This window comes from Camellia sinensis, chromosome 7, assembly GCF_055761805.1.
Source record: "Camellia sinensis isolate YWXY chromosome 7, ASM5576180v1, whole genome shotgun sequence".
Lineage (NCBI taxonomy): Eukaryota > Viridiplantae > Streptophyta > Magnoliopsida > Ericales > Theaceae > Camellia > Camellia sinensis.
This window is the reverse complement of record NC_138967.1, coordinates 151785862-151930040: the sequence shown is the minus strand read 5'-3', so window position 1 is coordinate 151930040 and position 144179 is coordinate 151785862. Positions and strand designations below refer to the sequence as shown.

Below are 144179 nucleotides of genomic sequence, written 5' to 3'. Positions count from 1 at the left end.
TGTTTTACAACTCAATTATGGCAGAGCCTACAGAATGCCTTGGGCACTAGATTGACTTTCAGTACCGCCTATCATCCTCATATTGACATGCAGTCAGAGCGTACAATTCAAATCCTTGAGGATATGCTTCGAGGTTTTGTCCTCGACTTTAAGAGGTCGTGGGAGAGGCACTAACCCTTAGTGGAGTTTGCCTACAACAATAGCTTCCAGTTGAGTATTAGCATGTCATCGTTTGAGGACTTGTATGGTCGACCATGTAGATCTCCTATGCGTTAGGCCGAGGTGGGTGACAAACCTATGTTGGGTCCAAAATTGGTCTGGGAAATGACCGAGAAAGTTGCACTTATTCGTAAGAGGTTTGTTACTACTCAGAATTGTCAGAAGAGCTATGACGACCGTAGGAGGTGACCATTATCCTTTGACGTGGAAGACTACGTCTTCTTAAAGATATCACCTAGACGGGGTTTGATGAGGTTTGGGAAGAGCAGAAATTTGTCTCCTAGGTTTATTTGACCATTTGAGATTCTAGAGCGGATTGGGGAGGTAGCTTATCGCTTGGCCTTGCCGCCATAGCTTTCCGGGATTTATGACTTGTTTCATATCTGTATGCTTCAAAAGTATGAGTCGAATCCTTCACACATGTTGGATTTGGCTGAGTTAGAGGTTGATGAGGATGCCTCGTATGAGGAGAGACCAGTTAGAGTCTTAGATACTTGAGACCAAGTCTTGCATGGCAAGACGATTCCTTTTGGTAAAAGTGTTGTGGTGTCACCACGTGGTTGAGGAGGCCACTTGGGAGCGCAAGGTGAAAGTCGGTGATAAATATCCAGACTTGTTTATTGATGTTTGAACATGTATTAAAAACTTTGTTATGCTAATGAAATATAAACATTGTATGTGTTTTGGAAATGTGAATTGTATATTCAGTATTAAAAACTTGTTTATCATGTTGATGGGAATGGATGACCGGTGGATGGGTCATGGTGATGAATTGGAATTATTATCATTGTTGTAATTGGTTAAAACATGGTTTCAATGTTTAGTTTAAAATTTCGGAGACAAAATTCCTAAAGGAGGGAAGATTATAGCGATTATGGTTTGGACTTGATCCATTTGATGTTTTGGATCCGGGTTTTGTTGTCATATATAGTTATTCATGTCTTGTTTCCCCTTATCTCTCTTTGAGTTTGGCTTTTCAGATGTGTTCATTGCGTTTGAAATAGGTTGGTAGCTTGTTTTTCAAACTTTTGTTGCCCAGAGTTTTGTTCCTCCGCTCGAGCGTCACTTTTTGCTCTCGAGAGGTCTTTGTGAACTCTCAGTACTTTTACAGGTCTGCAAAACTACTGGGGAGTGGTATTCTACGCTCGAGCAATGCTTCTTATGCTCGAGCGGTGTCAGCTTGAGCTACCGTTGTTGAGCTCGAGTGATAGTCTTCTGTCTGTAAAACTTCTGGGAGTTCGTATTTTGCACTTGAGCGAAGCTTCTTGAGCTCGAACGATCACATCTTTTGTGTCTAGACGCTCGAGCGAAACTTCTTGTGCTCGAGCGGTCTACGCGTATATTAGTCCGTAAAAGTCACTTTTTATATCACTTTTTCATCTTTCTCTCTCTAAAAATTTTAAAACCCTAATATCTCTCTGTCTCTCTCTCTCTAAAACTCATCCGTTTCTCTTGAATAGACATAGATCTGTTGATCTTTTCATCTGTGCGCCTATGTTGAAAGGATGGAGCTCAATGAGGGCTACGTTCTAATCGAAGCAAAGTTAGTTTTCGATGTCTTTGGAATTCCAACACTCCCTCTTTCGTCTTCTAGAACTTGAGGGAGGGATTTTTCGCACCTTCTATGAGTTTTCACTTAGCTATTTGTGATTTCTAAACAACATTGTGATTTGGTGAATTGTTGGAACAAATCTAGGGTTTGGGTTAAGAAAATTAAAAGAGGGTTTTTCATATAGATTCTTGGAAATGATTATGATGTTGGAAATAATGTTGCGTTGGGTAGAAATGGTTGATTTTGATACTTGGCGTTGATTTTGGAAATAAAATGAATTTTACCCTAAATGCCTCAAATTTTGGTTTTGTATAAATGATGAAATTGATGTTGAAATTGCGAAGTTATATTGATATTGATGAGAATGGTAGAGTTGGATATGTATTATTACTCGCCTTTCGAAATTTAGAAAGTTTATCTTTATAGAATATAAATTATCTGTTTAGAAATATCTATCTTGAGCTATCGGTGGAGGATAGCTATGATTGATATAGAAATTGCATGAGAATTAGGGAAATCAAAACTATCTCTCTCATTTATTTGCATCGGGCATTATTTTATATTTATACATTGCAAATGTATATATTTTTTGAGGAAAATGGTGAATCTAGAAAGGAGTTGTTGTTACATCAAATAAGTTAGCCTGTGGTCCAAGATGAAAGTCCCGAAAACTACGCGTATACATGGGTGTTGATCCCGCAGATGAAATATTCATAAAATGGCAACAGTAATGCTTGTATAGCCTACATTTACATGGGTGCCGGTTTACGGTTTCCCTTGGACGAAATTTTCGTAAAATGTGATTCTGTTTTAGAGATTTCCATAAATATGATTCACTACCCTGTTTTTCCTTTGAAAGGAGAATGTTTTATGAACTATGATATTCATTTGGCATTACATGGTTTTTGAAAAAGATAAAATGTTTTGATACAAGCATTGCATAAGCATCTATCTAATAGCTTTGTTAAGATTCATATACTGTGCTGGATTATTTCTACTAGGCTTTAGCTCACTCTATGTAAGAAAAATATTTCAGGTGCTAATGATATGCCTCCGCCATGGCAATAGCTTAGGAGAATTTGGAGCAAAACTTTATTTTGCTGTATCAATTTTGGTATAGCCAAAGGCTTTAAGTGTATTGGACTTAAATTCCACTTTGTTGTAACCAAGCACTGTCTTGAGAAGTTATAAGCCTTTAGGGCATTTATTACCTGTTTTATTGTCATATCTTATCTCTTGCTATGACATATGCTATAGATTCAGCGATAGGCTTATGAATATATATATATGCATATGTCACTTTTTTGTAAACTCAATTAGAATCAATGAAAGATATTTATTTATGTTAGTGTAGTTATTTAATGTAAATAATGGATGGTCTATTGCCTATTATTTCAAGACATTACGGTTTTTCCCATATAAGGTGAGCCAAAACCCAGTAAAAATAATCCAACACAGTATATGAATCTTAACAAAGCTATAAGGTGAATACATATGCAATGCTTGTATCAAAACATTTTATCTCTTTCCAAAAATCATGCAATGCGAAATGAATATCATAGTTCATAAAACATTCTCCTTTCAATAGAAAACAGGGCAGTGAATCATATTTCTAGAAATCTCTAAAGCAGTAGCACATTTCATGGAAATTTTGTCTGCGGGAAACCGTAAACCGGCACCCATGTAAGCGCAGGCTATACAGACACTACTATTGCCATTTTACGAATATTTCATCTGCGGGATCGGCACCCATGTATAAACGCGGTTTTCAGGACTTTCACCCTGGACATACTGTCTAACTTATTTGATGTAACAACAACTCATTTCCAAATTCACCATTTTTCTCAAAACAATATACATTTGCAATGTATAAATATGAAATAATAATCGATGCAAATGAATGAGAAAAATAATTTCAATTTCCCTAATTTTCATTCAATTTTTACAACAATCATAGCTATCCTCTACTGATAGCCCAAAACAAATATTTCTAAACAAATAAATAATATTCCATAAAGATAAATTTTTCAAATTCCAAAGTTTGAGTGATAATACATACCCAACTCTATTATCCTTATCAAACCAATCCAATTTCATAATTTCAATATCAATCTCATTATTTATATAAATTCAACAATTGACATAATTAAGGGAAATCCCCCCCCCTCCATTTTTCTCAAAATCAATTCTATACATCGAAACCAACTATTTCACCACAACTCAACCTTATTTCCAACCCTACAACCATTTTCATGAAACCATTAGAAAGCCCCTCTTTTGGTCTCTAACCCAAAACCCTAGATTTTGTTCCAAATCATCCAAAATCTCAATATTATTTATAAATAACAAATAACTAAGTTAAAACTCATAAAAAGTGTGAAGATATCCCTACCTCAAGTTTTAGAAGATGAGAGAGAGAGTGTAGGAAATCCAAAGATGCCAAAAATCAACTTTGCTCCGATTAGAATGAAGCCCTCGCCAAGCTCTACATTTTTAACAAAGGCACACAGGTAAAGAACTCGACGGATTTAGGTGTATTTGTAGAGAGAATTTGAGTTTTAGAATGAGGGAGTCTCAACTTAGGGTTTTGTTCAAAGAGAGAGATGAAAAAGTGATGTAAAAAGTGACTTACACAGATTGATATACGCGCAGACCGCCCGAGTGAGCACAAGAAGTATCGCTCGAGAAAAAGATGTGACCACACGAGCGCAAGGAACTTCCCTCGAGAGCAGAATATGAACTCCCAGAAGTTTTACAGACAAAACACCATCGCTCAAGCTCAACAATGGCCGCTCGAGCCAACACCGCTTGAGCGCAAGAAGCATCGCTCGAGCATAGAATACCACTTCCCAATACTTTTACAAACCTACAAAAGTATTGAGAGTTCACAAAGATCGGTCGAGCACAAGAAGTGATGCTCGAACGAAGGAACAAAATTTTGGGCAACAAAAGTTTGAAAAACAAGCAACTAACCTGTTCCAAATGCAATCAATACATCCCAAAAGCTAAACTCAAAGAGAGATAAAGGGAAACAAGACATGAATAACTTTATATGACAACGAAACCCGGATCCAAAACATCAAATGGGTCGAGTCCAAACTAGAATTGTTATAATCTTTCCCCCTTTTAATAACTGGAATTCATCACCGTGACCCATCCACCGGTCATCCATTTCCATCAACATGATAAACGAGTTTTCAACACTGAATATACAATTCACATTTCCGAAACATATACAATGTTTATATTACATTAATATAACAATTTTCAATACATGCCCAAACATCAACAAATAGGTCTGGATATTTCTCATGGACTTTTACTTCGGGCTCCTAAGTGGCCTCCTCAACGCCGTGGTGTCACCATAACACTTTTACCAAAGGAATCATCTTGCCACACATGACTTGGTCTCAAGTATCTAAGACCCTAACTGGTCTCTCCTCATACGAGGCATCCCCATCAACCTCTAACTCAGTACAATCCAACACATGTGAAGGATCTGGCTCATACTTTCGAAGCATACAGATATGAAACATGTCATGAACCCCGGAAAGTTGTGATGGCAAGGCCAAACGATAAGCTATCTCCCCAATTCGCTCTAGGATCTCAAAAGGTCTAATAAACCTAGGAGACAACTTTTCGCTCTTCTCAAACCTCATCAAACACCGTCTAGGTGATATCTTCAAGAATACGTAGTCTCCTACCTCAAAGGATAACAGTCTCCTCCTACGATCGGCATATCTTTTCTGACGTCTCTAAGCCGTAACCAACCTCTTATGGATAAGTGAAACTTTCTTGATTGTTTCTCGGACTAACTCTGGACCCAACATATGTGCATCACCCACCTCGGCCCAACACATGGGAGATCTACACAGTCGAGGGCCTTAAACGATGCCGTGTCGATACTCGATTGGAAGCTATTGTTGTTGGCAAACTCCACTAAGGGTAAGTGCCTCTCCCACTGTCAAGAACCAAACCCGTCCCTATAGGTTTAGCGTCGTAACCGGCTAGTAATCCTAGGATTACCAAAGGCCTCTGAACAAATTAACAAAATAATCGGGGCTAGCGGAAGCAATATTCAAAAACACCAATAGTCCATTGAGGTGTGCATCTATATGAACAAATATTTACATGCAAAAGCTTTAATTTACCCACATTCAGTATATAACTTATAACTTAACATCTTATACATAACATATCCACATAACAAAAGTGTACTTCACAATCAAAATCTTGACAACGACCATCTAGGCCTAGCCTCAACTCTGAGGCACTCAAAATCACGCAGTAGGCTTCAAAACGGTGGCTCGGCTAAAGACTCATTCTAGACTTGTCCTCCAGAACGCTTACCTATCCATATATATATATATATATATATGAACAGTGAGCTAAAGCCCAGAGAATAACATTAAAGTAAAGGAGCTAGTGAAAGAATTCTAACTATTTCATATCTGTAAAACAAATCATAACACAATCATTCATATCAGTCTCATATCAGAACATAACATAATGGTACATCTCACAGAACATATCACATATCGTCTTCTAACTAGAGTAATCGGTTCCGGATACCGGTTAAACACATATCACCACAATGAAATGATTAACGAGATCTCGTATCACATATATGTCATGGACCAGCATTTACATGCCATCCCCCATGACTTGGGACTATTTGTGGATGCCATAATAGATTCGTAATTAGGACATTCGTTCACATGATCAAAATAGTATTTCAGAAATAATAACTTATCGATAACAGTTAAAACATGAGTCATATCAACATATCTTTACAAAAATGTTACTCACAGTGGGCTTCCAGAACGGTTGGTCAAGCAGTCCTTCACTCGTAACCTACAATCACAAATGTGCATAGCACGATACACAACCATCTTAAACATATTTAGTTCACTTAAGCTTTAAGCTTTTAAATATGGATGACAAGCATTATGAATTAATTAGATTATTAATTTCCTTTAACCTCTAATTAAAACATGTTTAGCCATGTATTAACCAAACTAATTAAGTATAAAGACTCTAATCAAATACAAACCCTTATTAAGTTCACTAATTACACAATTATACTTAAATTAGGCTCAAATACATTAAATTATAATTATTCAGTCATGTTTAAATTATTGAATCAGAAACTCATAAACATATAAATTTCGCAATTCAACTTCAGTTTCAAGGCCCCAAACTTCTTCGAAAAGACTTTTAATACACAATTTCTAAGTTCAAACAAAAATCATGAGTTTAAAACAACCTCAAATTGCCATGAAGAAATCAAACCCTTACTTTATTATGTACATGTATGTAAATGTATAAAACATGCAAGTGTGAGCTCTAAAACTCAAGCTTCCATGGAATTCCCTCTCAATCGAAGACCCGTGCAAGAATTCAAATGGATAAAAACAAATTTCCATAAAAATCATGCCATGCATGTAGCTATATTAAGTCATATCTTTCATTTTGTCCATTTTAAGCCATGCATATATATTAACTCTTTATTATATAAGCAAAACTTCTAATTCCTCATCAATTCATTCTAATTTATACTTTAAACTTGAAGATGATGTATATACAAGTTTCTACTACAAAAATTAGTGTGTAAAGCTTACCTTGTTTTGATGGGTTGTTAGAATTCAAGACAAATATCTAGCTTCTTCCTTAATTCTTCTTCTTCTCTACTTCTCTTCCTTGTTGAGCTCTCAAACTCTCTCTCTCTCTCTCTCTCTCTCTCTCTATGAGTATAGTGCAATATAAATCCACTAGTCTCTTCTTAGTCAATTGATGAGTAGAATATTTAATTCTTATATTCTTATTCTTCAAAATTAACTTAGGCTAATAATGCATCACCTTAATTAATATAAATCAAATTCCCTTAACTGAAATTAATCTTCATCATTTATAATCTTAATGACACTAAATTAAATTATACTAATGTGTATTAAGCTCTAATTTCTATTCAATTATTTAATTCCAACCTATTAAAATTTGCGAATCAGACGGAATCAATTTTTTATTAAACTTCCTGGATAACTCTAAAAATTCCAATCAACATATTCTTATACTCAATTTTGATTTTTGAACCCATTTATGTCGTCAATTTCTGTTTCAAAGCCAAGCTCACAACGGATAGTTTCTCAATTTAAACAGATATTTACAATGAATCAAATTAGATAATTCACAATTAATCACTTGGCACATGTCATAATTAAAAATCAATACATAATTAATCCCTTATAATTATGATTAACATTTTGGGGTCATCACACCTACGACCCCTTAAAGTTGAGGACACAACCTTGAAGCATATCCTTAAGAATTTGAATATTATGCTCTGAGTACCCGTCAGTCTGAAGGTGATAGGCGATACTAAAAGTCAATCTAGTGCCCAAGGCATTCTATAGGCTCTGCTGCAACCGAGCCGTAAAACGCAGATCTCTATCTGAAACAATAGTCAAAGGGACCCCATGAAAAGGATTGTGTCTCTAATGTAAAGGTCAACTAGATAATCTATTGAGTCACTTGTGTCCATAGAAACAAAGTGCGTTGACTTGGTCAATCGGTCAACTATCACCCAAATGGCATCATTACCCCGTTGAGTCCTCAGAAGACCCACAACAAAATCCATTATGACATGCTCTCACTTCTACTCGACTATAAACAAGGGTTGCAACAAACCCGCTGGCTTCTGATGTTCAGCCTTCACTTGTGATACATCTTTGTGCCTCCTGGGTGCACCTCAAGGCATCAATGGTGAAACTCTCGGAGTACCTCCTCTCGACAAGACTCCGACATGAAATGACGGTCAAGATATCTAACACTTGAGTCAGAATACACATTCAAGCCTTTCTCTACCTTCCCACTAGATATCTTCTCCCGGAGGGTTTCTACCTCAAGATCATCCTTCTGTGCTTCTATAACTCAACTCACAAGTGTAGGTTGTGCAAACACTGAAAACAAAGTTGCCGACTCAACGGACTCGCCAAGATGCAAGTCAAACTCACGAACAACACCCAATATCTCCCATTCCCGAATGGCAATACTCGCTACACCGCTAAAGGACTTTCTACTCAAGGCATTAGCCACTACATTGGCTTTCCCTGGATGATAGTGCAACTCAAAATCGTAATCCTCCATAAACTCCATCCATCTCATTTGCCTCAAATTTAGGTCTTTCTGTTAGAATAGATATTTCAAACTTTTATGATCAGAAAACATCTCAAACTTCTCATCATAAAGATAATGCCTCCAAATTTTCAAAGTGAAAATCACGGCTGCTAATTCTAAATCATGGGTAGGTTAGTTCCTCTCATGTGTTTTCAACTGACGTGAGAAAAGCTACTACCTTCCCTTTCTGCATCAAAACACAACCCAAATCTTCCCGTGAAGCATCACAATACACGGAATAGCCTAAACTCCTCTCCGGAATAATCAATACTGCTACGATGGTAAGTCAAACCTTAAGTTCTTGGAAAGACTACTCACAAGTCTCATTCTACGCAAACTTGATTCCTTTTCTCATTAGTCTAGTCAAAGGTAAGGCTAACTTCTAGAATCCTTCACAAACCGACGGCAATACCGAGCTAACCCCAAGAAACTATGAATCTCAAATGCATCCTTAAGTTGTTCTCAATCTTGTATTGCTTCTATCTTAGAAGAGTCTATCGTCACTCCTTCTTTGGATACCACATGGCCTAGGAATTTAACTTCTTTCAGCCAGAATTCACATTTCCCAAACTTAGCATACAATTTATGGACTCTAAGCAACTCAAGCACAATTCGTAGGTATTTCCTGTGTTCCTCCTCTGAGGGTGAGTAAATCAGAATGTCATCAACAAAGATGACTACAAAACGATGTAAGAACTCACAGAATATTCGATTCATTAGATCCATAAACATAGCTGGTGCATTGCCTAATCGAAAAGGCATCACTAGGAACTCATAATGGCCATACCACGTACGGAATGCCATCTTCTGGATATCTTCTTCCCTTACCCTCAACTGGTGATAACCTGATATCAAGTCTATCTTAGACAAACAACAAGACCCCTTCAACTAGTCAAACAAATCATCTATGCGTGGCATTGGGTACTTGTTCTAGTAATTCTTGGAGTTGAATCTTCAACTCACTCAGCTCGATGGGTGCAAATCTATATGGTGCCATACAAATTAGTATCGTGCTAGGCACTAAGTTAATAGAGAGCTCAATTTCATGATAGGGTGGCAAACTGGTGAGATCCTCAGGAAAAACGTCCGGGTAATTCACAAAATACCCTTGGCAAATTAACTCAAATTTCATCACACTCACTACCCAAGAAGGTTGCAAGAAGACAACTAAGCTCACACCGACTAGGCGGATCATACACCGGCGATAAAACTCTATCAGCTCTCTCCCCCTTGAAATAGAAACAATCACCACTCAAGGTACTATAGACACCCCATTTTTGATGGCCCATAAGGCTTAGGTGCCTCGGGTTGATCACTCGATGATAAAAGTTATGTTGTGCAAATATTCGATTTCTTCAGCAATAAGAGTTTCAAATCCAAACCTTACATCCCATTTTGACCAAAACTATTTTGGATGAAAACTAGTTTAGACCTTAAAACCCTCTCTCTTTCAAAATATTTTTCCAAATGTTTCTATGATGTTCCGAGACTTGTATTTCGTTTAAAATATTGCACTTTTCCGTAAACTGAGCAAGGACAAATTTGAAATATATAAAAGAGAGGTGAAGTCTTTGAAAAAATCTTTAAAACTTCTTATTTATAGGTTTGGAGTTGAAAAAAATAGGAGGCGAGGGAAGAAAACTAGTTGGCGGAAAAGTCGGGCATCAATCCATTAGGATAGAAATGAGCAGCCTTGACCAAAATAGGCATATCTCTTTGAACACTTAAAATTTAAATGTGAGGCCAGTACCATTGGAATTTAGACTTTTGGGTCTTCAATTTAGACTCAAGAATGACCTAAAACCGAGTCCAGATGAATGAAATATGCCTGTATAAAGTTGGGCTTGGAAGCAGATTTTTGTCTGGCCGGCCACTTGTGTCGAAAACCAGATATTTTTGCGACCTATCCACCACAAGCTCCAGCTGTTCCTATACAGATATTTCTGACCTAAGAAGCTGTTTTTCTATATATACAAGGCCAACCCTCTTGGTTTTAGGTTACAAAAAATTCCAAAAGCCCCAAAACTTGAAATTCTCCCTCTATCTCTATCTTACAAGACACACACCTTACCCAAACACTTCCTAAACCAATATTGGAGCTCTCCTTTCTGAGATTATTGAGCCTAAATTTCAGCCCTTGAGAGTGAGAACTTGTGGGTTTGTTAACAAAAGTGTTATTCATCTTCAAGAGATATAACCTTGGCCTTCCCTACACTACTTCTCCACTATCTTTTCTTGCTATTTTTGGACTATTTTAATACTATTTTTATGGGCTAAAGCTTGTGGTTTAAAGCTATTCAAGGTAGAGGGGTTGACCACCCTTCTTTAAACCTTGTTTTCCAAGCTTTTACCCATGTGTGTCCGATCTTTTCCTCAACTTTTCTAGCTTTTTACCACTGATTTTCAGAGGATTTCAAAGGCTAAAAATGTGGTGTTGAAGTCCCAAAAATAGAGGGGTTGGTCACCCCTCTTTTGGCTTGTTTCCTAGCTTAAATTTCCTATTATTTTAGCTTACTCTTTTAACTATTTTTACTTCAATTCCAGCACTGTTTTATCATATTTTAAGACAATTTTAAAGAGTCTATTTCCGGTATGCTTCATATTGCATTCTTGTAGTTTCATTTATGCTTTGTATTCCATGCTTGTAGTGTAATGGTCCACATAGGCTTGGTGGTTTAGGCCTTAGCCACCAACCTATTTGAGTTGATTGCATTTATTTATTTGTTTCCATACTTGTGATCACCTCTAATCAACTCTGCAACCTCCCTCTTTTCTTGGCATTTTATTTTGTTTTGAAAGTTATTTCAAACCAATTGCTTGTTTAAGTTTGAGGTAGAGGTATTGTGCTTCATGGTTTAATCTCTTCGGAGGTTCATTACCAATGGCATGACATCTCTCTCATGCCTAAAACAACCCTTTGTTTGAAACTTCTTTCCATTAGAGGACTTAATCTTCATTTTTGGACTAAATGAATTAAGGAATGGAAAGGTAATTAAAAGAGGTAGTTAAAATTGGGATAAAATGGACCAAGATAATAAAATGATTTGGTGTTCAATTGGAGGTTAAATGAACACATGAAAAGTTGAGTCATTTCATACTTGTTAGTGATGAAATGGTTTAAATTTCCAAGGTCAACCACTTCCCTTGATCAAATCATGATAGGGAGGAGGTTTGCGAGTCTTTCATTGTGCAATTATTGAAATTGTATCTCTTAGTTCATAAGTCATCATGCATTGAAACTACGTCGATTGATGACTTGCAAATTGTGCCTACCTTTCCTTTGAGCTATTTGACGATAAGGAGAGGCAGGGTGGATAGACATCCCCTGACAATGCCCTGTTTGTGCTCTGTTTGTTCTCTGTTGTAGCAGGAGAAATTCAACATTAGTGGCCAGCAGGACACTTTTACTGCATGGCAGGCCACTACTTCTGGGTTACCGGCCACTTTTTCAGCCAGGCAGTATCCCTTTTCTAGTAGAGCAGAGCAGAGGTTGAGGTTAAAAAGTAGCGCAATTTTCTAACTGTGCAACAGAGGCATTCCGGTAGCAAACGAAGAGCATCATCGGGTGGAAATCCACATCCATGCACGAGCCATCCCTCGATTCTCGGGATCTATTAAAATGATGTTGTAATATTAGTATGTTGTACTTAGAGTAGCGGACTTGTCACTAATTAGTTAAATTAGTTAGAATAATTAGGTCGTTGTGTTGTCCTTAATTAATTAGCTAAAGTAGTTAGTTAATTTGTGATGTTGTAATAATTAGCTAGTATAGTTAACTCATTTCATTTGGGTTGTAATAATTAGTTAATCCGTAGTAATTAGCTAGGGCATTTATTCAGACCCTCCTACACGTGGGAAAATTGTAATAATGTGTATGTCTTCCAACCTCACATCTTTATCTCTTTTATTTACTTGCTTATAATTGGTAGTTTAGAACACCATGTTTCTTTTAGCATTTCCCATGTTTGCATTCACTTATATTGCACACATCAAGGTTCGGTTCATCATTCTAACTAGCATTGTCGTTTATTATTTCGTTGAATACGTGTTTAAACTGGATGCTTTCAAATTGATTCATATGTCATAATTAGTAGTCGAGCCTATTAATTGCATCATTGCATGTGTTGCATTAGTTATGTTGCATTAGTTATAACTCATTGTTTCTTTTGGCTTGCATTGGAGTCCGAGGTGAGCATTTTTGTGTTTTAGTATATTGCATGCACGTGATTGTTGCCATGTCTAACATGCTTGCCATGTGGCTAATTGCTTAATCAATATATCTCTTGAATGCTGGTGGATGAAAGCTAATTACTTAAATTGGGATAATTTGAGTAATGTGCATATGAGATCACTTTTTCAAGTGGTATATATTCGAAACAATTTTCAAAAACATATATGAAATCAAAGTATTTCAATTTTTTCAAATTAGTCTATACTTGTGTGCAATACATAATAAAGTTAGTCTAATAATGGGAACAAGAGCATATAATGTAAATATGAATCACATCATGATTGGTAGAGGCCGATCTTTGATCGGACGAGTGGGGTGCTCAATTCATGACCTTACCCTCTCGTACCTAAGTTCCCGAGCTGAGACAACTTTGGTGATGGCGAATAAGTGGCCTTTGGCATGAGTCTCGAGTTTTCAAAATTTTCCAAAAATATTTAGGTGGCAACTCTGTATCTGGCAAAGTAGTCTATGTTTAGCATTTTGATTTAAAATTGATTTTCCAAAAGATTTGTCAGATTTGGACTCTTTTGTGTTTATCTATTTTACATTACACTTGTGGGATCAGATTCAGAACCACGGGAGTCCGAATTGTAGGGCTATCGTATCCGAAACGAGCACGAAAAGTCGAGCTACAGTTTCTGGTGACTCTGCTGGGGATTTAGAGAACTTGACTTGAAATTCATGATGTGAAATTTTATCTACACTTATATATTCTTTGCTTTGTATTTGCATTAGTTCTTTAAGTCATTGTATTTGCCATCTGCTATTCCTGGACGGTTTGTTAGAGGCTTGCCCAAAAGCTTGCCAAAAGGCTGACTGGTCGTGGGCTCTGCCATGTGTGGATGTCCCTGTGAACTCCCCGGGAGGAATGAATCCCCGCCGTTCTGTTCGTTTTGGGCTCACTACAGTTCAGGACTCAAATTTGTCACGGTTCTAAATCTGAACCAAAGAGTCCAAATCCGGCAAATCGTTTTTGAAAACATATTTTTTGAAAGAAGTGCCAAACATGGACTGCTTTGCCAGATACAGAGTCGCCACCTAAATGTTTTATTTTTGAAAAATTTAGGAAACCCTGACTCGTTGCCTAAGGCCACATGTCCGTCATCACCAAAGTTGCCTCGGCTCGGGAACTTGGGTACGATTGGGGAAGGTCAGCTATGAGCACCCCCGCTTGCCCAATCAAAGATCGGCCTCTACTAACCATGATATCTAGTTTTGAAAACATTATGCGTTCTTATTCCGATTAATTAGCTAATCTTACTATGTGATGCGCACAACACAAAAGTATAGACTAGATCGCCTAATTTGGAACAAAGCATTGCATATCCGTTTGTTCGGAAAATGGTTTGGAATTTGCTACTCGCAAGTAGGCTAAAATACAGATTTCAATGAGTTGTTCCAACTCAAGCAATCTAACCTTCATCCATAGGCATTCAGTCAGTAATATCACATAAGCACATAGCCACATGGTAAGTATGTTGTCATGTTAACACTCACACTCATGTGAGATGCTAAAGCATAATACTTACAGCGTACTCCGAGCCAAAACAAAAAAACATCTTAGCAATCAAACGCATGATCCAAGTCTATGTTAAATGGTTAATGCATCACAGGCAAAAATGCAATCTAGAGTAGGCTCGGCTAATCCTACGATGGCATATGAAATGTAACAAGTAACATGTATTCAAGTTAGATTTGAAATACTATACAGTTAGCATGATGCGCCGAGCCCGGTGCATGCAATACTGATGAATGAATGCACGCATGCATAGCATAAGGTATGCTAAATTAAATATGCCCTAATACTAACCATCAAAAGCAGGTAAGTAAAAGGGAGAAAGAAATGGGGGTTGGAAGACATGCACACACACACCCACACTTATTACACATTCGCCCTCGCTCGGAGGGACCAAAAGAATAATACAAATTAATTAACCTACAAGCTAATTAATTATTATAGACCACTTAACTAGTTAAGCAAATTAACTAAGCTAATAAAGCAATAAAATAGCCTCGGGAAGAGGGTCCAATGCATGCGTGCTTGGGTTTGCTCGAAAATCCGTCACCATGCACAAGCTGCCTCTGTTTACCCTGCTCTGCTCTTTCGAAAATTGCACAAGTCCCAAGGAACACTCTATGAACACTGTGGAGCATCACCGACCAAGGGGTGACATCACCGACCATGGTAGAAGGGTCATCGACCATTGATATGGCTCTCGGCCTCAAATGTTTGGTCGGTCGGCAATAGAGATGGTCGGCCGACCATGTATGCCTGCAGAATCCTGTTTTGACAGCGGCAGAGGACAAACATGGCATGGCAATGCATTTCAAGCAAATGTGTGCACCAACACACTCCTTATCATGTTTATGACTCAAAAGAGTTTGGGACTCGACCCTCGGGCCACCAATCGCGCATTTCAATGCGTGATGGCCAAAGAGGCCAAGGTGTGCATTTTAATGTCAAATGTAATGCACACAAAACAAACAAGGGACCCAACCTCTATCATGGTGATTGAAGAGGCAAGGCATGCATGCAAAATGCAACCTAGGCATGTGACCTAAGTATGCAACATGAACATGTGGACAAACATGCAATAGGCACACAACCTAAGCAAACAAGCATGCAAGGCATGGAACAACTATGCTAATAACAAGCATACAAGATGCAATGTGGACATGTAAGTATGCAAGACATGTGACAACATGTTAAGCAACATAACCAAGAAAATGCATACCAAATGCAAAGTGTTTCAAGCATGCAACAACATGTGATAGGCCAAGCATGCAACAACACACAAGGCGAGCATGCAACAACACGCAAAGGATGGTCTTAAACTAGTTTGGGTAGCTCTCAAATAAGCCCAAAACAGTGGCCAAATGCCAAGGAAATGAAGGGCAAATGCACATACAAACATGCATGCAAACATGGTCCAACACTTAGGCACAAAGAGGGGACAACACGGACAAATAGCATGCATGATAAGCTTTGAAAACATATAAGAAATGATGCCAAATCAACCTACCAATGCAAACAAGGCATGCAACCAAGCCCAAGGACTTAAACTATGGTCATGTGACACATGAAGCAAATGACTAAAGTGAATCAAAACAGTCCTAAATCATGCCAAAGTAAGCCCCAAAAACCACTTAGATGGCATCTAAATGATCTAATCCTAAAAGCATACACAATGGCACAAACATGGAGCATGAAACACCAACCTTTTAAAGCATTAAAAGAGCATCAAATGCAAGCATACAAGCATGCTATAAGGACTGAAATGACATGACAAGTGGTTCCAAACCACTGAAACAAAGCAAGTAAAGCATGCTAGAGGGGTCAACACTCAAGGCCTACAAGGGGGATTGCATGGTAGCTATACAAAGCAAGCCGTGGATGGCCCAAACAACCAAAAACAGACCATAAGCATACTAAGACATGCATAAAAGCTTCACAAAGCTAGGCCAAAAACATGCTAGAAACAAGGCTCAAAGCACAAAGCATGTTAAGGCAATTCATGGCATTACAAGACAAGTATGCAAAGCAAGCATGGTGTGTCTAAACCAACTTAAAATAGTGCTATATCATACAAAAATGAGCACAAATACTAGCTAAGACATGGCCAACATGAACTCAACAATGGTGCTCACACATGAGGCTAAAATGACAACTTTTGAAGACAACAAGGAGAGGGGATGACCTTCTCCTTCTTAGGACCTCAAAGCACCATCCCCACCACTGAAATCCCTCTGGATTGAAGTGGTGAGGAGGCCCAAACAAGGTGGTCCCGGAGCTCACCAAAATAGCATGAAATGGCGGCCAAACAAGGCCTAAGAGGGGTCAAACAACCCCAAACACCAAAGCAACCTTAAACAAAGTTCTAAAACTAACAAAATCAGAACTTTTATATGTTATACACTAAACTCAAAAACAGATGCAAGATAGGTTAAAAGCTAGTGCAAGAATGGGGAATAAAGGAGTAAGATTCTTACCCTTGTAGACCTTTTCAAGAATGGAGCTCCAGCAGCCTTTCCAAGCTTAAATCCACTCAAAAACCTTAACAACAACCCTTTGGCACTTCAGCAACCAAGGTAAGGTGTGATACTAGGTGTTTATGCACAAAAGTAAGAACAAAACACACTTAAACACACACAAAGGCAAAGAGAGAGGGAGATATAGAGATAGATAGATACACTATTTCTAACCCTAATCCAGACCTCTGGAGCTCAAACCTCTAACCCTTGAGGAGGGAGGAGAAGGCCTCCCTTTATAGAGGATCACTCTTGCAAAGCTTACAAAACAAGCTAAGCAAGAGTGAAATCCCTCCATACACGTGTATGGAGGGGGTGCAAAGTGGGTGCCAGCTAGCACAACTGGCATAAAATATTTGCCAAAAGCAGATGCACAGTGGTCGACCATCCAAAAATTGCCAAATTGACCAAATAAATGGTCGACCGACCAAACAGAGTGGTGACCGACCAAACATTTGGCCGATGGCAACAAAACAATGGTCGGCGGCCTCAAGCCATAACCAGTGAGATGTGGGGATGGCCAACAAGCCATTCCCTGCTCCTCAAAAGCAAAACACAGGTATCTGGTGCAAAACCAAACACAAAACAGGCAAGTCGAGAGGTCTTGAGGCAAGGCGCGTGGCCGAGACCTCCGAGAACTCAAGACGAACACGAATATAGATGATCACTGAGTGTTCAAACGGTGACGTCCAAGTCTTGTGGATGGTCAAAAATGGGGTGTCTACACCATGTTGGGAACACAACCCTTGGATCTGGACTACCACTGTACCATTAGATCCTCCTTTCACTTCTCGGTGTTAGGTATGAGAGGTATATTAGGTAACTTGCTGAGGTATCCTTTTGACCATTTGGCCTAGTTGCATATAGAAAAGCCATAAAGACTGTCCCAAACTAGGACAGAATGCTAACTTGAATGCAGGATTGCATGAAACCACTTGATTGAAATAGTGAATCCCAGCTCATGATGAAACTAGGACAGGGTAACCCTACCCCCTCATAGGGGTGTTTTGGATCTCTTTACCTGGTATGTGCTTTGCAGTGAAACTGTACAGTGGTGCTTCATATCAGTGGTACAATTGGTATTAGTTTATGGGACAGAATGCATTATCATCAACAACACGGTCATGATACAAACCGTTGCATCCACCTTTGTTAATCCATACATTGTCATCCATGTACAACCCTAGCATATATATCACCCCAGCCCATTTACCCAAGCCTGAGGTATTCATTCCAGAAAGTATGTACTTGTGTATGATGGATGCAATTGAACCCCAATCATCTCAAACCTATGAACCCACTATTTCTGAGCTAATGAACATGATTGAAGATCTTTAGAGAACTATGGCAGATTTAGGCTTTGGGGTCTTGGCTCCATCATTGACCACATCACATGCTAGAAATTTCATGCCAAAAGGCTCCCCAATCTTGGGGCGAGCTGCAATTGAAAAGGGCTAAGCTAAAGCTATCTCGAGTTTAGATGACCATATGTCAACAAAAAATGGGGAGGCATTGATCCCTATGAACATCTTTGGTGGGCTATTGAGGCTTTGAAAGTTAAAAGGCTGAACAAATAGCAAGTCCTTGCAGTTGTTGTAAAAACTGTGGATGACACTTTTGTCGCTCAGGTTGGGGGCATTTTGAATCAAGGAATAAGCCATGAAAAGGGATGCTATACCAAAAACACCCATTTCAGCTCCAATCCTACACTCGTAAGAGATCATCAAACCCAATCAACACCTGCTAACCCCTCTGTCAATCCTTCAAGGATTGGTAACTGCACCTTCAATCCCTTATACATGACCTTATCCAAAGCTCTCCAAATCCTTATTGGACAAGGCCATCTCAAACCCCTTGACTCTCAGCCTCTTCTTGATCTCCTTCCAGCCAAGTATGATGCTGCCAAGTACTGCGCCTTCCATCAATAAACTGGCCATGACACTGACCATTGTTTTCTTCTTTGCCATGAAGTTCAAGATTTGATTGACAACAAGGTCATCACTCCACAGGGTCTTGCTGTAGACACCCCATTTTGACCGTCCTCAAGGCTTGGACGTCACCATTGGAACACTTGGTGATTACCCTTGTTTGTGTTCGTTTGGAGTTCCCAGAAGTCTCGGCTACGCGCCTTGCCTCAGGATCTCCGAACTCGACTGTTTAGTGTCTGGTTTTGTACCAAACACTTGTGTTTTGCCTTCGAGGGGCAGGGAATTCCTTGTGAGGCATCCCCACACATCATCGGCCATGGCTAGAGGCCACCAGCTGGTGTTTTGATGCCATCGACAATGTATATTGCCGGTCGGCATTCTTTGTTGCTGGTCGGCACTCCATTTTGACAAAATGGCATTTTTGAGCACCCGATTACTGTTCATCTACTTTTGTAGATATTTTAATACAGCTGTATGGCATTTTGTTCCCCTCCATACACGTGTATGGAGGGATGGCTTCCTTGTTAGCTTACCTTGTAAGCTTTACAAGATTGGCTCCTCTATAAGAGGAGCCCTCCCTCTTGACTCTAGGTTAGACATTTTGGAGAGAAAAGTTGTGTGAGAGCTCTGGTTTTAGGTTTAGGGTTCCATAAGTATTCTATCTCTATACCTCTCTCTCATTTGGCCTTTGTGTGTGTATAAGTGTGTTTGTGTCTTACTATTGCACACAAACACATAGTGTTACACCTTTCCTTGGTTTCTTGAAGGACCAGAGGTTGTTCTTGAGGTTCTTGGGCTGTTTTGAGCACAAAGAAGCTGCTGGAGCTTCATTGGTGAAGAGGGTTTTCAAGGGTAAGAAGTTGTCCCTTTATTCCCCATTTTTGCATACTATTTTTGCCTATCTTAGAACTATTTTTGAGCTTAGTGTATAATACAAAAAAGTTCTGTTTTTGGGTCCTCTAAGTAGTTTGTTTAGAGTGTTTTGTGGTTTGGAGGTGTTTGACCCCTCTTAGGCCTTGAGAGGCCCCATTTTGGGTTGTTTTGTATAAGCTTTGAGACTTTGGTGTTTGGGCCTCCTCACCACTAAAATCTTAAGGGATTTCAGTGGTAAGGATGGTGCCTTGAAGTCCCAAGAAGGAGAGGGCCACCCCCTCTCCTTGTTGTCCTTGAAATGTACCATTTTTGGCCTCTTGAGGGAGCACCTAGCTAGGCTTCTTGTCGACCATGCCTTGGCTGTTTTTTGCGCTTATTATATCATAATATGCCTCTGTTTTTTTGTTGGTTTTGGTACACCATGCATGCTTAGCATACCTACCTTGTAATGCCACTTTGTTGCCTTAACATGCCTTAGGTTGTAAACCCTTGTTCTAGCATGTTTTAGGTCTAGCTTTGTGAAGCTTTTGTGCTTATTTTTCCATGCTTGAGGTCTGTCCATAGTTGTTTGGGTCGGCCATGGCATGCATTGTATAGCCCCTTGGCATTTTTGGCTTGTTGGCTTTAAGTGTGTGAATGTATAGCATGCATCCTTGCCTTAATTTAGTGATTTGGGACCATTCGCCATGTTATTTCAGTCCCTTTAACATGCTTGTATGCTTGCCTTGGATGCCTCTTTGAAGCTTTGAAAGCTTGTGTAGCATGCTCCATGTTTTGGCATTTGTGCATGCCTTTGAATTTACGTCAGTTGGATGCCATCTAAGTGATCTTTAGGCCTTGTCTTAACATGCTAAAATTCTATTTTTAGTCATTTAATTCATGCCATGTGTGGTTGCACTAAGTGTAGTTCAATGCTTCTTTGGTGGGCCTTAGGAATTGGACCATATTTGCATACATGTGTGCGTGTGTTTTGGGCCTCATTTCCTTGGCTTTGGCCACTGTTTTGCGCCTAATTAGAGCTGCCCAAATCATGTTTAAGTCCATCATTTGCTTGCTTGCATGCTTACCTTGCATGTTGTTTGTATGCTTGCATGCACATCTTGCATTCTCATGTTGCATCCTTAGCTTGCATGCCTAGGTTGCATTGCTTCTAGCATGCATGTCTTGTTCTTTGATCTAGTGATAGGAATTGGGCTTTGGTTTGTTGGTTTGCATTGCATTTGACATCAAAATGTGCACACTTGGTCTCTTGGGCCATCACGCATGGAAATGCGCAATTGGTGGTCTGAGAACCATGGAGCATGTCCCTTTGACTCACTCACATGATAAGGAACATGATTGGCGCATATATGGCTTGAATTGTATTGCCATGCAAAGTTCTGTCCTCTGCTGCTGTCAAACAGATTCTGCAGGCATTCTTTGCCGATCGACTTCATAGAGTGCCGACCGACAATAAACCGGCAGCCGATGGACCCATTATGTGCCGATGACCATCAGACCACTGCCGGTGATCATTCTACTCAGCCGGTGGTGTCTCCCAATGTCCAGAGAAGCAACTCTGAGACTTTGACAGCCTTCAGAGGAGCAGAGCAGGGAAAACAGAGGCAGATTGCGCATAGCAGTGAATTCCCGAGCAAGACCGAGCATGCATTGCATCGAGCTCTCTTCCCGAGGCGGTTTACTGTTTTTTCCTAGCTTAGTTAGTTTGTTAACTAATTAGGTAATTTGTAATAATTAATTAGCTAGGATAGTTAATTCATTATTCAAACTGTATTATTCTTTCAGTCCCTCCGAGCGAGGGTAAACTTGTAATAAGTGTGGGTGAGTGTGTGCATGTCTTCCAACCCCCACTTCTTTCTCCCTTTTACTTACCTGCTTCGTTAGTAATAGGTCATGTTTAAATTAGCATACCTTATGCTGCTCATGCGTGCATCCATGCATTTGTCTCGCACGCACCGGGCTCGGTACATCATGCTAACTGCATTTGTATTTCAATTCCAAATTGAATACGTGCATCAATTGATTGCATTTCACATGCCATGCATAGGTTAGCCGAGCCTACTCTAATTGCATCCTGCATGTGTTGCATTAGACATTTGAACATGGACTTGGATCATACATTGTTTACTGACGAGTTTATTGTTTTGGCATGGAGTACGACGTAAGTATTTTCATGCCTTAGCATATCGCATGCGTGTGAATGCTGTCATAACAGTATGTTTACCATGTGGCTAGATGCTTATGTGATAAACTGTTTGAATGCCTGTGGGTGAAAGTTGGATTGTCTGAGTTGGAAACACTCGTTGAAATCCGTGTTTTAGCCTACTTGCGGGTAGCAAATTCCAAAACATTTTTTCAAAACGAACAGATATGCAATGCTTATTTCCAAATTAGGCAATCTAGTCTATACTTGTTTGCTGTGCGCATAACGTAGTAATTCTAGGCTAATAACTGGAATAAGAACACATAACGTTTTCAAAAACGAATATCACGGTTAGTAAAGGCCGATCTTCGGATCGGGCGAGAGGGGGTGCTCATAGCTGACCTTCCCCAATCGTAACCAAGCTCCCGAGCCAAGGCAACTTTGGTGATGACGAACACGTGGCCTTCGGCACCGAGTCAGGGTTTCCTGAATTTCCCCATTTTAAAATGTTTAGGTGGCGACTCTGTATCTGGCAAAGCAGTCCATGTTTGGCACTTCTTTTCAAAAAATCTGTTTCTCAAAACAATTTGCCAGATTTGGACTCTTTGGTTCAGATTAAGAATCGTGACACAAATCGAGTTTGAACTGTAGTAGCGGGGTCCCTCGCGGATGTGCTACACTTGCAAAGTCTATCGGTGCTGGATCGATGAACTTGGGGATAATGTGACTATGTGATCGAGGATGAACCACCTGCTGATGGTGCTTATTTTACTCTAGATGTGGTGGATGGCACGCACTATTTTAGCACTTTGCAAATGCTGTTTATTTACATTTAAACTTGGGTTTTGAGTTAGTCTAGTTGCATTGAGTCAGTCTTGTGGAGTCAGAGGTTGGTGATTTTGGAGGTGTTAACTCGGGCATCACTTTCTTGTTTTTGTATTTGTCTTTTGCACTCTTTCTTTTGCATCAGTTTCTACCATTGAGCTAGTTGAGCCAGAAGTTTTGAATAAAATGACAGTACTTTTCACCTACTTCTCTATGCCTTTAAATCATTGCATTGACCAAAGTTTTTCAAAACTGTTTCCAAAACTGTGGTGAAAATAAAGAGTGAGGAATTCCTTGGGATTTTTAAAAATTCAATCAACTGAGAGGAAGAGAGGTGTGCTAAACCCTTAATGAATGAGATCGTTTTTGTTAATGTGGGTACTGAGAAGGATCCTGGCTTGATCCAGATTGGTTCTACATTGTCTTCAGAAGAGCACGAACGACTAGTCGCTTTATTAAAAGATTTCAAAAAATATTTTGCATGGTCCTATGAAGACATGCCTGGAATTGATCTTGAGATTGTACAGCATAGGATCACTCTCGGCCTCAAGACTCGACCCATTTGCTTTCAAACCTTGAACCTTTCAGAATGTTCAACGATCAACCAAAATATGAGGCTTGCATGGCTGAATTTGAAGCAACCCTTGAACCAGGGGCAATGAGGTCGTATGTGATCGAAGGAAGCTTGCATAACTGGTTGAAAAGCAGCCCTTGAACTTGGGGCAAAAAGGTCAGATGTGCTCGAAGATTCAAAACTGGGTCATTTCTCAAGCCAATGAAGGTTGGCAAGAAAGCCAGATCCCAGAATCTGAAAGAAGAAATTTATTGTTGAAAGGACAATCGAGTTCCTATCCATGACACTAGGGGAAAATTCAGACCCAATTGGATGGGCCCTTACATCATCAAAGACTATTTCGTTAGGGACAACAACCATTCTCATGGATCCAGATGGCTTAGAGATCCTACGACCAATCAACATGGACAAGTTAAACTTTTCTATCCTTGAGAGGCTTGTTGGGCCGAAAACCCGGAAGGGCGACCGAGGCAAAAGTTAGAGCAAGAAGAAAAAGAAAAGAACAAAAATGAAAACATGAAAAGAAAGATAAAAAAGAAAGAGAAAAGGAAAAAAAGAAAAGAAAAAGAAGAAGAAGAAGAAGAAAAATGAAAAAGAAAAATAGAGCTCGTAATGTTGAAAACCCGAAAGGGTGGCTTTGGCAAAAGTTAGAGCGCAAAAGGAGAGAGCTGATACTTGAGTGCACCTTAACCCCGGAACTACATACGGTCTGATTCCCATCTTTGGGATACGAACGCAACTTCATCCTGAAGTTCAGCCCCAACCATTTGTAGCATGTTTGTCTCATCCATGTTGATTAACTTATCCTTATTTAACTCGACTATCCTATCCATGTACAAATTGGCTCATCTTTGTCCTCATCTTTATTCAAAATCCGGTGTCTTATTCCCTTAGAAGATTCAGCTGCAAGACAAATCAAGTTCAGATCTGAAGTTGTGCATCTCAAGAGTTAATTCCATGTTAGTTAAGTAGTGGCCATTTGCAAAAATAGTTTTGAAGATTTTTAGCGAAGTTGTCTAATTTTCTTGAAAATTGTTTTATTTTTCAAAAATCGAACCATTCCTTGGACCCAAAAAAGGAAAATTTTCAATGCTCACAGCCTGACTTACATGATTTCAAAGCAGAAAGTCGACTAAGCATGCTAATCAAACTCTCATGTTGGTCAAAATTGTTTTAGCAAAAAGCCAAAAACAAAAAATGGTCAAAATAATGAACAAGGGGCATAGTTGAGTCAGGTTTTTTGTCTTTTCCCCATTATCAATGCACTCACCAGAAAGGGCACAATTGAAGCTAGCAGCAGAGGCCGAAGGCTTTCTCATCCACCAAGCAGTGAGGTATCGAACCAAGTGTGAAACACGAACTAGAAATAGAGCTAGATGTTCGACCCCCCTCATAATGTCCACAACTTCCAGTTTATCCATCAACCACACCTAGGAAGGGATAAAAAATAAAAGAGATTAAAGAATAGAGAGATGTACACTGAGAGAAAAAGAGATTGAGTGCCAAAGTGATGTGAGAATCATAAATAAGAAAGGGTAGGAAACAATGCAGTGGGCTCCCCGTGAACCAAGAGGTTTCCCACCGGTGAAAAATATCCAAGTGTTGTGTTTGTTGTTTTTGTTTGTCTCGATTCTTGTTTTGAGTCATTTTGAGTGTAAATAGATGTGTCTAGATTGTTTTACTTTGTTTTTTCTTTATTGAGTTCTAGTGTACTGTGGTTAGTCGTAGGCTCAATACCCGGTTAAGAATTCATTCTTGGTTTCAATTTAAAAAATAAATCATTTTGTGCTCGGAGTGTCATGTCATTCCCAACATAATGTACAAAACAGGATTCTCTCTTTCATAAACTGCAAGGTCCAACCCCGATCAAAAGAGAGAGCAATAGAACAAGGACTTATCTGAAGCTACATAGGTTTCGGACTGCAAAGCAAAAGAAAAGAGTGAAAATTTGCAGCAACTTCGTGTGTTTCAACTTCAAAAAAATTTGAGATTGCGTTCTGGATGCACCTTCTCAGGCATTGTCTTTTCTCCGGAGTATGAGTATACCTCGACCTCAAGTTCAAGCTCAAGCTTGTTTTAAGCCAGAATGGCGATCAAAAGTACTCTCCCTAAGCATCATTCCTTGCCAGAGGCGTCTTGGCTGTGTTTCCAATGAGGTCCTAGGAGACCAACTACGACGGTGGAAACTAGAGTTCGAATGGCAATGCCTAGAACACAAAGGTTTGGAATTTTTTAGACTAAAGTCTGGTTTAAATACCTAGGGGTGTATCCCCGGCTTGAAATCTATGTGGTGGCCCCATAGGTTGAGGTAGCATGTATGCGCCTCGATTCTGGATACTAAACCAACCTAGTCTGTCACCCCGTTGGAGAATAAGGAAAGTTGTGAATATGATCAGGAAGAAAAGTGCCATCTGTAGTTTTTACATGTAAATGTTACCCCTTGTCAGCATTTGAGGACCTTTGAACTATGAGTTGGAGGTAATAGTTCAAAGAACTCAAGAGGGAGATCCCTGTCAGAATAGAGCGATTCATCGCCACTCGCCCCATGAGATGCTTTCTAAAGCGCCGCTTTGTTTGTTTATTGGATTCTCTAAACATCATGCACTGCATTGCTTGTAACATGTATCATATCACCGCACTTATTGTATTTATTTGAATCTTGTGTTATCGTGTATCATTTATCCTTTTACACTAGACAACGTTTAGGATCATTGTCCCCCGGGGCTTTTCTCAGGACGCGTGAAACGTGACCCTGAGCGGTTTTCTCAGGACCTTTTCTCACGATTTTAGCATTGTTTGAGTGTTCCTTTCCTCACACAATTTCAGCGTGTTTGGAATTTATCTCAGAACACACGAGAACGCGACCCTGAGCGATTTTCTAGACCTCTTCTCATGATTTCAGCGTGGTTAGAGTGTTCCCTTCCTCACACTATTTTAGCGTGTTTGGAATTTATCTCAGAACACACGGGAACGCGACCCTGAGCAGTTTTCTAGACCTCTTCTCATGATTTCAGCGTGGTTAGAGTGTTCCCTTCCTCACACTATTTTAGCGTGTTTGGAATTTATCTCTGGACTCGTGGAACGCGACCCTAAGCAGTAGGACCTCTTCTCACAATTTCAACATGCTTAGAGTGTTCCTTTCCTCACACGATTTCAGCGTGTTCAGAATTTATCTCAAGATACGTGGAACGCGACCCTGAGCGGTTTTCTGGACCTCTTCTCATGATTTCAGCGTGGTTAGAGTGTTCCCTTCCTCACACGATTTCAATGTGTTTGGAATTTATCTCAGTACACGTGGAACGCGACCCTGAGCGATTTTTTGGACCTCTTCTCATGATTTTAGCGTGGTTAGAGAGTTCCCTTCCTCACACGATTTCAGCGTGTTTGGAATTTATCTCAAGACGCATGGAACGCGACCCTGAGCAGTAGGACCTCTTCTCATGCTTTCAACATGGTTACAGTGTTCCCTTTCTCACACGATTTCAGCATGTTTGGTATTTATCTTAGGACGTGTGGAACACGACCCTGAGTTGTAGGACCTCTTCTCATGATTTCAGCGTGGTTAGAGTGTTCATTTCCTCACACGATTTTAACGTGTTTGGAATTTATCTCAGGATACGTGGAACGCGACTCTGAGCAGTTTTCTGGACCTCTTCTCTCGATTTTAGCATGGTTAGAGTATTCCTTTCCTCACACGATTTCAACATGTTTGGAATTTACCTCAGGACGCATGGAACCCGACCTTGAGCAGTTTTCTCAGGACCTCTTCCCATGATTTCAACGTGGTTTGAGTGTTCCCTTCCTCACACGATTTCAACGTGTTTGGAATTTATCTCAGGACGTATGGAACACGAACTTGGGTTGTTTTATCGGGACCTCTTCTCACGATTTCAATGTGGTTAGAGTGTATCTTAGGGTGTGCAGAGACGCAACCTTGAGCAGTAGGACCTCTTCTCATGATTTCAGCGTGGTTTGAGTGTTTCCTTCCTTACACGATTTCAGCGTGTTTAGGATTTGTTCTTTCTCCTCTCACGATTCCAGCGTGGTTGGAGTATGTCACCCTATCCATTAATCTCCTACATCCTTTCCATGTTAAGCTTAGTTTGGCATGTGCTCATACCTTTCCCTCGTTAAAACATGGTTCTGTCAGGTGTAAGTACCCATGCAACGTTGAGGCCAGTATTGAGGGTGTCAACACCTTTTCTGTGTTCGACATGGTCTATTTTGTGTCCATGCCTTTTCTAGGTAAAATATGGTTCGACCTACGCCTTATTCACTACATCCATTGCATCCATTGCATTACACTTTGTCTTGTTGCATTTAGCATTTAGGATCATTATCTTTCCTTAGCAGATCATTCCTCACTTATATCATACCACCCAATTACTTGTAATCTTTCTTCGAAAAACATGGTTCTGTATGCGCTCTCACCCCTTTCACGTTGAAACATGGTTCTGTTATATGTAAGCACCCATGCAGCGCTGAGGCCAGTATTGAGGGTATAGGCACTTAGCCTGTGTTAGGCGTCATTTGGTTATGCCCACTTCTTTTCTATATATAACGTAGTTTGATTTGCATCTCCATTCCTTTAAGGTATTTGTGTGGTAAGCACTGCTTGTGGTTTGATTATCTTATTGCATTGCACTGGATATCATTTGTATTATTTGCATTGCCTTGTGTATCATTTTTCATTTTGCCCCTTAACTACGCTAGTTTGATTCCTTGCAACGGGATACATAGGTAACCCTCGGGTTCAACCAACTGCATCTGCATTTTGTTTGTTTGCCCATGTCTTACGGCCTTGTCAAAATGGGTCATCTTCGGCCTTTGACATTCACTCACATCATTTCATGAGTTCGAGCACTGTCAAAAAGGGGCAATTGTAGACACCCCATTTTTGACCGCCCATAAGACTTGGGCGCCTCAGGTTGATCACTCAATGATGAAAGTTATAGTGTAGAAACGTTCGATTTATTTAGCAAGAAGAGCTTCAAATCCCAACCTTACACCCCATTTTGACCAAAACTATTTCAGACCTTAAAACCCTCTCTCTTTTAAAATATTTTTCCAAATGTTTCTACAATGTTTCGAGGCTCGTATTTTGTTTAAATTATTACACTTTTCGGTAAACCGAACAAGGACAAAGTGGAAATAAATGAAAGGGAGGTGAAATCTTTGAAAAATTCTTTAAAACTTCTTATTTATAGGTTTGGAGTTGAAGAAAATAGGAGGGGAGGGAAGAAAACTAGTTGGGGGAAAAGTTGGGCGTCAATCCGTTAGAATAGAAATGAGTACCCTTCACTAAAATAGGCATATCTCTTTGCACAAATAGAATTTAGATGTGAGGCTACCACCATTGGAAAGTATCCTTCCGAGGCTCCAATTTAGACTCAAGAATGACATAAAACCGAGTCTGGATAAAGGAGATATGCCCGTCTGAAGTCGGGCCTAGAAGCAAATTTTTGTCTGGCCTGAAAAACCATATATTTTTGCCAGCTATCCCCCACAAGCTTCAGCTGTTCCTATACAGATATTTTCGACCTAAGAGGCTATATTTCTATATATACAAGGCTAACCCTCTTGGTTTTAGGTTACAAAAAATTCTAAAAGCCTCAAAATTTGAAATTCTCTCTCTATCTCTATCTTACAACACACACACCTTACCCGAACACTTCCTAAACCAATATTGGAGCTCTCTTTGTTGACATTATTGAGTCCAAATTTCAGCCCTTGAGAGTGAGAACTTGTGGATTTGCTAACAAAAGTGTTATTTTTCTTCAAGAGGTATAACCTTGGCCTTCTCTACACTACTTCTCTATCTTTTTTTGCTGTTTTTGGACTATTTTTACATTATTTTTATGGGCTGAAGCTTGCGGTTTAAAGCTATTCAAGGTATAGGGGTTGACCACCCTTCTTTGAACCTTGTCATCCAAGCTTTTACCCTTGTGTCTCCCATCTCTTCCTCAACCTTTTTCCAGCTTTTTACCACTGATTTCTAAAGGTTTTCAGAGGCTAAAAATGTGGTTTTGAAGTCCCAAAAATGGAGGGGTTAGCCACCCCTCTTTTGGCTTGTTTCCTAACTTAAATTTCCCATTATTTTTGCTTACTTTTTAAACTATTTTTACTTCAATTCCAACACTGTTTTAGCCTATTTCAGGATTGTTTTAAAGAGTTAGTTTCATTTGTGCTTTGTATTCCATGCTTGTAGCGTAATGGTCCACATAGGTTTGGTGGTTTAGGCCTTAGCCACCAACGTATATGAGTTGATAGCATTTATTTCTTACTTTCCATACTTGTGATCACCTTTAATCATCTCTATAACCTCCCTCTTTTCTTGGCATTTTATTTTGTTTTGAAAGTTGTTTCAAACCAATTGTTTGTTTAAGTTTGAGATAAAGGTATTGTGCTTAATGGTTTAATCTCTTCGAAGGCTCATTACCAACGCCATGTCATCTTTTTCATGCGTAAAACAACTCTTTGTTTAACACTTCTTTCCATTAGAGGACTTAATCTTCATTTTTGGACTAAATGAATTAAGGAATGGAAAGGTAGTTAAAATTGGGATAAAATGGACCAAGATAATAAAATGATTTGGTGTTCAATCGGACGTTAATTGAACACATGGAAACTTGAGTCATTTCATACTTGTTAGTGATGAAATGGTTCAACTTTCCATGGCCAACCACTTCCCTTGATCAAATCATGATAGGGAGGAGGTTTGCGAGTCTTTCATTGTGCATTTATTGAAATCATATCCCTTGGTTCATAAGTCATCACGTAATGAAATTGCGACGATTGATGACTTGCGAATCGAGCCTACCTCTCATTTGAGCTATTTGATGATAAGGAGAGGTGGGGTGGATAGATATCCCTTGAGAATGCCTTGTTTGTGTTCAGTTTGTTCTCTGTTGCAACAGGAGAAATTCAACATTAGTGGCCAGCAGGCCACTTTTACTGGGTGGTAGGACACTATTAGTGGTTGGCCATCCACTACTTCTGAGATGCCGGCCACTTTTTTTAGACAGGTAATATCCTTTTCCTAGTAGAGAAGAGCAAAGGCTGAGGTGGAAAAACAACGCAATTTTCTAACTGTGCAACAAAGGCATTCCAGTAGCAAAATGGAGAGCATTATCGGGTGGAAATCCACATCCATGCACGAGCCATCCCTCGATTCTCAGGATCCGTTAAAATGATGTTGTAATATTAGTATGTTGTACTTAGAGTAGCGGACTTGTAACTAATTAGTTAAATTAGTTAGAATAATTAGTTAGTTGTGTTGTCATTAATTAATTAGCTAAAGTGGTTAGTTAATTTGTGATGTTGTAAAAATTAGCTAGTATAGTTAATTCATTTCATTTGGGTTGTAATAGTTAGTTAATCCGTAGTAATTAGCTAGGGTATTTATTCACTCTCCTACGCAAGGGCAAATTGTAATAATGTGTATGTCTTCCAATCCTACGTCTTTCTTTCTTTTATTTACTTGCTTATAATGGGTAGTTTAGAACATCATGTTTCCTTTAGTATTTCCCATGTTTACATTTACTTGTCCTGCATACATTGAGGCTTGGTTCATCATTCTAACAAGCATTGCCGTTTATTATTTCGTTGAATACGTGTTTAGACCGCATGCTTTCAAATTGATTGACATGTCATAATTAGTAGCCGAGCCTATTAATTGCATCATTCCATGTGTTGCATTAATCATGTTACATTAGTTAGGGGCATGCATGTTTTCTAACTCATTGTTTCTTTTGGCTTGCATTGGAGTCCGAGGTAAGCATTTTTGTGCTTTAGCATATTGCATGCATGTGATTGTTGTCATGTCGAGCATGTTTGCCATGTGGCTAACTGCTTAATTGCTATATGTCTTGAATGCCTGTGGATGAAGGCTAATTCCTTAAATTGAAATAATTTGAGTAATGTTCATATGAGATCACTTTTTCAAGTGGTACATATTCGAAACAATTTTCAAAAACACACATGAAATCAAAGTGTTCTAATTTTTGCAAATTAGTCTATACTTATGTGCAACACATAGTAAAGTCAGTTTAATAGTCGGAACAAGAGCTTATAATGTAAATAAGAATCACATCATGATGAGTAAAGGTCGATCTTTGACCGGGCGAGTGGGGTGCTCAATTCATGACATGCCCCTTTCGTACCTAAGTTCCTGAGCCGAGACAACTTTTGTGATGACGGATAAGTGACCTTTGGCACAAGTCTCGGGTTTCCTAAATTTTCCAAAAACATTTTGGTGGCAAATTTATATCTGGTGAAGCAGTTCATTTTTGGCATTTTGATTCAAAATTGATTTTTCAAAAGATTTGCCGGATTTGGACTCTTTTGTGTTTATCTATTTCACATTGCACTTGTGGGATCAGATTCAGAGTCACGGGAGTTCGAACTGTAGGGCTATCGTATCCGAAAGGAGCACGAAAAGTCGAGCTATAGGTACATACAGTAACCCTCTGACGGTAACAATCTATGACAGCCCGATACGATGACAACCAATCCATACTCAATATAGCATCAAAACTTGACATGTCAATTAACACAAATGTAAAAAGAAGTCGGCGACCGGGAATCTCTATCTCACAACCCCAACACCATTGTTCTAAAACAATCTCATCACTAATAGGTGACTCTACACTGAGTGGAGATGCTAACCGAGCCAATTCTAACCCCAATGTCGATGCAAATACAGATGAAATAAATGAATGGAATGCACCTATATCAATCAACACATTGGCAATAGAATTGCATAACAAGAAAGTACCTCTCACAACTGAAGGCACTGGCACTAAGTTTGGTGTGGTAACAACATACACACGCTCTGCAAGTCTCTGCTCCATATGCTCACCCATCGAAGCATAAGTCTGATGCACTGACGGAGCCGAGGAGGCTCCCAAATTGACCCTCGAGGCTTGTGTTGACTGTGCAGGCTAGTGGCTCTATGTCTGCCTCGAACCAGATGTGCCAAGTGTGCCACTTGACTAAGGGCAAAACCTCATCACATGCCCTGACTGCCCACACTGATAACAGGTAGATGGCTACCATCTCCCCTAACTCTAGCTCTAAGAACAAGCCGCAAGCAGTGTAGCCCTCTTCCTCTTTGCGGACAAGCTAGTGACTTGTGACCCAACTAGCCACACTTGAAACAAGAGAAACCCTTTTGGTCTTTAACCCTAAACACTAGATTTTGTTCAAATCTTCCAAAATCTCAATATTTTTTAGAAATAACAAATAACTAAGTTGAAACTCATAAAAAGTGTGAAGATATCCGTACCTCAAGTTTTGGAAGATAAGAGAGAGTGTAGGAAACCTAAAGATGCCAAAAATCAACTTTGTTTCGATTAGAATGAAGCCCTCGCCGAGATCTACCTTTTTAACAAAGGGACACAAGTGAAAAACTCGATAGATCTAGGTGTATTTGTAGAGAGAATGTGAGTTTTAAAGAAAAAGATCCTCAACTTAGGGTTTTAAAATGTTTAGAGAGAGAGAGAGAGATGAAAAAGTGATGTAAAAAATGACTCTTACAGACTGATATACATGCAGACCGCTCGAGCACAAGAAGTGTCGCTCGAGCTTCCAGACACAAAAGATGTGATCGCTCAAGTGTAAGAAGCTTCGCTCGAGCACAGAATACAAACTCCCAGAAGTTTTACAGACAGAAGACCATCGCTCGAGCTCAACAATGGTCGCTTGAGCTGACACCGCTCAAGCATAGAATTCTATTTCCCAGTACTTTTCGGACCCGTAAAGGTACTGAGAGTTCACAAAGACCACTCGAGTGCAAGAAGTGACGCTCGAGCGAAGAAACAAAATTCTAGGGAACAAAAGTTTGAAAAACAAGCCACTAACCTGTTCCAAACGTGATCAACACATCCCAAAAGCCAAACTCAAAGAGAGATAAGGGGAAACAAGACATGAATAACTATATATGACAACGAAACCCGAATCCAAAACATCAAATGGGTTGGATCCAAACCAAAATCACTATGCACAAAGCCTTGATCCCTACGATAGTGTTCCCTCATTCCATGTGGGAGTGGCTTAAAGACCAAGACAGGATGAGTCATATGAAGACAAATGGCAACTAGGAAATCTGGTAAACTTCACATCTCCCAATCTCTAATTCGGCTGGTCATCAAGCCACAATTCCCCATAATGGTGACCCCTTAATCACTCTTAGCGGAGGTGGCTCAAGCACAACCTCATATAGTCACTTGAAGATCACGTGCTCAATCAACATGACTAATCCAACTGTAGATAGAAAATCACTACACAATAGCTCAACCAAAATATGGACCCTTATCCAATAATAGGCCCATGAACCAAAAATAGTCACTATTATCACCAAAACATGAAGCCAACACTTGTTTGTCTAAAAGAAACCGTGTGGGTATAAAATCCACTAACCAAAACCGTGCCCACAAAAATAAGTGCTAAGATCCTCTAAATTTATTTCCTAGAGTGATCTTGTACAGTGAAGAGAGGATGCCCTACACGTGTCCCAGCCTCCAAGAGCTGAGATTCAAACTCACCAAAAAGACGTTGTTTTGGTGAGTAAATTGAATATATATATATATATATATATATATTTCAACACTGGGTTCATTGAAGAATGCCTTGTTTCATTGAAGAAGACGATGGTCTTGCCTCTCTTGCAGACATGGAAGCTGGGTTCTCTGGAAACAACAAGACGAAGCCATATATGCAAACAATATAAGGAAATGTGTAGGTTCCATTACTGCAACTTCCAACAATGGTAATATGATAAACAACAATGGTGAAAAAAAAATCCTAACCAGGATATGAGATTTGGGTCCTTGAGTACTAAATTAGAACATGACATTGAGTTCTCAGTGAAACAAATTCAACAAAAAATACAAGAAATAAAAAAGGATCCAAATTAGAACATGAAATTTCAATGGCAAACAAGTAACCCAAAAACAAATATGAAGTTTGAATCAAGAGTTGATAATTAGATGTTATCAAGCACGCTTACTAAGACCCAATTGACTGACCCATGAAAAGAGAGATAGTGAAAACCCAGTTGAACTGAGAGAAATTGATGGATGAAATTTTCAACATTTTTTTTTTATTATTATTGAGATTGAGAAAGAGAGATTAGAACTTGTTTTTCACATTTTTAACTTTTTTTGTTGAGATTGAGAAAGAGGGAAAACCCACCATGGTTCTTATTCTTCTTCTTTTTCAATCTAGGAGGTTGGTTGTTACGGCGGAGGCAGTGACGACAACGGCAGCGGCGGCGATTGCTAGGGAAGAGGAGAGCACAAACCCTAAATCTATGTTTTTCAGATTACGTTAGGGTTTGCAACGACAAAGACGAATCAATAGAGAAGAATCTGACGGCTGGACGACGATGGTTGCTTGGTCACGTTGGTGAGGCTGCCGGAGCAACTCCGATGGGTTTGACAGGTTCGAGAGAGAGAAATGAAGAAGAAGATGAAGAAGGGTAGGACGAAGACAACTGTTCATTTTATTTTATTTTTTGAAATATTGCCCCAAAACGAGTCATTTTAGGGAGTTTAAATCTCAGCCTTGGAGGCTGAGTGGGACACGTGTCAGGCATCCTTTCTTCACTATAGGAGATCACTCTAGGAAATCACTCTAGAAGATCATAATGTCAAAAATAAATCTGAGACAATAGCAAACCTGGGGCCCATAAATTTGAATATGCATATAATATATATATATATATATATATATATGTATATAATATGCTCATATATATATGTAAAATACAAACGAACCCATGCCATCTCATCACCTTCAATTGCTTATCAATATCAAATTGAGGAGTCCAGATCCTCTACCGCATTTTCCTGCGGTGCCCAAAACGACGTCGTTTTGGGGCAAAATTTCAATTAAAAAAAGAAAAAGAAAAACACAGAGCTAGAGAAGAGAGGGAAGAAGAAAAAGAGAAGAGGAGAGAGAAAGTGAGGGAGAGTGAATGAACAATAATTGAGAGTTCTACAATACGATTTCCATGATCCAATTTTTCCAAACACAACCAATAAATTGTCTGTCATTTGATTATCATAATGCTTACAGTACATCCAAAACCTATTTATAAAATTGAAGCACAATAAAAAGCCTCAAAACACATAACAAAATCCAAACGAAAGTAAACATAGAAATCCCAATTTGACACCAGTCTGATTAAAGAAAAAGTTGAAGCCAACCCAATTTGTGTAATTCAATCAACAATCATGAAACAGATTAAACGTAATTGAAAAACCAAAAACACAAAAAGAGGGGAAAATATCACTTACGAAAAATCACTTTGCTTGGTTACAGATTTTCAAAAACAATTTTCAGAAAATTTTACTTTCTTGTTTTCCGTATTTTTTTTGTTTTTACTGAATTTTTTTAATATTTTAAGCAATTTTTTTTTTTTTACTTTTTAGACGTACCTAATATAAATATGCTTAAAAAATAAAAAAATTGTGAAAAAAACCTTTTAAAAATTCACTAAATACCAAAAATATAAAAAATATATATATAATAATTCAATACATTTTTTGTATTTTTATGTATTTATTAATTTTTTAAAATATTTTTTCACAATTTTTTTACTTTTTAGATACATCTAAGTAAAGTGCATCTAAAAAAGTAAAAAAAAATATATATATTTACAATTTTAAAAATATTCACTAAAAACAAAAAGCACAAAAACCAAAAAACTCAATTTTCAAAAAACTCAAACCAAACACACTGATTATTATTATTGTTGGATCAGGTAAATCGTACCACAGAACTCTCAATTATTGTTGCTCTTTCTTTGTGCATCTTTCTTCCTACCCCATCTTCTTTTTTTCTTTTTTTTTTTTGGGTGAGTAAATTAAAGAAAGAAAGAAAGAATGTTCATGTAATTAAAGGGCCTGAAAAATTAGCAGAATCAGGTCAAATTCAAGCGAGTGTAACTAGATAGATTTTGGTGTCCCAAGTTTTTTGTATGTATAATCGACTGAATCGTAACTATTGTCTAGATACAGTCAAGAAACTGGCTTGCTTTTCATCATTCGCTACAAAAAAATTGAAAACCTAACATAATCGATTTCATAAACTGAACATGAGAGAGAGAGAGAGAGAGAGAGAGAGAGAGAGAGCAGAGAGAATCGATCGCAGAGGGAGGCCAAACGACGCTTCTCCTCTTTCTCTTCTTCTCACCATGAAACTCTCCCCCACTTTCTCTCTCGTCTTCTCTTCTTCTTCTTTTTATGCCTTCTCTTCTCTAGTTCTATATGTTTTTTTTTTAATTGAAACTTTATTTTAAAATAACATCGTTTTGGGACACCACAAGATCCACCACAAAAAAAATGCTGCAAAGAATCCGGACCCTAAATTGAGTCCCAAAGTGCCTTGCACGTATACCAAAACCTTTCTTTACAGCTGCCCAGACATAAGGCCTATTTGGTAGAGCCTATAAGCTGCTTATTTCCGCTTTTAACTTAATTTAAGCTAAAATATTGTGCTTGGTACAGCTTAAGTTAACCAGCTGATAGCTTAAATCAAGCTATTTTTCAACTTATCTCAAAAGCTGGTCAGGAGGTGCTTAAATTTTTTACTTAAGCGTGCAACTGGTGTGGGGGGCTAAAATTACTTAAATGCCCTCGTCAATATTCAAATATTAATATTAATTAAAAAATAAAAAATTGTATATTTCTAAAGAAAAAGAACAAAATCAATATTAATTGAAAAATTAATTGGTATTAATTATTAATAAATTCATATTGTATATTTTTATATTAATTAAAAAATAAAAAAATTTATATTTCTGAAGAAAAAGAAAAAAAATAAATATTAATGGGTATTAATTATAAATAAATTAATATTGTATACTGTTGTAATGAATTAATTATTAATTGATACTAATTAATAACAATTGTTGATTATTAATATTAATTGATACTAATAAAAATTAAATACTAATTAATAATTGAGACTAATTAAGCCATTAATTGATACTAATTAATAATTTTCGTATTAATTGATACTAATTAAGAAATTAATTAATACTAATTAATTTATAATGGAAAATAATTGTGACAATAATACTTCCATTCATTTTTAGCAAATGTATCAATTTTTATATTAATTGATACTAATTAATACTAATTATATTAACTTTTATTAATGAAAATTAAAATTGAAAAAATTGACAAAATAATCATTTTTAAATCATATAAGGGTAGAAAGGATAATTATACAGTAAAAAGTTATTTTACAGCTTATTAACCAAACACTACTCTGCTACTTAAATCCATAATCCCACAGCTGCACCAAACAGGTTAATAGCTTATGTTTACAGCTATAAGTCATAATTTGTTAAATTATAATCTATAATTACTTTTCCACAGCTTTACCAAACCGGCCATAACCCACAGTACATGGAACTCTAAACCTCTTACCAGCCCCCTGTTTCTTTAAACCATGTCCAAACATGCATGGGCGGGAGAACGCACTACCCAATGTGCGCGAAAGCCCACGCTGAACCATATTACAGAGCTGGAGCGGGAAAACCAACCTCGTTTGCACACTATAACAACGCACCGGAGCTGGTACATGCCGCCATAGCCAAAGCTGAAACAGCAGCACACCAAACTAGACCACTGGTGTGCAATGAAACCCACCACCATGGCCAGCAGCCTTCCTATCCAGTCCCCCAGTTCTGTCGTCACAGCAGCACGCTGGCAACCTGGAGCAACTATCGGCAACGCTCATGAACCACAAACCCACATCCGGGGCTATTCATAACAGACAGCACAAGGCAAACAAAGGACCATAGCCCACCTGAATGACTCAAACAGAGGCACCTCCAGCGACCTAGAATGTTGCCGGAGAAGACCCTCATGAACTGCAAAGACCGTCGTGAACGGCGATTTCCACTCTTCACATCACTGTGCAAGAAGAGCAACTGACCCGCCTCGCACGTGTATAACTTCGGCCCTGGAACAGAGATGGACTAATCTCGGCCATTGTCCAGACCTACAATATCCTCCACACAAATACCAGCGGCACCTCATAATTGGAGTGATATGGCAGCTGCTTGGAAGATGCGTCCATACACAGCCCAGAGCACCCTCAAAAATGGTAACACCATCACAACACCAACAAAACTCAAAGCAAACAAAACCAAACAGAACTCTATCTCTCTGTCTCTTAATTGGGTCCAAAACTTCAAAAGCAAGAAGATGAACCTACGGAAGAACAAACTCACGTACTCAGTCTCACTCATGGATGAGGAGAAGGAGATAACAGAACACCATTGTTACCGAGGGGAGCTTTCTCTCTCTTTATTATGAACATCTATTTCAATTATTTTTTACCCATTTAATTTTGGGATTTTATGAACATGGCACCATTTGAGTTTTATTTTAAGGTGAGGATTGCCTTCAGTCCACTATCTAGATTGGAGGGTCTAATCCATCCATTGGGTTAATTTTTGGGTTTCTTTTCGATAATTCGAACGGTACATATTTTAGAATTTGTTGAGTATATTGTTCATGTAAAAAATCATGTCGATCGGATAACAGATACTATACATTCGGATCACTTTTTTATAAATTGTTAATTTTTTGATCGTCCATTTTTTCCAGACAAAAGTGATGTGAATACATAGTATCTGTTATCTGATCGACGAGATTTTTTACAAAAATAATGTACTCAACAAGTTCTAAAATTTGAACGATTCTGATTATCAAAAAGGAGTCCAAAAATGGACTTAACGGGTCAAACTAAACCGGACTGTCCCAAATCTAGACTGGAAACAGTGCGGTCCCTTTATCTTAAACATCTATTTCATTTATTTTTCTTAAACATCTATTTCATTTATTTTTATTTTTTTGGGTATTTCGACCCTAAAGTCTAAATTCTAAAAATTTTGAACTAATATACTTAAAATCTATTGTTTTAGGGTCGAAAAGATAATTATAATTTAGAAAATCATTTTAGCACTATCTACTTGTCTATCTGTTCATTGCCTACCTATTTATCTATTTGTCCATACTCATATTAAGGACCAATTAGCATATTACGGAACAGGGATATCACAGTCTTCCCCCCTTTAGGAAGTTTGGTCCTCCAAACTTAATTTACCTTCATCGGGAAACAAATGTGGATAGCGTAGTCGCATTTCCTCCTCTCTTTCCCATGTAGCATCCGTCCCATAGTGTTCCTTCCATTCCACTTTCACCATTGGGATAGACTTGCTTCTCAACTGTTTCACTTGCCGATCAAGAATTCGTTTTGGCTATTCAGCGTATTCCATATTTTCATCTAGAGCTACCTGGTGATAATCAATCACATGAAACGGATCTCGGAGGTAACCCCTCAACATCGACACATGAAACACGTTATGGATCTGTTCGAATCCCGGTGGCAAAGCAACTCTATAGGCAATTGGACTAAGTCTTTTCAAAATCTGGAACGGCCCGATGTAATGGGGCGACAACTTGCCCTTCTTCCCAAACCTGACTTGGCCTTTCATTGGGGACACACGAATAAACATGTGGTCACCGACCTCATACACAAGAGGTTTTCTTCGAACATCTGCATAATTCTTTTGTCGGTCTTGAGCTGTTTTGAGCCTTTGCCGAATAGTTTTGATTTTCTCAGAAGTGTCTTGCACAATTTCAAGCCCAAGTAAAGCTCTATCCCTAACTTCAGTCCAACAAATAGGTGATCTACACCTTCTACCATACAAAGCCTGGTATGGTGGCATACCGATGTTGGAGTGGAAGCTGTTATTATAAGCAAATTCTGCAAGTGGCAAGTAGTCTTCCAACTCCCCTAGAAATCCAAAGCACACATCCAAAGCATATCTTCCAGAGTCTGTATTGTTCGTTCTGATTGCCCATCCGAAGCAAATTCTGTTGTACTGAACCTTAGTTCTGTCCCCATAGCTTCCTGCAAACTCTTCCATAATCTAGATACAAATTTCAGATCTCTATCCAACACAATAGATACCGAAACTCCGTGTAAACGGAGAATCTCATCAACATAAATAGTGGCCAATCTATAAGCATTAAACGTAGTTCTAACTGGGAGAAAATGTGCAGATTTAGTTAGTCTATCAACTACAACCCAAATAGAATCCATACCTCGAGAAGTCCGAGGTAGGCCAACAACGAAATCCATAGTCACATGCTCCCACTTCCATTCAGGAATAAAGAGAGGTTGAAGTAGACTGCCTGGTTTCTGATGTTCAGCCTTAACTTGCTAACACTGAAGACACTTGGACACATATTCTGCAATCTCTTTCTTCATTTTAGGCCACCAATTGGTTTGTTTCAAATCCCGATACATTTTATTGTTACCTGGATGCATAGCAAATATGGATCTGTGGGCTTCATCTAAAACCCTCTTCTTTAGTTCCAGAATGTCTGGGACACACATTCAGTTTCGAAATCTCAACACTTGATTTACAATACTGAACTCTACTTTCGGACTTGTCTCAAATTCATCAATCACTTTCTTGAGGAATTCATCCTCTTTCTGTTTCTGCTTGATTTCTTCAATGATTGCCGGCTCAGCTGTAATAGCGGCTATCAATCCGCCCTGCTCACACATTACCACTTCAATTTCAGACTTCTCAAAATCTTGCAAGATTTCTCTCTGTTCAGTAAGCAAACAAACCATACTCCCCATTGATTTTCTGCTCAAGGCATCAGCAACTGTATTAGCTTTCTCGGGGTGATACTGAATCTCTAAATCATAATCCTTTATCAGTTCCAGCCATCTCCTGTGTCGCATATTCAACTCCTTCTGTGTGAAGAAGTATTTCAGACTTTCGTGATCCATGTAGACTTCACACTTTGCTCCATACAGATAATGCCGACAGATTTTTAAAGCAAAAACAACTGCAGCCAATTCTAGGTCGTGTGTTAGGTAATTCTTCTCGTGTAGCCTCAACTGTCGGGAGGCGTAAGCAATAACCTTTCCATTCTACATTAACACACAACCCAAACCTTTATAAGACACATCACTGAAAATTACAAAATTTTCCGTACCTGATGGTAGTGTCAAAATCAATGCAGTGGTCAATCTTGTTTTCAATTCATAAAAAGTTGATTCTCTTTCATCATTCCACTCAAAAGGTTGCCCTTTGCGCGTCAGTTGGGTAAGAGGCACAGCTAATTTTGAAAAATCTTTCACAAACCTCCTATAGTAGCCAGCTAAACCCATAAAACTACGGACTTCTGTTACATTAGTCGGTGTAGGCCAATTCACAATTGTCTCTATTTTCTATGGGTCCACTAAAATCCCTTCCTTGTTGATCATATGCCGTAAGAAAACAACTTCATAAAACCAAAACTCACATTTCTTTAGTTTAGCAAACAATTTCCTTTCCCTAAGTATTTGCAGGACAGTTCTCAAATGTTGTTCATGTTCAAGTCTATCTTTAGAGTATATCAGAATGTCATCAATAAAAACCACAACAAATTCGTCAAGGTAGGTTTTAAAAATTGGGTTCATTAGGTCCATAAATGCTGCCGGAGCATTAGTCACTCCAAATGGCATAACAAGAAACTCAAAATGTCCATACCTCGTTCTGAATGCGGTTTTCTCAACATCTTCCGCCTTTACTTTCAACTGATGATACCCGGATCTCAAATCAATCTTAGAAAACACCTGTGATCCCTGTAACTGGTCAAATAAATCATTAACACGGGGTAAAGGGTATTTGTTCTTTATCATTACCTTGTTCAATTCCCGGTAATCGATGCACAGACGCAAAATCCCATCCTTCTTTTTCACAAACAAAACTGGTGCACCCCAAGGCGAAGTGCTAGGTCGGATAAACCCCTTGTCAAGCAAGTTTCGCAACTGTTCTTTCAATTCTTTCATTTCAGCTGTAGCCATTCTGTAGGGAGTTTAGAAATAGGCTGGGTGCCTGATACAGTTTCAATAGTGAATTATATCTCCCTGTCCATCAATTCCCCTGGTAGTTCATTTGAAAACACATCTGGAAATTCTCCAACAATAGGGATATCATTCAATTCAGCATTTATATATTGTTCAGACAGCACATAGCACAAATAACCTTGACACCCTTTCCTGATCAGTTTACATGCTTTCATTGCAGATATCAAATAAGGTGGAGGCATTACCCCATTACCCACAAACACAATCTCTTTATGTTCTGGTGGTTTAAATACAACTCGTTTTGTCACACAATCAATGGTGGCACAATACTTGGTCAACCAATCCATGCCCAAAATTACATCAAAATGCCTAAAGTTCAAGGGCAAAAAATCTACATATAGGATAGCATCCTCAATACGCATATCACAAAATCGGTATATGGATTCACACAATACAGATTCCCCAGATGGTGCAGACACACATAGTAGATATGGCAATAGTTCTAAAGGTCTATTTAGTCTAGATGCAAATGCACAAGTTACAAATGAGTGCGTTGATCCGGAGTTAATTAACACAAAGGCATCCTGATTACATATAGAAATGGTACCTGAGACAACTACGTTGGCATTCCGCGTATCGCCCGGAACAAGCGCAAAAACTCTCCCTTGTCTCACGGTATCTCCGACGGAAGTAGATCTCGTAGCAATTCCTGGTTTTGGGACTGATGCTGTCAAAGTAGCAGCAAATTTTCCACTGTTCTGTTTGCAATCTCTGGCCATATGCCCCTGTTTACCACAATTAAAACAAGCTCCTGTCACACGGTAACAAACCCCATGATGCCTGTTACCATAAGTGGTACACAACGGGGTTGTATCTCGGGAAGAATTAGAAGTATTCGAGGAGCCCGTATTTTGCTTCTTTGAAAACTTCTTCTTTGAAAACAAGCCCTGCCTTTTGCTACCCTTCCAGTCAGTTGTCGGTTTAGTTTGTCTAGCTATATTAGCTTCTGATATTATGGCCCTGTCTAGTACCCCAATGTAGGTTTCCAGTTTCAAGACATTCACCCTCTCTAGAATGTCGCTTCGAAGCCCGCCTTCAAAATGTCTCGCCTTCTTATAGTCTGTATCGATCACGTGTGGCGCAAACCTGGCCAATTCAGTGAATTTGGCCTCATACTCGGCTACAGTCATACTGTCTTGCCTCAGTTCCATGAACTCCGCCACCTTCCTATCTTGGATACACTGCGGGAAGTACTTGTCATAGAAAATTTCCAAAAATTTCGCCCAATCAACATCCCTGTGATTTTCTCGCATTAACATCCACCATCTTCTTGCCTCGTCTTCTAGCACGAAAGTGGCTAGAAGCACCTTCTGGGTCTCCGAGCAAGGGAACACTTCAAACAATTTCTCGATACCGAGAACCTAAGGTTCGGCTTTCAACGGATCTAAGCCACCATGGAACTGCGGTGGTTTCATTTTCTTGAGCTCTTTGGTGAGAGCTATGATTCGGTCATCATTCTGATTATCTGGCACAGGAGGTACCAGAGGTGGAGGTGGAGGATGTGGTTGCTGCCACTATTGTTGCCATTCTTGTTGTTGCCTCAATGTCTCTGCCATTTCCTGAATCAGTCTTTCCATTCTATCCAGTCTGGCAGTAGAAGATTCCTCTATCTCATCACCTCTTGTTCTCACCATCTGATTAAACTTGCATTATACTTTATACAAAAGATACGCAGGTATGCATATACTAAAGAGCATACATAATCAAATAATTTGAAATGCAAGCAGTTCACAAACTTATAACACATAGTTGTTCACATTTAACAATTAAGCGTATTCTTGATGCTCTCAGATTCATACTTATCACATGAATGCATCCTAGATCTTTTCTAGATGCTTATTGCTCTTTTGGACAAGTGTGTGAGTTATTAACTCGTGCTCTGATACCACTCTGTCATAACCCGAACCCGCCCCTATGGGTTAAGGCCATAACCGGCCAGTAATCACGAGATTACCTATGGCCTCAAACCACTCAAACAAAACTCATCAGAGTAAAGGGGCCAAACGAAAGCAAATTTTAAAACTTTGTCCATAGAGCTGTGCTTATATGCACACCATCACATTCTAAACATTTATGTGTTAATAACTCACATCAAAATATATTCCAACACAGAACATTATGCATACAGGATCATACAAGTTTAAGTCAGTCGAACCCAAGGCTTATATACAAAAGTAGTCCAATGCTTTCACTAACATAACAAAAACTATGAACAAAGGACAAAAGCAAAGAGAGTCTCGTGCGTGAGACGTTTGGGTTGACTCCTCAAAACTCTGAATGTTTCTCACAATTTCACCGAGGCTGGTTCTGGACGTCCCTTGGCTCACCTACATATACATGAATGAGCGTGAACGAAATCCCAGTTAATAATATCAAATAAGGTAAATACATAAACAATCTTTGAAACAGTTGCAGCAGACGGCCTTTGGCCCAATCACTTGGATCAATCAGCCTTCGGCCCAATCATGTATGTCAATCGGCCTTCGGCCCAATCATTCATGTCCATCGGCCTTTGGCCCAATCATTCATATCAATCGGCCTTCGGCCTAATCATTCATATCAATCGACCTTCGGCCCAATCATTCATATCAATCGTTGTCCACTATTCAAATTAATGAACTTACAAAACTTACATAGAAGTAAACAATTGGACAACAGCATTTTTCAAATATCTTGTTAAGATATTACTCACAGTGATCGGTTTGTGGATTTGCCCTGGAGCGTGACCCTACACATTCCATGAACACAAAAAGGGTTACGAACAATTCGATCCGTTCTAAATTCACATATTCCTCTTTAGGCTTCATTCTTATCTCTTTAACTCAATTACAATGCTCAATGCATGCCTAAGAGTGCTTGCAAGTGAAAGAGAACGGAAAACGAAGCACAGAACGATCATACAAAATTTTCAGAAACAGGGTCCCCGCTCGAGCGTGAACTTCCCCGCTCGAGCGGGCCTAATAGGTCTGAAAAAGTACTAGTTGCATCAAATTCACGCTCGAGCATAAACTCAGGCGCTCGAGCGAAAAGTCTGTCTACATAGCTCCCCGCTCGAGCGTCAACTTCCCCCACTCGAGCGGGAACCATGTCTGCAAAAATATGCTGGGAGCATGAATTTCACGCTCGAGCGGCGGTTCCCCCGCTTGAGTGGACATCAAACTTTCTGGAAATTCCAGAACTGTTCTTGGAGTTTAATTTTGATGTTCAAAGGTCTCAACTCATGATTTCAGTCCCAAAAACATATAAACACATTATATTTCAAGGGTACACAAACAATATGAAGCTAATTACTGTTCAATTCTCCAAAATCAATCTACATTTCTTTGTAAACTCAAGGCTCATACATTCAAACTTTACACAAGCTTCATATCTTCCATAATCAAACATGCATGTCAATTTTTGACCTCATTTCCATTTCAAATAGCACCAATGATGCTCATAAACATGAAAATCAATAAAACCATGCTTGCATGTATACTTCAATGCTCAATTCTTCACAATTCACACATTACATGCTAGATTATGCAATTTCATAGCAATTATATACATGCATGCATACATTGACCTTCAATTCAACATAAACAACTCAATTCCTCTTCAATCCTTACTCTTGATCATTAATCAACTTTGAATACACAAAATTACACATTAAACTCATGGATTCACTTACTTAGAGGCTCAATTCATCCAATCTATAGCAAATTCTTGAGTAGTCTTCCAAAATCTCCAAGCCTCAAGACCAAAACCTCAATCTCCTACACTCTCTCTCTCACAATTGTATAACTCTGATTTTTGAGTTCAAAAGAATTAAAGGTGAGAGTATATGGCCCTATAAGTAAAAGGCCCACTAACCAAAATTATAATATTAAATAATTGAGCACTATGCCATTAATTAAATTAATTTAATCTGATCTGAATCAATTTCTGATTAAATTTCACCGTAGGCTCTAAAAATTATGCTAATCACAAAGGCGTAATCAATTTCGGGTTCTGTGGCCGATAAGGCCTTCAATTTAATTTCTGAAGCAGATAATCAAACAGATATTCCTACGGTGAATAGATAGAAATTCAAAACCACATATTTTCACATAATGGCACACAAAATCATATTAAACGCATAATCATACTCATATTAAGGACCAATTAGCATATTACGGAGCAGGGATATCACAGGGATAATGACTTAGACCATTTATGTAGACTTGTAGAAAAGAAAGGTGATGGCCCTGCTTGGATTCACATGATGGATCGATCCACACCCACTATGAGCTATCAAGCTTGGCGCAAGGATCCTGAGTTTTTTTTTTTTTTGCCCCTTTTTCAAGGTGTTTTTAGTTTGAATACTAGTAGTTAATTTGAAGAATAAAACCGGGTTTTGTAAATGGCCCTTGTATAATTCTGTTCTTGTACAAAACAACTTGTGATTGATTGCATTAGATTTTTCATGGCCTTTTCTAGAATAGAGCCCCTCAATATTGTAGTAGTACAATGTTTGAGGAAGCCACACCTGAGATAGTGACCATTCATTGGGAGGGGGGGAATTAAAAATGAAGGAACACTTATTGCTTTGTATATTTTGGATAAACAATTGCTTCTAGGGAACTGGGTTTACCATGTTAAACTCTATGCATTGGCTAAATCATAAAATACTAAAGCAAATTTTGCTTTAACATGCTACATGAATAGGTGTTTCTCCTGAAGAAGGCACGAGGGCAACAATATCTGATGATGATGATGATCAAGTAGATAGCGACACCAACATTTCTTATTGAAGTTTTGATGAACAGGTATTTTACTATTCTAGAACTTTAATTGATGAAATTGTTTCTCAACAAGAAAACTGTTGCAGATATGAATTCGTATAAATTATTTGTGTATTGAGCTGTGAATTGATGCATATCGTGAAGAGGAATTGATAGATTGAATTCTCCTCTATTTTTGGTTTCTTAGCTTTTTGTATGAGAAATGATTACATATTTGCTTTAAAGCCTGGATTTCTTTGAAATATGTTAGTTCATGATCAACATGTGAAGCCCTAGCAATTTTAATGCTTATTTAAGATACAATTTTTTACATTTTAGTTTTGTAGTATTGGACTGTCTAAAAATCAATTGCAATTGATACTATCTTATTCTTCCGAATTAAGTGATGTTCATCTTATTCTTTTGAATTAAGTGCCAAGAGTTAACAGCATATTACATTAATTAATTAACTCATTACTTGTTATGGCATGTTTTGTATTAACAGTATGATGAGGATCGAGTATTTGTTAGTTATTTTAACTGAACTACTAGTGCTTATAATATATACTTTCTCTTACAGCAAACACGGGCTGAAACAAAGCTGCCTCGAGTAGCACTACTTTGAACACTAGAAAGCTCGACGAAGAGACAGAGAATCTTTCTCATGAGAATATTTTAAATTTGAGTGTGCGCGTGTATATATCTATATAATAAGGGAAAAGGGTTTTTGAATTTATCATAGAGATAATTGTCCTACTAGGACATTTTAATGGTCCGGATTCATTTTAATGGACGGCTGAGATGACCCTTAACTTTCATTTGTCACCCACGTTCTCTCTTTGCCAACCCAAGACAAAGGCTTACAAACCACAGTTTCATCTCATCATCATCAGGCATCAGCAGCCCCATTCACTACCCCACGAAGCAACGCAGCCTTCGGCAACGTTGCATGAGATAGCAAACATCACATGTTTGTTCTCTCTCTCTCTCTTCAAACTTTTCAGGTCTTAAACTCTCTCTCCTCAGAGATCTCTCTCTCTCTCTCTTCAAACTTTTCAGGTCTTAAACTCTCTCTCCTCAGAGATCCCTCTCTCTCTTCCTCTCGCTCCCCCTCTCCCTCCACTACCACCGATAGCGACTCTCCATAGCCGCACCGCTTTACATCGCCTCCATCACTGCATCACCTTCGATCTCCACTGACAGCAACTCTTCATCTCTTCTCCCGTCACGGCGCCTCCTTCCTCCATCGTCAAAATAATCAATTGGTTTTGAAATGGGTTTCGACTTGTGTGTGTTTGGATTTGTTAAAATAATCAATTGGTTTTGAATTGGACATGGGGGGTTTGGATCTTTACTTCTTTTTTCCCTATGTGCAGCACTGTTGTAAAAGGTAATTTCAATGAATAAAGCTTATTTTTTCCTCCTCAAACTATCTCCATAGCCACTGATTGGACATGTGGATTGATTTTTTAAATTTAATTTCTTTGGTTATTTTGTGGATTGATTTTTATTTTGCTGTTTGGGATGTGGATTGATTTTTAAAATTTAATTTTTTTGGTTAGTTTGTGGATTGATTTTTATTTTGCTGTTTAGGATGTGGATTGATTTTTAATTTTTTAGGTTATTTTGTGGATTGATTTTTATTTTGCTGTTTGGGATGTGGATTGATTTTTAAAATTAATTTTTTTGGTTATTTTGTGGATTGATTTTTATTTTGTTGTTTGGGATGTGGATTGATTTTTAAATTTTTAATTTCTTTGGTTATTTTGGTCCGGGCTAAAAGCCTCCTTTTGGTACCCCACGGGGCATGGATGTTTGAGAATTTCAATTTTGGGGGATGTTTGGGTTTGTGTTTCTAGGTTTGGATCTTTACTTCTTTTTTCCCTATGGATAGCACTGTTGTGAAAGGTAATTTCAATGAATAAAGCTTATTTTTTCCTCCTCAAACTATCTCCATAGCCACTGATTGGACATGCGAATTGATTTTTAAAATTTAATTTTTTTGGTTATTTTGTGGATTGATTTTTATTTTGCTGTTTGGGATGTGAATTGATTTTTAAAATTTAATTTTTTGGATTATTTTGTTGATTGATTTTTATTTTGCTGTTTGGATGTGTATTGATTTTTAAATTTTTAATTTTTTTGGTTATTTTGTGGATTGATTTTTATTTTGCTGTTTGGGATGTGGATTGATTTTTAAAATTTAATTTTTTGGTTATTTTGTGGATTGATTTTTATTTTGCTGTTTGGGATGTGGATTGATTTTTAAATTTTAAATTTTTTTGATTATTTTGGTCTGGGCTAAAAGCCTCCTTTTGGTACCCCACGAGGCATGGATGTTTGAGAATTTCGATTTTGGGGGATGTTTGGGTTTGTGTTTCTAAGATTTGAGTTTCTATTTGTTTTTCTAAGATTTGTTTTTTTAAACATTAAAACTGAGAAATAGACGAGAGAATGAGAAAGAAAGAGAACGGGTGTTGATTAAAAGGAGAGAATGAGAAAGAAGACCTTTCTGGAGAGATTAGAGAGAGAAAGGGGGGAAGATGGAGAGGGAGAATGAGTGGAAGACAGTGAAGAGAGGTTAGGGGGTCACTCGGCACAACACCACACAAAAAAAAAAAAAAAAAAGTGGGTTTAAATTTTTTTATTTATTTTTTAAATCCACTATTTTTGAAAAATGTTTGGTTTTTTTTGGTGGATTAATTTAAACTTAAAAATTAAATAGAGTTTAAATTGAGTTATGTTAAAAAAAATGGTGAATTTAAATTTGTATGAAAATTGAGTTTATGAGTTATGTTTATGTAGAATTTTTTTTTTTTTTAAAACTCAAAATTTAAATTAGGTTTAGATTGGGTTATGTTCAAAAAATGGTGATAAAAGTGAATTTTGAGAAAGAGAGGAGAAATAATGATAGTAGTGTGATTTGTTCAAAAACTGAAAAGAAAAGTTTTTCTTATAATAAATTATATTTTTCAATTTTTACTTTAATTTTATTGGGGTGTATATATGTTGAGTACTTTTACAAAATTCATTTCGAAGTCAATAAATTTGATAAATTACATTTTAAATCAATACTTTTAAATTTAATTATATTTTAATCTTATAATTAATTTAGACACGGATGTACACTAGGTGACTCATTACTTTTATGGGTGATACATTTTTAAAGCTTCAAACCACCCCTGGGGACTTGCCTGCTTAGAAACTACTTTACTATAATTCAAAATTTTAAACTCATCAAACTCACCATAAATTAGATTTGTATTATTTATCAGCCCATAAATCAGTAGTTTGAATGTGTTAAAATATGAATGTGTTAGAATCTATTGCCAGATAAATTATGGTTGTTGCCAAGGATAGTTAAACTTTTTAAGCACTTTCAAGATGTTGTAAGCTTTGAAGGCTCTAGAAATTGGTTCATCAAAACGAAGACTATGTGGGCAGAATGTCATTGGCTAGATGGAAAAAGCAAGCAAGAAAAGTGATAGAGAGTGAAGTCTAAAGAAAAAAAAAAAAAAAAAAAAAAGCCTTTGGGTGACCCACTACCAACCAGGGAAGGGAGTACAAAAATTCCACGATTTTTGGGAAATTACAATACTGTATTCATTATTATTTTTATTTTTAGAATCTTAATTTATTTAGCTTTTATTGTTTGTTGGACAAACTACTAAATTGAAATTCTTAAACAACATAATAATTATTTATTTTGGTAGTATTATATATATTAATGGGTATAAACAACAGAATAATTATTTGTTTGCCGGCAGTGGGAGTATTTCGGTGCTTCTTTGTGGGCTGCATCACCGGAGTTTTGGGCTATTTTGTTGTTATTTTATTCGAGTTTTATAAAGCGTGTGATACAAGTAAAATTGTTACAATTTTTTTAAAAAGAATAGTACTTTTTTATATTTTTTCAATATTTTTGTCAAAAAATATTACGGACTTTATAAATTTTAATATGATACGTATGATTTACAACTGTATCTTGATCACAATATTATTTACACCGTGCCTTTAGGCACGGGCATACGCTAGTATATATATATGACTCATTTACTTCTTTTAAATTCCTTGTACATTTTTTTGAATGAATTTTACAATTCATTTAAACTTCTTTCCACATGGAGATGATATATGTGTTAATACACCTATTCATTTTCTTTGGTGATGCGGGTCATGTAGCCTTGTTTATTTAGAATTTTTCTTAGCACTGCATATACGTTTTGTATAGAATAATTTACACAACTTTAAACTTTCTTAGGTGTTACACCACTAGCACCATGCAATATCTTTTTTAAATAGGATAAAAGTTTTCTTGGTAGATTGAATAATTTCTAATTCTATACTTTCTTGTTTTTTTTCGGTTTTTTTTGCGACGGTAACAAGATGGTCGCAAAAGAGCATGTTAGCATTTTGTTGTAAAGTGATTTGGAAATACTCTTTGATCTAGACAGACGATCTAGATCCTCAAGTCGCTACCTGAAATGGAAATGAACACTCCGGTCGAGGGTGCCAGAATTAGCACTCCGACAGACAAATCAGTATTCTCTCAAGTTTTTTTCTCTCACAAGTTATTTTTTCTTTTTACATACCTTACTTTGGCTGACGCTTCTCCTATTTATATTGTTCTCCAATGGCCCACTTTTCTATTATCACCTTTCACCATCATATCTGGGACCCTCAGATATGCCAGAAGCTTTTCGGCATACTCGGCCTGCAAGATAGATTCTACTCGGCCTTGGTATTGTTCAGATGGGTCTGGTCATGCTGAGTTAGCCTCACCAGTCTTCTCAGCGTCCTGTTTGAATCGCTTATCTGAGCCCACTTTTATTCGGCCCCCACACTTTTTTTTTTTTTAATTTTTTTTTGCAACGGCAAAATAACAGTTGCCATAAGTATTTTAGGCGGTCGTGAATAATTTGCAACTGTTGCTTTGCCATCACAAAAAGTATTTGCCACACCTACATTCGCGACCTCCATTTGCCGTTGCATGGGTTGTCGCAAAAGCGTTTTTGTGGCTGTATTTTTATTATTTGCGACAGCTTGTAGCTGTCGCAAAAACTGTTTTTTTTAGTAGTGAAATGGCAAATTCTCAAATGAGTGTTAACCAAACAAGGCCTTACATTACTTTTAGGAAGGGGTTCTTGACAAATTCTGTTGGGAGGGTCCATGGAAGATTCCATGATATCAGGCTTCTACACTTCAACAGAAATTGAGTTATATTTGCACCCAAAAAATAAAGAATGTTTACTAGCAAAACATTACACTGAAAAATATTTTTCAAATTGCATTTTTTTTTTTTTTTGCATCATGTATAAATTTAGGAAAATGCTCTTGTGTGCGTCCTTTTAGGGTGCATATTATTTGCAACTTACTATAAAAATGTATATTTTATAATAAAATTTCATAATATCAACCACAAAATGAGTAATCTCGCCACAAATTGGTGTAACAAAAATGTTCAAAATTTGTGGTTGATTTTGCAAAAGTTTGTGGCTTCCTTACAACATTTTTGTTACGCCAATTTGTAGCGAATTTACGTATTTTATAATTGATGTTACGAAATTTTATAATAAAGTTACACATTTTTGTGGTAGGTTGGGGTGCACACCGGAGAATTTCACATAAATTTAAATTTATAATACTTAAATTTTCTCCATATTTTTGTGTCTATTAACATAATTAAATTGGGAGACTAAATTGAAATATGTTTTATACAATGGAGATCAGATTGACATAATTTAAATATTGGGGACCAAATTAAAATACTTTTATACATTAGAGACCAAACTAATACAATTTAAATATTAAGGAATAAAATAATACAAGACCCATAATTTGAAAACTAAAATTGTAGTTAACTCTTAAATTCTCCTAGTTGTCAAGTAATGAATGAATGAATGAACATTTTTCATGCTTTCCCACACCTCACTGGTTGAGTGCTGGAGGTTCTTCGATGTCTGTCTCCCAAGATACGACGGTTGGACCAATTCCAGCAAAGCACCTACTGCGTAGCTTCGGCGAACAGAACTAAAGCAATACTCTCTCACTAAGAAGAATATAAAACTGGAGGAAAATTTTGGAACACAAAAAGTAGAGCAAAGTTTCTGGTGTTGAAAGCTGAAGGAGAGGACCTTCTTTTATACACATGGAGGAAGAGAGGAAGAGGCTCTCCTACAACCAATGCATGAGTTAATTCTGTATTAACCTACAAAACTGATGGATTAAAGTCCATCATGAATAAAGAAGTTACCAGCTCTTATACACATGTGTAATGTGTATAATTCTGTAGCTCACATATCTGGCTTGGCCTAAAAAGATTAAGATAGGTAGGCCAAGCCCAACCCCCACACTCAATCCAGTCTAGTAAGCTTCAAGCCCAAGCCCACGATCCATGATTAAAGTCCATCATGAATAGAGGAGTTACCAATTTTTATACACATGTGTAATGTGTATAATTCTATAGCCCACATATCTGGCTTGGCCCAAAAAGATTAAGATGGGAAGGCCAAGCCCAACCCCCACACTCAATCCAGTCTAGCCAAGCCTCAAGCCTTAAGCCCACGATCCACAAACCCGGCCCGGTCTGGGCGGGCAACGCGTGTGTGGCAATTTTCCCATAATCAACTTGGATCATAGTCTTGTCCCAAGTCCATCCTTGAAGCATTCATAACTCTATTCCTTCGGAAAATTTGCATGTCCCAAAGGACTCACACCTTTAGGGAAAAAAAATGAGATTTAAATACCCATCAATGCTCTCCTCTACAATCAATGTGGGATAAAAGGTTTTATATCTTTCCCAACACCTCTTTCACGAGGCCAACTTAATGAGTTAATTTCTCATTCACATATTAAGTTTGATCATTCTTTTTGTGGTGTAAAGATTTCACTATAAACAATCTAAACCCACTTTAATCCACCTCAATTGAGGATTGGCATCCAGTCTAATATTGCATTAAAGTTACCAAAAAATCATTATTTTCCAACAATAATTACTTGAGACAAAAGCATGGACTCTGATTTCCTTTTTGGCTATTGCTAACTTAAGTTGTATTTAATGTTAAATTAATTTATCTTTAGTTTAATAATTTTTTATTTTTAATTTGTTAATGTGTATTTCATATTATATTAAATTGTGTAACTTTCTGTTTTAAATTTATTAATTAAATTAGATGTATAATAACTTTCTATTTCCTATCTTTTAAAAAAAAATAAAAAATCTGTTTTGAACATATTATTTAAAATTTAACAAATTTTAAGGCATTTAAAAATAAAATAAAATATTATTAATCATCACTTACAAACCCTTCCGCTTTTCTTTTTTCTCCATAATGTAAGTAGACAAACAAAATAGGGGACTTTTTTTAAGGGCCCTATTATTAAGATTTTATAGCATAAAGAACACTTAATATTTTCATAATGTCTAAGGTCCCTCAACATCGATCCAAATAATATTTTTATAATATTTTCATATTCTCTAGACTTCCCTGAGATTTTCTCTCTAGAGAAATTATGCATTTCCCAGAGAATTTCTCTGAACTTCCCAAAGAATTCCTCTATGTTTTTGACCAATTTTCTTTGATTTGCTCATAATTTTCTCTGTTTTTTGATCAAATCAGAGAAAATTGAACAACTATCATTTTCATTTTGACGACTTTCTCTGGACTGTAAGACATTCAGACGACAACAACAAGCCAAAGAAAGTTGAACAAACATCACTTTTATTTTGACCAATTTTCTCTGGACTGTAAGATATTCAAAACACCAAAAGCAATGGATATCACAACACAACACTTAACCAAACTAATAAATTCACCAACAATGGTATGTGTAGACACCCCATTTTTGACCGACCTTAAGACTCAGATGTCACCGATTGAGCGCTCAGTGATACTGCATGTTGTGCTCGTTTTGAGTTTCCGGAGTTTTGGCTGGGTGCCTTGCCTCCAGGCCTCTGAACTCTTTGTGCTTCGACTCGGTTTGCAGACCAACCCTTGTTTCTCTTCCCTGGAGGGAGGGAGTGGTCTTGTAGACCATCCTTTTGTGCTCGTAGACCACTTTTCCCACTTGGAGACTAGTTTCCGATTTTCGGAGCCTTCGGCCGCACGCCTTGACTCAGGACCGCTTAACGTTCTCCATTTGGCGTGGTTTTTGAACCACACCTTGTTGCCTCTGCCTAGAGGGACACTGTGGTCCGGGAGACCACTTTTGTGGTCGTAAACCACTTTTGGTGCTCGTAGATTAGTTTTCGAGGCTCCTACAAAAAGTTTTGATTTTTGGTCCTTAAAATGTTTGTTTAAGGTCACTTTTGTGTTGGGGGTTGTCTACCCCCTCTTAGGCCTTGTTTGGCCTTGCTTTTGTGGTTTCTTTTTAAGCTTTTGGGACCACCTTGTTTTGACCTTCTCACCACTGAAACTTAGAGGAATTTCAGTGGTGGAAGTGGTGTTTTGAGGTCCCAATAAGGAGAAGGTCATCCCCTCTCCTTGTGTCTTCAACACTTGTTTCATTAGCCTCATGTGTGAGCATGTTTATTAAGCTTATGTTGGCCATATCTTAGCATGTATTGGGGCTTATTTTGCTGTGGCATACCACTATTTTCACTTGGTTTTGTCACTCCATGCATGCCTAATACACTTGTAGTGTAAATCTCATAAACTAGTCTTGTATGCTTCATGAGGTAGCATGTCATTCTAGCTTGTTTTGTTTCCATTTCAGCATGTTTTTGGTGATGTTTTGCCATGTCATACCTCTGTCAAGGTTTGGTTTGGTTGCCCCTTGCATGCTCCATGCACTTGTAGTGCATTTCTATGAAATGTGATTTCAGTCCATGTAGTGTGGTCATACACTTGCATCTTTCACTTATTCCATGCTTTGGAGAGTTGGTGTTTTATGCTCTTAGCATGAATCATTGTGTATGCCTTCATGCCTAAGCTTGTGAGCTATCATTTCTGTGGGTTTTGGGAGTTATTTTTCCATTATATAACTCTGATTTTTTGTTGGTTAAGCCATCTCATGTTTGGTCTTATTAGGTGTAGTGTAAACCTCCCTTTTGGCCTTGCCTATTCCATGCTTTATGCTGTTCATGCTAGCTTATTTTGGCTTCCTTCCATGCATGTTTTAGACTCATTTGGACATGTTCTAGGACTGTTTTAGGTTGCCTTGACCATATGCTTCATGTTTTGCATAGTAGTAGTACAAGTGCCTATGATAGTTTCAAGTTTTGAGCTTCATAGCATGCTTCATTTGCATCATGTACATGATTTGGCATCATTTACCATGACATTTCAGAGCATGTAGCATTGCCATGTTCCCACTTCATTCACCCTTTAAGTGCCTCTAAGGGTTGTGTATTTGTTGCCCTGTTTATGGCCTAGCATGTATGCCATCTTGCCTAGGTCCTTGAGTCTCTATCTTAGCATATTTTGGTCTTTGTTTAAACCTAATTTAGCTCTGTCCATGATTGGTTCATGCACTTGTGCCATGTATTGCATGCCCCCTTTGTAGTCCTCTTTACTAGCTTCATGCTTTAAGGACCTTTGCATGCTATGCTTGCTTTGTTTGAATGATTTGGCATCATTTCATACCTTATTTCAGTGCATTTAGTATTGTCACACTTCCATGTTTATCACTTCTTGAGCACCCTTGAGGGTTGTGCTCTTAGGCCTACTTAATTGGCCAAGGCATGTGCATGTTTGCCTTGCCCTTTTGTGCCTTTGTTTTGGTGTTATGGCCACTAATTTGGGCATGGCTGAGGTCTGTCCACTTTTGGTTTAAGTCCATTTAGCATTGTGTATGCCATGTAGTTCATCGCATTGAGTATGCCATGTTGTTTGCATGTTGATTCATCGCATTGTATATGCCATGTTCTTTTCATTGTGCACACTTATATTACATTGCATTGTGTATGCATGCCATTAGCCTTGTTAGGTTGTTCATGTTGCATTGCATGTTTGCATGCTTAAGTCATATTGCATATTTGCATGCTTGTGTTGCATTGCATTTTTGCATGCTCCATGTTGCATAGCATTGTGCATTCCATGTTATATGTTGCACTGTGTTTGGAATAGGTGTTAGTCCAAACACGAGAAACGAGGAACGTTTCATACTTGAAGTGATAAAACGTGCCTCAATTCTCGGTCGCCGATGCTCTTGATCATACATGATAGAGCTCTAGGCATTTATGTGTTTATTTGTGCATTCATTTCATATTAAATTGTGCAACTTCGCCTCTCAGTCATCATGCATCGAAATGCGTGATTGGTGACCCGAGAGTCGAGAACCACACTCCCTTGAGCTCATGAAATGATAAGGAGGGTGGTTGTGCACACATATCTTGAAAATACATTGCCATGCCCTTTCTTGCTCTCTGCAGCGGCAAATTGGAGAAATGCAGCAACAACTGGTCGGCCAGCCAGAAAAACTAGCTGGCCGACCACTTTTTCTAGTTTGCAAGAACAAAAAGTGGTCGGCAGGTGGCTTTCCACAGCAACAATTGGTCGGCCACCCTCCCACAGGTTCCCATGGTGGAGTTAAAGCTTTCTGGAGCTTGGTGCAAGGTTCTAACGACAATTGCAAACAGAGGCAAGTTAGGGCATCGCGACGAATTTCCGAACGAGGCGACCGGGCATGCATGCACTCTTCTCCCTCTGAGGATCCTGATTTACTACTTTACTTAGCTAATTTTCTTAGCTTGTTTATGCTTTGGTTCGTACCTTAATTAGTTAATGCGTTAACTATTCAATTTGTTTTGTAATAGTTAGTTAACTAGGATTAGTTAATTAGTTTGATTTGTAATAATTAGTTTAATTAGCTTAGATTAGCTAGTTAGCTTCTTATTCGGACCCTCCGTCGAGAGGGCCAACTGTTGTAATAAGCGTGCGTATGTGTGATGCATGTCTTCCAATATCCATTTCTTTCTCCCTTTTACTTAACCGCTTACGATGGTTAGTTTTAGGGCATGTTTCAATTAGCATACTTATGCTTCGCATACGTGCATTCATTCATCTGTTTTGCATGCACCGGGCTCGGCGCATCATACTAACTGCATTATATTTCAATTCCAAGATGAATACATGTTACCAGGTTGCATTTCATATGCCATTCTAGGATAGCCGACCCTATTTTAGTTGCATTTTTGCATGTGTCGCATTAGCCATCTTAACATGAACTAGGATCATGCATGATTTCTAACTAGTTCTCTGTTTTGGCTTGGAGTACACTGTGAGTGTTTACGCTTTAGAATATTGCATGTGTGTTAATGTTGCCATGAAAGCATGCTTACCTTGAGGCTAACTGCTTATTTGATATAACTGCTTGAATGCCTATAGGTGAAGGTTGGATTGCTTGAATTGGAATAATTCATTGAAATCCGCATTTTTAGCCTACTTGCGAGTAGCAAACTTCAAACCATTTTCAAACAAACGAACGTGCAATGTTTTGTTCCAACTTAGGCGATCTAGTCTATACTTGTATGTTGTGCACATCACATAGTAATTCTAGGTTAAATAACCGGAATAAGAACACATGTGTTTTCAAAAACAATATATCATGCTTAGTACAGGCCAATCTTTGATCGGGCGAGCGGGGGACCTCATTGCATGACCTTCCCCTCTCGTACCCAAGTTCCCGAGTCGAGGCAACTTTGGTGATGATGGACACGTGGCCTTAGGCACGAGTCAGGGTTTCCTAAATTCTCCCAAAAAAATATTTAGGTTGTGACTCTGTATCTGGCAAAGTAATCCATGTTTGGCACTTCTTTATAAAAATCAGTTTTTCAAAACGATTTGTCGGATTTGGACTCTTTGGTGATTTATCGGTCTCGCATTGTACTTTATGAGATTAGATTCAGAACCGTGACATTGAGTCCGAACTATAGTAGCTAGAGAACAAGACAGAATTCGCGCCCTCGCAGGTCAAAATGGCCTTTGGCCCATTCATTTTTGTCAAAATGGGCTTCGGCCAATTCATTTATGTCAAAACGGCCTTTGGCCCACTCGTTCATGTCAAAACGGCCTTCGGCCTACTCATTCATGTCAAAACGGCCTTCGGCCCACTCACATGTCTCATTCATGTCAAAACGGCCTTCGGCCCACTCACATGTGTCAAAATGACCTTTGGTCCATTCATTTACATCAGGACGACCTTTGGTCCATTCATTTACATCAGGACGACCTTTGGTCCATTCATTTATATCAGGACGACCTTTGGTCCATTCATTTACATCAAAACGACCTTTGGTCCATTCATTCACATCAAAACGACCTTTGGTCCATTCATTCATTTCAAAACGACCTTTGGTCCATTCATTCACATCAAAACGACCTTTGGTCCATTCATGCAATCATATCAGACTTACGTCCACAATCCCAATTAGCAATTCATAAAGCTTAAAAGGGGGTAAACAATTGGACATTCGCAAGCATTCAAATATTGATATTACTCACAGTGATCGGCTTGTGGATTTGCCCTGGAGCTTGACCCTACACGTTTCATGAACACAAAAGGGTCATTAACAGTTCAATCCGTTCTTTAATTCACATATTCCTCTTTAGGCTTTATTATTATCTCATTAACTCATTTACATTGCTTAACATATGCCTAAGAGTGCTTGCAAGTGAAAGAGAACGGAAAACAGAACACAAAATGCAAAAACAGAATTTCAGAAAATAGGGTCCCCGCTAGAGCGTGGACTTCCCCGCTCGAGCGGACCCTTAAGTCTGCGAAAGTACTGGTTGCCTTCTATTCCAGCTCGAGCGTGAACTCGGCTGCTCGAGCGGACTGCCTGCCTACACAGCTCCCCGCTCGAGCGTAAACTTCCCCACTCGAGCAGACACCACGTCTGCAAAAAGTGCTGGGAGCACGTATTTCCCGCTCGAGCGTCAGGTTCCCCGCTCGAGCGGAACTCAAAATTCTGGAAAACCCAGAATTGTGTTCTTGAGCTCCAATTCGATTTTCCAGCTACATTACTTGCATGCAATGGCTCAAATTTCAAATATGATCATACCAACATGGTACCAATGCAAGATTATAACATTATGAAGCTCAATTTCTTGATTTATCTACATGCATGGCCCAAAATATGTCAAACTCAACACCAACATAACAAATTCATGCATTCAAGCTCATATCTTCTCAAATTGCACATGCATGTGATGAATTAGCCACATTCTCAACTTAAATAACACAAATGGTGATCAAAACATGAGTTTCAACCAAAACTCTACATGAATCATGCACTTTAAGCTTATACATGCTATTTCAAAACATTTCCTTACATGCATGCATATATCAAGCTTTAATCCAACAAAACCCATTCAATTTCATCATGCTCAATTGAATTCATGTTCTTTATTCATATTCAACTCTGAATTTACAAAATTACTCACCAAAGAGTTTTAATCTTCACAACTATGGTTAATTCTTGAGCTAGCCTTCAAGACTCCAAAGCTTCAAGAGCAAACTTAGATGATTTCCCCCTTTCTCTCTCAATTTCGGGTCTCTCACTCTCTCTAGAGAGTTTAATCAGCCAAAGCCACATAAGGGAAGGAATTGAGGGTGTAGTGCCCTTTTACATCAAACCCCACTATTCCAAAATAATAATAATAAACAATTGGGTACTAAATTATCAATTTAATCAACTTAATCTGACCCGAATCAATTTCTAATTAAATTTCACCGTAGGCTCTAAAAATTATGTCAATCACAACGGCGTAATCAATTTCGGGTTCTGTGGCCGATAAGGCCTCCAATTTAATTTCCGAAGCGGTAGAATCAAACAGATATTCCTACGGTGAACAGATAGAAATTCAAAACCACATATTTTCACACAAAATCATATTAAACACACAATCATACTCGTATTAAGGACCAATTAACACATTACGGAACAGGGGTATTACAGTCTTCCCCCCTTTAGGAAGTTTGGTCCTCCAAACTTAATTTACCTTTAGTCGAAACAATTCGGAACACTTTTCTTTCAACGGTTCCAATCATTCTTAGTAGCCATTCACTTAGTCTCAAAATCAAGCAACGCTCTATTCTTAATCAGTCATAGGTTTACCTTTTTCCGCCATACCAGGGTTGTACGGTGCCATGCCAAAACTAGAGCGTGAGCTGTTGTTGGAAGTAAAGTTTTTCCAACGATGGATAGATTTTTCCAACTCCCCAAAAAAATCTAATGCATATCTTTGGAGCATTCCTCCCAAAAATCTAACAAGTTCCTTCTGATCATACATCAATTTGCGGATGGAAAACAGCGCCGAATCATAATTCAGTTTCGTATCAAATTCATAATTTGTCCAGATCATATACAGGAGTCATAAGTCATGATTAAGTTTACATGATACATTCATTAGCATTAACAGAACAGAACATATACACGTGAGGTTACGAATAACCAGTTCCATAAGGGAACCTCCGGGTCCGGGTAGCATAACAGAACAGAAGCTGAGCCCCCATTGCCTCTTGAAGGCTTTTCAGAATTCAAACACATTTCAGAATTTCTGTCTAACAATAGATACTGGGACCCCATGTAAACGAGCGATCTCATCGATGTAAACAGTGGCTAGTCTACAAGCATCATACAAAATTCTATAGGGAGAAATGGGCAACTTCAATAATTTTACCTACAATAGCCCAAATAGGACTTATACCTTGGGTGCTCAAGGTAGCCCCACAACGAAATTCGTAGCCACATATTCCCATTTCTATTCCAAAACGGAGAGAGGTTGAAGTAGTTCCGCCACTATCTGAAATTCAACTTCGACCTGTTGGCACCGAAAAATAATTAGACATATTCACCAACTGCCCTCTTCAAGGTAGGTCACCAACATATTATTTCAATGTCAGCTAACTTTATCACAGAAGTTCGGTCTATTCCATGTCACAAAAGTTCAATTCATTCTTCAATAATTCCCCAATTCACGATCTGATTTGGTATTTAGTCCAGTGACTCATCATAATTATCCAAGGTCAATTAAAAGTCTTCAGGAATATAAGGTGGATCCAGATACTGATTCCCGAAACAACAAAGGTAACATCGAAGAAATTACCCGCACAATACACATAGTCCTGACATCCCCATAATACTGATTGTAAAGTACAATAACATCGAAGCAGGCAATTTCTGACATAATACACGTGTTCTCAATTCATTCAACAGTTTACAGTTCACAATTCAGTTCAACATTCAATTCGTTGTTCTATCGAGCCTTTCCACATTATCTGATAGTCATCAAAAGCATAAGGCAATTCATATATAAACCTCCATAATGGCAAAGGTAGTATCAAAGGAGTCAATCACATGTTAGGCACAATTTACACATCCTCAGGGCCCCAATTACAGAATATAATGGCACTGGGCAAGCGTTCACAAGGTGTACTGAATTCGCACACTTATGGATAATCAGGATTTTTCAAAGCTTCTTGGATGTCTATAACATCTGCATAATACTAAAGGATGACATTCCGGACAAAACAAGGAATAATCGTCTCGGAATCAAGCACACCCGTTCACGACCGTCGGTGGCCGACTCGAGATCGATTAGTCAACCCCACCCGTACGAAACCGTCGGTGGCAAAAGGTATCTTGATCAAAGGTGCTACATAGGCCTAATGTCCCCTAGCACGAAAAGACGCCCCAAGAATGTCATCACAGCAACACAACACTATTCACTATAACCTGATTTCTCCAAAATTTGATAACAACGAAACAACCACTCTCCCTTACAAAACATGTTCTGGTCAGTCAAAGACAAATGTTCAGTACTGCTCAAAATCAAATCAATCTACCGTCATCGGTTCCCATAGTGTCAAACAAACAAAATGGAACACTCCTTACGACACCCAATCACGGGGTTTGTACAATTCGGTTCATTTTTAACACATATGTCCTCAATAGTTGGGGATTGGTTCTCAACGGTGTTCATAGTTAGATCAACCTGTTGACAGCCCACAAAAGGTCTTTCAAATAAGTCAAGTATTCCAAACGCATTCAAGTTTTGGGCCTATCAGTTTTTCTGCCAAGAATAATCTGGCTATTTATCCACAAGCAATTCTTAATCCCCTTTTTACAAAATCAAATTAGATAGAGGGTCTTATCGGTCGATCCAAGCAACGGCCTTGTCAGATTAGATCAAACAAGGGTTCTATCAAATTATATCAAATGAGGGTTCCATCAGAACAATATCAGGCAAAGGTTCCATCGGATCGAATCAGATAAAAATTTTCTCAATTAGGACACATTCGGTTCTGTAAGGCATACTTCGTTTATTTAGGTACATGGTTGATAGTTTCTCAACTACCCTAAGTTCATCAGTTCTCAAAGTCATATCAAAATCATTCATCACAACTGTTCATATCAAAGTGTTTCAAATCACGTACAATACGGTATTGTCCACATAAGTTCAGGTATAGTTACATAAGCATGCAAGTGTTCATATCAGGAGGTACGTATCATAATCAGTGCAGCAGTTCCCAAATAAGCCTTATATGCAAGAACATGGTGCACAGTAATACATTATACAAAGTTCCTCGGGTACACATAGTGTGGGATTGTTACGCAGAAGTTCCAAATTAGTCACATTACCCAGTCAACTTTCTACCAATCAAAATATATGGTCTCACAATTATAGAGTTCATCATTTAGGGCGCTCAACTTGGTCACACAATTACAGAATCATAATTCCAGTGGTTTAGTCATTGAAGACGGTAACATAATAAATCACCCTGAGCATAGGTGTAGATATATATGTGCATGTGCAAGGTCAATCAATATCCCAAAACGTGTTTCACAATTTTCACAAACGGGGCATATACCTCCAATGAATACAGTCTTGATCATGTGGGTCTAACCAATATAGATACACATGCAGCAGATATGAAATATATGCCGATCCGAATCAAACAATATCCCAAGCGAAGATGTACAAACGTACTAATTCAGAATCAATCAACACATAAGCATTCATTTGTAAACAGTATAGATACCTGGGATAATGGTTACAACATTCTGAGTGCTTTCTGGGATGAGTGTGATTACTCCATCCTGAGTAGCAATTCTTACCACTGGTACGGATTTAGCCAAGGCAGGGGATTCATTCACATTTCGTTCAGCCCGGGGACAATTCCTTGCCGTATGGTCCATTTTACCATATCTATAACGAGCCCCAGAAGTCTGATAACAAACTCCTCGGTGTTTCTCACACTGGTGGTGGCAAAGGTTCTTGCCGTAGCGGCAACTGACGCTGTTGTCTCAAGATCCCTGCCAATTCTTGTACTACTCTTTCCGGACTATCAAGTCGGGCTGTGGAAGAACCTTCCAACCCGTATGCCCTTACTTTGCCCATACTCTACACAAATTCTTATTAAACTTTACCAAATACTGGGATGCCCAATACGAAATTAAACACAAAATCACATGAGTACATTCACACATAAGCACATTGTTATATTCTCCTTTCACATACCGTACGCAATTAATCACTTACGTAACAGATAATTGCATATTTATCAAATATCGCATGCTGAACATTTACTAAGTGATTATATACTCAAATCATGTTCATATTTCAAATAGACACCCGTAGGCAGAGTTGAATGCACATAAACAACTTTTCATGTATGTGCATTATATCAAAACAAACTTGTTGTACACATTAGTGTAACAATTCATATCTCATATTCGAATCATGTGTGGTACTTCTTTTAGCGTGACATATCATGTTGGTCAAGCATATCAACATATCTCATACATAGGCCACGGTACTATTTCCCCCGGGCGAGGGCCTGTGCCACGGTATTATTTCCCCCGGGCTAGGGCTTCATGACCATAAGCCACAGTATTATATCCCCTGGGCGAGGGCCTCCGCTAAGGATACCACCATTATGTTCAAAGAGAATTTGAGCAACCACGTATACCAAACATAGCATCTCAGAGAACTTGTCATTTCATATCATCAGGAAATAATTGAGGCTAAACACAACCTTATAGAGTTCTTATTCACTATCTGATTAAACTTGCATTATACTCTATACAAAAGATTCACAAGTATGCATATACAAAGGAGTACATATATTTAGATAATTGCAATGCGAGTAGTTCACAAACTTATATCACATAATTACTCAAATCGAAACACTTAAGCATATTCTTGATGCTTTCAAGGTTCATATCAAAATAGTTAAGCATTATTATCAATGCTTCCAATTTCATGTTAATGCATCCTAGATCTCATCTAGACGCTTATTGCTCTTTTTGGACAAGTGTGTGAGTTATTAACTCGTGCTCTGATACCACTCTGTCACGACCCAAACCCGCCCCCGTGGGTTAAGGACGTAACCGGCCAGTAATCCTAAGATTACCTACGGCCTCAAACCAAAACAGACTTAACACATCAGAGTAAAGGGGCCAAAAGGGAAGCCAAATTTAAAACTTTGTCCATAGAGCTGTGCTTACGTGGCACATCAAAACAAACCATACATATGCACGTTAATAACTCACAACAGAAATATAGCGACATAGGTTCTGTACAGACAGGATCATCCAAAACTAAGTAAACCCATATCACAACTACACACCGATATACACAAGATTCTTGCCAACAAGACAAAATGGAAATACATAACAGAATGGCAAGGTTGAGTCTCGTGCGTGAGACACAAGGCTGACTCTCCAAACTCATGTTATTCCTGGCAGACTTCACTGGGGCTAGGTTTGAACTTCTCTCGGCTCACCTACAAAGACATGAATGAGCGTGAGCGATAGCCCAGTGAATAATATCAAATATGACAGTTACATCACAATATGTAGAACAATATGCTCCAAACGGCCTTGGGCCCAATTCATACTTCTAATTAGCAAATATATAAGACTATACGAAATGCGAATCAAGTAACTGTAGTTCCAACATTCTGGCCTTTGGCCCATTTGGGTTTCCATTCGTGGCAAAACGGCCTTCGGCCCATTCACTTATGTCGAAACGGCCTTTGGCCCCATTCATTTTTGTCAAAATGGCCTTCGGCCAATTCATTTATGTCAAAACGGCCTTTGGCCCACTCGTTCATGTCAAAACGGCCTTCGGCCTACTCATTCATGTCAAAACGGCCTTCGGCCCACTCACATGTGTCAAAACGACCTTTGGTCCATTTATTTACATCAGGACGACCTTTGGTCCATTCATTTATATCAAGACGACCTTTGGTCCATTCATTTACATCAAAACGACCTTTGGTCCATTCATTCACATCAAAACGACCTTTGGTCCATTCATTCATTTCAAAACGACCTTTGGTCCATTCATTCACATCAAAACGACCTTTGGTCCATTCATGCAATCATATCAGACTTACGTCCACAATCCCAATTAGCAATTCATAAAGCTTAAAAGGGGGTAAACAATTGGACATTCGCAAGCATTCAAATATTGATATTACTCACAGTGATCGGCTTGTGGATTTGCCCTGGAGCTTGACCCTACACGTTTCATGAACACAAAAGGGTCATTAACAGTTCAATCCGTTCTTTAATTCACATATTCCTCTTTAGGCTTTATTATTATCTCATTAACTCATTTACATTGCTTAACATATGCCTAAGAGTGCTTGCAAGTGAAATAGAACGGAAAACAGAACACAAAATTCAAAAACAGAATTTCAGAAAATAGGGTCCCCGCTAGAGCGTGGACTTCCCCGCTCGAGCGGACCCTTAAGTCTACGAAAGTACTGGTTGCCTTCTATTCCAGCTCGAGCGTGAACTCGGCCGCTCGAGCGGACTGCCTGCCTACACAGCTCCCCGCTCGAGCGTAAACTTCCCCGCTCGAGCGGACACCACGTCTGCAAAAAGTGCTGGGAGCACGTATTTCCCGCTCGAGCGTCAGGTTCCCCGCTCGAGCGGAACTCAAAATTCTGGAAAACCCAGAATTGTGTTCTTGAGCTCCAATTCGATTTTCCAGCTACATTACTTGCATGCAATGGCTCAAATCTCAAATATGATAATACCAACATGGTACCAATGCAAGATTATAACATTATGAAGCTCAATTTCTTGATTTATCTACATGCATGGCCCAAAATATGTCAAACTCAACACCAACATAACAAATTCATGCATTCAAGCTCATATCTTCTCAAATTGCACATGCATGTGATGAATTAGCCACATTCTCAACTTAAATAACACAAATGGTGATCAAAACATGAGTTTCAACCAAAACTCTACATGAATCATGCACTTTAAGCTTATACATGCTATTTCAAAACATTTCCTTACATGCATGCATATATCAAGCTTTAATCCAACAAAACCCATTCAATTTCATCATGCTCAATTGAATTCATGTTCTTTATTCTTATTCAACTCTGAATTTACAAAGTTACTCACCAAAGAGTTTTAATCTTCACAACTATGGTTAATTCTTGAGCTAGCCTTCAGGACTCCAAAGCTTCAAGAGCAAACTTAGATGATTTCCCCCTTTCTCTCTCAATTTCGGGTCTCTCACTCTCTCTAGAGAGTTTAATCAGCCAAAGCCACATAAGGGAATGAATTGAGGGTGTAGTGCCCTTTTACATCAAACCCCACTATTCCAAAATAATAATAATAAACAATTGGGTACTAAATTATCAATTTAATCAACTTAATCTGACCCGAATCAATTTCTAATTAAATTTCACCGTAGGCTCTAAAAATTATGTCAATCACAACGGCGTAATCAATTTCGGGTTCTGTGGCCGATAAGGCCTCCAATTTAATTTCCGAAGCGGTAGAATCAAACAGATATTCCTACGGTGAACAGATAGAAATTCAAAACCACATATTTTCACACAAAATCATATTAAACACACAATCATACTCGTATTAAGGACCAATTAACACATTACGGAATAGGGGTATTACAGGAACCTTAGACATTATAAAATAATATCGTAGATCTCTTCCATTACTAAACATGGAATATGGACCTTAGACTAATTTTCCCTACAAAATACTTTAGATCTATATATAGGATAATATAGAAGAGAAAATGTTATTTTTTTATGCAAAATTTATTTACTTCCTTGTCATTTGGGACCATAATAGTTTATCTCTTATAGTAGAAATATAATCATAAAACTCCATGTAATTTTGGACCAAAGTGCAACGTTAACTACAAATATGAAATCATTATAATACTTTCCAACACTATTTTTTTTTTTTAATTTCTTTTTCTCTCCTCTCTCATACACTTCATTTTATAGTGTATAACATTAATTTAATTAAATCACAATTAATTTAAAAAAATATTTATTTATTGTAATTCTTAAATTTTTATTCTGGTTTTTATTTAATTATATTTTATATCACAATTAATCCTAAATTCTTAATTATTTATTGTAATTCTTAACTTTTTAATCTAATTTTATTTTCGGGGCATTTACATACAAGTCCCATTTTGTAAACTTATAATCTATTAAGTCCTATATAAAATTATTTGCTCCTCCAAGTCCTATTAATTTTTAATAGGCCAATTTACCCTTCCAAGACCTCCTCACCAGACACACTCTCTCTCTCTCCCCTTCCCACAGACCCAGTCTTTGCTCTCCTCTGTATGACTCCTCCTTCCCCTCCGTCCAGAGCGTCGTCGGCTCCAGTGCTTACCTCGACCACGTCAACCTCACCGCCTGCCACTGCGATGGTATTACTGTCACCAACACCGGCGACGCCTTCTCCACCGATTCAGCCCTTGCTGGTGCTGCTACTGCTGCGACATGGCTCCAGCGCCGACCTCGACCATGTCGACCTCACCGCCTGCCACTGCCACGGTATCACTATCACCAACACCGGCGACGCCTTCTTCACCGATTCAACACTTGCTGCTGCTACTACTGCTGCGACGTGGTCGTCGAATCGGAGTTGCTGTGTAAATTAAGGAAATTACCGTCACCTCACTCAGGGAATTTGCAGAGATAGATCGGCCACTGCCATTAGAGATAGAGAGAGATTTAGGATTTTTTGAAATTGAGAAAATTCTCAAAATTGATAATTATAATTTTTTTAGTTTTGATAGTTTTGATAATATCTTAGTACATACTAGAAAAAAAAAATTGAGAAATTTCCTAATTTTGATAATTATAAATTGAGAACATTCTCAATTTTGAGATTAAAGAGTAAAACGTCTTTTTACCTGTACATGGGACTTATTGGTTCAAAATATTTTTGATAGGAACTAAGCTACCACCAAATGTGTAGATAGGACTTTTAGGTAATTAACTCTTTATTTTAAATCACAATTAATCCTAAATTATTATTTATTTATTGTAATTCCTAACAGGTTAATTTAATTTTAATTTTATTATATTTCAGATCAATTATTAATTATTATCTATTATTTATTTTTATTTAATTATATTTTAAATATTAATTAGATTTTATATTTTAAATCAACCCTTAATTATATTTTTATTTATTTTATTTTAATTCAGTTTTAATTTAGTTTTAGATTTGAAGAAAATTGGGATAAAATTATATTTTTGTTGTATAAATTTCACTTAATTTTTTTTAGAAAATCAAACCTGTAGACGCGCCCGTGGGCCTCATGCTACAGTTCGGACTCGATTTGTGTCACGGTTCTAAGTCTGAACCAAAGAGTCCAAATCCGGCAAATCGTTTTGAGAAAAACAGATTTTTGAAAAAGAAGTGCCAAACATGGACTGCTTTGCCAGATACAGAGTCGCCACCTAAATATTTTAAAATGGGGAAATTTAGGAAACCCTGACTCGGTGCCGAAGGCCACATGTCCGTCATCACCGGAGTTGTCTCGGCTCGGGAGCTTGGGTACGATCGGGGAAGGTCAGCTATGAGCACCCCCTCTCGCCCGGTCTGAAGACCGGCCTCTACTAACCATGATATCCGATTTTGAAAATGTTATGTGTTCTTATTCCATTTATTAGCCTAGAATTACTATGTTATGCGCGCAGCAAACAAGTATAGACTAGATCGCCTAATTTGGAAATAAGCATTGCATATCCGTTTGTTTTGAAAATGTTTCGGGATTTGCTACTCGTAAGTAGGCTAAAACACGGATTTCAACGAGTTTTTCCAACTCAAGCAATCCAACCTCCACCCACAGGCATTCAAACAGTTTATCTCATATAAACACTTAGCTGCATGGTAAGCATACTTGTCATGTTAACATTCACACGCATGCGAGATGCTGAAGCATAAATACTTACATTGTACTTCGTGCCAAAACAATAAACTAGTTAGCAAACATGTATGTCCCTAGTTCATGTTAAGTGGCTAATGCAACACAGGCAAGGATGCAATTTAGAGTAGGCTCGGCTAACCCAAACATGGCATGTGAAATGCAATCAACTATCACATATTCAATTTGTGAATTGAAGTACAAATGCAGTTAGCATGATGTGCCGAGCCTGATGCATGTCAACAAATGCATGAATGCATGCATGCATAGCATAAGGTATGCTAAAATAAATGTGCCCTAATCTACCATCATAAGCAGGTAAATAAAAGGGAAGAAAGAAGTGGGGTTGGAAGGCATACATCACACGCACGCAGACTTATTACAAATATGCCCTCGCTCGGAGGGACCAAATAAATATTACAAATTAATTAACTACGCAAGCTAATTAAATATTACAAATTAATTAATTCATTAACAAATTAACTAATCTAGGAAAACAGGTAAATCGCCTTGGGAAATGCGCCGCCATGCATAGGCTGCCTCTGTTTTCTTTCCTCTGCTCCTCTGAAGGCTACCAAAACCTCAGGACTGCTTCCTTGGACACTGAGGAGTGCCACCGGCTGAGTAGCATTGCCACCGGCAGTGTGGTGTAGTCACCGGCACAAGATGAATCCATCGGCAGCTTGTTTACTGCCGGTCGACAATATATACTGCCGGTCGGCAAGGAATGTCTGCAGGACCTGCAATTGACAGCAACAGAGTGCAAAGCAAAGCATGGCAGCACAATTCAAGGCGTATATGCACCATTCATGTCCCTTATCATGGTAATGACTCAAAGGGGCATGTGCCTCGATTCTCAGACCACCAATCACGCATTTCCATGCATGATGGCCCAAGGAATCAAATATGCAACTTTCATGTCAAATGAAATGCAAACCAATCAAACAAACTAAAGCCCAACCTCTATCACATGATCAAGAGGCAAGGCATGCATGCCAATGCAATGCAACCTAGGTATGCAAACAAGAATACAAGCATGCTATGCAACTACATGACATACACAATGCTAACAACATAACATGCGCAACGCTTTGAAACATGGCATACACAATGCAAGGTGGACTTACACCAATCTGAGTGGACCTCAGCCGCACCCACATCAGTGGCCATAAGATGAAAATGAAGTGCCTCGAAATGCGTGCACACGGGCACGCAAATCGAGGCAATGGCATATGCAATGCAATGGCTAAAATGGCATATAGAATGCAACATGGACTTATACTAACATGAGAGAGCCTCAGCCACACTCACATAAGAGGCCGATGGATGAAAATGAAGTGCCTCGAAATGCGTGCATACGGGCACGCAAACCGAGGCAATGGCATACGCAACACAAATGACATAGAAATGGAAAGCAATCATTCTAATAGAATTTCAGCACTAAAATATGGGGGAAAACAGTCCCGAAATGAGGCGAAATGACACCAAATGCATGGAATAGTCCCGAAATGCGAATTTAGGCACCCGAAATGGCCTATAGCTATACAAAGCATGCATAATATGGACATGGAGCATGAAGACAGAAGCAAGGCAGCCCTGAGATAATCCTTTTTACAGTTTATGGAATGTCCAAACAGCAAGCAAAGATGGGGCTAAAATGGCATACAAAAACGGCCCTAAACATGCGATTATGAAGCAACTCACAGCTGCTAACTCCAAATAGGTTAGGGCCCTTCAACAACATTGAAGAGGGACCCAAAATATGCACATTTACAGAACTGTAAAAGCCCCAAAAACAACATGGGTAGGGCTAAGCTCTTATGCAAGAAATGGGCCAAAAGGTGGCCAAAGAAGCAAGTATGCAAAACATTCATCAAACAGCCAAATACCCTTAATAAAACATGACAAGGGGGTCAAAATATGGCTGTTTTTAGTTCGGACCAAAGTCCAAAAACAGCAACATCAGGGGCTGCCAAGGCATGCAAAAATGGGACCAAAAAGAGAATATAAAGGCAAGTATAACATGGAGGTCCGAAACAGTGTTGAGCCCTTCTTCAATGTTGAAGAAGGGCTCAAAATAAGCCTATCTACAGTTTAATACATGCCCAAAAACAGATTACACATAGGCCAAAAATAACATGCAAGATTAGGGCCTAAAGGAGAGATAAAGAAGGAAGTGCTAGCTACTATCCTCAAACAGCAAGAGGTCCTCAATCAAACATGAAGAGGACCTCAAAATATGATGATTTGAAGTTTGGGTCGGAGCCCAAAGATGTAACCACAAGGAGCTAAGATATAGGCCAAAAAAATGCACAAAAGAGGGAAAGTGGGACTCACCCTTGTAGAACCAATCTTTAGCAACCTTTGGACCGAGTTTGGGAGCTTTTAACCTCTGGAGGACAGCCTCAAGCTGCTGGAATGGGCGTTGGATGCCTTGTGCTATGAGTTGATGAAGAAATGGCCCAAGAACAAAGGTGTTTGATGGTTGAATGAGAGAGATATGGAGAGAGATGGAGGTTTGTATGTATGTATATCAGATATATGTGGTATATCTCTGGTTTTTCTTGCCTCAAATCTCTCCAACCTAAACAAAGGAGGAGGAGAGGTGCTTATATAAGCAATGCTAAGCTTCTAAGACAAGCTTCAAAGGGCCCAAGGGGTTCAAGGGGGGTGCAAGGCTTCTAGAGGAAGCTAAAACAGCTGGCCAAGCTTCAAGCTTCTAGAAGGTTAAGGGGTTCAAAGGCTCACAAGGTGCAAAACAAACACACATGCACGTGGGGGATCGATTCTGTGCATTCCAGCTGGCACAGCTGGAATCCACTCAATCTGCAGAATGCTCCGGAAGGTCGTCGGCTAGCAAAAATTGCCGGTCAGCAAAATAAAGTGCCGGTCGGCACAATAAATTGCCGGCCGGATATATATAGTGCCGGTGGATGGCCGGTAAGGTCAAAAAACTGCCGATTGGTGTCCAAATTGAAGCCCCGGAAGTTAGCTTTCCAATGGCGCAAACCGTGCATCAAAATTCCTCCTGTGTAAAAAGTTATGCCCTTTTCCGTGAAGCCGCGCAGATTCGATCCAACCGGGATGATACCCAACTTCAATCAATCATATCTCCCCCACCCGGACATGGCTTTAAGAGATTCTTGAGTGCAAAATGAAGCCCTGGAAGTAAGCTTTCCGACGGTGGTGGCCTCATAGCTTAACTCCAAGTATACAGATAGATAAGCCCGATTCAGCGAGGGCTGCTCAACTCGCTTCTACCCGGATTCATGCCGAACTTTTCCCAAACTAGTTTTCTCCTCTCCTTTCCTCTCTTCTTCAACTCCAAACCCCTAAACAAAGTGTTTTGAAGGATTTGCCTCTCTCCTTGTCGAAGAAACTGATTCTTTGCCCTGCACATCTCTCAACATCGAGCAAACCATCAGTAGTGCCCAAGTCTTAAGGGCGGTCAAAAATGGGGTGTCTACAAAACCCACTCTAAAAAATAATTTCTATTATTTTGAATGTAAAAGCTAATGGTAGCTCTTTAATCCAAAACCATATAGAGACTTCCTGATTATATTTGAACCATGGGGGCCAAAGTACTCCAGTTCTAAAACATAGAGGCACTACAAGAAAAAGCATTTTCGCCGACCACTTTTAGCTACCAAAACTAATTTAGTCGCCAAAAGTCACGGAATTGGCTACCAAAAATAATATTAGTCGGCAAAAGTCAACTTTTTAGCTACTAATTTTTTTTAGTAGGGGAATGTTGATTATTGGCTACTAAAAAAAATTTAGTAGCTAAAGATATTACAATTGGCGACTAAAACAATTTTTAGTAGCTAAACATATGACAATTGGCGACTAAATAAAAATTTAGTAGCCGTAGAGGTACCTTTAGCTACTAAATTGTTTGGTAGCCGAATGAAAATAAAAAAAATAATTTTTAATCTTTCCCGACCAAACTTTTGGTCGCCAAATGTCAAGTTTCGACGACAAAATTTCTTTTAGTCGCTGTATACCTAGTTTCGGCTACTAAATTGTTTGGTAGCCGAATGAAAATAAAAAAATTAATTTTTAATCTTTCCCGACCAAACTTTTGGTCGCCAAATGTCAAGTTTCGGCGACAAAATTTCTTTTACTCGCTGTATACCTACTTTCGGCTACTAAATTGTTTGGTAGCTGAATGAAAATTAAAAAATTAATTTTTAATCTTTCCCGACCAAACTTTTGGTCTCCAAATGTCAAGTTTCGGCGACAAAATTTCTTTTAGTCGCTGTATACCTACTTTCGGCTACTAAATTGTTTGGTAGCCGAATGAAAATAAGAAAATTAATTATTTTTATTTTTATTTTTATTAAAAGGTTGTACACCCACCATCCAAAAATATTAATATCTTATTTTTTTTATTATCTCAAAATATTAATTTTTTTAAAAAATTAATTATTAAAATAATATGAATTTCTTATTTTGTCCTTTTTTAAAATCCATTAATAATACAAAAAGTACAATTATGACAATTGATATGTCTAAAAAAATATACTATCAAAAGGTAATTTTGAAAAATTAATATTTTTAAAATGTAATAATTGTATTATAAAAAGAAATTAAATTCTGAAAATAGATTATTATTTTTAGATGGAAGAAGTAGTCGGCTTTCATTTGATGGTTGAACACATCTTTTAATAATTGGGCCCTCACGCGAAAGGTATGCTAAAATGGGCAACTTGTTATTGGCTGTTTGTCGATAGTTTTACATTGCAAAAATTTAAAGGCATAGTTACAGGTCAGTTTGATGAATTTAATTTTTAATAATAAATTTATTATTTTTAAAAAGTACAATTAAACTATTTATACTTTTTACATCATCATATTTCAATAACACTAATAAATTAAGAATAAATCAAAATTCACAAATAAAAGACAAAATATCCCAATTATTTATCATTTTAATAAATTTTTCAATATTATTAACAGTACTAATGAAATAATCATTTTACAGACACAAAACATATATTTAAAAAGTTTTAAAAAAATTTCATTATCAAAACGAGGGCTAAGTGTGTAAAAAAAATTCACTCATGACTTATGAGTAAATAAATCTGATTTGTAAGACTTATTTTTAAATTTATACTTTCTAAATATTTCTAAATTTTGTAATTTTTTTTCACAAAACTGAGTCATAAAACTCCAATAAAGTAAAAAGTATAAACAATAAATAAAATTAAAAAATATTAATTTAACAAGCCTGATCTATTTTTCACATCTCGAAAAAAATTGGCAGCAAATATTTTCACAAAATTTTATCTTAATTTGAAATTCCCTCTCAAATTGGGGATTCCCCCCAAAATTTTGCCCTAACCCTTCTCCATTTCTCATCTCACTCTCACACACAACTCCTTCTCATTCCTCACTACAAGAAAAGTGGGTATATGAGACGGAACTATTTGCGACGGCACACTTGCCATCTCAAAAAAGCAGAGTATTTGCGACGGAACCATTTGCCGTCTCAAAAAAGCAGAGCATTTGCGACGGCACTATTTGCCGTCTCAAAAAATGAAAGCATTTGCAACAGTATTGAATTATTGTATTTTTTTTTGTATTTTTGGTATTTAGTGAATTTTTAAAAGATTTTTTTTACAAATTTTTAAATTTTTAGGTGCATTTATGTTAGGTGTGTCTAAAAATTTTAAAAAATACTTAAAATATTAAAAAAATTCAGTAAAAACAATATAACACGAAAAACAAGAAGTATAATTTTCTCAAAAGAGTTTTTGGAAAACTCTAACCTAGCATAGTGATTGTGGTTTTGAGATAGCTTCATATATATACAGTCACAAAATGGTTTGAATAAATTCAACAGTATTTTTTCTGTCGCAAAAGAAATTAAAAAAAAAACAATGTCGTCTTACTCTTTTGATATAACATTTCTCTTTTCATTCATTTTTTAATCTTCCTGTCTCTCTGTCTCTATCTCTCTCTCTTCTCTTTATCTCTTTCACTTATCACTCTTCTTTCTATGTCTGCCTGTTTGTCTCTCTCATTTTCTCTCTGTGTCTCTCGCCTATCTCTGTTCTCTCTATCTCTCTCATCTGTTTTCTCTCTCTGTCTCTCTCGCTCATCTCTCTTATCTCTATCTCTCTCATTTCTTTTCTCTCTCTCTCTCTTATCTTTCTATCTCTCTCTACCTCTCTCGCTCATTTCTTTTCTCTTTCTGTCTCTCTCTTTTTCTGTGTCTCTCTCTCGCTCATCTCTTTTTGTTCTATTTCTCTCTCTTTTTGTCTATCTCTTGCTCATCTTTTGTTTCTCTCTTTTTTTCTATCTCTTCATCTCTCTCTCTCTCTCTTTCTCTCTCTATCTCTTTTTCTGTCTATCTCTCTCTCCTGTCTCTCTCTCACTCATCACTCTTCTCTATCTCTCTCTGTCTACTTGTCTATTTGTCTATTTCTCTCTTACTATGTTCGTCTTGCTCACTCTCTTACTCTCATCTTCTCTATTTATCGAGCTCCTTCTCGATTTATCGATCCACTATAAGAAAATACATTTTTAGCAACCACTTTGTCTATCTCTCTCTCTCGCACATCACTCTATCTCTGTTTCTCTCTCTCTCTCTTCTTTATCTATCTCTCACAAAATTAAAATATTTTAAAAATATTTAAAAAATTGATTTGAATTAAGTTTTGAAAAGAGTTGTGAATTATCTGTCTTCTTTATTTATTGAGCTCCCTTTCGATTTATCGATCCACTACAAAAAAATGCACTTTTAGCGACCACTTTGTCTCTTTTTCGCTCATCACTCTGTCTCTTTCTCTGTCTCTCAATCTCTTTTCTCTATTCGTCTTTCACTCATCTCTCTCTCTCACCACCCATCTTCTCTACCACATTTACCACTACTGCAAATGCCATTCAACTACCACCACTCTTATTTTTCTCTCTTTCACTCATCACTCTTCTTTCTCTGTCTGTTTGTCTATCTGTCTGTGTGTCTTTCGTTCATCTTTCTTCTCTTTATCTCTCTCATTTGTCTTCTCTCTATGTCTCTATTTTTCTGTTCTCTCTCTCGTTCATCTCTTTTCGTTCTCTTTCTATATATCTCTCTCATCGCTTGTTTCTCTCTATTTTTCTATATATCTCTCTATATCTCTTTCTCTCTCTGTCTTTCTGTCTGTCTGTCTGTCTCTATATCTCTTTCTCTCTTTATCTCTCTCTCACTTATCACTCTTCTCTCTTGCTTTCTCTCTCTGTGTCTGTTTATCTGTCTCTCACTCTTCTCTCTCTCTCTTTCTTTCTATGTGTCTATCTGTCTGCTTATCTCTCTCTCCCATTGTGTTCACATTGCTCACTCTCTCCCTCATCTCTGTGTCTCTCACTCATCTATCTCTTCTTTCATCTCTTTTCTCATCTCTTTTCTCTCTCTGTCTCTTTCGCTCGTCTCTCTTCTCTTTATCTCTCTCGCTCATCTCTCTTCTCTGTATCTTTGTGTCTCTTTGTCTATCACTCTCTCCCTCATCTTTGTGTCTCTCTGTCTATCACTCTCTCTCACCACCCATCTGTTCTATCACCTTCACCACTACTGCAAACACCATTCCACCACCACTATTACTTCTACTGTCGCTACTTCACCTCTACGACTACCATTACTACTACTATCGCCACCACTCGACTACCACCACTACTACTACTGCTACTACTACTACCATTACCTCTCTTTCACCCCTGTCACTCCCTTTACACTACCACTACCACAACTTCCCCACTAATCTCTTTCGTCATCACCATCACCACCACCACCACCATCATCTCTTATCCATCACCTTCACTACTGCTGCCGCTCCTTTTCCTCTACTACAAAAAATTAGTTCATGATATTTAGTAATAAAAAACAAGGCCGCAAAAAAATATTTTTCATTAAAATATATATTACCCCTACTTCTACAAAATAAAAAATAATAATATTTTTTTCATTAAAATAAAAATGAAACAAATAAATTTTCAATCTTAATAACTAAAAAAAAAAAAATTTAAAATTCATTAACTACAAAAAATATATATATTTTAACAAAAAATAAATTTATTTAATTATTTTTTTTATTTTTATTTTTATTTTTCATCCCCGCCCCTAAATTGATTTCCATTCCCGCTCCCCCCTTTATTTTTTTCCCATTCCCGCTTCCACACCCCCTCCCAAAAAAAAATCCCTAATCTCTTCTTCCCCCCCTCTCTCTCTCTCTCTCGATCGACGGCGGGCGGCGGCAGACTACGGAGAGCGGCAGACGAGGGCCAGCCGACAGTAGCCGAAGCGCCAGCCGAGATCAGAGACCTCTTCGACCGTTACTCCGAAAATGGAATCATGACCGTCGATCACCTTCACAGGTTCTTGATCAAGGTTGAGGGAGAAGATAAAGCCACAAAAGAAGACGCAGAGTCGATCATGGAGTCTCTCAATGAACTCAAACACCTCAATATCTTCCATCGCAAAGGTCTCCATCTCGAAGCCTTCTCTCACTACCTCTTCAGCGACTCTAATCCTCCTCTCTCTCCTTCTCCTAAGGTAATTCAAACAAAATCATTCTTAATCTTTCTCGCTTTCGTAACCGCTCGAGCCAGATCCATTTAAGAGAAATAGTATATAGTGTTTGAGTTGAGAATACATTGTTCAAATTTGATTTGAAAATTTTGAGGATGCTGAAAATGTATTTAAGCTTTACTTGTTTACTGTTCAAGTCGATTTAGTAATGGATTGTTGAAATTTAATTTGAAAAACTTGAAGATATTTAAATTGTATTTAAGCTTGAGTTGGTCACTGATTAAGTCAGATCTCAAATGAAAAAATATGAATGTAACATTCAAAAACTAATGATAAATTAATGATAAATTATATAAATATTAATAATTATAATTTTTTCATTCGTATTATCCAAACTCTAAGCTGTGTGTGGGCCACCACCATATTTACAGTGTCCCAACTCTTTGGTAAGCTGAGACAAGTTATTAATTGGCAAAGTTAGGGAAGTGCCAAACATGGAATTAGATACAGATATAGGATTATTTTATAGATATAGGATTTTGGAATTAGAGATAATTTACTGTGTCCATCTGTAAAGCTGTCCTAATCTTTCAAAAGATACCATGGGATATATCATCATACATATATCTATTGACTATATATGTTTTTCTTTTTTTGATGTATATAGATATAGGATTTTGGAGGGGATTTGAGAAAAAATTAGAGATGATTGGGGTTCAGAAGGAGTCTTAAAGGATGAAGAGGCTCTTTGTTTAGATGAAACACATTATGGAAATGTTGCAAGGTTTATTAATCATAGGTAAGTTCAACAAAACACAGAAGCGCATATGCCCTTGTGGCTTCCTCTTAATTATTAATGTGTTCTGATCCTTGTTGGTTGTTCCTCAGTCATTAACATTTGGTTTTACTCTGAAATTATCATAACTGATGTGTATATGTATATGATGGTAAGTTTTCATTTTCATCTACTCTTTTTTTCCCCCTCATTTGGTTGTGTTTGTTTCCTGAGAAATGAGTGATGGTGTTCGGTGTTTTGCAGATACAAGAAGTGATCCGAGGTGTTTTGTTTCTTGTTTTGCAGATACAAGAAGTGTTTTGCACATTTAACCAATAGCATTTCTTGCAATATAAATTTTATAAACTAATAGCAGGCTAGACAGTAGCCCTGGAAAGGACTCCTAGCTTTACTTAATTTAGGGAAATTCTAACCAAAGTAGAAACTCCTAAAAATTAAAATTTCTAACAAACATGACTTTCTATGCAAGAGCTCCTTTATTGGCTACTGATGGGCTTTAAGTGGGCTGTTTTTTTCATCCTTGCAGTTCCATTGGTACTTGAAAATTAATCTATTTCACCTCTTTTGTGTTTTAGGGAACCAACAAGAAGGTTAACTCTTGGCATTAATTTGTGCATTGAGTGCAAATCTGAGGTATGTTTGTGTAAACATGGTCAGGCAATATGTTAGAGCAATTTGGTTATCACTGTTGATTGTTATTGCAGTAATTCTGTTTTGATTACATTCTCTTTTACTCAGCGACAGTGATGATAGGTTTTTGATTCCAATGCAACTTGATTTCCTTTTTTTTGTGGACACAAAGGGGGAATTTGATGGGTATTTATGTGTCATTGGGAAGCTTCATGGTGTATCTTACTCTTTCATAGGGGGTGTGTTTCAGTGTGCAAGTGATAGTTGGGTTTGTATGTTTCTGACCATGTGTATTGTTAGGCTAGTTGAACTACAATATTGAATGTCCAGTTGCCGTGGATGTGAGTGAGCCCATGTTGGTAATCCAAACCATTCAACTTGTAGGATTTCTTGAGTAGATTATCCATATAAAAAATTAATTAGATTGGACTTCGATAGTCACTTGGACCTGGAAGGAAGTTAATGTTCTGGATTTCTTGAGTAGATTAATGTTCTGGAAGGAAGTTTATGTCTTTTCTATCACTTGGAGGGATTTATCAAGCCCCCAAATCTTCAACACATTTCAAGGGATATATGTATATAACAAGAGAGAATGTTTGCTTGTTTTTAAAGTTATCTCAAATATACATGTGTATATATGGGGGAATGTTTGTTTGTTTGTATGCATTTATTAATAGATAGTTTTAGTATTTCAAAGACAAGATAAATGGTGATTGTCTGACTTATTTTTTGATTGATTTTTACATGCCATTGACAACTTCCAGAGTTGCTTGTGATAATGGGTTCTTTTGCTGTTGGGTCCACCTATTGTATAGTTGTACCTTGCAGCTTAAGTGGTAATGATCCTTTACTTTCTTCAGTGGCATTTCAACTCAATATTGGTGTCAAAAAGTGCCTATTTTTAACTACTTGATACAAAATTTGGAAGTCATTTGGAAGTCATTTTTAACTACTTGATACAAAATTTGGAAGTCATTTTTTCCTATTTTTAACATTCTCCATCTGCTATATTATCAGCTTCACCTTCAGGTCCATTATTGCATGTTGAAAGATCATACCATGTTGATGAACCAAGTGTGGTGCTCCAACAATTGCAATTAGAGTCTATAGGTATGGCTTTATTACTTTTGTTGTAATATTACCTTTTAAAATTCTTTATGTTAGTGGCAGTTCTGTTAGTTTGAAATCGTGAACTTAAATTTTGTGCATATCCTGATTGAGAGTGAAGCATGGGAATATGGTAAGAAAATTACAATTTTTTTAATCGTATCTTTCACAATGGTGGTGCCTATCAAAAATGGGAAAACGTTTTCTAATGGTGGGCATCTATGAAACATTGACAGCTGCAGTAATGTATCCCGGAAAAAAACTTCATGGCTGCAGTAAAGTTACCTTGTACAGTGAAGTTAAGAATATGGGCACATGATATAAAAAGTCCCTGTGACCCACTTGATGGTGAAAGGTGTCGCCTAACCATACCACATGCTGTCCTTTGCAGGTATGGTTAAATTATTGGATCTAATATAACTTTGTTGAGTATGAAGGAACCTGCATCACAGGGTAGTGCTCTGTTGGCTGATGAAGAAGCTAGTTTCTGGTGAGGCAGGTAATGTCTCTAATTTGAGGGTATTTGTGTTTTTCTATGCCTGATGTTGCTTGGGACCACTTCATTAATGAGTTTTGTGCTGCTTAGATTTTTTGTCCACTTTTAGCTTTGTTGGTTTTACCTATTGTTGTGCGAGGGGTAGACTCATTGGTGTATGTCATTGTGGAGAGAAACAAGTCGGTCCTTATGCATTGGAGTATGTCATCGTTTTTCTTACAAGAATTAATTTTTTACTTTGTCAGGAAAAAAGAAGAAAAAGAAGAAACCCCGGTTGCCTTTGAATGGTATATTTGCTGTTTTGTTGTATATCCCTTGAGACATCTCTCAGAGTTAGTTTGTTGGGATTTGGGGAATATATATATCTGTCTCAGTTAATTAGCTTTGTTAGCCTCCATGATGCTGACATCATTTTGTTTCACACTTTGGATGCATTTCAGCTGCGGAGATGTAGTGGAAAATGTCTAAAGACCTTGCTGCTGAGAACTATATGATGCCTAGGCCCTGCTGCTTATAATCCGCATTTTTTACACCTTCAAAATATTCTGTAAATGACATTTGATGTAGAATTTTTTGTACAGAGGACATCTTTTTTGTATGATTTTGTGTTTGTATGGAATTATTATTCTGGGTTGGATTGTATTTGATTTGTATAGAATTTGATGTTAAAAGATCAAATTTTTGTATTGTTGAAACGAAATAGAAATAGAAATATGTATTATTTTGTTTAAATACAGGGTGCAGGTTGCACGAAATAAATACAGGTTGTGAATAAAGTAATTATAATAAAAAAAACACTAAATAAAGTTTTTGGAAATTAAATGTTTAGTGGTGAAAAAAAAAAGAAGTGAATTTATTAGTGACTAACCAATTGGTAGCTAAAAAGGAAATCAATATTTTTAGTGACTAAATATTTGGTAGCCATAAAGAATCCAAAGATTTTTGGTGACTAAAAATTTAGTAGATAATAAATGAAGACTTTCGGCTACCACATGGTTAGTAGCCAAAAGTTTAATAAAATGAAAAATAATATTTTTGACTAAATTCTTTAGTCCCTAAATGTAGTAATGTTGTGACTAAAACTTATTCCCGACAAAAAGTTTTAGTCGCTGAAAATTTAATTTATTTTATTTGAACACTTTTGGCGACTAAATATTTAGTCGCCAAAATATACCCTTTCCCGACTACTCAGAGTTTGGTAGCCGAATGTTCACTTTTGGCGACTAATATTTTAGTCGCCAAAAGATAACCTTTGCCGACTAACCAGAGTTTAGTAGGCAAAACGTTCACTTTCAACGACCAAAAATAGTTTAATCGCCAATACTATCGCCGACAGGGTATAGGCGACTAGTTTGGCGACAAAATATTTTAGTCGCTAATTGTTTCGGCGACCAAAAATGGGACTTTTGGCGACCAATATTTTGGTCGCCAAAAGTGGCATTTCCTGTAGTGAGGGGTAAAATAAATTTAACCGTAGTTTCCCTTTTTTTTATTTATTAATCTTTAAAATCATTATTTGTTAGTACTATAAATTAGGTAGAAAGAACTGTTTCCATAAATCGCATCTTCTATCAATAGAATGACATAGACCACTCACATTTTTACTTTACAATGGTTTAATTTTTTTTTTTTAAATGAATTGTCATTATGTTTAGTGAATATATATATATATATATATATTGCTAAACCCCCTCCCTTCGGAATTTTTTTTTTTAATTTTCAAACCCTCTTGAAGAAGAAGAAGAAGAAGAAGCTCCGCCTTCATAAAGGTCAAACAAATTTCTTTCTACTTTTTTATGAATGATTTTATTCTTAGTAACTATTTTATATTTCGAACTTTGAAATGATATAACTTTTGATCTATATATTGGTTTTTAATAAATTAGCATCTTTAAAACTCTCTCTATAAGATATCAAATAAGATCCATATTAATTGGCCATGAAATTCTTTAAACAAATTAGTAACACTTTTCCTGTAACATTAACAGTAAAATTTTATTTTGATTTAAAGTAAATTTATTATGAAATTTGAACATTTAAGAAGACATTTGGTGACAATCTATTTATAAAAGATGGTAGAAGTTTACTTTGGTTTGTTCATAAAATTGACAATAAAATTTCACCCTGATTTGGCTTTTTCTTTTTTTTTTTTTGTTTTTTTGTTTTCCTACACAATAAAATTTTGAATAAATTACAGTCACCTCTCCTGAGGTTACTAACAATTACACTGTCCTCCTCTCGTATGTATGAAATTACACTAATCTCTCATGTGACTAACGACATTAATGGGAGTGTTAGTCACAGGACATGTCAGTGTAATTCAAAAAAAATGAGGGGAGGCCAGTGCAATTGTTAGGAACCTCCAGACCACAAATATTATAACTTGTGTATGGTACATGGTGTGTATTCTAATATAACATTGTTATGTCAAAAGGGTGTGTACCATACGCAAGTTATGATATTTGTGGGTTTGATCACTAATTTTATGGGAGTCATAACTTAAATAAAAAAACGAGTTATAACCAAGCACCACTTGGGGTATAGCAAAATATCATAACTAAAATAATGTCATAAATAATATCACAATGAATCATAACTAACATCACAATAGGTCATAGCCAAGATCACAAAGATAGTAACTAAAAGTGCATATAGTACACGTCCCACAAAATTTCCCACATATATATATAATTTATTCCATTACATAAATAAAAGTTTTGTATTTTTCATTTGGCTTGGTTTACCTAAAATGCTTAATTGATTTCTTTTATTTTTTATTTACAGATAATCACTTCAAATGTTATACAAACCAAATTGAAATCTCCTTATGTGCTAATCTAACAACAAATCACTAATTTTCACCAAAAAATAAAAAAAAATAAAACTGTTAGTCAAACTAACGGTCAACTAATGAGAATAGGTAATTTGCAAATAAAAAAAGTAAACCTTAAGGGAAGTCAGTGTAATTTCAAAAAAAAAAGAGGGGAGGCCAGTGTAATTGTCAGTAACCTCAAGTAAGGTACCTGTAATTTACTCTAAAATTTTATTCTAGTAGGCAGTAAAATTTTACTATTCTCGCTATTGAACATACTGCAATAACATTTTCATTTGGGATCCCAATCTTAGTATTTGAACTGATCAAAAAAAAATAAAAATAAATAAAACTCAATTTAAATAAACTTCCAAAAAGTGAGAGAATTTTATAGATTTAATCCTCTAATCTTGATATTCAAACAGATCAGTGTCGGAGATGAGCCGATGATCAATGATTAAGTAGAAGATGATATTTGTGATGTGATAACCAACTTGAAAGAGAAATAGTGATGAAACTGTAGCAAAACGTGATGATTTTGCTTTCGAATAAGAGTTTTTCGGGCAGTGTTTTGAAACGAAACTAAAGTAAGAATGATTTGGTGTATGCAAGCCTTCGACTCTTTATATATATAGGGATATTATAGTCAATTCACCTTATATTTTAATGGAGAAGGGTGTCTCAAATAATACAATTAGCTCGTGTCCTTTTGTACCAAAATGTTAGACCAAGGGGGTTTTGGCTAAATCCCTCACTGTTTTCCTTCATATTTTAGTTAATTTTTTTGTACTTTTTAGTTGTACATGAACTAGATGCATCTAAAAAATAAAATAAATTGACTAAAATACTAAAAAAAATACTAAAAACATATGAAAATTCGAATAAAAATCTATGTGCATTTTTGTTGGACTTTTCATTTGTTTTTGGTAATTTTTTTTTATTATTATTATTTTTTAAATGCATCTAATCATAATGTATTTACAAAGTAACAAAATTTGATTAAAATAAAAAATATATAAAAAAGTTCAATAAAGACAAATGAAAACCTGTTTAAAATTTTTTTTTGAGAATTTAGACCAAAAAAGGATCTATTTTTAAAACTCATTTTTACAATCTCTAGCATTGCTCAAAACATAAAAAATAAACAAATAAAATTCAACCATTCACATATTTGCATTTGTTAATGTTAGGTTTTTATTATTGGCAACCCCGTTCGACAAAACTCTTTTAAGTTGTATTTGTTTTCGCACTTTTCATTTCAGTGAGGCTATGAGTGTTTAGATGCGAATCCAACCCGAATTGTGTCTTGCAGAGAAGTTTGTGATGTTAATGCTTTCAAGATTGCCACTTCGCTGATTATGACGAAGATTGAGCTGCATGTCCGCCCTTGCTCGCTCGAGAGAAGGAGTTCTCGCTCGAGCGAAGGACTGCGTCTGCATAAAGACCTGAAAGAGGTGTTTGTTCGCTCGAGCAAAGGATGCATGGCTCGAGCAAAGCCACTTATGGAGAACACGCGTTTTTGGTTCCTCGCTCAAGCGAGAGAGTCTTCGCTCAAGCGAGCATCGCAATTCAAATTTCTATAAGTACGTCTTTCTGTCAAATTTTAGGATTACTTCTCCATATCTTCTTCTTGGGTTCTAGGGTTTATATCTGGGGATATTTTGCTAGTTTTCTTTGATGTTTGGATTGAGTATTCAACTCATGGTTTAAAGAGTATACATCAAAGGATTATTTGTTTGTTCTACACAAAAGAGAGAGTTGTTCTTCGGTGGATTCTGGAGTGGCTCATCGTCAAGACAATTCCGAGGTGAAGACAGGGTTGGAAGAGGCATATAGAGGTTGGTTCAATTTGGGCGTGGATTCACTAGGTAATTGAGAGTATTCCTGTGTAATTCCTTTATATCTTCTTAGTAGATTGTTTTGTGGCTGTTGCCCATGGTTTTTTTTTATCATAATTGGAGGTGTCCAATTGTGGTTTTTTCACGTAAAATCGTTGTGTCGATTTGTCTTGATTGTTTGATTGGGATTGTTGTTTACTGCTTAAAATTGATACATAATCACAAATCAACATCTAGGGGATTTCTAGATTTTTCAATTGGTATCAGAGCGGATCGCTCTTTTTGTTTTTTAAAACTTTTGAGCAAGATCTTGTTTGATTTGTGATAATGGATTCAATTCGTGAGGGAAATTCTATGGTTCGACCACCCCTACTTGACGGGTCCAATTATTCGTTTTGGAAAGCTCGGATGAGATCATTTTTAAAATCTATTGATGAAAAAGTTTGGCAATCTGTCATGTATGGGTCGATTGAACCGGCAATTACCGTTAATGGAGTAGCTTTTCCCAAACCAATCGATAAGTGGGACACAATTGATTACCAAAATAGTAGTTGGAATAGTAAAGCTATCAATTGTCTCTTTTGCGCTGTCACACCTGAAGAGTTTAGTCGTATTTGTAATTGTGAAGTCGCAAAAGAGGCTTCGGATATCTTACAAACTATTCATGAGGGCACTCCTTCTGTGAAACGCTCAAAACTTCAAAGACTCACATCTAGTTTCGAAAACCTTTCAATGAAAGATAGTGAGACCTTTGATGAATTTTATGCGAAGTTGAGTGACATTGTAAATTCCAACTTCAATTTAGATTAAAAAATACCAGAATCCAAGATTGTTGGAAAAAATTTGAGGTCCTTGCCCGATCAGTTCCAACCAAAAGTTACGGCTATTGAGGAGGCTCAAGATGTTGATAACCTCAAGCTAGATCATTTGGTTGGAAATCTCCAAACTTATGAGGCACATAGGAATTTCAAAAAGAAACAAAAAGATACTATTGCTTATAGTAGTGCTCATAGAGTTGAAGAGGATTCTGATGAGGATTGTGAGATAGATTCCAAGATTACGGATGCTTTTATAAAACAATTTAAAAAATCTTTTCTGAAAAAGAATCCTAAACTTTTGGAATCTACTCATACTCATAAATCTAAAGGCAAAGATAAACTCAGAATTAATCCTATAGCCAAGAAGGAGAAAGGAAAGATACAAGGGAACTCTGAAAGAGTCCAATGCTATGAATGCCAAGGATTTGGCCACTTTGCTTCAGAATGCCCCACTCGTTTGAGGAAGAAGAAAGCCCTCGCTATCACTTGGGATGATGAATCAGAATCTGATAAAGATGAAAGTGACAATGAAGATCAAGGTGAAGAGGGACATAAACAATTCCTTACTTTCATGGTAGCTTCTCAAACTGAAGGACGAACAGAGTATCCGAAGAGGCCGGTTGAGAATGCCACTGATGATGAATCCTCGGGAAGTGATGATGAAGAGCTTGAGCAAGCTTATGAAAAGTTGTATAAGGAATCTCTTAACTTATCCAAATTGAATGACAAACTCACTACGAAACTCAAAGCATGTGAAAGTGAGAATGTCAAATTAAAGAAAGAGATTTTCGAGGCCAGGAATGATGCCCTTAAGATTTCTAATGATCGACAAGCTCATTGTGCAAAACTCTTGACTTGTGAGACAGAGAGGAATGAGCTACAGCAAATCTATGCAACATATGAAGAAAAGATTGAAACTCTCGAGATATCTAAAAATTGCTTTGGAAGAACTAATGATCAAGAAAGAGGAAGAACTCAAGTGTGCTATGGCTACCATTGGTCTTTGGAACAGAGGATCAAAGACTTTGGACAATATCATTGGGTCTCAACAAATTTGTTCTGACAAGAGTGGCATTGGCTTTGGTGGTATAAAAGAGCAAAAAAAGAGTGCTTCCACATCTCATGATACAAGAACTCAAGGAAAGGGAGAACAAAAAATTCAACATGAGGATAGACTTCTCAAACTTCCTAGAGTTGGTAAGGCCAAAGAAAAGAAGGTACACTCTGTTTTTATTTGTCATCATTGTGGTATACATGGTCATATTCGCCCTTATTGTTAAAAGTTGCATGGGAGAGTGTCTCATAAAGATGGAAGAAATTCTAACATCTCATGGGGTAAGAGACACATCATTGGTGGTAATGAGGTTAAAGGTCATATTAGACCTCCTTATTTTGATCAGCTTGAGACCAAACTTGGAGCGAGTTTGTATTTGCCTAGACCTAGACATAGGAAGTTGGAAACCAAGTCAAGACGGGTTCCCATTGAAGGGGAAGGGAACCACAACGTCAAGACACCATCCAATAACTGCAATTCTCACAACCTTGTTCATACTAAAGCGGTTTGGGTGCGAAAACTTGACTTGTGTTAATTCTTTTTAGTTTTTAGGTTTCTATGTGTTTTTTTTTTCTTTTTGAGTCACTTAATGTGTGCATGTTCATTTTCTGTCTTGCTTTGTTTAGAAAAAGTAAAATAATAATAAAATAAAAAAAACTCAAAAAGAATTTCTTAGTATGGTTTTGCAAGCTTAAAATTTTTGAGTGGTCCTTGGTGCATATTGGAATTGATAAGAATATCCATTACATGTTAATATGTGTGTGCTTTCTGTGGTCATTACTCATTTTGGAGTGTGTGTTTTTTGATTAGTATGTCTCATTCTGTACACACTCTTGGATTAGCAAATATCGGAGTCTTCCGCCTTAGTGATTATTTTTTTTCTATGGACTTCTGGCATTGTATCTTTTTCTTTTCTAGAGGAATTGACCTATACTAGCATATCATGGGTGATGTTGAGTCTCTTAACCACCTTCCATCTTTTTGCATCTCCACAGCTTTCCCCTCTATTCTTTGTAGTCCAACCATGAGGAAAAGGCTACCTTAGAGTCACCAACCAGGCCAACCTTATTATATCCATGCTTCTCTGGTTCGGTTTCCTTACTCTTGAGCGTGTCAGCCGCCAATGAGTGTGCAAAAGAAAGGAAAAATGTGCACAAAAAAAAAAAAAAGGAGCAGGAAAAGAAAGAAAAGAAAAAGATGTGAAAAAAAAGGAAAAAATAAAGGATTCATTGATTGAGGGGGAGCCTCCGCTTTTACTCACCAAATACCCCTTGATTTCTGGTGGTTTGACTTTTCTTTGTTGTGCTTAGATTCTCTTGCCGGAGGTCCAGCTTTCAGCTCACTGGTAGGATTTGAATCTAGTGTTTGTCGAACTCCAAGAGTCATACACACACTTTTATCATGGAATCTATGCTTTTCACATAATGCATCACTTTCTTTTGTGAGGAATCTTCTAGAGGCTGTGCACATTGTGTTTTCAAGTAATTGTGCTTCTTGTATAATCTTGTGTGTTTTAAGGTACAAATCTATAATTCCTTGCTTGCTCCACCATATTATTTTTTGTCTTTTTCTTCTTGTTCACTGTTTTTAGTGTTTGTGGTTGCTTTTAGTGAGGGGGAGTTTGGTTCATCTTGATTTGGGCTGGTAAGGGAGTTTGGTTTTTCATTTCAAGAGTTGTTTAGCATGAACACTTTGATATGTTTGGTAAGGGAGATTGGCTATATGTTTTGCATGTTGCTATGCACTATTTGCTTATTATTTCCTTCTTGCATGCTATAGTTGTTTGAGCTTTCTTTGTCAATTCGTGACAAAAAAGGGGAGTTATGTTGTGTCGGGTGCGGGTGCATGTGTCTTAGTTTTCATCTATTCATGTTACATGTCTTTAAATCTCCGATTGTCATGCTACATGTTCTTAAAATCTCCAAGTCACATCTATTCATGTTTTTCATCTATTCATATGTTTATTGCTTTTTCATATACTCTTGTGGGACTAATAGGTGTCTTGGAGATTGTGGCACTAATAGCTGTTTTGCAGATCACGACCTTGAGAAAGAAGTTTGTGTGAAGATTGTGTTTGTTGGTTGTAATGGGTTGGGGTGATTAGGATTTTATTTGTTAGGTGTTTTTTGTCATGGCATTGCCAAAAGGGGAGATTGTTAGGTTTTTATTCTTGGCAATCCCGTTTGACAAAACTCCTTTAAGTTGTATTTGTTTTCGCACTTTTTATTTCAGTGAGGCTATGAGTGTTTAGATGCAAATCCAACCCGAATTGTGCCTTGCAGAGAAGTTTGTGATGTTAATGCTTTCAAGATTGCCACTTTGCCAAAGGATGCGTGGCTCGAGCGAAGCCACTTATGGAAAACACGCATTTTTGGTTCCTCGCTCGAGCGAGAGAGTCTTCGCTTGAGCGAGCATTGCGATTCAGATTTCTATAAGTACGTGTTTCTGTCAGATTTTAGGATTACTTCTCCAGATCTTCTTCTTGGGTTCTAGAGTTTATATCTGGGGATATTTTCCTAGTTTTCTTTGATGTTTTGATTGAGTATTCAACTCATGGTTTAAAGAGTATACATCAAAGGATTATTTGTTTGTTCTACACAAAAGAGAGAGTTGTTCTTCGGTGGATTCGGAAGAATTCGAGCCTGAAGCTTTGGTGGATTCTGGAGTGGCTCATCGTCAAGACAATTCCGAGGTGAAGACGGGGTTGGAAGAGGCACATAGAGGTTGGTTCAATTCGGGTGTGGATTCGCTAGGTAATTGAGAGCATACTTGTGTAATTCCTTTATATCTTTTTAGTGGATTGTTTTGTGGCTGTTGCCCGTGATTTTTTTATCACAATTGGAGGTGTGCAATTGTGGTTTTTCCACGTAAAATCGTTGTGTCGATTTGTCTTGATTGTTTGTTTGATTGGGATTGTTGTTTACTGCTTAAAATTGATACATAATCACAAATTAACATCTAGGGGATTTCTAGCTTTTTCAATTAATATTTGTTGCTTGTTTATTTTTGTGTTTTATTTTTTAATTAATTAATTAATTTATTTATTTATTTGAAGAACTTCATATTAGATTTTTCTAAAACAATGTTTACACCATCAATTGTTCTTCTATGGAGAGGGATCATAGTCATTTCTATCTAATCACTAGAAACAAGAATTGCATACAATAGCTCATTCCAAGTATCAGGAACACCAACAACACACCAATGGCTGCAATCATATTCATTCTCTCCGTCAGTGCCATAAACTGATGGATGCCCATCTTTTCTCAATTATGATAGTATTGTTATGTCTAGCAAAGTAACCGGAGTAGTCATATTATTTAGCACTTCTTTCACCACAGCTATCACAGGTGGTAAGACCTCGGCATATGATGAACCACTTAATGGTTGTGTTTGCCCTTGGCAAGTTGCTAAATTGGAATCATTCCATGCTTTACCACTACTCAATAACAACAAAAAGTAAAAGAAAAATGTAAGAAATTAAACTCTTCACATTTGTCCTTTGCAAAATATTGGAAAATGAGAATTTTTTTTTTTTTTTTTCATAATGTTGGGTGATTACTTTTGTTAATTTTGAGTCCAATGAGGGACCTTCTCCTAGAGTTGAAATCTTTGTAAAATTAGTAAATAAAATTTGAACATTTTGACTTAAACTTAAATCACTCTTAGTAATTTAGACACCAAACTTCTCATTGGGCTGAGTGTAAAGTAACTCATTAGAAATAATTTTTATCACTTCTGAATTGACGAGTGAAAGAGTACACTATGTCATTTTAGTCGCATGACATACCTATTATATAAAATACTTTCTCTTAATCACGACAAAGTGCTAGAACCGGGATGACACTTGCAACAATTACCAAGAGAGGGAGTGAAAGGACTTACTTATAATGAATAGGTGAAATGCCTTGAAAAAAATACTTTTGAGACATTAGGATCAATGTTAGAGTCCACCCACTTTGACCATGTTATTAATCCCTCCTTAAATGCAGACAATCGATCCATGTCTTTGTATATTGTATTCCTTATTTGAATGTATAATCACGTGTCAAAAACAAAAAAAAGAGTAGTTAAATTTTTACAAATAATAAAGTGTATGTTAAAAAAGATTAATACATCCAAACATTTCAACAATTCATTTAAAATATACTTAGTAAAGTTTATATTTGTAAAAAACTAATTATACATTATGTTACAAATCATATTATTTTTCTAAGTTGGGCAAGAAGGAAAAGAAAGGAAAGATTAGGAAGCGCTTGAAGGAAAGAAAGGTTGATATGGTGTTGTTCCAGGAAACCAAGAAATCTGAGATCTTGGAGGCTGAAGTAAGGTCATTGTGGCATAGGGATAATATGGAATTTATGACTGTGAACTCTGAGGGTGCATCTGGGAGGTTACTTTGTGTGTGGGACCCAGGGATGTTTCAGATAGTAGAGTGTTGTAGTAGCAGGAGGTTCATATTGCTCTCAGGTACCTTTTTTAATACTTTTGAGTGTGCAATTTTAAATGTTTATGTACCTAATGAAGTGGGGTTAAGAAGCAAGCTCTGGAATAGCTTAGTCAAATTAAAGAAGGATTTTCCTAAACCTTGGTGCTTGGGTGGATATTTTAATGAAATAAGGAACATTGGTGAAAGGAAAGGGTGCTCTAGAAGAGACAAGGGAATGAAGGAGTTTAATGAGTTCATTGAAAGTTGTGAAGTGTCTGACTTGCCATTGTGTGGTAGGAAATTTACATGGTGTAACTCAAGAGAAGATGAAAAGTGGAGTCGAATTGATAGAGTATTATTAGATCCAAAGTGGCTTGAGGTATTTAACTTGAAGTTGTGGGGTTTTGTAGACGTCCCCGAACGCCCCGGGAGGATGGGTCCCGTTCTGTTCATTTGTGGGTCTACTACAGTTCAGGACTCTCAAATTGTCACAGTTCTTAACCAGAACCAAAGAGTCCAAATCCGACAAATCGTTTTGAGAAAAAATAGATTTTTAGAAAAGAAGTGCCAAACATGGACTACTTTGCCAGATACAGAGTCGCCACCTAAATATTTTATTTTGGGAAATTTAGGAAACCCTGACTCGGTGCCAAAGGCCACGTGTCCGTCATCACCAAAGTTGCCTCGGCTCGGGAACTTGGGTACGATTGGGGAAGGTCAACTATGAGCACCCCCTCTCGCCCGATCAAAGATCGGCCTCTACTAACCGTGATATCTTGTTTTGAAAGCATTATGTGTTCCAATTCCGGTTATTAGCCTAGAATTACTATGTTATGCGCACAGCAAACAAGTATAGACCAAATCGCCTAAATTGGAACAAAACATTGCATGTTTGTTTTGAAAATGGTTTGCTACTCGCAAGTAGTCTAAAATGCAGGTTTTGCCACCCTCAAGTGGGCTTAAAACTCATAGTTTTTAGTGCATTATTCCAATTTAGGTAATTTAACCTCCATCCACAGGCACTCAGGCAATTATATCACATAAGCAGTTAGCCTCATGGTAAGTATGCCGCCATATTTAACATTCACACTCATGCGAGATGCTAAAGCACAAAACACTTACAGTGTACTCCAAGCCAAAACAAAGAACTCGTTAGGAATCAATGTATGATCCAAGTCCATGTTAAGTGCCTAATGCGACGCACACAAAATGCAATTAGGATAAGCTCGGCTAATCCTAGAATGGCATGTGGAATGTACAAATGGCATGCATTCAAGTTGGATTTGAAATAATTATGCAGTTAGCATGATGCGCCGAGCCCGGTGCATGCAATATTGATGAATGATGCACACATGCATAGCATGAGGTATGCTAAATTAAATATGCCCTAATACTAACCATCAAAGCAAGTGAGTAAAAGGGAGGAAGAAGTGAGGGTTGGAAGACATGTACACACGCACCCACACTTATTACAAATTTGCCCTCGCTCAGAGGGACCAAAAGAATAATACAATTAACTAACCTACAAGCTAATTAATTATTACAGACAAATTAAACTAGTTAAGCAAATTAACTAATCTAAGAAAGCAATAAAAGTAGCCTCGGGGAAAGGGCCCAATGCACGCATGCTCGGTTCCGCACGGAAGGCCACTACCATGCACAAGCTGCCTCTGTTTTCCCTGCTCTGCTCCTCTGAAGACTGCCAAAGTCCCAGGGTTACTTCTTTGGGTGCTGTGGGACACCACCGGCTGAGGGGGAACACCACCGACCAAGGGAAATGATCACCGACCACAAATTGATCCATCGGCCATTGATGGATGGCCGGTCGGCACTGTATTTAGTCGACCGGCCAAAACTTCCTGCAGAACTTGTTTTTGATAGCAACAGAGGGCAAAACTTGGCATGGCGATGCATTTCAAGAAGATGTGTGCACCATCACATCCCTTATCATGCTTATGACTCAAAGGGACATGGTTCTCGATTCTCGGATCACCAATCGCACATTTCTATGTGTGATGGCCCAAGGAACCAAGTTATGCATTTTCAACGTGGAGTGAAATGCTCATAAACAAACAATGGGGCTCAACCTCCATCACAATCAATTCAAGAGGTTAAGCCTGCGTGCCAATGTGATGCAACCTAGGCATGTGGGCTAGCATGCAATCATGGAAATGCAAAGAAGCATACAAGGCATATAACAATCATGCAAGGCATGAAGCAATGCAACCAACAAGTATGCAAGACACAATGTGGGTGTTCAAGCATGCATGCAAGCATGTGACTTCATTCAATCATGCAACTTCAACCATGCAACAACACACAAATATGCAACAACATACAGGGTGAGCATGCAACAACCATGCAACAGAGGGACTTACACTAGTTAGGAAGCTCTATACTAAGCCCAAAACAGTGGCCAACATGCTCAAAAATGAAGTCAAAATGACATACAAACATGCATGCACACAAGGACCAACACTTAGGCATATAGAGACAACTCTCAAGCACACTTAAGAGGATGCAAACATGGACAGATGGCATGCATATAAGCTCTGAAAATCATGTTGTAAAGATGCCAAACCAAGTAAACAAGACAAGATAAACATGCAACAACGGCCCAAGATTCAAGGCAAGCCCAAAGAGGCTTAAACCATGGCTAAGTCAACCAAGCCTCACAAGGCTAAAAGGACTTAAAACAGGTCCAAGGAAGGCCTAAGCAAAGCTAAGGATACACCTAGATGGCATCTAAGTGACCTAAACATGCAAGCGTGCACAAGGGCCTAAACAAAGGGCATAAGTCAACAACCTTTTAACACATTAGAGGGGCATCAAATGCAAGCATACAAGCATGCTAGGTGGACTGAAATGGCATGGTAAGTGGTTCCAAACCACTGAAATAATGTAAGGATAGCGTGCTAGAGGGTCCGATACTTAAGGCCTACAAGGGGGATTACATGGTAGCTATACAAAGAAAAGCATGGATGACCCAAATGACCAAAAACAGTCCTCAAGCACATCAAAACAAGCATAAAAGCTTCACAAAGCTAAGCCAAAAACATGCTAGAAACAAGGCTCAAAGCATAAAGCATGTTAAGGCAAATCATGGCATTACACGACAAGTATGCAAAGCAAGCATGGTGTGTCTAAACCAACTAAAAACAGAGCTATATTATGACATAATAAGCACAAAAATCAGTCAAGGCATGATCAACATGGACCTAAACTAGATGCTCCCTCAAGAGGCTAAAATGGCCATTTTCAAGGACAACAAGGAGAGGGGATGGTCCTCTCCTTCTCAGGACCTCAAGGCACCATCCACACAACTGAAATCCCTCAAGATTACAGTGGTGAGGAGGCCCAAACACAATGGTCCCGGAGCTCACCAAAAATGCACAAAAATGGAGCCTAACATGGCTTGAGAGGGGTCAAACAACCTCAAAGCTCAAAACACTCTCAAACAACTATTTAGAGTAGACAAAAACAAGAATTTTATATGTTATACACCAAGTCTAAAAACAGATGCAAGGTAGTCAAAAAAGCTATGGAAAAATGGGGTAAAAAAAGGCAAGAATGTTACCCTTGAAGACCCTCTTCACAAATGGTGGACCAGCTGCTTCTTTGGCTCAAACCAGCTCCAAAACTTCAAGAACAGCCTCTTAGTACCTCAGTAGCTAAAGGAAGGTGTAATGGTGGGTGTTTGTGCACAAAAGTAAGACAAAACACACACAAAACACAAGAGAGAGGGAGATATAGATATAGGATAGATACACGACTCACACCCTAAAACTAGAGCCCTCTGACAAAATTTTGTCTAACCTAAAAGAGGGAGAAGAGGCCTCCTCTTATAGAAGATTCAACCTTGTAAAGCCTCCAAGGCAAGCTAACAAGGTTGAAATCCCTCCATATACGTGTATGGAGGGGAGCAAAGGTGGGTGCCAGCTATCACAGTTGGCACAAAAATCTCTGCAAAAGTAGGTGAACAGTGGTCAGCTGGCAAAAAATGCAATTTGACCAAAATAGATCATCGGCCGGCCACAAAAAGTGCCGGCCGGCCAAACATTTGGCCGATGGCAACAAAACAATGGCCGGTGGCCCCAAGCCATGGCCGGTGATGTGTGGGGATGGCCAATAAGCCATTCCTTGCCCCCTTCAAGGCAAAACACAAGTGTTTGGTGCAAAACCAAACACAATACAGTCGAGTTGAGAGATCCTGAGGCAAGGCGCGTAGCCAAGACCTCCGGGAACTCAAGACGAACACAAACAAGGATGATCACCGAGTGTTCAAACGGTGACGCCCAAGTCTTGAGGACGGTCAAAAATGAGGTGTCTGCAGTTGCCCCTCTTTGACAGAACTCGAAAGTCATAACAATGACGGAAGTGAGTGTCAAAGCCCAGAGATGACCCATTTTTGACAAGGCCGAAGACTTAGACAAAGCATACAAGCAACAGACAAAGATATGCGCCCGAAGGTAGGGGCAAAATGCAAGACAATGCACAAAGCCGAGCATAACTTATGATTATGCAAGAAACATAGGGACGTATCCCGGTGTTTCGGAAAGGTATAAGCATTGGAACGTATTCCAAATGCTCTTAACCAAAGAGGGAGAAACATAGGGACATATCCCGGTGTTTCAGGAAAAGGAGAAGAAACATAAGGACGTATCCCAGTGTTTCAGAAAGAGAGAGAAACGTAGGGACGTATCCCGGTGTTTCGGAATGAAGGAGAAACATAGGGACGTATCCCGGTATTTTGAAAAGGAGAAGAAACATAGGGACGTATCCCGGTGTTTCGAAAGGAAGGAGAAACATAGGGACGTATCCTGGTATTTCGGAAACAGAGAAGAAACATAGGGACATATCCCGGTGTTTCAGAAAGGAAGGAGAAACATAGGGACGTATCCTGGTGTTTCGGAAACGGAGAAGAAACATAGGGACGTATCCCGGTGTTTCGGAAAGAAGGGAGAAACATAGGGGCGTATCCCAGTATTTCAGAAAAGGTATAAGCATTGGAACATATTCCAAATGCTCTTAACCAAAGAGAGAGAAACACAGGGACGTATCCCGGTGTTTCGGAATGGTGTGAGCATTGGAACGTATTCCAAATGCTTTTAACCGAAGAGGGAGAAACATAGGGACGTATCCCGGTGTTTCGAAACAAAGGAGAAACATAGGGACGTATCCCAGTGTTTCAGAGGGGTAGAGAAACATAGGGACGTATCCCGGTGTGTCGGAAGGAAGGAGAAACATAGGGACGTATCCTGGTGTTTCGGAAAGGTATAAGCATTGGAACGTATTCCAAATGCTCTTAACCAAAGGGGAAGAAACATAGGGACGTATCCTAGTGTTTCAGAATGGTGTGAGCATTGGAACGTATTCCAAACGCTTTTAACCGAAGAGGGAGAAACATAGGGACATATCCCGATGTTTCGAAACGACGGAGAAACATAGGGACGTATCCCAGTGTTTCAGAGAGGTAGAGAAACATAGGGACGTATCCCGGTGTTTTGGAAGGAAGGAGAAACATAGGGACGTATCCCGGTGTTTCGGAAAGGTATAAGCATTGGAACGCATTCCAAATGCTCTTAACCAAAGGAGGAGAAACATAGGGACATATCCCAGTGTTTCAGAATGGTTCAAGCATTGGAACGTATTTCGAATGCTCTTAACCAAAGAGGGAGAAACATAGGGACGTATCCGGTGTTTCAGGAAAAGGAGAAGAAACATAGGGACGTATCCCGGTGTTTCGGAAAGAGAGAGAAACGTAGGGACGTATCCCGGTGTTTCGGAAGGAATGAGAAACATAGGGATGTATCCCTGTGTTTCAGAAGGAATGAGAAACATAAGGACGTATCCCGGTGTTTCGGAAAAGAAGAAGAAACATAGGGACGTATCCCGGTGTTTCAAAAATAAGGAGAAACATAGGGACATATCCCGGTGTTTCGGAAGGAATGAGAAACATAGAGACGTATCCTGGTGTTTCGGAAGGAATGAGAAACATAGGGATGTATCCCGGTGTTTCGGAAAGGTATAAGAAACATAGGGACGTATCCCGGTGTTTCGGAGAGAGAGAAACGTTGGGACGTATCCCGGTGTTTCGAAAAGGTATAAGCATTGGAACGTATTCCAAATGCTCTTAACAAAAGGGGAGAAGTATAGGGACGTATCCTGGTGTTTCAGAAAGGCGGAAAAGGGCGTGCACAACAATGCAAGTGAAATGTGCGTGACTACGCAAGTGAAGAGGTTCATGACAATGCAAATATAATGTGCATAACAATGCCGGTGTAACGGTGCATAACAATGCTAGATAGATGTGCATAACAATGTGTAGACACCCCATTTTTGACCGTCCTCAAGACTTGGACGTCACCATTGGAACACTTGGTGATTACCCTTGTTTGTGTTCGTCTTGAGTTCCCGGAGGTCTCGGTTACGCGCCTTGCCTCAGGATCTCTCGACTCGACCGTGTTGTGTCTGGTTTTGCACCAAACACTTGTGTTTTGCCTTGGAGGGGCAGGGAATGCCTTGTGAGGCATCCCCAAACATCACCGGCCATGGCTTGAGGCCACCGGCCAGTGATTTTGTGCCATCGGCAATGTATATTGCCGGTCGGCACTCTTTGTTGCCGGTCGGCCATTTATTTTGCCAAAATGGCAATTTTGAATGGCCGATCACTGTTCATCTACTTTTAGTAGATATTTTGTGCCAACTGTGATAGCTGGCACCCACTCTGTTGCCTCCATACACGTTTATGGTGGGATTTCCCTCTTGGATGGCTTGTTTTGGAAGCCTTACAAGAGGAAATTGCCTATAAGAAGAGGGCTCCTCTCTTGGCATTAGGTTAGACAACATTTTTAGAGAGCTTTGATATTAGGGTTAGGAATTTGTATCTATTCCATCTCTATATTTCCCTCTCTTGTTAGTTTAGTGTGTGTTTGGTCCTACTTTTGCACACAAACACCCACCATTACACCTTTTCTTGGTTATTGAGGGCCAAAGGAGTGTTCTTGGAGTTCTTGGAGCTGATTTCAACCTCAAGAAGCTGTTGGAGCTCCATTGTTGAAGAAGGTCTACAAGGGTAATCACTTTTCCCTTTTATCCCCCATTTTTGCACACTACGTTTACCTATCTTGCATCTATATTTGAGCTTTGTGTATAACATAAAAAAGTTCTATTTTTAGGCCCTCTAAATAGTTGTTTAAGGTTGTTTCAAGCTTTGGGGTTGTTTGACACCTCTTAAGCCTTGTAAGGCTCCATTTTGTGCCATTTTGGGTGAGTTCCGAGACCTTGGATTTGGGCCCCCTCACCACTGAAATCTTGAGGGATTTCAGAGGTGAGGATGGTGCCTTGAGGTCCCAAGGAGGAGAGGGCCACCCCCTCTCCTTGTTGTCCTTGAAAAGGACCATTTTTGCCTCTTGAGTGAGCACCTAGCTTAGGCTCTTGTTGACCATGCCTTAGCTGTTATTTATGCTTATTTTGCCATGAAATAGCATTGTTTTAAGTTGGTTTTGGTACACCATACTTGCTTAGCACACATGCCTTGTAATGCCATGATTTGCCTCAACATGTGCCTAGCATTTAGACTACCATGCTCATGTGTTTTGGCCTAGCTTTGTGAAGCTTTTATTGTTGTTTTAGTATGCTAAGGGACTGTTTTTGGTCATTTGAGTCATCCATGCTTTGCTTTGTATAGCTACCATGCAAACTCTCTTGTATGCCTTAAGCTTTGGCCCTTCTAGCATGCCATACTTGCATGCTTGAGTAACTAGCATAGTTGTCACATGCCTTGTATGCTTGTTTACATTACCATGTTGCATGCCTAGTTAACATGCTTAGGTTGCATTGCGTGCATGCTTTGCCTCTTGATTATCCATGATTGAGGTTGAGCTCCTCACTTGTTTGTTGGTTTGCATTGTATTTGAAATCAACATGCATAAATTGGTCTCTTGGGCCATCACGCATTGAAATGCGCGATTGATGGTCCGAGAACCAAGGACCATGTCCCTTCGAGTCATAAGCATGATAAGGGATATGGTCGGTGCATACATTGCTTGAATTGCATTGCCATGCAAAGCCCTGTCCTCTGCTGCTGTCAAACAGATTCTGCAGGAACTTTTTGCCAATCGACTACACAGAGTGCCGACCGGCAATCCATCTGTGGCCGATGGATTCATTTTTGGCCGATCGATACCAAATCACAGCCGATGATGATTCCCTCCAGCCGGTGGTGTCTCCCAATGTCCAGGGAAGCAATTCTGAGAATTTGGCAGTCTTCAGAGAAGCAGAGCAGGGAAAACAGAGGCAGCTTGCGCATGGCAGTGGACTTCCGAGCAAGACCCGAGCACACGTGCATTGAGCCCTCTTCCCGAGGCCCTTCTTCTTGCTTTCTTAAATTAATTAATTTGTTTAATTAATTTAGTTAGCCTGTAATAATTAATTAGCTAGGATAGTTAATTCATTATTCGAATTGTATTATTCTTTCGGTCCCTCCGAGCGAGAGCGAATTTGTAATAAGTGTGGGTGAGTGTGTGCATGTCTTCCAACCCCCACTTCTTTCTCCCTTTTACTTACCTGCTTTGATGGTTAGTAATAGGTCATGTTTAATTTAGCATACCTTATGCTATGCATGCGTGCATCATTCATCAGTATTGCATGCACCGGGCTCGGCGCATCATGCTAACTGCATTAGTATTTCGAATCTAACTTGAATACATGCTACCTGTGAATTTTCACATGTCATTCATAGACTAGCCGAGCCTACTCTAGTGACATTTCGTATGCGTTGCATTAGGCATTTAAACATGGACTTGGATCATGCATTGATTGCTAACGAGTTCTTTATTTTGGCACGGAGTACGATGTAAGTATTTATGCTTTAGCATCTCTCATGAGTGTGAATGTTAACATGACATCATGCTTACCATGAGACTAGATGCTTATGTGTTATAAATTGCCTGAATGCCTGTGGGTGAAGGTTGGATTGTCTGAGTTGGAATAGCTCATTGAAATCCGTGTTTTAGCCTACTTGCGAGTAGCAAATTCCAAAACATTTTTTTCAAAACAAACGGAAATGCAATGCTTATTTCCAAATTAGGCGATCTAGTCTATACTTTTGTGCTGTGCGCATAACATAGTAATTCTAGGCACCCACTCACCCATATCGGTGTCGAAGGGGATCGGATCACCCCCTACCCCGATGCCGGTGAGCATCGAGAAATCATAAGGGGTCATCGTCATGTCCCCCGCAGCGGAGAAGTGGAAGGAGTTGGTGGTATCCCACCACCTCTCCACTAAAGCGGCAAGCAAGGGCCTGCAGGTCGTAAGCCGGGAGAGCCCCCTGCAGAAGATGTTGAAACCGGCCTCGTCGACGATATGACGAACTGCGTCTGGCAGCTTTATATACCAGTCCTGAGCAAAGACGTTCCCATACCCGCGGATGGTATGGGAATCCCCCTGTAATCAAAAACAACAATTGCAAGGCAATATTCAAAACGCAGTTTTAAGAAGCATACATGTATACAGCATGTGTGCATGTTTTCAAATTCGAACAGACATCGGTTGCCAGTGTACTTACAGTAAACTACGACGTGTGATGTGTCAGTGTGTTTGAGTGGTTCCAGGCAAATATAGCATGTGTGCATGTTTTCAGACTCAAGCAGATACCGGGTACCAGTGTGTATGCAGTGAAATACAGTGTGCACCGTGTGTTTGGGTGATTCAGGGTCAGTGCAGTGTGTGTGCACGTGTGAGTTTCAAACAGATATCAGTTGTAAGTTTGTTTGCAATCAACTACAATGTACAGTGTATCGGTGCATCCGGGCTAAGCAGTTAGAGAACAGGATCAACTAATGGTAGTTATGTTCTACATTGCGGGAAATAATAAAATAAAAGAAAGAATGTTACCTCGGAAGCGCCGAAGGACAGATGGGAGGTAGGCTCACGCAGGAGAAGCTCGGGTGCCACGCTCCTCTCGAAGCTCCGGAACTGGCGTAGTCCATCGGGGAGCATCACATGAACCGCAGGCCTGTAGGTCTCCGGATCGAACGGCCGGATATGAAGTGGCAAGGGGTCGGCCTCGGGGTCCATCTCGAGCTTTGGAGGGGTCCCGCCCTGTGGAAGATCGTCTGCCATCTCGAAGAGAATGTGAAAATGGCCGGAAGACGAAAAACCGGGCGAGAATGTGAAGAGTTAACAAAAAATCAACCCCAAGAAGGCCAGAAAAGGCCGAAAAAGCCGAAGTGCAGAAAAGGCACAGATATCAAGAAAAACTCAAGGGAAACAATCCCCGAGTGGTAGAAATCGAAAAAACAACACCGAAATGAAATTTCAATCGGTCCAAAACGTTCGAAACGCAAGGGTGAATACGAATCGAACGAAGAAACGGAGCCAAAAACCAAGGAAAACGAGGAAATAAGGCTCGAAAAATATCTTAGAGAGAGAGATGAGGAGATTTCGAGCAAGGGGAAGTGAAGAAAATAGGGCTAGAAGCCCTATTTTAAAAGACCCGTAGCGAAATGACTGAACTGCCCCGATACAGGGACTTTTTGCCGGTCGGCCACACTCTTTGTCGGTCGACAAAATATTGTGCCGATGGAAATTGTATGATGACCGATGGATGGCCGATGATGCATTTTGATGGCCGGTGGACATCCGGTGATCTCCTACAGTAGTTTTGGAGCCTCTTACACCTTTGTTTGAGTTATGTGTGGGGTCCAGGGCCTTTAGTGTTCAAAACAGTGCAAAACAGTGCATTTTCGACGCTCAACCGGCCTATGTTTTGACCTCGGATCGTGTCTTCTGTGCGTGGCACTCGAATTCGTGCAAGGTGTATCCTTTTCGTATGCTTTTGGCTTTTACAAAACTCAAAAGTTGCCCCATGTGCATCACATGTCAATTGCACTGTCTTGTGCATTTCAAATCAATCGCACTGTCTTGCGCACTCGCGTTGTCTAAATGTGTCACGCGGTTTTGCGCATCTCATTGCATTTTGCATGCATTCAATCACACTATCTTACGTAGACCGCATGTTTTATTTGCGTAGACCGCATGTTTTGCTTGCGTAGGCCGCATGTTTGTAATCAATTTCATTACTTGCGTAGACCGCATGTTTTGCTTGCGTAGACCGCATTTTTATAATTAATTGCGTTACTTGCGTAGACCGCATGTTTGTAATCAATTTCATTACTTGCGTAGACCGCATGTTTTGCTTGCGTAGACCGCATATTGATAATCAATTTCATTACTTGCGTAGACCGCATGTTTGTTATCAATTTCATTACGTGCGTAGACCGCATGTTTTGCTTGCGTAGACCGCATATTAATAATCAATTTCATTACTTGCGTAGACCGCATGTTTTGCTTGCGTAGACCGCATATTCTGCTTGCGTAGACCGCATATACGTAATCAATTTCATTACTTGCGTAGACTGCATGTTTTGCTTGCGTAGACCGCATGTTCTGCTTGCGTGGACCGCATTCTTATGTTCAAATTCATTACTTGCTTAGACCGCACGTTTGAAACCAATTTCATTGCTTGCGGAGACCGCATGCTTATGATCAATTTCGTTGCCTGCATAGACCGCGTGCTCCACTTACGTGCCCGTGCCTTCACAGCATTGTTGTGCTTCCCACTTGCTTTGCGTTGTCACGCATTTTCAAGTACATTAATATGCATGTTGTTAATCACATTGTACCTGTTAAGTTTGTTTTCTTTGCAGGCACGATATTGTATGTACGGTTCATTTAAGGCTGGTGCAACCCGACGAACCGGACAGGTATGGTATACTCCGAATGAGGCATATCGAGAATCGCCAACGGTCTAGGAGACCCTAAATCCTCTGAAGGTGCAAGTCCTTTGGCGTTTGTCGTGCCCGAACGACTTTTTGATAAGTTGCATTATACATATATTTCAAACGACTCGCGTCGTCGCATATTCAAGTTCACGTGCATCTCAAAAGCCGCGCGTTGTCGCACACTTCGAAATCATGCATCATCATGCATTTGCATTTCAAAAACAAAACAAAAAAAATATAGTTGCATTGTCATGCATCATCGTAAATAGTTGCATTGTCATGCATCATTGTAATGTAGTGTATATTGCATTGTAGCTTGCATGCATCCATCGCATCACCTTCCATTTATGGCTCGCGCCTTTCCATGTTGAGCTTGGTTCGGTATGTGCCCATACTTCTCGTGTTAAAGCATAGTTCAGTGGACCGTTCTATGTTAGACGCGGCCTGTACGTGTACATGCCCTTCCTAGGCAAAGATTTGGTTTGGCCTGCGTGCCTTATCTATCGTATCTTTTCCATCCCAGTGCACATTTCATTGTAACTTGCATGCATTCATTGCATCACCTTCCGCCTATGGCTTGCGCCTTTCCATGTTGAGCTTGGTCCGGTATGCGCCCATACTTCTCGTGTCGAAGCGTAGTTCAGTGGACCGTTCTGTGTTAGACGTGGCTTGTACGTGTACATGCCCTTCCTAGGCAAGATTTGGTTTGGCCCGCAGGATATATCCATTGTATCTATTTCCGTTCCATTGCATATTTGTAGATATTGCATTGTAGCTTGCATGCATTCACTGCATCACCTCCGCCTATGGCTCGCGCCTTTCCATGATTGAGCTTGGTCCGGTATGCGCCCATACTTTTCACGTCGAAACATAGTTCAGTGGACCATTCTATGTTAGACGCGGCTTGTATGCGTACATGCTTTGCCTAGGCAAGATTTGGTTTGGCCCGCGTGCCATATCCATTTCCATTTTCCCCAGCATTTTCATTGTGTATATTACATTGTAGTGTAATTGTTGCATCCAGCATTAGGATCATTGTCCTTTCCCCAGCGGGTCGTTTCCCCACCTTTGTCATTCGGTAGACACCCCATTTTTTACCGTCCTCAAGACTTGGACGTCACCATTTGAACACCCGGTGATCATCCATGTTTGTGTTCATTTGGAGTTCCCGGAGGTCTCGGCTACGCGCCTTGCATCAGGATCTCCGAACCCGACTGTTTTGTGCTTGGTTTGACACCAAACACTTGTGTTTTGCCTTTGAGAGGTAGGTTAGGGCTTGTAGACCATCCCCACCCATCACCGGCCGTGGCTTGAGGCCATCAGCTGTGTTTTGTGGCCATCGGCCAAATATTTGGCCGGCCAGCACTATAGATGGTCGGTCGGCTATCTTTTTTGGTCAATTGCATCTTTGGCCGGCCGACTACTGTGCATCTGCTTTTGCAGATATTTTGACACAGCTGTCTTGCATTTGGCTCCCCTCCATACACGTGTATGAAGGGATCTCTCTCTTTAGAAGCTTGTCTTGTAAGCTTTACAAGACAATGAGCTCTACAAAGAGAGGTCTTCTCTCTTGTTGAAAGGTTAGACATTTTAGACAGCCATTTTAGGGTTTGAGTTCTGGGGTTAGGGTTTGTCTATATCCTAGCTCTATATCTCTCTTCCTCTTGTGTTTAGTGTGTGTGCTTAGGCTCACTATTGCACACAAACACATAGTGTTACACCTTTTCTTGGTTCTGAAGGACCAGAGGTCTGTTCTTGGAGTTTTGGGGCTGGTTTAAGCTCGATGAAGCAGCTAGTCCACCATTTGTGAAGGAGGTCTTCAAGGGTAAGAAGTTTGTCCCTTTATTCCCCATTTTTGCATTGTATTTGTACCTACCTTGCAATTCTTTTTGTGTTTAGTATATAACATAAAAAAGTTCTGTTTTTAGGCCCTCTAAATAGTTTGTTTAGAGTGTTTTGTGGTTTGAGGTTGTTTGACCCCTCTTAAGCCTTGTAAGGCTCCATTTTGTGCCATTTTGTGTGAGCTTCGAGACCTTGGTGTTTGGGCCTCCTCACCACTGAAATCTTGAAGGATTTCAGAGGTGAGGATGGTGCCTTGAGGTCCCAAGAAGGAGAGGGCCACCCCCTCTCCTTATTGTCCTTGAAAAGGACCATTTTTGCCTCTTTAATGAGCACCTAGCTAAGCCTCATGTTAACCATGCCTTCGCTGTTATTTATGCTTATTTTTCCATGAAAGAGCATTGTTGTGTGTTGGTTTTGGTACACCATGCATGCTTAGCATACCTACCTTGTAATGCCATGTTTAGGCCTTAACATGCCTTAGGTTGTAAACCATGGTTCTAGCATGTTTTAGGCCTAGCTTTGTGAAGCTTTTGTGCTTATTTCGCCATGTTTGAGGTCTGTCTTTAGTCATTTTGGTCGGCCATGACATACATTATATACCCCTTTTGCATTTTAGGTTTGTTGGCCTTAAGTGTGTGAGTGTGTAGCACGCATTCCTTGCTTTATTTCAGTAGTTTGGCACCATTTGTAGCATCATTTCAGTCCCTTTAACATGCTTGTATGCTTGCCTTGGACACCTCTCTAATGCTTTAAAAGCTTGTGTTGTATGCTCCATGTTTTGGTCATTGTGTATGCTTTTGAATTCAAGCCATTTAGATGCCATCTAAGTGGTCTTTTGGGCTTTGTTTTATGTGCTAAAACTCTATTTTTGGTCATTTAAGTCTTGCCATGTGTGGTCATATCAAGTATAGTTCAATACTTCATTAGCTTGCCTTGAATGCGTGGGCCATTTGTTGCATGTTTAGCCTATCTTGTTTGCTTGGTTTGGCACCATGTTCTTGCATGATTTTCAAAGCTTAATGCATGCCCCCATGTCCATGATTACTCCCTTTTAAGTGTGCTTAAAAGATGCCCTTTGATGCTTAAGTGTTTAGGCCTTAACATGTGCATGTGTGTATGTGTGTTTGGTCCCATCTTCTTAAGCTTTGGCCACTGTTTTGGACCTAACTTAGAGCCGTCCAATTAGTGTAAGTCCATCCCTTGTATGCCATTCAAGTGCTATTACATTATCACATGTTTGCGTGCTTTGGTTGCATGTGTTGCATGCTTGAAATCATTTGCATTTGGAATGCATTCCCTTGGTCAAATTACTAGCATGTTGCATGATTAGATTACATCTTGCATGCTCTAAGTAGTTTGCATAGTTGTGGCATGCTTGTTTGCCTTGTTGTTTAGATTGTGTATCTAATGAGCATTGCATGTTTGCATGCTCCCTTTTATACCATGTTGCATGTTAGTTAACATGCTTAGGTTGCATTGAACATGCATGCCTTGTCCCTTGATTTACTGATAGGGATTGGGCCCTTATGTGTTTGCGTGCATTACATTTGAAATCAAAGTGCACACTTGATTCTTTGGGCCATCATGTATTGAAATGCGCGATTGATGGTCCGAGAACCAAGGACCATATCCCTTTGAGTCGTACACATGATGAGGGATAGGATTGGTGCATACATTGCTTGAATTGCATTGCCATGCTATGCCTTGCCCTCTGCTACTGTCAATTGCAGGTTCTGCAGACATTATTTGCCGACCGGCAGTGTTCAGTGCCGACCGGCAATCCATTGGTAGCCGATAGCTTCACCAACAGCCAATGATTACACACTACTGCCGGTGGTCATTCTACTCAACCGGTGGTGTCTCCTAATGTCCAGGGAAGCAATTCTGAGACTTTGGCAGTCTTCAAAGAGGCAGAGCAGGGAAAACAGAGGCAGCCTATGCATGGCAGTGCACTTCCGAGCAAGACCCGAGCACGCGTGCATCGGACCCTCTCCCCGAGGCCCCTTTTGTTGCTTTTCTTATGCTTAGTTAATTTGTTAATTAATTAGGTGATCTGTAATAATTAATTAGCTAGGATAGTTAATTCATTATTCGAATTGTATTATTCTTTTGGTCCCTCCGAGTGAGGGCAAATCTGTAATAAGTGTGGGTGAGTGTGTGCATGTCTTTCAACCCCCACTTCTTTCTCCCTTTTACTTACCTGCTTTGATGGTTAGTAATAGGACATGTTTAATTTAGCATACCTTATGTTATACATGCGTGCATCATTCATCAGTATTGCATGCACCGGGCTCGGCGCATCATGCTAACTGCATTAGCATTTCAAATCTAACTTGAACACATGATGTTGGTGCATTTCACATGCCACTTCTAGATTAGCCGAGCCTATTCTAGTGACATTTTGTATGCGTTGCATTAGGCACTTAACATGGACTTGGATCATACATTGATTTGTTAACGAGTTCCCTGTTTTGGCTTGGAGTACCATGTAAGTATTTATGCTTTAGCATACCACATGCGTGTGAGTGTTGCCATAACAGCATGATTACCATGAGGCTAGCTGCTTATGTGATATAAACTGCTTGAATGCCTATGGATGATGGTCGGATTGCCTGAGTTGGAATGGCTCATTGAAATCCGTGTTTTAGCCTACTTGCGAGTAGCAAATTCCAAAACATTTCTTCAAAACAAACGGATATGCAATGCTTGTTCCCAAATTAGGCGATCTAGTCTACACTTGTTTACTGTGCGCATAACATAGTAATTCTAGGCTAATAATTGGGATAAGAACACATAACATTTTCAAAAACGGATAGCACGGTTAGTAGAGGCCAATCTTCGGATCGAGCGAAAGGGGGTGCTCATAGCTGACCTTCCCCAATCGTACCCTAGCTCCCGAGCCGAGGCAACTTTGGTGATGACGGACGCGTGGCCTTTGGCACCGAGTCAGGGTTTCCTAAATTCCCCCAAAAATAAAATATTTAGGTGGCGACTCTGTATCTGGAAAAGCAGTCCATGTTTGGCACTTCTTTTCAAAAATCTGTTTCTTAAAACGATTTGCCGGATTTGGACTCTTTGGTTCAGATTAAGAACCGTGACACAAGACGAGTCCGAACTGTAGCACGAAGGCCTCACGCGGGCGCATCTACACATTTCCCTCCAATATTTGTTCTTGTATCCGTCTACATTACTCATAGTTCTGTTGACCGTTCTATGGTAGACGGACTTGTTACCTCCATCAATCTATTTGACATTTGTGTGGTTTTGAACCGCTCATGATTGGATCATGATTCAATTGCTTTGCGTATAGTTTGCATTGTTTCAATTACATTGCATTGCATTTGCATTGTTCATACATAGTTTTGTATATATTGCATATCATTTTGCATTCATTTTTGCATTGTCATGCATGTTGCTAATAACATTGTACCTGTTAAGTTTGTTTTCTTTGCAGGCATGATATTGTATGTACGGTTCATTTGAGGCTGGCGCAACCAGACGAACCGGACAGGTATTGTATCCTCCACGTGAGACGTTTCGAGAATTGCATAATTCACTTACATCCTTTCTGCATTGTAGTGTAGTTTGGTGTATGTTAGCTTAAAACTGTCGCATGTTATGCTTCGTTATAGCTTTCTTTGCATGATCATAAGTTATGTCCGGCTCTGTGCATTGTCTTGTATCTTGCCCCCGCCTTCGGGCGCATATCTTGTTTGTCTTGCATGATTGTCTGAGTCTTCGGCCTTGTCAAAAATGGGTCGTCTCTGGGCTTTGACATTCACTCCCGTCATTGTTATGACTTTCGAGTTTTGTCAAAGAGGGGCAACTATAGACACCCTATTTTTGACCGACCTCAAGACTTGGACGTCACCATTGGAACACTTGGTGATTACCCTTGTTTGTGTTCGTCTTGAGTTCCCGGAGGTCTCGGTTGCGCGTCTTGCCTCACGATCTCTCGACTCGACCGTATTGTGTCTAGTTTTGCACCAAACACTTGTGTTTTGCCTTGGAGGGGCAGGGAATGCCTTGTGAGGCATCCCCACACATCACCGGCCATGGCTTGAGGCCACCAGCCAGTGATTTTGTGCCATCGGCAATGTATATTGCCGGTCGGCACTCTTTGTTGCCGGTCGGCCATTTATTTTGCCAAAATGGCAATTTTGAATGGCCGATCACTGTTCATCTACTTTTAGTAGATATTTTGTGCCAGCTGTGATAGCTGGCACCCACTCTGTTCCCCTCCATACGTGTATGGAGGGATTTCCCTCTTGGATGGCTTGTTTTGGAAGCCTTACAAGAAGGAATTGCCTATAAGAAGAGGGCTCCTCTCTTGGCATTAGGTTAGACAACATTTTTAGAGAGCTTTGATATTAGGGTTAGGAATTTGTATCTATTCCATCTCTATATTTCCCTCTCTTGTTAGTTTAGTGTGTGTTTGGTCCTACTTTTGCACACAAACACCCACCATTACACCTTTTCTTGGTTATTGAGGGCCAAAGGAGTGTTCTTGGAGTTCTTGGAGCTGATTTTAACCTCAAGAAGCTGCTGGAGCTCCATTGTTGAAGAAGGTCTACAAGGGTAATCACTTTTCCCATTTATCTCCCATTTTTGCACACTACTTTTACCTATCTTCCATCTATATTTGAGCTTTGTGTATAACATAAAAAAGTTCTGTTTTTAGGCCCTCTAAATAGTTGTTTAAGGTTGTTTCAAGCTTTGGGGTTGTTTGACCCCTCTTAAGCCTTGTAAGGCTCCATTTTGTGCCATTTTGGGTGAGCTCCGCGACCTTGGTGTTTGGGCCTCCTCACCTCTGAAATCCCTGAAATCTTGAGGGATTTCAGAGGTGAGGATGGTGCCTTGAGGTCCCGAGGAGGAGAGAGCCACCGCCTCTCCTTGTTGTCCTTGAAAAGGACCATTTTTGCCTCTTGAGGGAGCACCTAGCTTAGGCTCTTGTTGACCATGCCTTAGCTGTTATTTATGCTTATTTTGCCATGAAATAGCATTGTTTTAAGTTGGTTTTGGTACACCATACTTGCTTAGCATACATGCCTTGTAATGCCATGATTTGCCTCGACATGTGCCTAGCATTTAGACTACCATGCTCATGTGTTTTGGCCTAGCTTTGTGTAGATTTTATGCTTGTTTTAGTATGCTAAGGGACTGTTTTTGGTCATTTGAGTCATTCATGCTTTGCTTTGTATAGCTACCATGCAAACTCTCTTGTATGCCTTAAGCTTTGGCCCTTCTAGCATGCCATCCTTGCTTTGTTTCAGTGGTTTGAAACCACTTGACATGTTATTTCAGACCTCATGATGTGCCCATGTGCTTGCATTTGATCCCCCTTCAATGCGTTTAAAGGTTGTTGCCTTATGCCCCTTGTTTAAGCCTTGGAGTATGCTTGCATTTTTAGACAACTTAGATGCCATCTAAGTACATCCTTGGCTTTGTTTAGGTCTGCATTAGACCTACTTTAAGTCCCTTTGGCCTTGTGAGGCTTGGTTGACCTAGCCTTGGTTTACCTCCCCTTTGGCTTGCCTTAAGTCTTGGACCGTTGTTGCATGTTTTGATTGCTTTGTTTAGTTGGTTTGGCACCATCCTTAACATGATTTTCAGAGCTTGGTATGTATGCCATATGTCCATGTTTATCTTCTTTTAAGTGTGCTTAAAAGTTGTCTCTTCGATGCTTAAGTGTTGGTCCATTTGCATGCATGTTTGTATGTGTATTTGCCCCTCATCCTATAGCATTTTCGCCACTGTTTTAGGTTAGTTTGAGGGCTGCCTAAATTAGTCTAAGTCCATTCTTGCATGTTGTGACATGCTTACCTTGTGTGTTGATTGCATGCTTGGCCAATCACGTGTTGTGGCATGTCTAAGTGACTTTGCATTTGGCATGCATTTCTCTTAGTTGGAATTACCTAACATGTTGCATGCTTTGCATACTTGCATGCTTGAGTAACTAGCATAGTTGTCACATGCCTTGTATGCTTGTTTACATTACCATGTTGCATGCCTAGTTAACATGCTTAGGTTGCATTGCATGCATGCTTTGCCTCTTGATTATCCATGATTGAGGTTGAGCTCCTCACTTGTTTGTTGGTTTGCATTGTATTTGAAATCAACATGCATAAATTGGTCTCTTGGGCCATCACGCATTGAAATGCGCGATTGATGGTCCGAGAACCAAGGACCATGTCCCTTCGAGTCATAAGCATGATAAGGGATATGATCGGTGCATACATTGCTTGAATTGCATTGCCATGCAAAGCCCTGTCCTCTGCTGCTGTCAAACAGATTCTGCAGGAACTTTTTGCCAATCGACTGCACAGAGTGCCGACCGGCAATCCATCTGTGGCCGATGGATTCATTTTTGGTCGATCGACACCAAATCACAGCCGATGATGATTCCCTCCAGCCGGTGGTGTCTCCTAATGTCCAGGGAAGCAATTCTGAGAATTTGGCAGTCTTCAGAGAAGCAGAGCAAGGAAAACAGAGGCAGCTTGCGCATGGCAGTGGACTTCCGAGCAAGACCCGAGCATGCGTGCATTGAGCCCTCTTCCCGAGGCCCTTCTTCTTGCTTTCTTAAATTAATTAATTTATAATAATTAATTAGCTAGGATAGTTAATTCATTATTCGAATTGTATTATTCTTTCGGTCCCTCCGAGCGAGGGCGAATTTGTAATAAGTGTGGGTGAGTGTGTGCATGTCTTCCAACCCCCACTTCTTTCTCCCTTTTACTTACCTGCCTTGATGGTTAGTAATAGGCCATGTTTAATTTAGCATACCTTATGCTATGCATGCGTGCATCATTCATCAGTATTGCATGCACCGGGCTCGGCGCATCATGCTAACTGCATTAGTATTTCGAATCTAACTTGAATACATGCTACCTGTGCATTTTCACATGTCATTCATAGACTAGCCGAGCCTACTCTAGTGACATTCCGTATGCGTTGCATGAGGCATTTAAACATGGACTTGGATCATGCATTGATTGCTAATGAGTTCTTTGTTTTGGCACGGAGTACGATGTAAGTATTTACGCTTTAGCATCTCGCATGAGTGTGAATGTTAACATGACAGCATGCTTACCATGAGGCTAGATGCTTATGTGTTATAAATTGCCTGAATGCCTGTGGGTGAAGGTTGGATTGTCTGAGTTGGAATAGCTCATTGAAATCCGTGTTTTAGCTTACTTGCGAGTATCAAATTCCAAAACATTTTTTTCAAAACAAACGGATATGCAATGCTTATTTCCAAATTAGGCGATCTAGTGTATACTTTTGTGCTGTGCGCATAACATAGTAATTCTAGGCTAATAACCGGAATAAGAACACATAACGTTTTCAAAATTGGATATCACGGTTAGTAGAGGCCGATCTTCGGATCGGGTGAGAGGGGGTGCTCATAGCTGACCTTCCCCAATCATACCCAAGTTCCCGAGCCGAGGCAACTTTGGTGATGACAGACATGTGGCCTTAGGCAAACGAGTCAGGGTTTCCTAAATTTCCCCAAAATAAAACATTTAGGTGGCGACTCTGTATCTGGCAAAGCAGTTCATGTTTGGTACTTCTTTCAAAATCTGTTTTCTCAAAACGATTTACCAGATTTGGACTCTTTGGTTCAAATTTAGAACCGTGACAATTGAGAGTCCGAACTGTAGTGAGCCCAATATCGAACGGAACGGGACTCATCCTCCCGGGGCGTTCGGGGACGTCTACACAATGCAACGAATGGTGTGCGTAACAATGCGAGAAATGGTGTCCATAACGATGCGACGAATGTACAACTTCAAAAGCGCATTTGAAACAAAATGCCGAATAAGGAAATACAAGCCTTAACGAGACCAAATCCAAACGCAACCTCCGATTTACCTCTCGGAGGGGTTTGTAACACACTCCGCTTGAAAAGGGTACACCCTATTTATATTGGCGAGAGATAACATCTGCTGCTGCTTTAATTGCCATTCTGACTTGAAGCAGGCTTAAGCTTGGAGTAAAGGCACACTCATTCTTTGGAGCACTGACAAAGCCTGAAGAGGTACATCCGGAATACAATCACGGAATTTGCTGAAGGTGAAACACACTCAGATGCTTCGGTTTTCCCTCTTTTCTTTTGCTTTGTAGTCTGGAACCCATATAGCTTCAAATAGGTCCTTGTTTTACTGTTCTTGCATGACCTGGGTTGAACCCTGCGGTTTTTAAGAAAGAACAAATTCCTGTTTTGCACAAATGTGGAGAATGGCACAGCACTCCGAGCACAAAACGATTTGATTGAAATTGAGAAATGAGTTCTCGATCGGGTATTGAGCCTACGGCTGAACACAGCGCACTACGAATCAACAACAAAAGGTAAACAACCAAAACACATCGAGTCATGCTCGGGATGACTCAAAGCAAGAATCGAGACAAACAAAACAAAAGACATGACACACAGACGTGTTACAAAGGCGAAAGACCTCTCAGTACGCGAGGAGCCAGTTTTTTCTAGGTATTAATTCCCACCCTTTTTCGCATTTGTGACTCTCACATCACTCGGCCCTCAGGCTCTGTTTTTCTGAAAAAGCCCTTTTTCTCACTTTTTCTCTTAGCACACATCTCTCTATTCTTCAATCTCTCATTTTTTATCCCTCTCCTGGGTGGTTGATCGATAAGCTGGAAATTGTGGGCTCTTGCCTCTGGCATTCTACCAGATTCTCATTCTTATTCACAACAGTGAGTTTCTCCCACAGAGGGGCTGCGTTACAACTGGGTGTGTAGCAAATCTGCAGCTAACATCGGTTGATGATGCTCTGCTTGGGAGTTTGGATGTGATCAGATTTGTCCAGATAAGGGAGTGGAATATCTTGTCCCATTCCGGTTCGTGCTTCGCACTTGGCTTGATACCTTGTTGCTTGGAGGATAAGAGAGCTTTCAGGCCTTTACGATTAGCTTCAGTGGTGCCCTTTTCTGGCGAATACGGTGCCCTTTCCGACAAGTAGAGTGCCCTTTCTGGCAAGTACAGTGCCCTTCTTGGCAAGTATGGTGCCCTTTCTGGCAAATGCATTGACAACAAGGAAAAGACAGGAAGCCTGACTCAACTGTGCCCCAAGTTCATCATTTTGACCATTTTTTCATTTTGGTTTTCTACTAAAACAATTTTGATCAGCATAAGAGTTTAATTAACATGCTTGTTCAACTCTCTGATTTAAAATCATGCAAGTTAGGTTATGAGCATTGAAAATTTTCCTTTTTTGGGTCCAAGAAAAATGTTCAGTTTTGGAAAAAATAGAATAATTTTCGAGAAAATTAGTCAACCTCAGTAAAAATTCTCAAAAACTATTTTTGCAAACAGCCAATGCTCAACAAGCACGGAACCTACTCTTGAGATGCACAACCTCGGATCTGAAGGAAAATTGCCCCTTGCTCGAAGAGAGATGCATGGCAACGGAAAGTTGCCCCTTGTTTGAACGGCATCGCAGCACATTGAATGGCAACGGAAAGTTGCCCCTTGTTTGAATGGCACCACAGTGCATTGTAGTCAGTCCTCAGAGTGATGAACACAACCAAACTTCTGGATACAGATAAGGCAAAGATGATCAAAACCATTACATGGACATAATCAATTTGGAAGTGTTTCTGGCTGGACTTCAGGATGAAGTTGCCTACGTATCCCAAACATGAGAATCAAGCCTTACGTAGTTCAGGGTGAGGCACACTCGGGTATTAACCTTAACTTTTTAGGCTGTAACTTTTGCCAAGGTGCCCGTTGCGGGTTTTCGACCTTGCGAGCTTTATTCTTCTTTCACTTTTCAATTCTTTTCTTTTCATCATTCTTTTTTTTTTCTTTTTCATCTTTTCTTTTCATTTTCTTTATTTTCATTTTTTGTATTTTTCTCTTGCTCTAACTTTTGCCTTGGTCGCCCTTCTGGGTTTTCAGCCCAGCGAGCCTCTCAAAGGGTAAAAGTGTAACAAGTCCATGCCAAATGGTTTTAGGGTTTCGAAGCCATCCGTGTCCAGGAGAGTGGTTGTTGTATCGATTTGCTAAAGGACCCCTCTTCGGCTCTTCGAGCACATCGGACATTTTTGCCCCTAGTTGGAGGGATGCTTTTGTTCTAAGTTCACAAGCTTCTTCTGATGAGATCTGATCTTCTTGATCTGACTTTGGTGCCTCTTGTTCAAGGGCTGCTTCCAATTTGGCCACACAGGCCTCCTTTGATGGTCGATCGTTGAACACTCCGAATTGTGGTTCAAGGTTTTAAAGCAAGGGCTCAAGTCTTGAGGCTGAGAGCGATCGTAAGCTGCACAATCTCAAGAGCGATTCCACATAGGTCTTCGCAGGACCGCGCAAAATATCTTGTTTTTGAAAGTTTTTAAAGAAGCGACAAATCGCTCGCGTTGAAGATAGTGTGGAACCAGTCTGGATCAAGCCAGGGTCCTTCTCAGTACTCACGCTGACAAGCATGATTTCAATCATTAAGGGCTTAGCGCGCCTCTCTTTCTCTCGATTTGATCAAAGTTTTGCAAATCCCGAGGAATTCCTTCCTCTTTGTTTTCACCGCAGTGTTCAAAAAGGTTTGGAAAAGCTTAGGTCAATGCAATGATTTTCAGGGCATAAGAGAGCAGGTGGTGTAACGCCCTCAAAATAATATGTAAAACCCATCGCTTTAGACATGCATTGACATAAAAGAAATCAACCATCTTTCCATTAATTAGAATAGTTCTTACAAAAGTATTACATGTTAACAACAAAAGCAAGTGCCCTACGAGTTTACAGCTTTCCAAGTTAACACTTGGTTACAAAAAAAAAAAGAGTACTAACTCAATACATATAAAGCCCTTGGCTTGAATTTACATGTAATACATCAAAAGAAAGCAAACAACAAAAGCAATCTGCCTGTCTCTAGCCTCCCAAGCTATGTCTTTGGAGGTGGCATGCTACCTGTACTTGAAAATGATGTCCCATAAAGGGTGAGCCACAGCCCAGTGGAAATATACTAAACCAGCTATGAACAATGACTAAGAGATTAGCAGTTGATAGATGGTCAACACAGATACATCCACATACATTACATTTCGGTTTCATGACATTAAGTCCATGTTACATTTCATTTCCCATATCTTTCCAACTTTGAGTTTGAAAACAAGGCTCAACACCTAGCCAAATAACTTAATGAGATTTTAGACTCGTCTTTAAAACACTTTTGAAATTTATGAGGGATACACATTTTAATGCTGTATCAATAACACATAAGCCATTCCCACACTATATGAACGATACACATTGTGGTGCTGTATCAACATGACATAGAAGCACTTCTATACTTCACAATTGATAACGATATACATTTTAGTGCTATATCAAATCAATATAAACACTTCTATAATCAACGCTTGATACACATTGTAGTGCTGTATCAATGTCACACGAAATCCGGTTTAGAGGTTCATCCCCCATCTTCCAACAAACTGTGGAGTACATCCAACATCTCCTCCCACACAATGCAATGTATAGAAACAATTATCATATACAAATTAAATCAATCAATACACATTTTAGTGCTGTATTGTACCAACCACCATATTCAATGGCTTACTCAATTGATTAGTTTTAGTTTGCCTAATCATCATGTATTGTCTACAACAATCAAGACTATCCTCCATCGATAGTCCAAAACAGTTATTTCTAAACAGAAAATAAATGCACCAAATGGATATATTATCAACATTCAACTTTGGTGAGCGATTAAATGAATCTAACTACACCCGTTAATCCCATAATCTCTTTCAATTTGAATACTCTCAACTCAATTCCTTATTTCTCAAAATTAATTATACAAATTAATTTATCCAACTAATTAGGGTATTTTCCTATAATTAACATAACAACCCCAAGGTTCCACTTTATCCATAGTTCATCATCTATATCATTTGTCTATGCCAATCATGCATATAGGTTTAATTATAAATAAAACCCCATCTTTTGTAAAATTACACAAAGACCCAAACTTTCTCAAAATTACCCAACAACCCCCAATTCATCAAAATGCTAAAATTCAAAGACAAAACTCATGAGAAGGAGTAGGATATCCCTACCTCGAAGTTAGAGCTCAAACGGAGAAGAGACCAAAACCAAAGTGCTCCAAACTCCAAACTTTTCAGATCAAAACGACGCCCTTGACGATCAACACGACTTTTAAAAAGGCCGAAGGGAAAGGAAGTACTCTATCTAGATCAAACCCTAGAGAGAAGCTCTCAAAATCGATTTTGGGAAAGTTAGAGAGAGAGAAGAAAAGTGAAAAGTGATTCAAAAATGCCCAACTGCTATCTGATATACGACAGGTCTGCTCGAGCAGAAAACACAACGCTCGAGCGTCAAGAACAAAAAGCATGGTCCGCTCGAGCGCAAGAAGGCCAGCTCGAGCGCCAAGACACAGAGATAAAGCACACCCGCTCGAGCGCGAAAACCAGTCCACTCGAGCGTAGATTTCCCTCTCCCAGAACTTTCACAGACAAAACACTACCCGCTCAAGCGCCAATAGGTCCGCTCGAGCGCAACCCACTCGAGCGTAAGAAAACTTGCTCGAGCGTGAAAAACACACCTGCAGAAGTTTTACAGAGGCACGAAATACTGGGAGTGTGTAAACTCTGCTCGAGCGCAAGAATACCCGCTCCCACTCGAGCGCAGAAAGGCCCGCTCGAGCGTAACACCAAAACTCTGGGCAACAACACTTGAGACCAAGACTCAACCTACCTGCTCGAAACACGCCCAACACATCCTAAAATTCAAACATAGGGAATTAATGGACAACAACAAGAAACACAACTACTAACTTCACGGAACCAAAGTTCCGGAGTACAACAAATACAAAAAGGAAAACCGGGATCGCTATAAGTGGAATGTACTACTGTTCTATTCAAATCCTCTGGCATAACTAGATCAAAATAGCAATAAGCACGGAAACATGATAGCCGCAGCTGTTTCATTCAGATTCCCTAGTTGCAACTGGCTCCACAGCAGAAACAGACTCAAAAGAGAATGAAAGGATAATTACAAAACAAAACGGTGTTCGAGGCAACAACCTCGGAATCACCTGACATTCTATACAATGGGACTGACTCGACGCGACAAGACAGACCCTTAAGCAAAAAGACTGACTCAAAACAAAGAGACAGACTCAAAACAGGACCACCGAACTGACTCAACACCTAAGTCAAAAACCACAAAAATTGACACTCGCAGATGCTCAACAGTGCGTGCCAGACGCCATATCCGAAATGCACCAAGCGCCGCCCGCAGGTGGTCCAACCCCTAATCACAAACTTGTGCTATCCTCGAAATCTAATAGCCCAGTAGTGACAGACTTTGCTGAGGTAGGTGGGAGGGTGACCTCGTTGTCGATTAAATCTTGCACTTCATGACGAAGGCGGAAACAACCATCGGTGCTGTGACTGGACTGTTGGTGGTACGCGCAGTACAAGGTAGCATCATGCGAGAGAGGGAGATTCTTCGGGAGGGGCCAAGGCTCGAGGGGTTTAAGATGCCCCTTTTTAGCCAATATTTGAAATGCCCTAGACAAAGGCATATAGAGGGCATGAAAAACTCTACGCCCTCGAGGCAGGTACTTTGAAGTCTGAGGATTCTTGCTAGACGCACTAGCGAAAGGGTTGGCAGGCACTGCCTTGGCTTTCTGATCTTTTCCTGGTACAGGGTTAGGAATGACATGAACTGTCTTGGCATGACGGGGCCCTTCCTGATTTTCCGCCCGGCTTGAACTGCCTTCGGTTGGAGTGGGGAAAACATCATCCACAGCTTTAGTCATGACTGCGAACACTTGCTTCTTATTCATCTCCCCGGCTTTCAAAGCCTCGATTGCCCATAGCAGTTGTTCGACGGGATCAGTATCTGTTCCCAATTTGTTCTTACCTCTAGCCTCAACCTGATCGGGGGTTTGGGTTACTACATCAGAGCGAAGCCTGGTTGTTGCTGACACGTCGTTGCTGTAGTTGGAGGCAACCTCTGGTTGGCTGAGCTCGATCACAATCCACCCCGGTAGCGGGGGCTCCTGTGGTATGAAATTCCTGGCATACGGTGCAGCTGGTGGCGAAGCCGACATTCTATAGGCCAGATCGGCCACGGATCTCTGGAGATCGCCAATCATTCCCATTAACTCAAATGTGGTAGGTTCACGAACTTGAAACATCTGGGGTTCCCAGATCGGGCGCGCAGCAGGTGACCTAGGCGAATGCGGTACATCAACATTGGTCTCATCCTGCAAGATGATCCCTTGGTCTAACGCGGCTGGCATAACCATAATTTCCTCTGAACTCTGCGTCATCATAAGTCCGCTGAATTGAACGGTGACTGATGGATCAGATATCTGTCTTGCCTCAACAATGGAGAACACTGGCTATTCTGTGCTAAATCTCTGAACTGAAAGAGAAAACACGCAGCATTTCGGCCCAATCAGAATAGACACGAGCAATAGCTGAACAACTATACTCTACTACTGATTACTGTTCCCCAAAATCACTGCCTCGAAACACTAGATCTGATACCCGTGGATATAACCAATTCTCAAATTCTGATACTGATGCCCTTAGGCCTGATGCCCAAACTTGCAAACTGATATGTACGTTCCTGTAGAGATACACTCTAAAAGCACATAGCAAGTAAATGAGAGCCAAAACAACCCTATGTTGGGGTAGGGTTTCCCTGTCCTATTTTGTCAGGAGCTAGGGTTTCACTACGCACGCAGCGGTTTCAAACAACCTATATCGGGTAAGCAACCTGTCCTAGCTTAGATGGTCATTATGGATTCCGAATATGCACTAGGTCGAATGGTCAAAAGGGTGCCCCGGTAAAAATTGGGGTTTGTGTTCCCATACTAGCAGAGCTCGCAACCGGTCAGCCTTATGGTCATGCCTTGACACGACAAGCCTCCGGCAAACTGTTCAGGAATAGCAGACGGCAAACACGGTGTCCTAGGTGCACCAATGCACATGCAATACAAAGAAACACATAAGTGAAATCAAAACAGGATATGACGAGTTCGAGTCAAGCTCTCTAAATCCCCAGCAGAGTCGCCAAAAACTGTAGACGTCCCCGAACGCCCCGGGAGGATGGGTCCCGTTCTGTTCATTTGTGGGTCTACTACAGTTCAGGACTCTCAAATTGTCACGATTCTTAACCTGAACCAAAGAGTCCAAATTCGGCAAATCGTTTTGAGAAAAAATAGATTTTTAGAAAAGAAGTGTCAAACATGGACTGCTTTTCCAAATACAGAGTCGCCACCTAAATATTTTATTTTGGGAAATTTAGGAAACTCTGACTCGGTGCCAAAGGCCACGTGTCTGTCATCACCAAAGTTGCCTCGGCTCGGGAACTTGGGTACGATTGGGGAAGGTCAACTATGAGCACCCCCTCTCGCCCGATCAAACATCGGCCTCTACTAACCGTGATTTCTTGTTTTGAAAGCATTATGTGTTCCTATTCCGGTTATTAGCCTAGAATTACTATGTTATGCGCACAACAAACAAGTATAGACCAAATCGCCTAAATTGGAACAAAACATTGCATGTTTGTTTTGAAAATGGTTTGCTACTCGCAAGTAGGCTAAAATGCAGGTTTTGCCACCCTCAAGTGGGCTTAAAACTCACAGTTTTTAGTGCATTATTCCAATTTAGGTAATTCAACCTCCATCCACAGGCACTCAGGCAGTTATATCACATAAGTAGTTAGCCTCATGGTAAGTATGCTGTCATGTTTAACATTCACACTCATGCGAGATGCTAAAGCACAAAACACTTACAGTGTACTCCAAGCCAAAACAAAGAACTCGTTAGGAATCAATGTATGATCCAAGTCCATGTTAAGTGCCTAATACGACGCACACAAAATGCAATTAGGATAGGCTCGGCTAATCCTAGAATGGCATGTGGAATGTACAAATGGCATGTATTCAAGTTGGATTTGAAATAATTATGCAGTTAGCATGATGCGCCGAGCCCGGTGCATGCAATACTGATGAATGATGCACGCATGCATAGCATGAGGTATGCTAAATTAAATATGCCCTAATACTAACCATCAAAGCAAGTGAGTAAAAGGGAGAAAGAAGTGGGGGTTGGAAAACATGCACACACGCACCCACACTTATTACAAATTTGCCCTTGCTCGGAGGGACCAAAAGAATAATATAATTAACTAACCTACAAGCTAATTAATTATTACAGAAAAATTAAACTAGTTAAGCAAATTAACTAATCTAAGAAAGAAATAAAAGCTGCCTCGGGGAAAGGGTCCAATGCACGCGTGCTCGGTTCCGCTTGGAAGGCCACTGCCATGCACAAGCTGCCTCTGTTTTCCCTGCTCTGCTCCTTTGAAGACTGCCAAAGTCCCAGGGTTGCTTCTTTGGGTGCTGTGGGACACCACCGGCTAAGGGGGAACACCACCGACCAAGGGAAATGATCATCGACCACAAATTGATCCATCGGCCATTGATGGATGGCCGGTCGACACTGTATTTAGTCGACCGGCCAAAACTTCCTGCAGAACCTGTTTTTGATAGCAACAGAGGGCAAAACTTGGCATGGCAATGCATTTCAAGCAGATGTATGTACCACCACATCCCTTATCATGCTTATGACTCAAAGGGACATGGTTCTCGATTCTCGAACCACCAATCGCTCATTTCTATACGTGATGGCCCAAGGAACCAAGTTATGCATTTTCAATGTGAAGTGAAATGCACATAAACAAACAATAGGGCTCAACCTCCATCACAATCAATTCAAGAGGTTAAGCATGCGTGCCAATGTGATGCAACCTAGGCATGTGAGCAAGCATGCAATCATGGAAATGCAAAGAAGCATACAAGGCATACAACAATCATGCAAGGCATGCAAGGCATGAAGCAATGCAACCAACAAGTATGCAAAACACAATGTGGGTGTTCAAGCATGCAAGCAAGCATGTGACTTCATTCAATTATGCAACTTCAACCATGCAACAACACACAAATATGCAACAACATACACGGTGAGCATGCAACAGCCATGCAACGGAGGGACTTACACTAGTTAGGCAGCTCTATACTAAGCCCAAAACAGTGGCCAACAAACTCAAAAATAAAATCAAAATGACATACAAACATGCATGCACACAAGGACCAACACTTAGGCATATAGAGGCAACTCTCAAGCACACTTAAGAGGATGCAAACATGGACAGATGGCATGCATATAAAGCTCTGAAAATCATGTTGTAAAGATGCCAAACCAAGTAAACAAGACAAGCTAAACATGCAACAACGGCCCAAGATTCAAGGCAAGCCCAAAGAGGCTTAAACCATGGCTAAGTCAACCAAGCCTCACAAGGCTAAGAGGACTTAAAACAGGTCCAAGGCAAGCCTAAGCAAAGCTAAGGATACATCTAGATTCAAGGCAAGCCCAAAGAGGCTTAAACCATGGCTAAGTCAACCAAGCCTCACAAGGCTAAGAGGACTTAAAACAGGTCCAAGGCAGGCCTAAGCAAAGCTAAGGATACATCTAGATGGCATCTAAGTGACCTAAACATGCAAGCGTGCACAAGGGCCTAAACAAAGGGCATAAGTCAACAACCTTTTAACACATTAGAGGGACATCAAATGCAAGCATACAAGCATGCTAAGTGGACTGAAATGGCATGGTAAGTGGTTCCAAACCACTGAAATAATGCAAGGATAGTATGCTAGAGGGTCCGATACTTAAGGCCTACAAGGGGGATTACATGGTAGCTACACAAAGCAAAGCATGGATGACCCAAATGACCAAAAACAATCCTCAAGCACATCAAAACAAGCATAAAAGCTTCACAAAGCTAAGCCAAAAACATACTAGAAACAAGGCTCAAAGCATAAAGCATGTTAAGGCAAATCATGGCATTACAAGACAAGTGTGCAAAGCAAGCATGGTGTGTCTAAACCAACTAAAAATACAGCTATATTGTGACATAATAAGTACAAAATTCAGTCAAGGCATGATCAACATGGACCTAAACTAGATGCTCCCTCAAGGGGCTAAAATGGCCCTTTTCAAGGACAACAAGGAGAGGGGATGGTCCTCTCCTTCTTAGGACCTCAAGGCACCATCCTCACCATTGAAATCCCTCAAGATTATAGTGGTGAGGAGGCCCAAACACAATGGTCCCGGAGCTCACCAAAAATGCACAAAAATGGTGCCAAACAAGGCTTGAGAGGGGTCAAACAACCTCAAAGCTCAAAACACTCTTAAAGAACTATTTAGAGTAGACAAAAACAAGACTTTTATATGTTATACACCAAGTCTAAAAATAGTTGCAAGGTAGTTCAAAAAGCTATGCAAAAATGGAGTAAAAAAAGGCAAGAATGTTACCCTTGAAGACCCTCTTCACAAATGGTGGACCAGCTGCTTCTTTGGCTCAAACCAGCTCCAAAACTTCAATAACGGCCTCTTAGTACCTCAGTAGCTAAAGGAAGGTGTAATGGTGGGTGTTTGTGCACAAAAGTAAGACAAAACACACACGAAACACAAGAGAGAGGGAGATACAGATATAGGATAGATACACAACTCAAACCCTAAAACCAGAGCCCTCTGAAAAATGTTGTCTAACCTAAAAGAGGGAGAAGAGGCCTCCTCTTATAGAAGATTCAGCATTGTAAAGCTTCCAAGGCAGGCTAACAAGGTTGAAATCCCTCCATACACGTGTATGGAGGGGAGCAAAGGTTGGTGCCAGCTATCACAGCTGGCACAAAAATATCTGCAAAAGCAGGTGAACAGTGGTCGGCTGGCAAAAAATGTAATTTGACCAAAATAGATGATCGGTCGGCCTCAAAAAGTGCCGGCCGGCCAAACATTTGGCCGGTGGCAACAAAACAATGGCCGGTGGCCCCAAGCCATGGCCGGTGATGTGTGGGGATGGCCAATAAGCCATTCCCTGCCCCCTTCAAGGCAAAACACAAGTGTTTGGTGCGAAACCAAACACAAAACAGTCGAGTTGAGAGATCCTAAGGCAAGGCGCGTAGCCGAGACCTCCGGGAACTCAAGACGAACACAAACAAGGATGATTACCGAGTGTTCAAACGGTGACACCCAAGTCTTGAGTACGGTCAAAAATGGGGTGTCTACAGGTTTGCCTAGGCTACTCTCTAATCATAGTCCTCTCCTAGTGAAGGAGGATGGTCAGGACTGGGGGCCCAAACCTTTCAGAGTATAGAATGCCTGGTTCCTTCACAAAGCCTTCAAAGCTTTCAGAGAGAGCTGCTAGAAAGAGGCTAATATAGTGGGTTGTGCTGGCTTTATTCTCTTACAAAAGCTAAGAACTCTGAAAGTTGGGCTTAAAAAATGAAATGTGGAGGTGTTTGGGAATATAATCACTAACTTAGAAGCAGCAGAAGCTAACCTGCATAAGCTAGATCTTGTTGCTGAGGTTAGAGAGCTTGATAATGAAGAAAAAAGCAAGAAAAATGAAGGTTAGGGAAGAGGTGTGGAGGCTGAGCAAGATGGTGGAGAGAATGTAGATCCAAAAATCAAGGATGAATTGGGCTTTGCAGGTTGACAAGAACACTAGATTCTTTCATGTGATGACTACGTGTATGCAAGTAAGGAATGAGATAAATTCCATTTCAGAGGGAGAGGTGGTATATGAGAAACCTACTCAAGTGAAGAGAAAAGTGTTTGAATATTTTAAGAGTCATTTTAATGAAGACTGGGGAGGAAGGTCATAGTTAGGAGGGAGTTTCAACTTAGTGCAAGGAAGTTGTGGTTTTGACAAAGTTGAAGCAATGTTTTCAGAGGCGGAGATTAAAGATGCAGTGATGTCTTGTGATGAGAACAAAGCACCAGGGCCAGATGGATTTAATATAGGATGTTTTCAAAAAATTTGGAAAGTGATAAGGTGTGATGTGATAAACTTTTTGAATGAATTCCATAAGAATGGCAGGTTGGTTAAGGGTATCAATAGCTCCTTTATAACCCTTATACCAAAGAAGGAGAATCCTAAAGGGCTAACTGATTTCAAGCCTATAAGCTTGGTGGGGTCAATTTATAAGATCTTAGCAAAGTTGTTATCTCATAGATTGAAAGAAGTGATGCCACACATAATTAGTGAAACTCAGATTGCATTTCTAAGTGGGAGGAATATTTTAGATGGTGTGTTAATCGCAAATGAGGTAGTAGATGGGTGGAAGAAGGCAAAGAAGAAGGGGCTAATTATTAAGCTAGACTTTGAGAAGGCCTATGATTCCATTAATTGGGGGTTCTTATTCCATATGATGTCTTAATTTGGGTTTGGAGATTAATGGATCAGTTGGATCAAGGAATATGTAACATCTGCTAGAATATCAGTGCTTGTTAATGGGTCTCCAACTGAAGAGTTCAGTCAACAAAAGGGTTTATGACAAGGTGACCCTTTATCCCCTTTCCTATTTAATTTAGTTGCAGAAGGGTTACATATTTTATTGTCCAGAGCTCAAGCTCTTGGCCTGGTCCAAGGAGTGAAGGTTGGAGCAAATGGTGTTATAGTATCTCATCTTCAATTTCCGGATGACTCTTTGCTATTCCGTGCAGTAGGGGATGATAATGTGAGGAACCTGAAAAGGGTGCTTAGATGCTTTGAGGTTCTATCTGGGCTGCGAATTAACTACCATAAGAGTGTTGTGTATGGTGTGGGGGTTCCAGATGAAAACATGGCTGCTTTTGTCTCAATCTTGAACTGCAAAGTGAAGGCACTACCAATCAACTACTTTGGGTTACCTCTAGGGGCTAATCCAAAGAAGAAATCTACATGGAAGCCCATCTTGGATAAAATTAGATGTAGGCTGGCTGGGTGGAAAAGGAAGTTGCTGTCTTTTGCTGGGAGATTAACACTTGTTAAAGCTGTCCTATCTTCACTACCAGTGTACTACTTGTCATTTTTCAAAATGCTTGAAGGGGTTGCTAAAGAAGTTGAGAGGCTCCAAGCAACATTTCTGTGGGGAGGATCAGAAATTAAGAAGAAAATCCATATGGTTAGATGGGGGGAGCTGTGAGGAGGGTGAGAGAGGTTAACCATTACTTATTACTAAAGTGGTGGTGGAGGTTTGGGTGTGAGAGTGAAGCTTTGTGGAAGAGAGTTATATGCAGCAGGTATAAGTTAAATAATGCAAGCTGGCTGCCTCCCTCTATGCCTGGGAACAATCAATCAAATGTGTGGAAAGGTATTACAGTTTTTGGTGAATATAGAAACAATCTTCAAGAAGTTTTTGTGAACAATTTTCAGTTGATAGTTGGGGTTGGCAGAAGGATCAACTTTTGAGATGACAGATGGTATCAGCATCTTTGTCTGAAAGAGGAGTTCCCAAGTCTCTATAGGTTGTCCTTAGAGAAAAGTGTTACTCTGAGGGTTATCCATGATAGGAAAGAGTCTCTAGAAGGTTGGAATCTTTCATTCAGAAGAGTGTTTTATGAGTGAGAGGAGGTGGGGCTTCAAAATCTCCTGAATAAATTGTAAGCAAGACCTGTAGTGAGGCTGATCAAGTGGATAGGCCTGTCTGGACAGCATCATCTTCAGGTCAGTTTTCTGTAGCCTCTTTGTATAGTTCTGCTGCCTGTAATAGTAGCCCAACTTTCCCAATTACTAAGTTGGTGTGGCTTAATTTTGACCCACCTAAAGTTCAAGTATTTGGGTGGTAAGCTTAGAAAAATAGAATTAAGACTATGGAGTTTTTACAAAGAATTGGTGTTCTGTCTAGGAATGGGGCTGATCTGTGTGTGTTTTGCAAGGCTGAGTGTGAGTCAGTGAACCATGTTTTGATCTATTGTCCATTTGTGTGGAGGGTCTAGACTGATATATTGAATTGGTGGAGGACTCAAGGGGCATTACCAGGCTCGGTGGATCAGCTGTTGTTATGGTGGGCTGGAGGAAGGATGAAGAGGCTGGAACGAAAGATTCGGAGTGCTATCCCTCTAGCTGTGCTGTGGTCTATTTGGAAACTTAGAAATGAATGTGTGTTTAAGGCAACTAACCCAAATTTGATGGAGTTGTGTGAATTGGTTAAAACTAGGATTACTCTGTGGTTGATTCCATATCTGAAAGAGCTCCATTTCTCAACCAATGATTTCATCTATAATTTGGGCAGATCAGAATGTGCTTTGGAGGTGCTTACTATACTGAACTAGGTGGAGTTTGATGGGTTCAGTCAGGGCATCTCTGTTTTTGCTAGCTTGTGAAGAAGCTACTTTATTCTTGGTTGATGATGTGCAAATTCAAAAGGGGTGAATACTTGGTGCTACGCTGCAACAATATTTTTAGGTGATTTCCTGGTTTGGTTGAATATCTGTTCTTGATTGATGATGTGCAAATCCACAAGTGCAAAAGTGCAGGAGCTGGGTGTGTTTGTGGGGAGTTTCATGGCTGTGTAGAATGAATTGAAGGGTTGCAGTACATGTCATGGTTCTTCTCTGCTATCTGTTTCTATCTGGTTCACCTCTGCCCTAGCCCTGGCTCTGCTGGTGGGAGGTAATGGTTGTGTAGAATGAATTGGAAGGCTTTTGTTTAGAATGAATTGGGAGGTAAGGGCTGCAGTGCAGTTCATGGTATATCTCTGCTATCTGTCTGTTCATGGTTCCATAGCCACTTTCGCTCTGCTGCTGCTGGTTCTTGTGGAAGGCTTCTGTTTTTTCTTGTTTTCTTCCTTTATTTTTGTTGTTGGTCTCTCACCAACTGGAGCTTGGAGCTTTTGCTAGCTCCAAGCTCCTCTTTATTGATGTACTCATTCATAATTCGTATGATCCCATCAATAAAGATTTGTTTTGCCGATTAAAAAAAAAACGTGTCACAAATTATCAAATACACAATTTTTGATATTTTATTTATTTATTTATTTATTTTGATGAAGAACTCACAGTTGGTTGCGTCCTTCATGAAGCCACCAATGCCAGGTATTGAAGATGAGCGTATCTACACCTTTCCATGATTTGCCATTTTTGATGGAGTTGAGCTTTAAAACTCTACCTATGTTCTCTGTTACTAGATCGACTAGAAATTCATTACACGATAACATCACAAAAAACATCATAGTCCTAAAACATATGAAATTGCACACAGTGAAGTCCCAGTTAGAGATAGGAACTAGGACAATAGCGACTCCAATAATTTCTTTTAATAGCAAGCAATATTACAAAATAGAAAAGGTTTCATTTTAATTTTTGATACTTTAGTTTTTTTTATCATGGTTTTTTTTTTTTTTTGTGCCAAATAAATAAATAGATAAATAGAGAAGTTTTTGAAAATTAAAAAATTCTTTTTCTCTGAAAACAATTTATTGAAATTTTTGGAGTTGCTCAGCCAGAGGATTTGAAGTAGTGGACAGCACATATTTGCATTACCAAACCTAAACTAAGCCAGAGGATTTGAAGTAGTGATGGTGCTCTGTTTAATGCTCCAGCAGAGGGGTTTATGGATGAACGGTCTTCAAGGGGCGTGTTTTGTTGTTTTTACTGTTAGGCTGGGCGGCTGAGATTGTAGCTTTTTGGTTGTTTGTTTTGTTTTTGTTTTGCTCTGCATGTTGGTTTCTCACCAACTTAGAGCTTGGAGTTTGTGCTAGTGTGCATTTACGTGCCAACCTAGTTGGGATCTAAATGTTTCACTGTGATACTTTTTGCACCCTCCTCTTTATTGATGTAAGTTGTCATACTCGTTATGTTTTTCCATCAATAAAGCTTCTTTTTTGTTGATCAAAAAAAAAAAAAATTTTGTTCTTCTGTTTCTAAAAAACCAAAGACCAAACGTTACCTTCACTTTTTGTTTCCATGTTAGTTAGTTAGTTATTTAGTTAATTTTTGGGACACTTACACACAAGTCCTAATTTATGAATCTATATTCCATTAAGTCCTAACTAAGATTAATGATCGAAATTACCCTTCAAACAATGATTGTTCATTATTTATGATTATTTATAAATGAGCATGATGATTTGACATTTTATTTTATTTTCGAAACTTTAAAATATCAACTTTCAAATTAAAAAACTAAAAAAAAAAAAACACTAATTTTTGTTTTGAAAAAAATTGAAAAAACTAAATTATTTTTTTGTGCAAAACTGAAAATTTTGTATTCATAAAGGAGCATGATGATGGAACATTGATGTGCAAAATTGAAAAAAATAAAATTACATAAAATTTAAAAATGAAAAAATTGAAAATGTTCTTAGTTTTAAAACTGGAAAAAAAAATGATAATGTTTTCGGTTTTATTGGATCGTTAAATCAAACCAATAAGTAGAAGGGTAAAAACATTTAATCCCATAATCTTTTTTTTTTATCAGTTAGTGAAATAATTATCTGGAACATTACTATACAAAATTGATAATATTCTTAATTTTAAAAATTAAAAAAAAACTAACAATATTCTCAGTTTTACTAAATAGGACTTATTGGTTAAAAAAATCTTAATTAGAATTTGAACTACAATAACATTTGTAAATATAATTTTTAAGTAATTAACTCTTAATTTTTTTTGTCCAACCTCCTAGTGACACATAAATGCCCATTCAAGAACTTGAATCTAATTATTAGGAGGTCAGTTATAAAAAATTAAAAAAAAAATGCAAAAATTAGATTGGAAGAGAAGCCCATATTCTATCCAATTTATAAAAAAATAACATAAAATAAAAATAAATAAATAAATCCTAACCCTAGTGCATTTTTTTTTTTTTCAAAATAGTAATAGTATACAAAAAAAAAAAAAAAAAAATTCATACAGAATATGAATACAAAAAGATCATCATTTTCAATTTGAACATTTTCACTTCAAAATAAAACACTCAAAAAATATATATATGTTTATTTACAAAAATTATATTAACACATTTATCTTATTATATATATATATATATATATATATATATATATATATATATATATATATATTAGGGTGATTACATTGATAGACTCTATTTGTACTCTTATGTTATTTTGGTTTTTTTTTTTTTTTTTTTTTTGGTGATATTCAAAGAAAATATTATTGAAAAAGGAGAGGGTATAATTTCAATTAGCTCAATTTTGATTATGAATTTATTATTTTGTCTCAATTCAGTCAAATTATAATCGTTAGTATTTTCTCTATAAAAAATGTGCACATAAATGAACTGTATTGTGTTTTTATAGACAAAATTATAAACTTGTTCAACTCAATAAATTAACATCAACTAACTTAGTGACTTTAAAAGCCATTGAACTAAATTGACACAAAACCTAAAATTAAGGATCAAATTCAAGCAAATTATAATTATATAAATAAAAATGACACAAAAAATAAATACAAGAATTACAAATATAATTTACCCTATATTTTGTATGAATAGAATTTTCCACGTGGAAAGCACCCAACCTGTAGGGGAAATGCAGAGAGGTCATGGTCTATGCGCCAAATCATGAAGTTTGGTTTGGGGAGTACTGTGGCATGCAACATGAAAGTGAGTGACCTCCATTGATTGAGGCTAAGAGAGTCCCCCACAAACAATAATTTCTACCCTTTAAGTCTTCTCAAGAACTCCTCACCATCAAATCTGCACCCATATTATTTAGTATTGATGACATGTTAGATATTTTAATCTTAGATTGACTTTGACGTTACGAATTTTAAAGCAAAAAGATTTGGAAATTAATCATTGCTTTAGAATTTCATACGCTAGGATTAAATTAAAATATTTTTATATAGGGTAATTGACTAATAAGTAGTATATTTTAGATTTGTAATCTATACATCTCCATTTTTTTTTTTTTTGGTAATTCATAGTCTTTTTAGATGTATAATAACTCATTTACATGCTACATTAGAGTATCACACTTGCAAAAAAATATACTAAAGAGTTTTTTAATGTCACATCATACTTGTTACATTGAGTGTCAAATTTGAGAAAAATACATTAAAGGGTTTTTAATATTTTTAGAGTTTTACATCATACCCGTTACGTTGGAGTATTAGATATCACGTTTAGAAAAAGCACACTAGGGAGTTTTTAATTTTTTATAGAGTGTCACATCATACTCGTCACGTTGTCACGTTTGAGAAAAGTATACTAAGGATTTTTTATTTTTTTTGAAGTGTGACATCATACTTATCACGTTGTCATTTGAAAAAGTACACTAAAGAATTTTTTATTTTTTTTGGAGTAAAAGTTTTGTAGTGTCACATCATATCCGCCACGTTGTTACATTTAGGAAAAATACATAGAAGAGTTTTTAATTTTTTTTGGAGTGTCACATCGTTGAAGTGTCACATTAATACCTGTCACATTAATAAAAGGGTATAGTTGTCCACCAAAATAATACCAAAGTCAAAAATAGGGTCACACAGAACGACATTCTCTACTAATATGACTTAACAGATCAATAAAAAAAATTGGGACTAATTGGAGTACTTGTTTGTGAAATGAGATTTATTGGTAAATATCCTTTTATATATTGGAGATTAGATTAATATAATTTAAATATTAGAGACTAAATTGAAATACTTTTATACATTAGAGATCAAATTGACATAATTTAAATATTAAAGATCAAAATTTTTCACAACACATACTTTGAAGACAAAACAATTGTCCACCCTCACATAAATATATAATTGGATAAATTTTGCAATGACTTTTTGTGAAAAGATGTGCAAAAAGTAAAGAGAAAAAAAAATCTTTAACTTTTTGATATAAATTGTTGGCTTTTAGGTTTTTAGTGAATTTTTAACTTTTAGGCTAAAATATTGAATTGTCAAACAAGACCTTATTTTATTTGATTACAACCGTTAGTATTTTTAATGGATAATATGCACATGACTAGCATGTGCTACACTTTTATGAGCAAAATTATAAGCTTGCTTAACTCAGTGAAGTAACCTCAACCAATTGAGTGGTTATTTTTCTTAAAAAACACTAACGGCGTTATTAATTGAACCAAATTAATACAAAATCTAAAATTAAAAATAAACAATTAAACTAATTAAAAGTATAGAGAGTAAAGTGGTACAAGAGATAAAACGTAAGTACTCCAAAATTTTAAATTGTGAACATGGCTGACGCTGCATCAAATGTACCTTGGCAAATCACATCCAGTGGGCTTCCATTTTTTTTTTTTGATCAGCAAAAAGAAGCTTCATTGATGTAAAGACTAGTACAAGGTACGAAAGAAATTACACCAATAAAGAAAAGAGGAGTGCAGGAGCATCACGATGGGCTAAATGATCCCAACTAGGTTGGCATCAAATAACCCAACCTATCATTTGCAAGCACCCCAAAGTTGGTGAGAAACCAACGATAGAGACAGACCAAAAACCAAACCAATGATTGTTTTAGGCAGCAGAGCATTAGCAAGCAAACCAGTAGGGCAAACAGATCAGAATGCACCACCCATACAGATCAGAATCTGTTTTATCCAGCAGTCCAGCAGCCAACAGATTGTTTTAGCCAGCAGAGCATTAGCAAGCAAACCAGTAGCAAACAAACCAGTAGCACCAGCACAACAGAGTTAAAATCTTGTTACATACCAGCAGGGTAACCAGCAGACCAAATAGAAGTATGACAGAGCAGCCCTGTTAAGCATAACAGGCCAGAAGTAGACCAATGCAGCCCACAATCCAAAGCCAGCACAGAGCACTCCAGCAGCATCACTCCTGTTTTTTGGGCACTACAACAATCCAGAAGTATACCCAGCTGACCAAATAGAACAAGCCAACTCCTCTGCCCAAGCCAGCCCTCCTTAATGCATACCTAAACATGATTCAGAACAATCACTATATCAGCAAGACAAAATACACAACCCACTCCAGCCCACTTCATCCACTCCAAGCAGCACAATCATGCACACTACCAGATCAACTTCAGCCACACAAATCAGAACCAAACTCCCACCAGAGCTCCAGCAAACCAGCAGTGCAGCCTCCTACTAACTGCAGAATGAGGATTATTTAATTACTTGGGTGATTACAGGACTGCAGCCAAACAGACACTAGAGCAAAACAGAAACTTCAGCTGGGCATACTTCAGTCTAGAACCAAACCACCTCTACTGATCTGAACCATACTGGCCTCAGCCTATTACTGCTTTGACCTCAACCTAAATTCTTGATCAATGAACGGACAGATGGAGGAGCTGTAGAGAGGGTATGTGTCATCAAAGACCCAACTTCCTTGGAACAAATCACAGCCACTTGATTGTGCTACTTTTGCCTTGATCAGTTTCTCTATTCTGGCACAGTATGACGCCTGAAAACATGAAACAATGTATGCAAAAGAGCAGAAGATGTAAAACCCATATCCCCTTGTTAGAGAGAGAGAGAGAGAGGATATAAGGACTTATGATAGATGTGGAGAGAATGGAATTGATATTTCAAATATATTACATAAAAAGAAGAAGAAAGAAACCATGCCAGCAAGAACAAGTGATAACAAGAAGCAAAGGTTTGGAAAAGATGATCATCCCAAGCCTTTAAGCTCAAAGGCCAAACAGCTGGAAGGCCAAACTGTTATTGTCATCAAAAAAAGGCATTGGAAACAATTATAGATTTTGATCAATTTACAAAGAGCACTAGATGGGGCATCCATGGAGATTGAGTAACGAGTATGACGGGCAGTCAAGCAAGCTTGGAATTGGAGGATGGCAACTAGTGGTGCGCAGACATGGCGGTCGAGGCGGCAGGGCTCAAAGGGAGAACAACATGTACTCTGTGTTTGTAGACAACATACCAGCATCTATAGGGGCAAACGGGTTGTATAAAATCTTCTCCAACTATGGATTCGTGCTGGATGCGTACATTCCAAATAAGAGAAGAAGATCTACATGTTCCAGATTTGGATTTATAAGCCGCAAAATGCACATGGACTTTGGTGTGATGACAAAGCACTAAAGGTCAAAAGGGCTAAGTTTAGGAAGGAATATGATCATAGACAAAGGAAGATATGTCCAGTACAACAGTGGAAGGAGAAGGAAGGTCACCAATCTACAAACGTCAATTACCAAGGGAGTAAGTCGTATGCTGATGTGGTCTGAGGTAGGGTGTTTCAATCCAGTTCAGTTCGAACTATTAAGGTTCAGAGGGGAGGAAATGGCTGGTTGTATGCGAGTGCTGTAGCAAGATTGAAACCCAATCTCTCAGCTAAAGATCTAAAGGATGAATTACACAGACGTGGCTATGGAGATATCACAGTCAAAATATGAGGTGGAAGGCAATTAGTTATTTCCTTTCAGTCAGTGGAAGCTAGGCGAGAGAAGCTATTGCTAATAAAGGAATGGCTCAGAGACTGGTGTGAATCGGTTGAGGACTGGGAAGAAGGAATGGTGTTTGATCAGGTGAGGTAGGTGTGGCTAAGTTGTTATGGTGTGCCATTGATCTTGTGGAACAACAGCACTTTTTGCAATATAGGTAGAGAGTGGGGTGTAGTTCTTGAAATCGATGAGGACACAACTAATTTGTCATCTTTCCACTATGGGAAAGTTAAGATAGAGACAAGATGCATGGACATCACCAATCATACAATTAACCTGGAGTGCAAAGGGGTAATCTACCCTGTTAGGATTTGTAAGGAACAAATTATAATTTCAAAAGTAGTGCACGAAAAGTGCATCTATCAATCCTTTATGAGGAATAATGAGGAAAGCTACAGCTCAGATGAAGAAGGAGAGATTATTGCAGATAGAGGCAGCAGGCAGGAGAAAAAAGATGATGACGTGGAAGTACATGTGAGAGCTGAAGTGGATAAGGGGTGTGAAGTGGCTGCAGGAAATAGGGCGATAGAACAGGTCCCAAATTATGACATGGAGGAGGAAGCACGACTGAAGGAACTATCGGTGGTGGAGGAGTCAGAAATGATGATGGGAGGGTCAGAGGTAGATGCCGCACGTGAGGAGGACTTTGTAAGGAGGCTCTATCAAGGGGAGTCAGAGGTGGGTGGCGCATGCAAGGAGGATAGCTATAGAGGTGATGATAAGGTTTACACCCCTGGTTTTATAAGAAGTCTGAGTGGGTCTGTTGGACTTCAACAATGAATCAGCATAGAGATGGATTTAAATAAGGCCCAATTGGGAACAAGTAAGGAGGGGTCGGCCCAAAGAGCTGCAGAACCAGGCAATTGGGTTGCTAATAGCACTCCTTCTAATTCTCATAAAAGGTTGAAGCAGCCCAGTGTAATGTATAACAGGGTGAACTCAGCCTATATACATAAAAATAAACTGAAAGAGAAAGGAATGGTAAGTAAAAGTCAGAAATTTCTGAAGCAGTGGAAGCACAAAGAGGGAAAGACAGCAATGCAACCATCACTGAATCTAAGAAAATGGGCAGTGTTCCGATCTGCTGTAGCTGTTATCTCACTTTCCATGGCCAGCAAATCTAGTAGAGGATGCTTACGATTATTAGAGGCCGAAGCATCACTTCAAATTAGAAAAGTGTTGGGGATCGATTGTGATGGCAAGGAGGAGGAGGTGATTAGCAAGCTAGAGGAATTTGAGGCCATAGACAAAAGAAAATGGGTGAGAATGAGAGGTGAAGAGAATTAAGTCGTAAGGCTTAGGGAGTTTAAGTGTAAAAACTTTGTAATGAATATACAATCTTGGAATGTTAGTGGCCTTGGAAGACCTGAGAAAAGGAGAAGGATCAAAAGAAGTTTAGCGGAAAGGAAAATTAGTTTAGTGATGATTCAAGAAACAAAGAGATCTACAATCACCACTGAAGTAGTAAAATCTATCTGGTATGAAGACCACTTCGAGTATATGGCAGTGGATGCGGAAGGCAGAGCTGGTGGACTATTATGTGTATGGAATCCAAGGGTGTTTCAACTAAATGTTTGCTGTGGCAACCGGAATTTCATTCTCATGTCAGGTACTATATTTTCCTCTTTTAGTTGTGTGGTTATAAATGTGTATGGTCCTACAAATGTGGCTAAAAGGCAAGAAGTTTGGCAAATTTTGCTCTATTGAAGCATCATTTTTTCGGGCCATGGTGTATGAGGGGTGATTTCAACAAAATAAGGAACATTGATGAATAGATTGGGTGTTCTAGAAGAGACCGAGGACTGAGAGATTTTAATTCTATGGTAGAACAACTAGAGTTGATTGACTTACCAATGCTGGAGAGGAAATTTACCTAGTGCAACCCACAAACAAGAGAGAAATGGAGTAGAATAGAAAGATTTTTATGCAATCATGAGTGGCTTCAGAACTTCAATTTCAGGGTATGAGGACTACCTAGGTTGCTATCTGATCATTGTCCTATAATATTGATGGAGGATGATCGTGATTGGGGTCCTAGACTGTTTAGGTTTCTGAATGCTTGGGTTTTCCACCCTAGCTTTGTATCTTTAGTGGAGAAAACCAAGCCAGAAGCTCAGGTGGAAAGATGGGCTGGCTATAGATGTCTCATGAAGTTTAAATTTTTGAAACAAAAATTAAAAGTGTGGAACACTGTTGTGTTTGGGAAGGTTGAAACTAAGCTTAAGGATGCTGAAGAGGAAGCTCATGCAATTGAATTAATCGCAGAAGATAGACCACTGCTAGGAAATGAACAAGCTAGAAGAAAGGAACTAATGGGTGAAATCTAGAGGTTGAACAAAATATTGGAACGGATTAGGTTACAAAAGTCAAGAAGTAATTGGGCCACACAAGGGGATAGGATACCGGGTATTTTCACATTATGGAGTGTAATAGAAACAATAGAAATTCTTTGTGTTCTGTTCTGGTGAATGGCTCAATGGTTGAGGAACCTATGGAGGTTAGACATGATGTGAAGAAGCACTTCATGAACCAGTTCTCTGAAACTTGGGCTGTTAGGCTTAAACTGGTTGGACAGTTCAAACATATTAGAAGTAGTTCAGCAGTGGATTTGTTGGAAGCAGAGTTTACAGAGGAGGAAGTCAGTCATGTGATTAAGAGTTGTGAAGGCAACAAAGCACCTAGGCCTGATGGGTTTAATTTGGCCTTCTGTAAGAAATGCTGAGGAATAGTCAAATCTGAGGTAATGCAATTAGAATGGCTCAATAGTTGAGGAACCTATGGAGGTTAGACATGAGGTGAAGAAGCACTTCATGAACCACTTCTCTGAAACTTGGGCTGTTAGGCCTAAACTGGTTGGACAGTTCAAACATATTGGAGGTAGTCCAGTAGTGGATTTGTTGGAAGCAGAGTTTACAGAGGAGGAAGTCAGTCATGTGATTAAGAGTTGTGAAGGCAACAAAGCACCTGGGCCTTATGGGTTTAATTTGGCCTTCTTTAAGAAATGCTGAAGAATAGTCAAATATGAGGTAATGCAATTCTTTAGTGAGTTCCATCAGAATGCCACTCTGGTTAGTGGTTTAAATAGTTCGTTCATTGCTCTAAATTCCCAAAGTGGATAGCCCATCAAGCTTGAATGAATATCGGCCCATTAGTCTTATGGGTTCTTTGTACAAAATTCTAGCTAAGGTCTTGGCAAATAGAATGAAGCACGTGATGCCAAAAATCATTAGTGAGTCACAATCAGTATTTTTGGGGGGTAGGAATATAGTTGACGGGGATCCTTATTGCAAATGAGTTAGTTGATGGGTGAAGAAAATCGAATAAGAAAGGTCTAGTATTGAAACTAGACTTTGAAAAGGCTTATGATTCGGTCAATTGGGAATTCTTGTTTAATATGTGTACCAGTTTCGGATTTGGTAAAAGATGGGTGAGGTGGATGAACCTTGTGCAACCTCCACAAAAGTGTCAGTTTTAGTGAACGATTCACCTACCGAGGAGTTTTTTCCATAGAGAGGCCTACGGCAAGGTGACCCATTATCCCCATTTCTTTTTAATATAGTGGTTGAGGGGTTGAATATCTTGTTTGACAGAGCAAAGGAAATGGGTTTAATTGAAGGAGTTATCATAGATAATCATGGGGTAAAAGTAACGCATCTACAATTTGCTGATGATACAATACTGTTTTGTGAAGCTCAGTGAATGGAAGTGGTGACCATCAAAAGAATACTCAAGTGTTTTGAACTTATATTAGGGCTGAAAATTAACTATCATAAGAGTGTGATTGCTAGTGTTGGCATGGATGAAGAGCTGATGCAAGGCTTTGCTTCTTGATTAAATTGTTCATATCAAAAATTGCCTCTAAAGTACCTTGGGTTACCTCTAGGAGCTAACCCTGGGAGGAAAAGCACTTGGAAGCCAGTCTTGGATAGATTTAAACAGAAATTACCCTCATGGAAGAGAAGGTTGCTCTCGTTTGCTGGGAGGCTAACTTTGATTAAATCTGTTTTGAGTAACTTGCCTATTTACTACATGTCCTTGTTCAAAATACCAATGGCGGTGGCTAAGGAAATTGATAAAATTCAATCAAATTTCCTATGGGGGGGTTTAGATCTTAGAAGAAAAGTTCACATGGTTAAATGGGAAGCCATTACCAAGAGTAAAAATTTGGGAGGTTTGGGAATTAGAAGATCCGGAGATGTGAATAAGTGCCTATTGATGAAATGGTGATGGAGATTTGGGGCAGAAAACCACACTTTGTGAAATGATGTTATTTGGTCAAAGTATAATATGGGGGGTGGAAGATGGCTATATATATGGAAGGAAATATCAGAGTTTCAAAAATTTGGTCTGATATAATTAATGCAGTTAGGTCTCAGCTTGAATTCTTCAATTTCTATCTTGATAAATCTGTCATTTGGTTGGGAAATAGTAGAAGAGCTCAATTTTGGTTAAATAAATGGTCCGGGGAATTATGTCTTAAGATTAAATTTCCCAGACTATTCTCTCTGTCCACCGATACGTAGGGAACAATTTCTGAATTTTATACCAGAAGAAAAGGGCTGCAGGACTGGAATCTGGAATTTAGGAGGCCTTTGTTGGCCTGGGAGGAGGAGTAGATATGTAGGTTATATACCTTAATCAGAACCATACCAGCCATTTGGGTCTCAAGTCCAGATGTTTGAAAGTGAAAGGCTGATCCAACTGGGTTGTTCTCTATTGCATCAGTGTACAAAAGATGTGAATTTTTCTTGGGGCCTGTTAGGAATAATATGGCAGTTTGGCATAACTGTGCTCCACCTAAAGTAAAATTCTTTGGGTGGTTGGCATGGCAAGGTAAGGTGAAAACATCAAGTTTCCTGCAGAGAATAGGGATCTTAGATGTGAATGCTAATGTGGGCTGTGTTTTTTGTCATGATGAGGTGGAAACAGTCTACCATATCTTGCTTTTTTTCCCGTTTGCTTGGTTGTTGTAGTCTCATATTATGAAATGGTGTACAGTGGGTTATACCAAACTCAATGGAAGGATTGATGCAATGGTGGTCATTCTGTAAGATGAAAAAGATTGAGAAACAGCTATGGAAGGTTGTACCTTTGGCTGTCCTTTGGTTAATATGGAAGCATAGAAACGACTGTGTGTTTAATGGGTCGTGGCCAAATTTTGAAGATCTATGTGAGCTGGTCAAAGTAAGAATAGCTTTGTGGGTCAAATCTTTCCCAACCAAAGTGGAGTTCTCTGTTAATGATATAGTCTTTAACTTGCAGCAGGTCCAATATTGTATTAGACATAGGAATTGAGTCGTGGCTCTGGTTTGCTGTGCTGCTTTGGTCTCAGCTTGTTCTGTTGATGCTTGAGCCTAGGCTATGGTGGGTTCTGCTGGCGTGTGTATCTGTCTGTCAGCTTGGGTTTGTTACTGGTCCTGTAGGTTCAGGTTCAGATTCTGTTCTGTTAGACTGTGAGGCTCAGTGGTGGACTGAGAGTTAGAGTGGCTCAGTTTATTTTGTGATCTCTATGAGCTCAGTATAGTTGGAGTGGCCCTTGGATGAGAAGTATGAGTGGTAAACTTGTAATTGGTAGACTCTTGTTCATAGGTTTGCTCTGTTGTCAACTGCTAGGCTGCTGCCCTTGTTTGGTTGCTGGTTTAGGTTCTATTTTGTTGATTGGGCTGCCATACAGATATGCTTCTATCTTGGTTGTTGTACATTAGGTTCTAATTTGTTAGGCTCTTGTACATTAGGTGTGCTCTGCTGTCAACTGGTAGGCTGCTGGCTCTTGTGGGGTTATTGGTTCAGGTTCTAGTTTGTTGATTGGGCTGCCATACAGATATGCTTGGGCTGTCATATATTACTCTGCTGCTATTACTTTGTTGTTGTTATTACTCTTCTGCTATTAATTTGCCTTCTACTGCTTTTTCTCTTGATTGGTTTCTCACCAATCTTTGGTTTATGCTTGCATATGATTGTACTTCATTTGCGGTGCCAACCTAGTTAGGATCATAGAGGTTAGTTATGATGCTTTTGCATTTCCCCGACTTTGTTGATGTAATTATCGCATGTATTGTGCTTTTTGTCATCAATAAAGCTTTTGTTTTGCTGTTAAAAAAAAAAAAAAAAAAAAAAAACTAAAACTAAGAAGAAAGAAGAAGACATTTTTCATTTTTAGTTTCTTTTCTTATGTATTGGTTGGCACAAATTTCTGTTTGGTCATGTACAACAAGTTTTTTTCATAATATTTTGCCTCGAAATTGGTTCTTATGATAGTTTGGTTAAGTAGAAAACAGAAGAAAATGATAACAAAATAATGGTTCTTTTGGACTGTAAGAGCCAACAAGACCTATTAACGTAGAAACTCAACAGTTAAGAAAAGGCCAACAAAGCATGAAACACGCAGATGATTTACTGAGTTTAGTGATTAAAATATTATTATTTTTTGTTCAATTTTATTTAACATAAATAGATTGATGGTTTAAATTGAAATTAAATCAAAATATTATAATTTAAATTGATAAAATTTAAAAATAATAATAATTTATTTTGTCATAAGGGTCAAACTTTATTTATTTTTTATTTTTTTTTTGTTGTAATTTTGCCAAACATGTATGTATGTATAATGTTCCCAAAGATTTATCTTTAAATTTCTTTGTTTTTTGTTCAAAAACATTTATAATTATTAGATCATTGAAAATTTTGATTTAAAAATAGCCTTTACAATAGTTGTGAGTGTTGAAAAATCTTTAGAAAATGTATTGAAATGTATAAAAAAAATATGAAAATAGAAAAGGTTTCTCTCCAGTTCAAGCATTGAGCGGGATGATTTAATTTAGGGGAACGACTCATCTCCATACCATTATCCTTTAGACTTTATTTTTTGAGCCCCATTCCAAGCCCACAACAATTATCCGTTTATCTCGTAAACAGAATACTGAAAACTGTCTATATAAAACATAAATTTCATTGAATATTGATAAATAAATGAATAAATTGTATTTTGTCATATAGAATGAATGATTTATGTTTAAACTCATAGGTATCGTCTATTTAAAATTCACATATAATTTATTTATGTATTCAATGATATCTAATAAAATTAATTTTTTATTAAGTATAAAATAAATTATTCGGATTATCGTTATAGTTTTAGAGGATGGTCCACCAAAAGATTTCATGAAACTTTAAGTGGATGTGGCGATTAGGTTCTACCCAATTTAATGTTAACCATTCGATCGAATCACTTCATTTTCGAAAAATGTTATTGTGGGAGCCGAATAAATAGAAGAGTCGGAAGGTACGTACCCCAGAAATCAGATATTATTCGGCTCCATATTGCGTGACTAGGATGCCGAATACGTTAGGAAGGCCGAATAGCCAGAGACCAGTAGCTCCGAATAAATAAAAGGGGAATGGGATAAAAGTAGGCTCAGGCCCCGAGGCCCAAAAAGCAAGTATAAATACAAGAACCACAGATTTAGAAAGATATGTAAGAATCACTTCACTTAACTTAGTAAACAAGCTATCCTGAGTGTCTGAACTGACTTGTCCGTCGGAGTGCTAATTCCGGCACCCCCGACCGGAGTGTTTGTATCTTTTCAGGTGACTAGCTGAGGATCACTAGCGTCTCCCAGGATCTGAAGAGTATTTCCAAACCATTTCTCCACAATTGGCGCCGTCTGTAGGAATACTCAAATACATCCATGGCAGGCGTGACTGAAGATCTTTCGATAGCCACTGACGAGACCACACAGAGAGATGACCTCACTCCAACAAACTCGCTTCGACTAAAAACCATCGTAGCAAGACTTGCCTTGGACCTCTGCTCATCTTCAAACCCAACGCAAAAGACAATACAAGCGACCATGGCATAAGCTAGGCAAACCAAACAGAGGTTGGACAACATCATCACTGAGAACGAACGTCTTCGTCACGATCTGGCCTCGGAAATAGCAAAATCCAAACAAACAGTGCGCCAGGCTTCTGAGCAATCCCCGAGTGCAGATGATCGACGATCTCGAGCCTGACAACAAGAAACTGACGGCCGCTATGCCTCAACAGATCATCTTGAGGAGTTGGCAAAGGACGAACGTCTCCAACAATGTGTTCGGAGGAGTGCAATCAAAACACCTGCCCTTCCGAATGATGCATTTCCACTTGACACCGTCCACATGATATACAGCCTGCTAGCAGCCCCAGCTGTGCATGCGATCCAATCACATCTAGGCCCCCAACAGTAACTCATGCCAGCAAAGCGGCTCCGAGAAACGCCAAGTATCACCTTTGACGACTCTGATTTGATCGGCTTAACACTCCTTCACATCGATCCATTGGTTGTTGAGCTATGCGTAAACCGGTTCACCGTCGAACGCGTTCTTATCGACCAGGGCAGTACTTCGGAGGTTATGTATTATAAAACCTTCA

The 144179-nt window shown here is 38.8% G+C and overlaps 1 pseudogene; it reads right to left on the bottom strand.

The window, feature by feature from the left end:
• Nucleotides 1–91618: 91618 nt before the first annotated feature.
• LOC114285805 (protein trichome birefringence-like 41) lies at nt 91619–135256 on the bottom strand (annotated as a pseudogene).
• Between the last annotated feature and the right edge of the window lie 8923 nt (nt 135257–144179).